Source organism: Bacillus rossius, chromosome 2 (genome assembly GCF_032445375.1).
Source record: "Bacillus rossius redtenbacheri isolate Brsri chromosome 2, Brsri_v3, whole genome shotgun sequence".
In the NCBI taxonomy this organism is placed as follows: Eukaryota; Metazoa; Arthropoda; class Insecta; order Phasmatodea; family Bacillidae; genus Bacillus; species Bacillus rossius.
In genome coordinates, this window is record NC_086331.1 from 31,369,614 (window position 1) to 31,513,792 (window position 144,179).

Consider the following 144,179-nt stretch of genomic DNA (forward strand, 5'->3'; position numbering starts at 1 on the left):
TGTATGTTTAATAATATACTAAGCAATGATAATTAAAATTAATGTGGTAGTTGTTTTGTAGTCATGGAACTACTTAAATGTTAATTTAATCTAATGAGTATTTTAAGGAGGGGAATAGTTTTATGCACTTAGATGAAATTATTCAAGCATTCGTGTATTTAATAATTTTTTCTAGACATTAACGAATATTTGTTGAGTATTGAACTAAAAACACTTGCACTGTACTGAACACACGTATAAAAAACACGCAGCAGCTACAAAAAAAAAGCATCTCTTTGAAAAACATGTTAAACAAGAACTTTCAAGATATTTTCAGGATCCCTCGTCTTGGCAGCTATGGCTTCCGCGTCTTGAAGTTCAAGTTCGCCAACGTTTCGCAGCATCTTGCAGTCAGCATCTTCAGATAGACAATCAAGCGCAGTCATTGTAATTTATAGGGACTGGAAACATTCACGATTTAAACGACCTCCAGGATGGACTACACAATTATCTGCATACTAGGGAAAATGTCACCTGTTCATTGGCTGGTGTGTTGAGAGACCTCGTTACCGGTTCGTCTCTGATTCGAAAGTTTTGTGGTCTTGGGTTTATCGCTGTTCCACAGTGCTCCACCTAAACTTTGAGTCAAAAGCAGACACAGCACTATGGTATAGGTATTTTAATTCTAACCTATATAGCGAAATAATCCGCGAAATTGTCCGGTCTCTAATTATGACTTCCACGTCAGTTTGCTGTATAATTTTATTTGTCTTAGGTTTTTATATACACACACACATAAAATATATATAGCCTATATAAATATAGGGGTCCGGAAAAATCCACTGGTTAAATGAATTCCAGGATTAGACTCCACAGTCCTATGAATACTCGGGCAAACGTCACTTATTCATCGGCTGTTCACGTGAGCGATGTCTCAACTAGATTGCTTGTGATTTGATACTTCGTTGGTTGAAGATTCTTCATTAGGTCAGAATTTTTCACGTGTAATATGGGCCAATTGCAGAAGTAGTTCAACAGTGTACAGTGCCTAACAAAATTTAAGACAATTGTTTTTATTATTTTTTTTAGTTATCATTTCATGTATATTTTTTGAACAGTGCAGAACATGAGACATATATCTAACCAAAAAGCATTGTGATACAACATTTAGTTTTCAAGATACATTTTTTAAATTTATAATATTAAAAAAAACCTACACTTTTACGTATCAATAATTTTGTGAATACTAAACCATTTGGTAAATACTAGTAATAATTATTTCCTCATTATAGTAAGATGTGGCAAACCATTTTTTAAAAATAAAAACATTAAAAAATTGCTTACATAAGAAATCAATTATTTGAATATTTTGAGAAATATAGGCATAAATAACGTTTATTTGCATATTTAAATATAAATATAAATATAAATATTGTCGAGTAAGCTAGCAAGTAAGCTTGTGAGTAACATTCAATAACCTGTTGTACAAGCTATTTATTAATGGCTAAACGGTCTCGCTAGCTCACTCAACTAGATTTATATTTATATTTAAACATACAAATACACTGTATTGTTTATTTCCTATATTTTTCAAAATCTACAAAAAAATTCTTATGAAAACATAATTTTATTTTTTCAGTATCAATCCACACATTTTAAAATACTGGGAAAAAATTGATACTGAAATTATCCAAATGGGTAAGTATTTAAAAAATAATAATATCAAAAAATGTAGGTTTTTTTAAAAAGTAAGTATCATAAATTAAAAAAATTGTATCCTGAAAACTAAGTGTATCGCATTGCTTTTTGGTTAGATAGCTGTCTCATGTTCTGCACTGTTCACAAAATATAGATGAAATGATAGATGAAAGTATCTTTTTGGATTTTAGCCTGTCGCGAAATGAAACCAAGTATTTTTCCTGTCGTTATGTATATAATTAAAATACCGCAGTTTTGACGTCGGTGTCCCAAGCTAGTCCGCAATCACTCGAGGTGAAGTTGGGATGGATACACTCAAAACCGGAAAGCCATGGACTTCGCTTTGGTACGTCATGGTGTCAGGTCGCACTGCTGTGCACAGATGCTGGAGGCGAAGGGATCACTTTATGAACCATCTCATAGCTAGAGACCGGAAAAATTCGCGGATTCCTTTTGAGACAGGCTGGAATCCAAACTCGTTTAGCTTAATGCTGCGTCAGTGATTGGACCGCAATTTACCTGAAGGACTCTGAGCCAATGGCAAACACTCAACAAAAGTAGTATCAAATCATAAGAATCGCAGTAAACAGGTGTCCCGAGTCGGTAGCCAATGACCAGGTGATAGTTGCCCGAGTACATAGAGAATCGTGGAGTGATAATTGAAACCGCGAATTTTTCCAGTACCTACTCATAGCCTGCCGGGTCGCTGGGCTCGGAACCGCCACCTTCAACACATGAGCTGTGGTCTGGTCTGTGACAAAAAAAAAATAAAAGTTTGCCCATATTGTGTTTTTGTATGACGATCAATAGCTACACTAATGCAGTGATGAACAACTAGCGGCCTTCGACAACATCTCGTGCCCCACTAAAATAATCTTTCAACAAATACGTTTTTTCAACAATACTGATAAAAGATGTAAATTTGGACATACGTCATTGCTGATTATATTTATGTCATAAGAAACCTCAATAACAGACAAGATAGGTAGATATGCAAACACACAGAAATGCCAAATTCAGGCGATGACAAAAATTAAGAACCTAGGCAGCACAGAAAGTTCCTTGGAAGGAATTAGTCAAAACATTATTGTAGCACAGACGGACACAATATGCCAACAACTACGAGACAGTAGCAACAATAACAGTAAATGAAAACAAATAAAGACTGTGGACAGCACGACGACCAACAGAAGATCCCAACGATGATACTAAACAGATTAAATAGACAACACAACGACAACAGAAAAACAGGCGTGCAGGCAAACCCACTGATGTGAAAAAAAGAAACAAATATTGTGGACGCTAAACCAACAACAGCAATGACAAACACAGTAAGCTCTGGAAAACAGGCTGCATATATACCTTCGACCCCCTCTCAGGGCGCGGTCAATGACAGGAGAGCACACCTCTGATTGGCCGTGCACCAGTGCTATTGGCTGGTGTTTTGTTGCGAAAATAGTTGGTTTGCTATGGATTTTTATGATAACCTTTGAGGGAGTAACCAAGGCACAAAAATATTTCTGTAAAATAAAGGCGTTACCCCTCAATTATTTTAATGAAATATTTTTGCTAAAGCAACAATATCCATGGTGCTTGTAGAACTTCGTTCAATAAAAAACAATCCAGACGCTTAATGTTGTATCTTAAATACTTTCTCTATGATTTACCCTTTAAATTATATTCAGCTGCAACTTCAAAGACGTATACCAGCATTGAAAAGCTCTTTAGACCGTAAGTCATATAGAGGTTTTCAACTTATTCTTTCGCGATGCACCTGCAGCCGAAAAAAAAAGCTGAATTCAGACTTACGCTGTATAAGACCAATAGAAATTATTTTTATACTCAAGAAAGAGAGAGGAAGGGAACGAGAGAGAAATACATACATATATAGGACTCTAAATAATATACATATGTAGTTGCAAAAGCTTTAAAATGAATAGGGTCACAATGCGCGGGATTACAATGAAGTTGATGAACAAACAAGTCCCCATTGTTGGCTGTAGATGGTAACATCGCCGTTTCCCGTTCAAGCCACTTCAGGACTGTCTGCAGGGCGCGGAGAATGAGAGAGAGAGAAATCCTTGTTGCTTTGTTTCAGACGGATGAAAACGGATCCGTTTCCTCGCTTCCTCTATTTCCGCCGTATGCCAAAAACACCATCGGCCCCAGGGAGAAATCTGAACTCAACAATTGAAACAATAACAATAAATGGAACAATACGAACAGCAGCACGATTACAGCACATTGTGTGTCACCTGAAGGATTCTTTATCTCAGCGGGCAGTGCCATATCTCCAGAAACATTTTATTTCCAAACAAAATTCGTTAAGACAATATCTATAAATATTGGCACAAAATAAAATGTCTAATATGGGTGATTCTATCGTCCCGTGTAGGTAAGTTGTATTTTTTTTTACCGTGCATAAATTACCAAATGGAATGTTTTAGAGTAGTATATAAAAGCATGTTCGGGTGCAATGTATTTCTTATGGTAAGGTCACTGATGGTAATATGGCCATGTTAAGCTTTGTTTAATTTTATTTTATCTAGTTTTCGGGAAATCCCCAAAAGTGTTTGATGGACATAATATCTAGGGTTTTTCTTGTCAAAAACCATTAACAAAACATTTTTTAATACATGTCATTATAAAATAACTGCAAAATAATAAATACATGTATTTGGGCCATATTAAAAGCATGTGATGTTAATATGGCCAATGATTTATAGGAAGCTGAAAATTAAGATTTATTAGCACAAATCATAAATAAATTGTATTTCTGATGAATATTTACTAATATTTACTTATACATACATAAGAATAAACAGCAAATATATTTTTTAAAACATATAAAAATACAGTTTTATTATTTTTTGATAATGAAAGTCTGATTGTAGATAAAATATGATATTAACAAGTAACATATTGGTCTCTTTCAAAATATTTACACTATAATAAACATTTCGGGCAAATAAAAAACTCTTTGTCATCTTTGGTGAGGCCAACACATTCTTCATGGACATATATTTCACAAACTCCGCACAGTCTCATATCCTTCACTTCATCATTGCAACAAATTGCACAGTACCAACTCTCAGACTTCTTTGAAGCAGTTATCTGGCGAACAGACTTTGTATTATATTTTTTGCTGTTTCCACTGTTCTTGCTGCTATCTAACTTTACATCCTTGTTATCTTCAAATAAAGATTTATTCAGTACAACACCCCTGTTGTTTATAGCAGGTTTCATAACCCGTGTGGTTTTCCGTTTTTTCTTTGGTGTAGGTAGCATTTCTCCAATGGAACCACGCCTGGACAGATTTGCAGTACTTTCGGGAATATGCAAACTATCAGAGTAATCTGAAGAACTTGAAGGTTGTGCCAAGTCTCCTGTGATATCTGAATCAGATGATGAACTGGTGCTGTGTCTAGAACCAAGCTGGCTAACATTTGTCTGTAGACCAGACGGACCTGCCAATGAATGGTCGTCATTGGAATTATGTTGTTCCTGCAACGCATAAGCGGTTACAGTTTCGTCTGCCATTTTTGTGTTAGGTGGTGGAAGCTCAGTAGCTATGCTGGGTGCAAAGGCCTCTTCTGGAATCACGAACGGATTGAAGGGGAAAATGCCAGTAGCCTTAAATCCACTTTTCATGTTTGCTTGTGTCATGGACTTTTCCCATGTTGGTGTAAAAACATCAGCAAAGTTCAATTTAGAAATGTCTTGCTGTTCTTTGTGCATATTAAAATAAAGGAGTGTGTGCTGATCCCAAAAAATCTCAAAACTTCGGAAACAACCTTTGTCTAAAGGCTGTAACTCATGAGTCGTGTTTGACGGAAGACAGTACAAAATAATTTCATTCTGTTCTGCAACTTCACATATGCTGTAGTCTAAATGTGACTTAGCCCCATCAAAAATCAGAAGACAAGGCCCACTTGGCTTGAACCTAGAGAAGTGATTCAGGAAGGACACAAAAGATTCGGTTGTCATGCTACCTTTTCGAGTCATTATTGTTGTTGAACCTGTAGGTAAATTTTTTTCCCAAGCTGGATTTTTTCTTAATCCAGGGAATAGGATCATTGGGGGAATGACATTTCCAGTAGCATTACCACAGGCTACAACAGTAACACTCTCGCCACGTTCCTTTGCAACAATGTGGACGCGCTTTGACCCCTTTTTCGCCAAAACCTCTGGATCTTTGTGCAGTTGTAACCTACAACCCTTCTCATCCATGTTGAATATTTTTTCAGGGAAGTTTAAAAACTTGTTCTCAGCAAGGACATTCTGTAATTTTTCAAAATGGTCTCCAACTATGAATTTGTTAAGCTTTTGAGCTCGGGCAGGATTTAGCCTTTGAGCTTTTCGTTTGCTAATTTCAGGATTTCTGGCCAAAAAGTTATTCAACCAGTAGCGACCTGCAGTTTCTTTAGTGAACCGGTGAGTTATCCCATTTTCACGGCAGTATTTAAAAACATTTAACTTGAGCATCTTTGATGTGAGTGGATAACCAACATTTGCTAGACGAATTATTCTCCTGCTAAGTTCCCTCTCTTCCTCAGTTTTGAGTGTGGCCTTACAACCCAATTTTGATTTAACATCTTGGTTATTGGAAAGATAACGGCGAAGGGTTCGCCTAGGCACGACATACCTTTTACTTGCTGCATTAACAGATAGGTTGCCAAGTCTTACAGCATCTACTGCCTTGCTGAGTCCATCTTGTGTCCAACTACCCCGCTTCTTTTGTGGATTGAAGGGATTCATTTCTGAAACAAAAAACAAAGAATTAACATTAGTTACAATTTAATTATAAGTTATTATTTTTGGCGCTATAATTAATGTATCGGGATTTTTTTATGTAATTTAATTAATTTTTATATAGAATTATTGAAAATATAATATCCAGTATGCTCTTTCAATAAATATTTTCCTGCAAAAAAAGTTTCATGATATTTTCACTTCATTACATTTTTACATATTATTCTTAAAAATATATTTTCCATTGTGCACTTTAATAAATATTTTCCCGCAAAAATGCACCAGACAAAAACAATTTAAATATACCCAGTGATGGCATCTAAGGAGTTTTTTTAAGTTGTCATTTTAGGTAGGTATCCTGTGTGAGGTACACATTTTTCTGTAATTTTTATTACTTGTCTCTGTAAAGGTATATATTAATTACAGTTATAAATAAACTCGTAATAAATAATAAAATCACATACACTAATAACAATTTACCTACGAGGGGCCATACAGTATGTATAAACCATTTCATTCACAAAATGTTGCTAATATGGCCAACTGCAGCTAATATGGCCACATGGTTGGCCATATTAACAACCTGGGTGACATTTCAAAAAGTCGATTATAGTTTTTAAATGGTTGAAGGTAATAAATCTTTTTAAAATACATTTAAATAAGTATAGAAATCTACGCACTGAGACATCAAATTTCTGACAATATCTAGTAGTACACTATTAAAATAAAATATAAACTTACCGGAGTAAAATAAGAAGAGTTCTCTGCTCGCAGCAAAAACCCATGAAAATGGCGTCTCCCAGGTGGTGTGCGTGCTGCCCGGACTCGGAAACTCTGTGAGCTCTCGACAATGGTGTTCCGAAGAACATGCCAGCACATTCTATCGGTATCCGCGCGAACTAAGTCAATGGCAGCCAAATGGCCATATTACCAACATGGCCATATTACCATCAGGGACCTTACTACGATTTTGGTGATGGTGGCTCGTTAATCGTAAGGATTCGACCATCTTGGACAAAAAAGTCCTCAAAATTCCTCAAAACTAACTCAAAATGACACAAAATTCCTAAACATTTCTCTATTTTGGGGGGGAAATTCCCGTTTAGAGCGAAAATTTCCCGTTTTATTCCTCAAAAATTCAAAATTCCATATGCCTAAAAAAATTGCCTTTGAAAGAACCTAAATTCCTAAAAGCGGCTTATGAGTCCTAAGAGTATGCCGCCCTAAGATGCAGAGGCCATGACATTGAAATTGACCGTAAACTTGAAATTCTTTAATTATTGAGCAAAAATTTGGAAAAAAATTCCAAAATTTATCAAACAATTCGCTTATTAAAATAATTATTAATAAGATCAATTTATGGCCTTGTTTCAACACTTGTTCGATGCAAAAAAATATAACTTCAGTTCAAAATTTTTATTGAAAAAATATGGTGAAAAAACCAAAAGAGGTATAAAACCTCATGCACCATTGATTCGATCGATTCTTGTCCATTATTTGATAAGTACATGACGAACGCAAAATATTAGTTCTACGTAAAAATAACTTATTTAATAAAATGTGATAAAAAAATCCTAACAGCGGCTTAAGTTCATCATCTACCAGCCGTCAGGAGGCTATCCATGCCATCTTGGCCACCAACATTGATATTCGAAATAATTACGCTATAAATTCAGGAAAAATAAAAAAAAATTATACATTAAATTCATGAATGACTCGATTGGTTCCCTTCATTGGTTTGATTCGCAGTAAATTAAAATGAAAATACATTTAAAAATAATGTTTTCCATTACCTTTTGAAGAATTTAACACTCATTCTATACGAAAAAGACTATAAACAATATACCTGTCCGACGAAATAAATACTTTTCCCTATGCCTACAATGGAAGTATAATTGTTAGATACTTCGAATACCTTCTAACAAGGTATTATACAATGTTAAGCGTATAGGCCAAATGACTTCGGACCACGAGGCCAGTCAATGTACAATGTCAGGCTATAGACCAGATGACTTCGAACGAGTCCAATCGACCTGATTACAAAAATAACGATCCAGAATCAACAGTAGGATACGATCGGGCGTAAGATGCGGTAGAATACAAGGACTCCAAATGTCTTTAGCTCCAGCTGTTTTTGGCTCCAACAGTCTTAAACAACAACTGTCTTTGGCTCCAGCAGTCTTTAGCTCCAACTGTATTTTAACCACAGTCTTCAGCTCCAGCTGTCATTCACTCCAAAAGCCATTGGCTCTAACATTCTATGCCTTCAAATGTAATTGGCTGCAAAAGTCATTGGCTCCAACAGCCTACTCCAACAGTCAGTGGCTCCAAAAGTCATCCACTCCAAAATTAATTGCCCCCAACAGTCTTTGAATCCGTCTTTGGCTCCAACAGCTCCAAATGCTCCAATTGCGCGAACTGTCTTTGGCCCCAACAGTCTTTAGCTCCAACTGTATTTTACCTACAGTCTATAGCTCCAACTGTCTTTGGCTCCAACTGTATTTGACTCCAACAGTCTTTAGCTTCAAATGTACTTTACCTACAGTCTTTAGCTCCAACTGTCTTTGTCTCCAAAATTCAGTGACTTTAAAAGTCATGGCCCTCAACTGTCTTTGGATCCGTCTTTTGCTTCAACAGCACCAAATGCTCCAAGTGTTCAAACTGTCTTTGGTTCCAAAAGTCATTGGCTCCAAAAGTAATTGTACCATCGCTCCAATTGCTCCAACAGCTCAAAGTACTCCAAAGTTTCAAGTGTTCCATTGATCCAATTGCTCTAAGAGCTCCAGAACTCAAATTGATGCATGAGTCCCAAATGTTCCCATTTCTCTAATTGGCTAACAGCTCCAAAAGCTCCAATGCTCCAATTGCTCTAATTACTCCAATTGCTCCAACAACTATAACTGCTACACTTTCTTCAAGTGCTCAAATTGCTCTAAGTGCTCCAACTGATTCAACTAATCAATTTACATTTGGCTCCAATTGTTTTCAATTGCATTTTGTGATCGAACTTAGCCTGATTGCTGATACAACTTTTTTATTACTCTCTATTTTGGCAGTCAATGGTGATGATTTTTATATATTTAAGTTAGAAGTTGTATTACGAGAACTAGGCATTAGATATAAATCAGATATAGACAATTAAATAATCACTTGAAACCAAAATGTAAATGATTTTTCTTCAACTTTATACACATGCAAGTAATACAATTAGTTATTGTATGTAGCCAGCTTCCTTCAGTTCTTTGAGCATGAAGGATACTTCTTTAGTGTGCGAATAGTTTTCTGCACAAAACGAAGCATGTAGAAGTCTTAACCTGTCAACAAATAGGATCTTCCCATGACGCGTAATCAATCTCATCTGCTGCTGTAATCTTCCTCGCATGTGTAGAATAAATATTAATAAGATCTCTGGAGACTTCCATGTTAACACCAGCCTCAAGGGCACTTTCGTTATTGACCCAGTGATCATCGCAAATCTGATCTGAAAAATTATATTTTACACGTCATTTCCAAAATTTTAATCTCAACGGTTCATTAAAGTCTTCGATATTGTGAGCTTCAGGTATGCCATACAGTCTTCGATATTGTCAGCCTCAGATGTGTCTTCATAGTCTTCAAACATGTCAGTTTCAGATGTTTGATTGCAGGCTTCGATCTTGTCAGCTTCAAGTCGTTCTCCATTGTTCGCATTTTCATGGAGGCTACAATAATTTGGTGTAATATCTTTTAACTAGCTGCCCGACCCGGCTTCGCATGGCTATACTAATGGAAAAAAATCAAGCCACATCTCCCATTTACAGTAATGGTAAATAAAAAAAATTCAGTGAAAATTTTTTACAATGCTGTATAATGTACCGGAGAGAAAATGAATAGCACCGATGGTTTCCCGACTCGTGCACGCAACTTACAACTGATATACCCGTACTTCGCTACGGCAGTCTATAGGCAGATCACTCTTGCGCCGCTCATTATACATGCCCCTCCTTGTGGGTACGCCACTGCCGCGCGATGCCCGTTGCCATGGAGACGCAGAAGGCATGAACAATGCAAAATCCTGTTCTCATGCAGACAAAGTACCCACTGTTGCCTGGTTTTAACCACCCATGGGATCTAATTTTCGGAAATGTCATCCTGCGTAATATAAGGAACATTACTGTGAAGTTTCAAGTCTGTTAAATATATATACTTGAAAAAAGGGCAATAAAAAAACAAATTAAACACAGAGAGAGGAAAAAAACAATAGTTTAGGTTTGCGATTTAAAGTGATAAAAAGTATTTAAATACTAATTGAACTCTAATGAGGGTACTGATTGCTGCGTTGTTAATATCACACGGGTGTTTTTTACTTGTAAGGAAAATTAAGAATGATAAGGCATCTAGTGAGTGGCAACAATGTTAATAGGCAATAGGAAATAAACTTCTAGCGCCTGCGGCATTGTCAACACACACTTCGTACGTGTACTGCATGTTGTATCTAACCCCCTTCAATGCATTTGATTCTAAATTGAACTTTTAGTAAGGATCCCTAATGTTATTGATAATATAATATAGCCTATAGCCTTCCTCGATAAATGTACTATCCAACACTGAAAGAATTTTTCAAATCGGACCAGTCGTTCCTGAGATTAGCGCTTTCAAACAAACAAACAAACAAACAAACTCTTCAGCTTTATAATATTAGTATAGATTTCCCATGAAGGTGCTACTTTCTTTATTATTTTTAAAATTTATATTTTTATCGAGATCTAGGTTAATATTTTTAGCATTAGAATTTTTACTTTCTTGGTAATCACTATAGTCATTTAATATACGGCCTGCGTTTCACATCATCATGCTGTAGATTAATCCTCGTTATCTTTAGTCAGCTTATTTGTACAGGCCTTGCAATATTTATTCAAGATATATCTTCGACTAAAGGTTTTCTGACAATGACTGAAACTTAATAGTTTTTGGTAAGGAACTTCTCTCATGAAGTTTAGAAATTTTTCTCAGGGTAACCTTATTGCCGAAGTATCTACAGCCATGTCTTTTTGATACAGCTATAGGCAACGACCCAGGATACATGTTAGATTTAACGACTAATGCGACTAATGCCAGATGCAATCTGACAGTTTTAAATTTAAAACCTTCCTAAATATATATTTTTTTAAATTTTCCATTAGCGAAATTTATTTATCTTATACACGAAACTTGTCGCAAGTAGTTTTTATTTTCAACAACAGATGGCGCCACGTGTTGCGTATTGGTAAATATTATATATATGACGAGGTCTAAGACTATGATGACATACCCGAAGCTCACAAGATCAAAGAATGTGATGAAACATTGAGACAAAAACTATGGAAATGACGTATAAAGTAATTTTTTCGGATCAGGTTTTTGGATGATCACTGGGTCAATGATAAAAGTGCCCTTGAAGTTGGTGTTTAAATGGAAGACTCCAGATATCTTATTAATATTTATTCTACACATGCAAGGAAGATTACAGCAGCATATGAGATTGATTACGCATCATGGGAAGATCCTAACATATTTGTTGACGGGTTAAGACTTCTACATGCTTCGCTTTGTGCAGAAAACTATTCGCACATTGAAGAAGTATCCTTCATGCTCAAATAACTGAGGGAAGCTGGCTACATACAATCATGACTTGTATTATTTGCATGCGTATACAATTGAAGAAAAGTTAATTATATTTTGGATTTCAAATGATTGTTTTAATTCTCGAAATCTGATTTGTATCTAATTCCCAGTTGTAATACAATTTCTAACTTAAAGTTATAAAAATTATCACTATTGACTGACAAAATAGAGGGTAATAATAAAGTTATATCAGCAATCAGGCCAAGTTCGATCACAAAATGAAATTGAAATCAACTGGAGCCAAATGTAAACTAAGCAGTTGAATCAGTTGGAGCACTTAGAGCAATTTGAGCACTTGGAGAAAGTGTAGCAGTTGGAGTTGTTGGAGCAATTGGAGCAATTGGAGCAAATGGAGCATTGGAGCACTTGGGGCTGTTGGACTATTAGAGAAATTGGAGCATTTGGGGCTCTTGGAGTAATTGGAGTTCTGGAGCTCTTAGAGTAATTGGAGCATTGGAGCACTTGAAGCTTTGGAGTAGGCCAACTTTGAGCTGTTGGAGCAATTGAAGCAACGAAACAATGGCTTTTAGAGTCACTGAATTTTGGAGCCAAAGATAGTTGGAGCTAAAGACTGTAGTTAAAATACATTTGAAGCTAAAGACTGTTTGAGCTAAAGATTTTTTTTTATCCTACCGCATCTTGCGACCAATCGTATCCTACTGTTAATTTAGGATTGTTATGTCTGTAGTCAGGTCGATTGGCCTCGTGGTTCAGAGACATCTGGTCTATAGCCCAACATTGTCCAAGATCTGGTTGGAAGGTAAGTATTCCAAGTATTTACAAATTATACTTCCATAGTATCTAGGCATAGCGAAAATGTATTTATTTCGTCGGACAGGTATCTTGTTTTGAGTATATTTTGTAGAGATAATGATTAATGAACTCCAAAAAATGTAATCGGAACCAGAATTTAAAATTTATTTTAATTTTTAATTACTCTTATCACTGACTGAATCCAACCAAGGATGGTAATCGATCAAGGCATTCATTATTTTAATGATTAATTTTTTTAATGATTTTTGGAATTTTTCCCAAATTTCTAGCAAAATAATTAAGAATTTCCAAGTTTGCGGCCAAGATGGCATCGGTAGCCTCGTGACGGCTGGTAGATGTTGAACTTAAGCCGTTTTTAATATTCTTTTCGTGTTATATTAAGTACGTTTTTTAGGTAAAATTAATTATTTGCATTCGTCAAGGATGAAAACCAATGAAAAGAATCGATCGAAAAAATTGTAGGCTGATATATGAGGAATTTGTACATCTTTAAGGTATTTTTTTAATAATATTTTATTGAATGGTGTTTTTTACCTAAAATTACAATTTTCGCATCGAAAAATGATCGAACTAATGAAATAAATAGATCAAAACAATAATTATTTTAATAAGCGAATGTTTTGATGTATTTGGCATTTTTTTCCAAATTTTTGGTCAAAAATTAAAGAATTTGAAGTTTACATTCAATGTCGAGGTCATGTCCTCGGCGGCTTAGGGCGTCTTGCTTTTAGGACCCTTAACTCGCTTTTAGGGATTTGGTTTCTTTTAAAGGTAAAATTCTTATGAGACATTCCGAATTCCGAATTTTTGAATTTTTGAGGCATAAAACGGGAAATTTTTCACTCAAACGGGAAATTTTTCCTTTGATATAGGGATTTTTATTTATTTTGAGTCATTGTTGAGGAATTTTGAGTCCACGATGGCCGAATATTTACGATTGGCAAGCCACCACGACCCAAATCGTAGTTCCTTAAGAAATACATTGTGCCCAAACATACTTTTATATACTACTTTTTAGACATGTTATTATCCCATGAACTACGTAGAGACTGAAAAATTTCCGTATTCAATGGTATTCAGGATAGACTCCAATACTCCCTACATACTCAGGCAAATGCCTCATGCTCACTGGATACTGACATGTGAGACCAGTCAACTGGGATGCTTCCGATACGATATTGATTGGTTGTATGTTCCTCATTGGCTCGAAGTACTAGAGATAAACTGTGAACCAACCAGAGACGCAATGTGAAAGTACATGTGTTTGGATTCTAGCGTGACGCTTAAAGGATCTGCGATTTTTCCGGTCTCTAGGTGTAGGAAATATTAATTTATTCCCAAATATGAGGGAGGAGGAAAGAATAATTACCAGCTGGCACGTGTGGGAAATGAACATACTATAATTTATTAACACTTACAAATTTAGGAATACAAGTCTGCAAAACAGAAATATATTTTACAGTTTTGCAATTTTTACAATTATTGTCAGAATGTTTCATATTAAAAAAAAGGGGCCGTACAAGTGTACTTAATTGAATATTCTGGAAGATTAATTTTTTTTAGTCACTGCACACCCATTGAAATGTTTATTACATTCATTGTTTCCAAATATTTAAAAAAATTAATTAATTCCTATTACTAAAACCGAGTAGGATATGTTAAAACATATAAAATATATTATGGATTGAAACAAACACATTTAAGTAAACAAAATTAATACCTTGTGTGTTGTCATCCTTTATTTATTTAGTGCACTATTTAATTTATGGTACTTTAGTATACACAAGGTTTATAGTTCTTATACTTATAGAAACGTACAACTAGAGTTTTGATTTATTCATATCGAATTATAAGTACATAACAAATTTTGACAAGACATGCCTTAAATATATACTGTAGGCATATAGCCAAAAATTTAAAGGTTTTTTCACTGTTTGATTAAGTTGAATAGAGGCTGTTTGCATTCACAGGGAATAAAATAATTTCGACATGCGGCCTATTACAAATGAAATATAATACACGCCAGTAAAAAATATGTGAGTGCACAAAAATTACTTATGCCATATTGAGTTATAAATCAAAATATTAAAATGTGCACTAAGATGGAGCAAAATATCTTTATCTTTTTATCTTCATATTCAAATTTTCATTTATTTTTGATTTTCGGAATTTTTCCATGATATATAGTGCAAAACTGCAAAGGCGAATGTCCTGAAAATTGAATTAAATCAAAATTCCCCATTCCATGAATCATTTAAAAAAAAAAAATTTGAAACAATTAAAATGTCAGCTAGCAATGTCCTTGAATTCTGTCATGCGGCTGACATTATTTGGTAGCCTATTATCTTCCAGCAACAGCTGAAAAAAAAAATACTGCTTAGTCGGTGGAAAATTTAACAATTTTTACAGTGTTTCTTCATGTAATCATGCTTGAAGTAAAAAACCAAATTGGGGTTTTCATCACTGTAATTTAGTAAAACATATATTCTAGCTGAAATCATAAATGAAAACCCGAATCTCGAAGCGGTTCAACCAATACATAAAACTAAATATAAAATTGATGTAATTTAATGACTCCTAACAATACAGTACATCAAAGTATGAGTAGTATATATTAGGGGCTCCGGAAACAAGGTCCAGGGTCCGGAGCCGAGAGCCGAGCCACAATTCTGATTGTGATGTCACGACGGCCATCTTGGATGAGCGTAACGGGACACAGCGTAACGGGACAAGTAGTACCGTGACCATGACCTTGAACCCGGCGGCAATTTTGTATCCGCCATCTTGGATCCGCCATCATGAAATCGAACGCCCCACTCATTATGATGAAATTTTCGTCTCTGTTGCCATATTGATTTTTTCTGTTCCACAGGAGCCCGTCATCTTGGATACCGTCGACTTTGTTTCTGCTGTTTGTTCATAGATAGCGCCAGAGTCGCTCTTGATTTTTTTTCTGTTCTACTGGAGGCCGCCATCTTGGATACCGTCGAGTTTGTTTTTGCTGTTTGTTCATAGAGAGCGCCAGCGTCGCTCTGTCTCATCACATAAGGTCGATGTTCCATTACCTACCATAGCTATTATAGTCCTTATCGACATATTGTGCCGAATCAGTGCTACTTTAGGCACGATTTTTTTTATTTTCTTAGTTTTACAAAATTTTAAATTTTTTTATAACTTCAATTTTCCTCCTTCGCCCGCTGCTTTCGCCCCCATCCAAACTTGTTCGGTCGAGTGTACCGGCAGGTTAGCTTGTTGAGCAGTATAGTGCTCTCACCGCCGTTTCCCACCAAATTTGCTGGGTCTAGCCGACTACAGGGCTATCATCAGCAACGGTATCCACTGGCCGTCGCGTCTCGTCACGAGTTTAGCGCTACGCGTGACGAAAGTAGCCACCCTAAGCTTCCCATGGTCACCTCCACCCCTTCTCGGAGGTGTGCTGAAGTTTGCGGTCTCTAACATGTTTTGGTGTCCTTTTTTCAAGCTCCGCCGCACGTCCCGACGCCTGGCCGGCGAAGTCTCCCAGGGAAGGTCATTCACCGGACATACCCCCCACCCCTCCCTGGTCCACAGCGGTCATCGGCCAGCCGCGCCAGTGACCAATCTCAAGGCCAAAATCCCCCCCCCCCCCCACTTGCAAAATGGCGGCCACCAAGTGCCGCGATGGTCTCTGAGAGACTCCGATCTGCATGCCCACGCCATCTAGCGGCGAAAGGACGAACCAGCTATCCCCTATCCCCACCAGGAGAAACAGTCGACCTCACACTTAGTCGATAGGTCGCCAGAGCCCTTTTTTTTTCTTTCGGAGCCCTTCGGAGCACTTCGGGTTTCCCGATCCCCTCCTCCAGAGGAACAGACGACCGAACTAAAGTTTAAGTTAGCGTCCCGGCGCCATTTTCAGGGATTTTGAGGGCAGCTCTCGTCCAGCGCGCATCTTTGCAACAGGTCGCAGTAACGACCAGCAGCTATCGTGATCCGCTTTCGGCAATAATGTAGTTGCTTCTGAGCCAGGCCATGTCGCCTAGATTTTTTTTAGTTTTTCTTAGTAGCTGCCCAAATAGCTAAGTTTAACTTTAGTTTTTTTTTTGGGTTTTCGCCATAACTATTTCTTCTATGGCTACCGCGAGCTCCCGTGCCGCGCATCCCCGGATCACCCCCAGGGACAGCCACTACCTACTTCACCCTGCCAGCTAAGGTAAGCTGCACTTCGTCCCACACAAACCTGTTAGGTTGCCTTTTTTTTGGGCTTAACTTCGCCCGTCATAAACTGCCTGCTAACCAAGCTAATCCAGGTGGATTATTGGTTACAGGCAGGGTTCCAGAATCCCAGAGGGTTCCAGAATCCCAGAGTACTTCAAGGACCCCAGACCAGTTCAAGATGGCGGCCCAGTTCCGGCGCCACATTTTGCACCTCAACCTGTAACTCGTGAGCCTCTATAACGGAGTCTCCCTCCATCTTTCGGCACCCCTCAAAAAGAAGTGAAGAACAGTTTATAACTCCGCCAGTTTTAGGACGTTTTCCATATTATTATAAAATATTGTATTTTAAACACATATATTTGTTTGATGAGCCTGCGAGCTCAATGTTCCTAAACAGTTGAACATAGCATAGTATGAAATGGTGTTCCCCCCCCCGGCCCCTCTTTCTTCTTTCTTTTATTCGTTAGTTACTCAATGTAATGTATCAAAAATAAGAATCTGACATTGTTAGCAGTTTTGTTTGTAATGGCTGTAATGCCGTAAGATATTTTCTAATGTAAGAAACCTATCAATGACAAGATACTAAACTACTAATCAACAGTAAAAGCCTCTAATGAAACCAAACCATACGAGTGTTTTCATTTGCTGCTACTTGAAACCACAATCCACGTAACCTTTCCTACTGTCAGGGAGGTTAATTTTAAATTGTGTTTGTAAGTGGGCTGTGCCCCTCTGGCAAGTTCTTTTAGATAATTAGCCTGACGCTTCCACCGGACATTTATTATCAATAATTATGGTTTTGTTTTGAGCACAGCACCACGGTTACAAATTGGTAGCAGAGCATGGTTACGGTTACAATGTGGTAGCAGTTTGTGTGATATGGTTACTCTTAAATTGTTAACTCTATTTTGGTTTGATTTATGAGAATGCTTTAAATTTATTTGGTATAAATATTTTTTTTGTTTGTCACTAAGATTTTCGTTATATAGTATTATTGTAAGTCCTAAAACTGGCACCCAATCTGATTCACCCAAAGTGAGTTAAATTAAAATTCTCTCGTATTTTACGTCCCGCTGTGACTGTGTTTGCGCGCGGTGAGACACCGCGCGGCCTCCTCCCGTCGGCGCTACGTCCGTGGGGGCAGCATGCTTTATCAGCGCGCGTGTCATTCTCCCTGTCACCACTTCACCCCTCCCCTCCACGCCTCACCGGCTGGTGGAGACAAGGTCATGCCGTTGACCCGTGTCCGGCAGCGTAACAATGCGTTGCAATCTAGTTTGTTACTCGCGGCCGACAGTGCCCTGAGTTTTTCTAAATTCCTCCCTTTATCTGTGTTTTTTTTTATAACACATCCGCCTGCAAACCAGGCAATCTTTGTGAAAAACAGATAATAGAAGTCCTTTCGGACATCGTGGTATTTTTTGTTTTGTCTCTCGGCGCCTTGCGCGCGCCAACATGTTATCTCTTCACCACATGGCAGGGCCGCCAACCGCGCGGAACTCTTCTCTACTCCACCCACGTAACACTTATTTTGTAAACAAACTACCCATGCTTTGTATGTCCTAATAATAATATAATTTTTATGTCACAAATCAAGCACTATAAATAATCTATACTGCATTAATATAGCAGCAAAGTATTTTCTTAATCTAGGGAACGTAAATTATAACATAATATATTTATATAACTGATAATAACATTAAAAATACAAATAATATGATAATATAAAAATTTTGTTTTAGCTAATGTTAAGAACCTTCCATTGTTTACTTTTTCTAAGTATCTTAAAATTAACGATTAAGTATTTTAATATTACATAAAATAAATGTATAAAGGGTCCATTCATTACGTAATATAAAATAAGAATATGCTCATAAGTAATTTAAACAAGTACTCTAACCCTATTGCATCGTTCACCAGCAACGTGAATATACGTCGACGTACCATTTCATTGTGTCACCATACACACCCATGTGCCTAGCTTTTGTTTAGATTTATTTCGTGATCACCCAAAGAGAGGTGCAATCACTCATGCCTTTAAGGAAAGGGCCTGAATTAAATTGTTTATATACACGGGTTGAATCCCCAATACCTTTTACGCTAGCCATGAGGTGAGGAATTTATTGTAAGATAGAGTACTATACTTTTTTAACGTCGAGTCTTCTATAAGCTATTTGCCAATCAATCTAAGACGGCTAAGTAAAGGATAAATAATATTTTTGTAATTATGAATTTTGAGTAAACAATTTATTAACTTTTATATTTTTTTGGATCGGTGTTCATTTCCTTTACAAGGTGGTGTACAGCTAGGTAATTTTAAACATCTAAATTTTTTTCATTATCCATTTTTCATCCAAATTTGTTGATCTTTCGGGTTTCGAACCCGAACTAACTCAGGGGTGAAATTCCCTCGTAGGTCTCTCTGCTTCAGCCTGATGGTCTGATCAACCGTCAGAGCTTGAACATATTGAGCCTATGTGAGTTAATAAATGTAGGTATCCGGGACCGAGGTGTACTTCGCTTTTTAAGCAAGTATTAAATTCATCTATTTCGTCTGATCCATCGTCAGATTGTGCAGAGCTATGTCTCAATGCCTTCGACTTCTTATGGACAGCGAAACAATTATGTACAGGGGTTATATTCCCAATCTAGTTTGTAAGTTACGGGTTACCATACCCATTTACAGGGGTTACAATCCCCATTAGTCACTGAGTGCTCAAGGACGCATTTCCCTTGTTTCGGCCTCAGTGCTTTTCGGCCTCCCTCACAGCGCCCATTTTGGTGTTCCTACACGATATCCAAAATCTGAGATAAACGGGATGAATTTCATTTCATTAATATAACAACGGCATAAATAGTTGTAAGCATACAGGTAATTTAAATTTAAGCTCTGAATTTAATATTTTTTTATTTATTAAATGATTTTAAGGATTTATTTTTAAATAATTCAACCAAGTTTAAATGGACCCTATTTAATTATAAACCTTGTGTTTGACTCATAAAGTGTTACAGTCAAAGGACATGGAATTAATTCTGCTTTATTACAAGTAGTAGGGCAACAGGCATCCTTTTTTGCTCATTAATAATAATAAAATCAATCATATTAAAATACGTATTCCCCCTAAATTAAGCAGCTACGAGGTAACTAGTCTCATTTTAATATTTATGGTAATCACCGAGAAGGGTGAAATACTTTCAACCCCCAACGAAAGGTCCACTTAATTAATTTGGGTATGTTTGAGCATCCCGTTTCTAGGCTAGCACAAGCTAGGTAATTTAAGATATTTTAATTTTTAATTTTTACATACGTAAGTTCAGTCTTTAACAAGCTATTTGACGTAAATAGTTTTAATTTTTTTTTTGCTCAGAAATACCTCTCTGATATTTTTTGAATCTTCATGAATCTTGTTCCACGATTTCATATATTTAATTTCTGATTACGTTCCTTTTTTTAATAACCATAATTCGTAAAGTAAGCAAGAATAATGTTTGTAGTGTTTTTTTTTTTACTGATGTTGCGTTAATACTTGTACATGTTTATTTCTTTATTTTCCCTTGCACGTAAATGTGATGTACAGTGACGTACATAGAGTCTGAGCACTGAAGCTGTCACATCTAGCCATTTTTCTTTTTCTTTTGCATTCCACCCCAAAGTTGTATTTCTTTTACATCGTTATCGATGAGATTGTTTATTTAAGTAAAAGCTACGTGACTTCCAGACGGCAAACTGGTTTCTTTTATGTGTTTTTCTAAAATAGGAGCTAGGTCAAGCTAGCCAACGAGCGGCGCAAAAGTTAGGGTCCTCTGAGCCAACAAGCCATGACCAAGGTCCTCTGAGTGAAAAATCTCATGACCATTTTCGAGTGTTCTTTGGGTTACATTCCCACCACTCATTTTTGGACGGCCTATGTTCAAACCCCCTCTCAGGCAGTGCGAAGCCAATCAGCAGTCATGGAAGATCTAACCGCTCCATTATAATTTATCCCTTTTTGATTTATAATTGTTGGTTTATTGCATTTTACATTTCTTTAAATAATTTAAATTTGAGTGCGAAGAGTCGTTAATTTATCGTTTTGTTTGCAGAATACATTTAAATAATAAATATTAGTTAATAATAATAAACATCAGAGTGGTATGCGCTGAAATTTCTTAATTTATCGAATATTTAATATTTTTAAATTCATTCTCTCCTACGGATTGTTGATCTGTTGGGGTTTTCATCCCCAATCATTTAAAATTCCGCCAAGGGAATACCACCCATAGGCCCTGTGTCACTCTGGGACTGAGGTTCTGTTTCGCCTTCAGGCAAGCAGCAAATTTGACTGTCTTCTCCATCGCCTGACTGTGCAGGGCTAAGTCCCAATGCCTTCGGCTTCTTATGGAAAGACTACAGGGGTTTACATTCCCACTTTCATTATTTTCAGGGGTACACAAATCCCCACCTTCATAACTGGCACCCGACGGACCAAGTTCCGGTTCCGGCCCAGTGTTTTCGGCCCGCCTCACAGCGCCCATGTTTAGAGTTTTTGTCACGTGACACCATTCCCAACATCTGAGATCAACTTTCCTCATGACTTCATTCACCGTTAAGGGTAATTAAATTAATTATAATACACCTTCGAATTGACCGTAAAATTATTTTTTGTAAGTAGTAGGATACAGGCGAACCTGGTACTAGTTTTACTAATAAGTGTAGGTTTGTTTTTTATTTTCCCTATATGCTCCGCATTTAAGCGGGGGAGTATGTGCCGAATCAGTGCTACTTTAGGCACGATTTTTTTTATTTTCTTAGTTTTACAAAATTTTAAATTTTTTTATAACTTCAATTTTCCTCCTTCGCCCGCTGCTTTCGCCCCCATCCAAACTTGTTCGGTCGAGTGTACCGGCAGGTTAGCTTGTTGAGCAGTATAGTGCTCTCACCGCCGTTTCCCACCAAATTTGCTGGGTCTAGCCGACTACAGGGCTATCATCAGCAACGGTATCCACTGGCCGTCGCGTCTCGTCACGAGTTTAGCGCTACGCGTGACGAAAGTAGCCACCCTAAGCTTCCCATGGTCACCTCCACCCCTTCTCGGAGGTGTGCTGAAGTTTGCGGTCTCTAACATGTTTTGGTGTCCTTTTTTCAAGCTCCGCCGCACGTCCCGACGCCTGGCCGGCGAAGTCTCCCAGGGAAGGTCATTCACCGGACATACCCCCCACCCCTCCCTGGTCCACAGCGGTCATCGGCCAGCCGCGCCAGTGACCAATCTCAAGGCCAAAATCCCCCCCCCCCACTTGCAAAATGGCGGCCACCAAGTGCCGCGATGGTCTCTGAGAGACTCCGATCTGCATGCCCACGCCATCTAGCGGCGAAAGGACGAACCAGCTGTCCCCTATCCCCACCAGGAGAAACAGTCGACCTCACACTTAGTCGATAGGTCGCCAGAGCCCTTTTTTTTCTTTCGGAGCCCTTCGGAGCACTTCGGGTTTCCCGATCCCCTCCTCCAGAGGAACAGACGACCGAACTAAAGTTTAAGTTAGCGTCCCGGCGCCATTTTCAGGGATTTTGAGGGCAGCTCTCGTCCAGCGCGCATCTTTGCAACAGGTCGCAGTAACGACCAGCAGCTATCGTGATCCGCTTTCGGCAATAATGTAGTTGCTTCTGAGCCAGGCCATGTCGCCTAGATTTTTTTTAGTTTTTCTTAGTAGCTGCCCAAATAGCTAAGTTTAACTTTAGTTTTTTTTTGGGTTTTCGCCATAACTATTTCTTCTATGGCTACCGCGAGCTCCCGTGCCGCGCATCCCCGGATCACCCCCAGGGACAGCCACTACCTACTTCACCCTGCCAGCTAAGGTAAGCTGCACTTCGTCCCACACAAACCTGTTAGGTTGCCTTTTTTTTGGGCTTAACTTCGCCCGTCATAAACTGCCTGCTAACCAAGCTAATCCAGGTGGATTATTGGTTACAGGCAGGGTTCCAGAATCCCAGAGGGTTCCAGAATCCCAGAGTACTTCAAGGACCCCAGACCAGTTCAAGATGGCGGCCCAGTTCCGGCGCCACATTTTGCACCTCAACCTGTAACTCGTGAGCCTCTATAACGGAGTCTCCCTCCATCTTTCGGCACCCCTCAAAAAGAAGTGAAGAACAGTTTATAACTCCGCCAGTTTTAGGACGTTTTCCATATTATTATAAAATATTGTATTTTAAACACATATATTTGTTTGATGAGCCTGCGAGCTCAATGTTCCTAAACAGTTGAACATAGCATAGTATGAAATGGTGTTCCCCCCCCCGGCCCCTCTTTCTTCTTTCTTTTATTCGTTAGTTACTCAATGTAATGTATCAAAAATAAGAATCTGACATTGTTAGCAGTTTTGTTTGTAATGGCTGTAATGCCGTAAGATATTTTCTAATGTAAGAAACCTATCAATGACAAGATACTAAACTACTAATCAACAGTAAAAGCCTCTAATGAAACCAAACCATACGAGTGTTTTCATTTGCTGCTACTTGAAACCACAATCCACGTAACCTTTCCTACTGTCAGGGAGGTTAATTTTAAATTGTGTTTGTAAGTGGGCTGTGCCCCTCTGGCAAGTTCTTTTAGATAATTAGCCTGACGCTTCCACCGGACATTTATTATCAATAATTATGGTTTTGTTTTGAGCACAGCACCACGGTTACAATATTAAATTTAAATTTTTATACAAAATACATTGGAAGTGCTGTGATTCGAACCATCGCAGCTCTGATCTCTAAGTTGGAAAACATACGCCTTTAACCGCTCGGCCATCAAGACATTTACCAGACTGAAAATTAAATAAGGTATAAGTATATAAAAATAACATGCATATTCGGAATTGTAATTTTTTTTTTAAATTTAAAGTAATAATATCATCACCTGTTAGAGACAGAACCACCATCTTGTATTAAGACGTAACTGTTGCAATTAATGTTACGGCCGCCATCTTGAAAATCCGTAATTTTTATGTTAGAAAATCGGGAAAAATTTAAAAATCATTAAAAAAATTAATCAACCGAATTAAATAATAAAATTCCTTAAAACCACCGTTGCACTTTTCGTGACGGCAGCCATCTTGAAAATCCGTAATTTTAATGCTAGATATTCGAGAAAAATTCCAAAATTCATCAAAAAAAATACTTATTAGAATACCGATTGATTAGTTCGATTCCCGTCCTTGGTTCTAAACCGCTAAGAGCAAAAAAACAAAAGATCCTTCCTCCACAGAAGCCACCTACAGACTGATCTACCACCACCAATACCAAGGTACATATATCATCAGCTGGTATGACGACATGTCCACCATCCTGTTTTCATCCGCTGGAGACCACCATCTTGTTTTCGTCCGCTAGAGTGTGCTGATACCATGTTAGTATAATTATCTGGTCACCATACCTTTGTCCTCAACTGTTGACATTGAACTTTGACCTTGACCTTGAACTTTGAACTTGACCTTGAACTTTGAACTTGACCTTGAACTTTGATATTGACCTTGAACTTTGACCTTGACCTTGAACTTTGACATTGAAATTTGACCTTAACATTGAACTTTGACATTGACCTTGATATTTGACCTTGACCTTGAAATTTGACCTTGACCTTGACCTTGAAATTTGACCTTGACCTTGAAATTTGACCTTGACCTTGAAATTTGACTTTGAAATTTGACTTTGTCCTTGTCGACCATCATGGATCCAACATTTTATGTTCAGTACATGCTACCAGGAGCTACCACCTGCTGGAGTACATCTTGTGTGTGTACTCGTCTTATAGAGTACATTTCCATCTGGATAATTTTATTATAACCCGATACAGTGCAGTAATCATTTATTACCGAGGTGCCCACGCCATCTTGAAATTTGGGCGCCATTTTGAAATCGTGTAATTATTTAGCCATAAATTTGGAGAAAAATACCAAAACAAAATTTAGCTTGTACTGGAACTCTAACATTGCACTACAATGAGATGTTCACAAGCTAGCATAATTTGTTTTTTGTATTTTTTTTAATTTTAATTTTTTTTTTTGTATTTTTATGATATCAAAGAAAACTTTTGGTGGTTTCTCCGTGTGCTTCCGATTATTCTTGTCAATATTATGGTGGTTTTCTCCGTGTGCTCCTGTTTATTCTTGACAATATTTGATGGTTTTCTCCGAGTGCTTCTGATTATTCCTGACTAGACATCTGATGGTTTTCTCCAAGTGCTTCTGATTATTCCTGACTAGACATCTTATGGTTTTCTCCGAGTGCTTCTGGATACAGATGAGGAATTGATCTCTGCATGAAGGGATTTTTTTACTTAATGAGGCATGTCATTTTATTCAAGGTTGCATTTAATTAGTGAATTTCTGCTACTTAATCAACACTTGTAATATTTTTATCAGGTGGAAATTAAAAAAAAAATATCATTCCTCAGTCAAATAATAATAATCTTTGAGAAATCTAGGAAGCACTAACAGGAAGGACGAACTTCCTTCTCCTTGGAGTCTAGCGAAGTCATCCTTCATTTGCGATCGTTAGTGAGCATTCCGCATCCCGCCTAAAATAACTAAATATTATTTACCTGCAAGCAACATGTGGCGACATCTGTTGTTGAAAAGCAGAACTACATGCATAAAGTACCTTTGCATGAGATATATTAATTCTCGCTGATGAAATATGAAAAAATTCTATTTAAGTAATGGATCTAATTTAAAACACTCAATTGGTATCTGGCATTAGTCTCAGTAACTAATATGAATTCCGATTTGGGATCTGACACTGTATCGAAAGAACATAAGTGTAAGTTTTCCAGCAAAGAGTTTATCTTGAGAAAGAATAAAAGACAACACGAGAAGAATGACTGTGTTAAAAATCCACTACGCAATATGATAAGTTGTGTTCGATGTAGCAAGTCGTTTACGCGGAGAGAGAGCTTAAAAAGACATGGCAGAACTTGTAACGCCAAGCCTGCGTACAAGCTAGAGGACAACGATGAATCTACTCGACTAAGGAAGAGTGATCTGCATTACGACAATAATTTTCCTGGCTCTTCCGATCTCAACAAAGAACTTAAATTGAAGGAGGTTGATGATTTATGGAAGAATGAAGACAATGGAAGAATCCTTAACGTGAAAAGTGAGAATATATTCCAGCCGAATTCAAGTAGATCTTTCCTACTTTGTTAAAAAAAAATGATGGACTCCTAAAATGGAAGCATGAAGACGATGAAGACACTTCGACATCATCAACATCGAATTCTTACGGTAATCTGGGTGAAGACGATGCCTTCTACGGTGATTGTTACAGTGACTCTGAGGCTGTTGACAAAGACATAGACTGTGATGAAGCACCCAGAGCTGACAAGATCGAAGAATGTGGCGGTGTCCTGAGACCGAAACGATGTAAACGTCGTGATATATTAAATAAATCTGATCAAGATTATGATGATCACTGTCTCAAAAATGAAAGTTACCCTGAGGTTGGTGGTAAAACGGAAGACACCAGAGATTATATTATTTATTTTAACATGCAAGGAAGATGGTGGTAGAAGAGAATGATTACACATCATGGAAAGATCCAAACATATTGGTTGACCGGCTAAGACTTCTACATGGCCTGCTGTGTGCAGTAAACTATTCGTGCATCAAAGAAATATCCTTCATACTTAAAGAACTGAGGAAAGCTGGCTACATACAATAATGGATTGTTTTACTTGCATTTGAATAATGTAAAGAAATAAAATAAATAATTTAAATTATAAAAATTTAATGTTTTTATTTCTTGTATTTTGATTTCTAACTAAGACTTAGTTCTCGTAACTTGCGCTTCATTTTTGCCTTTTTGTTGATGGAGCTTCCAAATGTGCTTCCTGTTTTTGTCAAATATGCTTCCTATTGTGCTGCCTTTATGATGGTGCATCCAAAATGTGCTGCCTTTTTGATTATGGTGCTTCCAAATATGCTGCCTTTTTGTTGATGGTGCTTCCAAAATGTGCTTCCTTTTGTTGATGGTCCTTCCAAATGTGCTGCCTTTTTGTTGATGGTGCTTCCGAAATGTGCTTCCTTTTTGTTGATGGTGCTTCCAATTGTGCTTCCTTTTTTGATGGTGCTTCCAAATGTGCTTCCTTTTTTATGGTGCTTCCTAAATGTGCTTCCTTTTTTGATGTTGCTTCCAAATGTGCTGCCTTTTTTGTTGATGGTGCTTCCAAATGTGCTTCCTTTTTGTTAATGGTGCTGCCTTTTTGATTGGATTCTTGGTCCTCTTGTAGGCGTAAAAAACATGATCCGTTGGTTCAATTGAATATAATTAGTTGACGATGAGGAAGGTCGTGAGGTTCGAAAATAACTGGTCTGACATTGATTATGACCCGGTCTCTCGGTCCGAAGACGCTTGGTCTATTTGTATGTATGGCTTTGTACAAGAACTGTTTAGAGGTTATTCAGATTATCGAAATCTAGACTTTTAATGTTAGGCTTATCGGCAACGTATTTAATTCGTCGAATATTGTCGTACATTGACTTGAATTTTATTTTTGAAGAGAGAATGATTTATAAACTCCGCGAAAGGTAATGGAAAAACAGAATATTAAATTTATTTAATATTTAGTTACACTTGCCACAGTTGAAGTATCGAATCGAGGGCAGGAATCCAGCAATTCAATACGTAAATTAATGAGCGATTTTTTTGATGGATTTTGGATTTTTCTCCGAATTTATGGCTAAATAATTACACGATTTCAAGATGGCGCCCAAATTTCAAGATGGCGTGGGCACCTCGGTAATAAATGATTACTGCACTGTATCGGGTTAGAATAAATTGTCCAGAGGGAAATGTACTCTATAAGACGTGTACACACACAAGATGGTGTACTCCAGCAGGTGGTAGCTCCTGGTAGAATGTACTGAACATAAAATGTTGGATCCATGATGGTAGACAAGGACAAAGTCAAATTTCAAGGTCAAGGTCAAATTTCAAGGTCAAGGTCAAAGTTCAAGGTCAATGTCAAAGTTCAGGTCAAGTTCAAAGTTCAAGGTCAAGTTCAAAGTTCAAGGTCAAGTTCAAAGTTTAAGGTCAAGGTCAAAGTTCAATGTCAACAGTTAAGGACAAAGGTATGGTGACCAGATAATTATACTAACATGGTATCAGCACACTCTAGCGGACGAAAACAAGATGGTGGTCTCCAGCGGATGAAAACAGGATGGTGGACATGTCGTCATACCAGCTGATGATATATGTACCTTGGTATTGGTGGTGGTGGATCAGTCTGTAGGTGGCTTCTGTGGAGGAAGGATCTTTTGTTTTTTGTTCTTAGCGGTTTCGAACCAAGGACGGGAATCGAACTAATCAATCGGTATTCTAATAAGTATTTTTTTTGATGAATTTTGGAATTTTTCTCGAATATCTAGCATTAAAATTACGGATTTTCAATATGGCTGCCGTCACGAAAAGTGCAACGGTGGTTTTAAGGATTTTTATTATTTAATTCGGTTGATTAATTTTTTTAATGATTTTTAAATTTTTCCCGATTTTCTAACATAAAAATTACGGATTTTCAAGATGGCGGCCGTAACATTAATTGCAACAGTTACGTCTTAATACAAGATGGTGGTTCTGTCTCTAACAGGTGATGATATTATTACTTTAAATTTAAAAAAAAAATTACAATTCCGAATATGCATGTTATTTTTATATACTTATACCTTATTTAATTTTCAGTCTGGTAAATGTCTCGATGGCCGAGCGGTTAAAAGCGTATGTTTTCCAAACTAGAGATCAGAGCTGCGATGGTTCGAATCACAGCACTTCCAATGTATTTTGTATAAAAATTTAAATTTAATATGTCGATAAGGACTATAATAGCTATGGTAGATAATGGAACATCGACCTTATGTGATGAGACAGAGCGACGCTGGCGCTCTCTATGAACAAACAGCAGAAACAAACTCGACGGTATCCAAGATGGCGGCCTCCAGTAGAACAGAAAAAAAATCAAGAGCGACGCTGGCGCTATCTATGAACAAACAGCAGAAACAAAGTCGACGGTATCCAAGATGACGGGCTCCTGTGGAACAGAAAAAATCAATATGGCAACAGAGACGAAAATTTCATCATAATGAGTGGGGCGTTCAATTTCATGATGGCGGATCCAAGATGGCGGATCCGAGATGGCGGATCCAAAATGGCGGATCCAAAATGGCCGCCGGGTTCAAGGTCACGGTTCTACTTGTCCCGTTGCGCTGTGTCCCGTTACGCTGATCCAAGATGGCCGTCGTGACATCACAATCAGAATTGTGGCTCGGCTCTCGGCTCCGGACCCTGGACCCTGTTTTTGGAGCCCCTATTATATACTACTAGTGTGGTCACATATATTTGTAAAATATTTTTTTTAATCTTAGATTAGAATGTAATTTCCGTTCATAGCACTAATAAAAGCAAACCTGCAATTTTAAAATCTATAGTCTCTGAACACTTTCAAGATCAGTATTTAGAAAAAAAATGTAAGTTATTACTTTTGGTGTAAATACACTTCATTTCTTGACGAAGAAACATAATAGTAGCCAAACAAGTTTCAGTATACTATAGAGAATAATTTATTGTACTGTTTAACAATTGTGCTGTCGTGCCATACTTAACGAAATTTGTATCGTCATTATTTTTACTTTTTAGGTTTTCAAAGAACCCGAACTGTTTTTAAGTGTCCATATTACAGTTTATGACAAAGGAAATGACAGATGTAAATAATTAAACCACATAAAAATGCAATATAAGGTATGATAACAGCAGGCTTCAAAGTGACTTACAAAATTTCATTATTTTAAATAGGGTAAAGTGACCGAATATCGGATACCAGGATATTTGAACACACAGATGCTGCACGCTAACGGTAGTGGTATTAAACAGTTGCCTTTAAGTACCCTTTGCACTCGCGGCCGTTGTCACCAGCGTGTCAGACGCCATTATCGTTTGTGTATTTTATGAATTTTCGAAATTTTCAAGGAGAGTTTTGAACGGCAGATTGCGGGTAAAATGTGAGTAGTTAAAAACCACATATATACATTAGATGAACCTACAAGTGTTGTAGTTTAATGTGTAAGTGTTGTTTATGCATACACAAGTTTGGTTTTGACGCGGAAAAATGTATGAACCAAAGTTGTATGATGCCTATAAACATATGTGTTGTATTATTTAAATAACTTTGACGGCCTAATTTGTACATACAAGAAATTTAGATGTTATAGAACTAGCACAGCAGAATGGGGTGAAAATAATTTGCCTTCCACCACACTCGACACACAAGCTACAACCTTTAGATGTAGATTTCATGGCTCCATTTAACAGTTTTATTCTGCTGAAATTGAAAATTAGCTGGATGCCCATCCTTTCAGAGCTGTTTCTGTTTACCAAGTTGGAAGTTTAATGGGACGCGCCTACATGAGAGAAGCTACCATGGAATCGGCTGTAAACGGGTTAAGAAAGTGTGGTATATCATCATTTGATCCACTAGTCTTTGGAGAACAAGATTTCCTTCCTGAAGAAAATCAGAAACACAAAACAGGTCAACGTTTGGAACATGAAAATGATGTAACCATGACCGGAAATTCCTCTTTCCAATTTGATGATGTATCTGAAGACAGGACCAAGAAGGAACAAGCCATGATACATCCATGGATGAAATCACTGATATTCCAAAACCATGTGAGGCTCAGAAGAAGATAAATGGTGCAGTTACAATCAGCCCATTCCATTTACGCCCATGTCCTACCAGGGCCTTCTAAAAAGAGTCGAAGGTCTGGTCAAACAGCCGTCATCACTTCATCTCCATACAAGGCACAGCATACAGCCTCTTTACAAAATGCAGAGTTAAGGAAACGTAAGCAGAATGAGTTCCAAGAAAGAAATTGTAAGAAAAAAAATATTGAAGGGAGCAACAACGTCCATTTCTAGGAAGACAACCTTGCCTAAGGCATGTGGAAAGAAAGGAACTTTAAAGGCAAATTTCACAGATTCGGAATATTCAGATTTGGAGGACGAACCACCTCTTGTTTCAACGGATGGCAGCGACAGTGCAGATTGTTACGACACATCTGCAGCGACGTGCGGGCCGGCCTCGTTGCGGCATCAGCGGAGTCAGCGCGAAATACTGGGACAGCGTTTCGGAACGAGGCTGGCCACCGGGGTCGAGAGGGGGTAGGAACGAGGACTGTCGAGGTCTCAACAACGGCATCCACGCCCGGTGGTTGTGGCCGTGCCGAGACTAAGCCACGTGACTCTCGCTGCCGCTTCCCGCCTCTCTGAGAGGTCTGCCGCGAGCGCGAGACAAGAGAGCGGAGGTAGGACACTCACAGGTGTGACAGCGAGGCACGTAGATTGACTTAAGTATATGTTATAGATTTAACTCAACGGGTGACGGCGTTGACAATTGTAATAGTTAGTAGTAAATTGAAGTGGAACTGAAGTTAATGTCGAGACCTTATTTTATAACCCCTTATTCCCTTCAAGCCCCATTAGAGAGAGAAGACAATAAGGCTTTCCTTAGGAGAGAACTTGACATAACAAGATGAAGAGTGCCTCTATAGTGGTGTGCCATATCGCGAAGATCATTCTGGAAGCGACTGGATTCGGTGCATTCGCTGGCTAGGATGGGTACACGAAACATTTGCTGTAATTGGTAAACACAGCTGGAAAACATTTGTTTGTGAAAACTGTGGTACGTGATTTAGTTAATTTGTTGGTTTCAGACAGTTAGACGTTTAATATGTTCCACACAACTCAGGTTCCTTGCAATCAATGCTTGATATATTTTTAGTTCTTTTTCTTTAAGTCTAACGGTTATGTATTGTACTTGTTCAACTGCCGGGAATAATTATGTCTTATTTCATAATTTAATTTTAAAAACACCTACTATCCGATATTAGGAACACCTTGTATCCGATATTAGGCTACTTTTTTTCAGAACTGATAAATGTTTTTGTTTTGCTTTTTATTATTTTAATATTTCCGTGAACTATTTGCGTACTCTAAAATACATGTCAGTGTAAACTATGTTTAACAAAGATAATAACGGAGTAAATTGTGATTCTTAATATCATTTCTTTCATTATGAAAAAATTAATTTTGAAAAAGTATCCGATATTCGGACACTTTACCCTATACTTTTCCCGACATTAAACCACACGCAGTACAAATAATAGCAAAAGGAAACCAAAAGGAAACCAACATTCTACTTTAAAATACATAACACAGTATGTCCATAAAAATGTCCCAGTTATAAAATTTAATAGTTTCAACTGTAAGCGTTATAGTGTGTTGGTTCAAGGTCACAATTAAAGAGTAACTGAAACAGATTTAGATAAGCGCATGCGAAAATACGGCTTTGTTGTTTCTTGCTTGAAGCGCGAAAAAATGGCTCTATCGCCAATTGTCTATGGTGAACCTGTAAAAAATTATTTGTCAACGGTATGGAGCCCCTCCCCATTGGAATCTCTTTGTACAAGAGTGGTTGAATGTCGAAGTCCCTGACCGTTGGATTGGTCGTAATGGTCGAGACGACAGAGCTCTTTATCACTGGCCTCCACGTTCACCTGACATAACGCCATGAGATTTTCTTTTCTTTAGGGCTTTATAAAAGAGTGTTCCCAAGTTCCGCCGATTTTCCAAAGTAGAGGCACAGAATTGATGAGACCATTGCTTCCGTTACTCCGGGCGTGTTAACCAAAGTGTGGGAAGAATGGGACTTTAGGTTGGATGTGTGCCGTATAACTAAAGGTGCACAAATTGAACATGTGTTAAAAAAAACTAGGTAAGATTACCTTCAATTTGATGTGTGATATGTTGTAAACAGTCCAAATTAAACTGTGATAATATTACCATTGAAACTGGGACATTCTGTTATGAACACTCTGTGTTATAAATATGTCACTTTTACGTCGACTGACTCATTTAAAATGGGAAAGAGTGCGGTGCAGTGGTCAATGCGCCAATGCAGTCCGGCAGTCGCTGGCTCGACACAGGCAGGTCACTAGCCCCCCATGGAATGCAGGTCCACGAAGTGTCTGGTCACCCATGCCCAGTCTTGCTGACGTCCTGCTGGTGCCGATATGTCTGCAAGATTTCTCCTCGCCTGAGACGCTGATGCTGACATCACCGGGGTCTCTGTGAACAGACATCGATCGAGCTACGTCACCACATTAAATTAACGAACTATTTTCCATTTCTCGGTTTGAGTTTGCTCAGTAGTCATAATTTATGAATTTTTGAATGAACGAATGATTGGTGGATAAACGAAATGAATGGTTGTGTTTGGGAAAAGAAAGAGGAAGAGAGAGAGAGAGAGAAACGGGAGTACATCGAGGAAAAATCCCATAAACTCACAGCAACCACTGCAAAAGGTTCTCACTTATGAAAACTTTTTCTAGTATGACACTGTCGAGAATCAAATACGTTTTTCCTTGGTGACAGGCGAGTGAGCTGATTACTTATTATTTTTTAAACTTGTTATTTGACAAATTTATTTTAACAGCATCTTCGACTTCAACATGTTTTTGGACCAAATTTGGACGATACCAATTTGCACCCACGCCTAGCTCGGAACTCGAACCCGCAATCCCTCGCACATAAAGCCGGCATGCATGCAACTGGAGGTTGGCTTCCATGCGATCACCCTGGTCCCACGCCGTCGCGTCATCGGGTTGAAACAGGAGTTGTGCTTGTTTCACTTCACTCAGACCGGAAGTTATAGCCTTTACTCTGATTAAGCCGGAAGTTCTCACTTAAAATTTGCTCGAACCGGAACTTCTATTTTCCTTCGCTCGAACCGGAAATGGATATTTTTATTCGCTCAGAGCGGAAGTGCTTTTTTCACTTCACTCGAACAGGAAGTGAAAGTTTCACTTCGCTCAGATCGGAAGTTATAGTTTTCACTTGGCTTGAACCAGAAAAGCTGGGTTTTCTCGCTCAAAGTTTGCTAATTTTCTCTTAGCACAAATCGGAAGTGCTAGTTTATATTTGTCGTCTTAAAACTATTTATCTCTGTCAATCGCCCCGTCGATTCATGTATGCTACCTTCACTATAAAGCTGCAGTTTCTATGAGATTTTCATACATATATTTACTCATTATTAGAGAACTTAAAAATTCACGTGATTTTCTGGTACCGGGATCAAATCTACACAGCCGTACACAAATAAATCTGGAACTATTGTCCACTGGCTGGCTGTGACCTTTTACATTCTACCAGATTCCACGTGACGTAGTATATTTAATTTTGTAATTGGTAGAGACCGAAAATATGCACGGATTCATTCCGCGTAATGCAAGAATCAATAAACATGTAGGCCTACCTTCATGGCATTATATAAAAGGGGCTCCGAGCCCAGGGTTTAAGGAGAGGATTGGGAGGATTGTCGCCGCCATTTCATATTCTGACGTCACAGACATCTGGTATGACCTTGACCTTGAACTTTACCTTTAAAATATACCAAATATGTCTCCAAACGTTCCAAAATTTTCCCAAAATTCGCCAAAATCCGCTAAAAATTTCAGTTTTTGGGGGAAAAATCCATCAAAACATCTCAAATATTGGAAAAATAAAAAACAATCCTATTTAGAGGGATAAATTCCCGATATGAGGAAAAAATTACCGATTAATTCCTCAAAATGCCAGTGCTTTGAAAAGTTCCCAAAGAGGCTTAAAGTTCGCATCTACAAGCCGCCCTAAGACGCCGATGTCATGACCTCGACCATTAAACCGTCATGACCACTATTTTGAATGATTACGAAAACGTTACAATTTTCTTTACAGTCGCCATATTGAAAATCCATAATTTTTACTCTAGAAAATCGGAAATATTTTAAAATTAAAAAAATAAAAAAAACTTTTCGCCATTTCAAAAATAGCCAGAATTTCTGTAAAATCCGTAAAAATTATATCAAAAATTCAAATATTTAATTAATAATAATTATAATTAATAATTACAATAAATAGTAATTAATAATTAATAAAAATAATAAACAAATAATAGTTAATTCAATTTTAATTTTAAAAAGCTCCATCACAGAGTTTTCGGCTCGAACCTAGTGAGTGAAAAAATAAAAATGGCAATGGAACCTTTTTCCACGGAAGCCACTGGAAAACTGTCTTTCCACCACTAATACCAAGGTTTATACACATCACCAGGTAGTATGACGTGACATCCGCCGCCATCTTGTTTTCGTCTGCTGGAGGCTGCATCTTGGATCCAAAATATTGTGTTCATCTGCTAGAGGATGCTACCAAAATGTTAGATTAAATTTTACCCGCTAGAGTGCAGTAATTATCTATTACTGTGTCGCCGCTATCTTGACATTTGACCGCTAACTTGGAAATATGTATTTATTAAGCTACAAATTCGATAAAAATTCCAAAATTCATAAAAAATATTTGTTAAAATAAAGGTTCATACGAACGTTTCTTAGTTAAATCCATGATCAATACAAACAATATAATGTAATTAAAATTACCAAAATAATTGACATTATTAAAAAATATTATTTCAAATGAAAATTTATTACATAGTTTCAACTCTACTACAGGAAAACTTGTGAAAGTTAGCAAACTAATAAACATTTCAAATTGTATGCTACAATCTCATCACGGGGAGACGATCTCATCGCAAGGATATGATCTCATCGCAGATATTCGATCTGTCGCAGGGATACGATGTCATCAGTAGAATACGATAACACAGGCTTGACTAGGCCCATTTAACGTAAAAGGCGTATCGTTCCACGAACATTCAAATCATTAGGATGAGATCGCAAATTTACGCTTAAATACAATGTCTCCAAAGGTCTTTGATTACAAATGTCATTGGCTCCAAAAGTCATTGGCTCCAAAAGTCGTTGTTTCCATCTATCTTTGGCTCAATTGTCTTTGGCGACAGCTGTCTTAGGTCTTCCTGCTACAATGTGATTTGACTACAAGACGACTTGTCTACGAAAGTATAAGACTACAAAGCTACAAGTTTACTAGCATCCAAAGCTACGAAACTACGAGGCGACAAGCACACTAGGCTGCAAGAATACGAGACTACGAGACTACATGGTTCTAACTGTCTTTGATCCATTCAGTTGCGAGGGTTATCTTATATCATGCAAAATAACTTGTTATAAGAAGTCTAGATTCTTACCAACAGATATTACCGCGTGTTGCGTAGAGGTAAACATTATTTATTTTTTACGTGGGATGCGATATGCTCACTCACATCACAAAAAAAGGAGGGCTTTGCTGGACATCAAGAGAAGGAAGTTCGTCCTGCATGTCACTGTTTATAGCTGGTTCAAGGCATGTTATTGGACTGAGTAATGATTTAATTTGTTTGAATTCCACCTGATAAAAATATTGTAACTGCTTATTTAGTAACGGAAATTCACTAATCAAATTTAACTATAAATGAAATTGCATATTTCATTACGTAAATTTTTTTTATGTAGTGATTTATTTCTCAAAATAACCAGAAGCACTCGGAGAACATCAGCGAATGTCTCACCAGGAATAATCAGGAGCACACATTGAAAAAAAAAAAATTGACATGAATAATCACGAGCACTCGGAAAAAAACCATCAAAATATTGGCAGGAATATTCAGGAGCAAACGGAGGAAACTAAAGCACATTTTCCTAAATCAAGTGCGTATTTTTTCGTTAAATGGACCTAGTCAAGTCGATATTATCGTATCCTACTAATGAGATCGTATCCCTGCGATGAGATCGTTTACCTGTGATGAGATCGTATTCTACCAAATTGAAATTTCGAACAAATGAGAGCCCTTTTCGTTAAATGCCCTTCCCTTTTGTAATGTTATTTTGACTTGCATATTAATAAAAATGGTTAGTGTTATGACTCGCTTACTATTCCAGCAGCCATGAGAATATATATATATATTTATATATATATGTAAACGAGCACTGGATGACGTGACTCTCAGTTTCTTACTGGCTACGACTGTGTAAGGATCACCTAGTTTGTCGCATCTGGTGCATAAGTCACGTAATTACCTGTTCTTATGATCTCGATGGCATCTTTACCATCTTTAACGGTGAACTCAATGAAGTTGTGCCATCATCTACGGGAACCCTGACGGCAGCGACGACGACGGCAGCGTAGATCCCGTTGGCATCGTTGAAGACAACCACGAAGACCTTGATGGAAGCTGTACCATCGACTGCAGATAGGCCTATCTCGTCAGCGATGACGCAGATCCCGATGGATTCTGTAACATCGTCACCAACAACAATAGAGGAGACTTCAACTGGCATGGTTCCACCAGCAGAAGAGATTTTAATTCCTGGAGTGCTGGCTGCAGAGGAAACCACGATGAATGATATTTCGCCCTCGATGGAGATTTTGATGGCAGGTAATTCGTCAACAACTATGAAACATCGATTTAGTTACTGTGACAAGATATTCTCAAACAACATCAATGCTCGACGACACGAGGAGAAAGAATGTGATAAGAATATTTCGTACAAAATTTTAAGCTCTAAAAAGAAGTCGAAAAGAATTTACAAGAAATGATACTTTGAAAAGACGCGTGGAGATATGTAAAGGTCCTGCTGCGTGGCAGGAAGTAAAGGTTATGCTCCAACAGCGATTGAATGCCTGGACATGAATTTAAGCCTAAGACTGCTTGGTACATTACAGGAAAATGATAACGGATTCTACTTGCCAAATCTGCATTCCGTGGAATGTTAAAGACTACTATTATCTAAATATATTTAGTGAGTCAAAAGGCTTTTGTACTTTTCTGATGATATCAAGCAGAACATAATAAATCAACTTAAATATGAAGTAGCAACGAACGGATCTTTAAAATATAAATTGTGGCTGGACTGTGTATTCGACAAAAAAAATTCTGTTCGAGGTCAAAGTGATGAATTGCAAATTCAAGACAGTGAATACTCCCATTTACAATTCCGACGATGTGGAGCATTCTGTTAAACACAGTATCGAGTATCTCTGTCGGAAATAGAGACTATGTAGGAAAAGGATTTGGCTTGTCTGTGTCTTCAATAAACTGTTAACAGATTAAAATCAATCAGTTCAAGCCAATGCAAAACTAAATTTTTATTAGGTTGCTAACTTTCACAAGTTTTCTTGTAGTAGAGTAGAAGTTATGTTGTAAGGTATTATTTGAAATAATCTTTTTTTAATCCTGTTAATTATTTTGGTCATTTTAATTATATTATATCTTTTTGTATTGACCATGGATTGAACCAAGGAACGTTCATTAAAACCTTTATTTTTATAAATAAATTTTTGATGAAATTTTGGAATTTTTATCGAATTTGTAGCTTAATAAATACACATTTCCAAGTAAGCGGTCAAATGTCAAGTTGGCGGCGACACAGTAATAGATAATTACTGCACTCTAGCGGGTAAAATTTAAACTAACATTTTGGTAGCATCCTCTAGCAGATGAACACAATATTTTGAATCCAATATGGCAGCCTCCAGCAGACGAAAACAAGATGGCGGATGTCAGGTCATACTAGCTGGCGATGTATATAAACCTTGGCATTAGTGTTGGGAGGACAGTTTTCCAGTGGCTTCCGTGGAAAAAGGTTCCATTACCATTTTATAATTTTTCCCCTCACTGGGTTCGAACCGAACACTCTATGATGTAATATCTTTTTAAAATTAAAATTTGATTTATTATTTTTTGCTAATTTAAAAATATTTGAATATTTAATATATTTTTTACGGATTTTAAAGTTGGCGGACTATTTTAATTATAGTAAAATGTTTTTCGTAATTTTTTTTGGATTACATTAGTATTAATTTTAAAATTTCTCCTGTTTTATAGCTTAAAACGATTTTTAAAATGGCGTCAGTAACGAAAATTGCAACGGTTATTTTACAAATCAAAGTTGCAACATTACATTATAATGGTCGAGCTAATGACAATGGCGGCTAAGGGCGGCTTGTAGATGTGGTTTTTAAGACGCTTTACGGATTTTTCAAGTCATATTTGAGGACTAAAACCGAATAATTTTTCTCAAACCAGGAATTTTTTCCTTCGAAATAGGGAAATGTTTATTTTTATGATTTTTTTAAAAAGTTTTTTGGGTAATTTTTTCCTTAAAAACAAAACATTTTGGCGGATTTAGGCGAACTTAAGTAAAATATTGAAAAAATTTGGGGATTTTTGGCCAATTTTTGAAGGTCAACGTCAAGATCAAGGCCATTCAAGATGGCCACCGTGACGTCAGATTCCAAGATGACGGTGACAATCTTCCCAATCTTCTCATTAAACCCTGGACTGGTAGCCCCTTTTATATACTACTCTTCATATTGCTTCTGTGAATGGCTCACAAGGATTTTGTGACAATGAAAAACTCCTTCACCCAATGAAGTATCGAATCGGAAGTATCCCAGTTGACATGTCTCACCAGTCAGTAGCCAATGAGCACGTAGCATTTGTCCGAGTATGTAGAGGTCACTGAAACCACAATTTTTTTTCAGTCTCTTTTAATTGTGTTACTTACTGGTTTCTGGTCGTTCAGGGCGTTTAAAATCTACATATAATTAAATAAAAACGTGGTTCAAGTATAAAGCGGTCTGCAGTCCAGCCTCTTTCAAAATAATAAAATGAATTTGCAGGTTCATAGATACATAAATAGGGACTGGAAAAATTTCCCGGTTTCATAGACCTCTAGGATAGACTCCATGATTCCCTACATACTCGGGCAAATGCCACATTCTCATTAGCAAATTACTAGAGACCTGCAAAATTCGCGGTTTCGATGGCCTTCAGGATAGACTGCACATACCCCTGTACACTCGGGAAAATAACGCAAGTTCATTGGCTGCCGACTTGTAAGTCGTCCCAGCTGGTTTGTTTGTGATTCGATCTTTCTTTGGTTGAGGGTTTATAACTGGTTGAGATTCGTCCAAATGAACAGTAAGCCAATAACAAAATTTTCTAAGAGGTATATGTGCTTGAATTCTAGCCTATCACCGAATGAATCCGCGAATTTTGCACGTCTCTACCAATTAGTAATTACTTGTGAGACCTGTAAACTGGGATGCTTCCAATAAGATACTTCTTTGGTTGAAGGTTTTCCACTGGCTCCAAGTCCTAAAATAAACTATGTGCTAATAATAGAAGCAATATGAAGGTACGAAATCAATCCGCGAATTTTACCGGTCAGTATTCATAAAGAATTAAAAACAAAAGTGAACAAAAATGTTTAAAAGATTTACGAAATTAACATGATTTTTTAATTCGTGTGAGAAATGCAAATTTTTTTTATATATATATGAAAAAAAATACCAGAAAATGTTATTCTATTAGAAGGAATTTTTTTTCTCTCTTCTCTTCGCTTGATTATTGAGCATGAATGTGTTAATGCTTTTGCGATAGAGAGTTTTGTAAAATTGCAGATTAGGAACCGATATTTTAACATCGCGATAAACCACCCTTTTTTTTTGTCGGTCCAAACCCTCTGCATCCTCGCATATCCGAGCCCGACTCAATATACTCGTGGGTGCATTTTTCCCTGGGTCGGTGCGGACAAGAGCTATTAGGGGATGATTTTTTTCCTGTGCTGCTTCTCTCCCGTTTGGTGTGTGCGGTGTCCCGTCGTGGTTTGGCGCGGAGCAGCCACTTTCTGTCCGCAGTCGCCTCCTCTTTCCGTTCCCACCCTCCCCCCCCCCCCGCCCGGGGGTTGATTCATCCCCTGTCTCCCAACCCACAACACTATCCCTTCGCATTTTTTTATTCCCTTCCCGCTCTCCGGCCATATATCCTGCAGTTAATTTAATGGTAGCTTTATACCCTCGCGAACAATTTTTTTACTACCCTTCACAAAACCGACACTCTTTCTATTTTTTTTCCACCTCTCTCACTTTCTCTCCCCCTCTTCTTCATGTTACACCCAAAGTGATGATATTCCACACACCTCTTTATTGGAGCGATTCTTTTATTAGAATGTTTGTGTTAAGTTTTTTTCTTTTAGTGTTACTTACTAACTCTCGGTACACGGTATTTGGTGGGAGTAATTTTGTGAATGCGACGAGACTCAAGGAACGGAAATGTGTAACAACTACTGCGCTGCCATCTGTTGCGGATGGAGCGAACTAAATTTCACCAAGCCAAATGGAAACTTTTATGTATTAGACCTAAAGATTCTGACAATATAATCTATAAGGATTAAAAATAAAAAGCAAAATTATTTTGTCAATTTTTTTTTCATTTAAATAATTGGAAATTACGTGCAAGCGTTTTTACGTATACAAAAAAAATGTTAAAAAGTTAATTACATCTACCCATTTCTTTATTCTTGATATTTATTATCGGTAATTTATATATTTTCTTTAAACTATTTTAATAGACCAATAACGTAATAAAAAATAAATATAAGAATATTTTCTCCCAAAACATATCAACCAAGTAGAAAAAAATAAAACTTTATTTTTCATACAAAAGAGTTTTAATCTGAGCTAGGTGACCGAAGAAAAGAAAGATGATTTTCGGGTTTCGTGATACAAAAATTATTTCCTTCTTATTTAAGGGAATTTTATATTCTTCAATCATAATTATTACAATTTAAAATTCTTAGACCAAGAAATCTCCTTTTGGCAGACGGAAGATAATGAAACTAAATGCTTAAAAGTTATTAATGAAAAAAAAATCGTATTTACCTAATTTATTTTATGCAATAATGCTAACAATTTTACTTTAGCGTAGCGCGGACAAACGGATCTCAGACGTAAAAATAAACAAAATTTACTGCAAACAATCTACAGAAAGGTAAAATTTTACTGCCATAAAGTTAGAAAACCGTTGTGGTGATACTGGCCTTGGGCCTCTGATGTTAGACACCATACACGTCAATATACATACGGAATATATAAATTCCTGGTTAAGAATGTACCGCAAAAATTTCGTGGAATATTTTACTGATGGCATCTTTTGTAATTTGTTTGTTTGTTTTCGTCCGTCTCGGGAGAGAACTTATTAAACGTGACGTTAGGTTTTTCAAAGTTATCCAAACAACTAAAAATAATGTTTTCAAGCGGAAATACTATAAACAATTGATGAAATGTTTTGTTGATTATTTATTGTACATAATATTATTTTTTTGCTACCAACTTGAATGCCGACAGTTTTAATGGAAGTTGAAATGATATTCGTGATTCTATATCTCAGGCTACACAGTCTGGAACATGGTCATAAAAAATGTCTTCCATTAGCAAGTCAAATGCCATGATAGTAGTATATAATAGTCGATTCTGGTGCAAGGCTATTCTTATGGGACTACGATTTGGTGATGGCTTCTTGTGGCGGCTACCCAATCGTAAGTTTTCAACCAAGTTTCGTAGTTTCCCCGCTCGTTAACTAAGATCGGGATCTCGTCGACAATCTTCGCTGCCATTCGTGTTTCCTCCGCAATCCTGCACAGTGGTTCGCAGTTGTGCAAGTGTCGTCTACGAAGAGCACTACCGTCGCCCGACGCAATATCTTATTTTTTTTATGGTAGGCCCTATACAACACTTCTAATGTAAAAATAATTTTATTGCAGTTCTAATGGTGGTTCCTTAAAATATTTAAAATAGTTTTTGGAGGGGAACGTATTCGAACCAACGACCTTTAGATATCCTACGTTGTGTTTGACCGTTCACTTGCAGGTTATGTCATACCTAAAAGATGAATAGTATAAGTGTCTAATGGTCATAATTTCAAAATTTGAAGGCTTGGACCTCAAAATTGGAAACCATACGCAGTTTAACGCAAGGTCATTTAGAAATTTACCCACTTGAGAATTAAATAAGGTATATATAAAAAATAACACCGATATTTTGACTTTTTTTTTATTTGAAGTAGTAACAGCATCACCTGCTAGAGGGCATTATCGCCGTCTTTATTTTCAATACTTGCTACCAGAAGTGCTAGTTAACACACATCGTCAGCTAGAGGGCGCTGCCACCTACTGTTTTCAGTAATCGGTACAAGGAGCGCTAGAGTTACTTAGTACATACGTTATTTCCTAGATTGCGGTGCAGTCATATTAGTTTAATTTTACCTGCTAAAGTGCCAATCACCAGACCATCATGTCATCCGCCATCTTGTCGACCATGTTGGCCCCCATCGTGAAATCTTTTAATATTGACCTATAAATTCGGAAAAATTTCTTAATTCATCACAAAAGTCAATTATAAAAATAATTATTAAAACGATTATATCCACTCTCGGTTCGATCCTTGCTTGATGCAAATAATATAATTACAGATGAAATATATTAATTTAATTACAATTACTTTTAAAGTCCCAGGTTCGAGAAATAAAGCAAAAAAAATTAAAATTGTTTTACATAAGTTCTACAAGTACAAACTAGAAATTACTAGTGTCTCTCATTTTCTGCAGTCCTCTTAGAAGGCGAAGCGATTCCATTGCATGCCTTGACATATATTTTCACGCCAGTTATATATAAAAGTTTATTAACCAGGCATGTCTATTTAGTAGCCAGGCACGTAAAGGCGGCCACGCACATACAGTCGGTGGTTAGGCACATTTAGTCCGTGGCCAGGTACGTATTCGACAGTCAGGCACGTCCAGTAGGTGCCAAGGCGCTTCCAGTCGGTTGCCGGGCACGTATATTCAGTGGTCAGGCAAGTATTTAGCGTACAGCCACATTAAGTTGGATTTCTAATCATGTGCAGCTGATGGTTAGGCACTTCCAGTTTGTGGGCAGGCTAAAACGATCAGTTGGTGGTCAGGCACATCCATTCGGTGGCCAGGCATATCCAGTATTTGTTGGTTAGACACCTCCAGTCTGTGGCCAGGCACATATATTCAGTATATTTTTATCTGTAATTATTTTATTTGCATCAAACAAGGATCCAACCAGGAGTGGAAATCGATCGAATAAATAATTATTTTTATAATCGCCTTTTGTAATAAATTAAGAATATTTTCCGAATTTCTAGGTCAATATTACAGGATTTTACGATAGGGGCCAAAATGATCGACAAGATGGCGGATAGTAATCTAGCAGGTAAAAATTAAACTAATATGATTTCAGCGCAATCTAGAAAATAACGTATGTACTATGTAGCTCTAGCGCTCCTTGTACCGATTACTGAAAACAGTAGGTGGCAGCGCCCTCTAGCTGACGATGTGTGTTAACTAGCACTTCTGGTAGCAAGTATTGAAAATAAAGACGGCGATAATGCCCTCTTGCAGGCGATGCTGTTTCTCCTTCAAATATATATATATATATATATATATATATATATATATATATATCCAAATATGGGTGTTATTTTTTATATATACCTTATTTAATTCTCAAGTGGGTAAATTTCTCGATGACCTTGCGGTAAAATGGATATTTTTTTCCAATTCTGAGGTCCAAGCCATCAAATTTGGAAATTATTACCATTAGACACTTATATTCAACTTTAAGATATGATCGACCTAGTAGCAGAACGTTTAAAGCATTGTCGGATTTCTAAAGGTCGTGGGTTCGAATCCGTCCCCCTCCGATAGCTAGTTTAAACATTTTAAGGAACCGCCACAAGAACTGCAATAAAAAGATTTTTACATTAGAATTATCCAATACCATAAAAATCTAAAATATTGCATCTGGCGACGGTAGTGCTCTTCGCAGACGACACTTGTACAACTGCGAACCACTGTGCAGGGTTGCGGATGAAAAACGAATGTTAGCGAAGATTGTTGACGAGATTCCGATCTTAGTTAACGAGCGGGGAAACTACGGAACATGGTTGAATACTTACGATTGGATAGCCGCCACATGAAGCCACCACCAAATCATAGTCTCATAAGATTAACATTGCACCAGAATCGGCTATTATATATTACACATGACCTCGTGTTACTCACTGTTTTGCTGCCCTGGTCAGCCACTTAGTACGTAGATTTTTTTAAATTTGTTACTCAACCAACCACTTAAAAAAAATCGAAAAATTACACTCTTATACGAAGGTTTAGCAATTTAAAATTTTTGCCTGGAACTTTTAAAAACTAGTTCAGTTCTTAAAATTTTACCTAAATGTTTTCGAAAAAGAAATTGTGCTGCAGGCTTCGGTAAATAAAAAAACGCGATTGTTTATTTATTATTTGAATAAATCACGTGTTACATTTCATATTTGTATATATAGAGAAAATTGCACGTAGAAGAAGTGTTGAGTAATTCAAAGTCCTATTTTGTCAGTACACTGCACTTGTAGGTACACACAAAAGTTAGCGTAAAACAGTGTAAAATAATTGTCCGAGTTAGTTTGAAACTACCAAGGAACCGCAAAAAAATAAACGAATTATGCAACTTATACTTACTCAACTCTATTTATTTTACAATAGGTAACGAATGTGTTATTATCATTACTTATTGATATATAAGTGTGCTCTATGGACGATAGGTTAATACACTAGACATACAATTACGTAAAAGGTTGTAGGTTCGAGACCCCGATAATTAAATAATATTATTAGACGTGGTTACTATAAAAATTAAAGGTGATAACATTAAAATTTGCTCTAAAGTCCACATCAGATACCAAAAATTAAGAATTTTCGGAAGTACCTTGTAAAAGTTAACAATCATTTGCAGTAATATTACGGACCTTGATTTTTGTAATTATAACCAGCACATACGTGCACTGTAAGGGTATATATCGCGGGAAAAAATTAACTTAAACATAGCAATTTTACGTTTATACTTTTGATAGTAGTATCTACTTCTACTTGAACACAAGAAAAAAAAAAACACCAACACATGTTGATGTAAAATTACATAAACTTTGGTGAATTCTGCTACAACATACATAAATTATGAGTAAAATTACTCGCTTTTATCACAATACTAGAGGCATGTAAAATTGTTGCTCTTATTCGGTTACAGACTATATTTCAAAGGTTCGTACACTTGTCTATGACTAAATACATGGTATTTCCTAGAGATATTCGTGGCCCGCAGAGGTGACATATAGCATAGCTAGTGAACACGTGACACCGAGGGCGCCCGACTGCGCGCTGTAAAACTACAAGTGTTTGGCATGTGTGCATTATTAATGCATTCATGCATACCAATTATTTTAGGAGAAGATTAAAACATCACTGCAAACTAAAAGAGAATCATTCACTTTCTTTCAATAGTATTTAGACAAAACTACTCCTTTCTCAAAATGTAATAATTTGTATTTAATTTAAGTTGAAAAATATAAATCTATTTTAAATGTGATATACTATGGGATATTAGGATAACCTTTTTATTTCATGCCTGACTTACGGAAACCTGTATTTTTTATTTATGGTTCATCTTTGAACGGTTTTGTCAATGGACATACGCCACTCCTAGCTACCACTGTATGTCGAATCTTTTCAGTATCTTCGTTGGGTTCATCTGTCTGTCATGTTATCCAATGTTTTTGCTTGACTGTACTTGCCGGGTTTTATTGCAACTGATATTTTTCCAACTGATTTCTTCCACGGAATTATCTGTGTTTTCTGTATGTACATTTAACGTTTGTCATTGACAGATTTCGAGGTGGTTTTTTTTATGTGTTTGTGCATTCATATTTCTTTGTCCGTTATTCGGGTCATCTCTTTATGACAATGGCGTCTGTCCGAATTAAGATTATTTTATTTATGTTTGCGTTAGGAGACTAAACTAAAAAAATTTTTTTTCTGTAGACCGAGCAAATGACGACTTTGAGTGTTGCATAATTTTTTTTTTGTTGATTTTTGTTCGCTGTCGGTGTTCGGTCTGCAGCCGCGGAGGCGGAGAGGTTTCCTCCGGGTGCTCCGTCGCCTCGACACAGTAGGCAGATGCCCGCCGGGAGACGCGTGGCTCAAGGCCGCGAAGTTCGCTCCGAAAGGCGACGACCAACTCCTGATGCGCTAATCTAGCCCGGCGTCGCTCTTCGGCCTGATGGCGCCGCGGCGATAAACGAGCCGCGAAGTAGCGCGCCGCATCCAGAAGAAAATCACCCGCTGGAATGTTAGTAATTACTTGAGCCATTAGGTATCGGCGCGAATAAAATGCGTCCTTCCCCCTACCCCCATCACCTCTCTCTCCCCGAACAACGTGTATTGAGAAGTTTGATGGGGCGCCTAAAGGCGTCGTTTTCATTAAGAGGGGCGCCGGTGCGTCGGAATCCGGCGTAGCGATCGCGGGCGTCATCGTGGCGCGAGAACGGCCCAAGAGCGCCATCCTTCGCCACCGCGTGACGTCACTGCTGTGTTTCCTTCCACTGCCCGAGGTGTCCGAGCGTCTGTCCGCGGGAAAAAAGCACTTGATAAGTAATAACTAGAGACCTGCAAAATTCGCGGTTTCGATGGCCTTCAGGATAGACTGCACATACCCCTGTACACTCGGGCAAATAAGTTCATTGGCTGCCGACTTGTAAGTCGTCTCAGCTGGTTTGTCTGTGATTCGATCCTTCTTTGGTTGAGGGTTTATAACTGGTTGAGATTCGTCCAGGTGAACAGTAAGCCAATAGCAAAATTATCTAAGAGGTATATGAGTTTGAATTCTAGCCTATCACCGAATAAATCCGCGAATTTTGCAGGTCTCTAGTAATAACACGTTAAGGACAGATTAGTATTTAGTTCTCAAATTTTCTTTTTAAGCTTGGAACACCCTGTGCACACTCAAGGAACCTGCGTTACAACTTCGCCTTCATTTCTCCGCCCTATCCCGTTCCAGGTCATCATCTCACATTTGCATTGCACACGGTTACTTATATCTGCGACTTTCTGAGTCGGTGAACTTTCATAAAATTAAATTAAATTTTTTTTTTTCATAGTTAGCTGGTAAAGTTACATTTTTAACATTTTTTCATGCAACGTGAGTAAGGAGAATGAAGTGGAATATATAACTGGAACTTTTCAGGTTTAAAGTCGATTTTACTGGCTGCTGTGCGATATGGTTTAGTTTCTTTCTGAAAAAAAATAAAAAAATTTAATTGTCCTTTTATAATAATCGTTAAAATCATAAAAGGCTAAATAAAATAAATATTTCTGAAAAGAAATTATACTTTACCACACTGTAGCCATCAGCATTGCCTTTAAATCCAAAAATTTTCAGTTATTTAATCAATTTGGTTCTCCATATCTATAAAGCACCAAAACGTTAAAAATTCAACTTTGCCAGGTAATTATAAAATAAAGGTATGCACTATATATATGGTTCATTTAGTTGACGTTCAACCACTCAGAAAATTAACCGTGCTGAACGTTAAAATAAAATGATGGCCTGGTAGGGGACACACGACGTTGTTACCGCTCGAGTTCGCACGACGAGAAGACAGTGCGCCGGTCCACAGTCTTGCGCTTAGAGGCGATGCAGAGCTAGAAGCACCAGCGAGCGCCCTGCCTTACCGACACAAACACTCCCCTGACTAGTCGGGAACCTTATGGGTGACTCCGACTCTCCCACAAGCTGCCCCCGTTGCCTCAATGAGCAAGGCTTCTCGTGCGACTACGGCCCTGTAACGTAACAAATGGAACGTGTTTAACTAAAGTTCAAAGCACGCGCCATGAATATTCAGTTGTTTGGTTCCGAGGTTGACAATTTTGATAGTTATGCCGATTCAGCGCTTGTTGAAGCTTCGAATAAATATTTACCAATAGCGGAAAATGCTCGGAGTTTTAAGATTTTATTTTCTCACTAGCTTAAGTACTCGGCGTTGCCCGGGCTGTAATATCCTTGGGAACTGGTTTTCGGTAAACCTCGTTCTGAATTAAGGTCCATCTAATATAAGTAACATCACTGCCAAGATTCAAGACTACATATTCCTGAAGAACGGGAAATTTTGATTCTTAAAGCACCCGCGACCCACCCCCTCCCCTTTTTAAGGAGAATAATTGTAAAAAAAAATAATGAAACACAAGTTATTTTATTTCTTTTGAAGTGTATATTCACCAAATTTCATAATTGTAGTTTTGAAAAAAAAATTTTTGTCACACAAAATTTACCACCCATTTCACTCTTTACGAGTGAAATTTCAAAAAGTCATTTCTTATTGCTCACCTTCGTTACTTAAGGAACTCCTATGCAAAATGTAATACCTTTAAACCCACCGGTTCAAGCTGTGCATTGTCTGTCAGTCAGTGTTACAGTTTCATTAAGTAGATCTTGCGATAAATGTGATGCGAATACACCCACTAAATTTATATTTATCGCAACAGGAAAACGTACCTTAGAAACATTTATTTTTCAGGTATTTTTTTAACTATCTCCAACTGCTTTTGCTAAAGAAAACGAAACATAAAATCTAAGGTAGAGTTTTTAAGGGCAGTCACGTTTTTCAGATGTGTCGGACGTGATGGTGCAGATTCAGACAGGCTGTGGCATTTGATTGGTTCACGTGACCTCTGACGTCAGGTGTTGACGGTACAGTCGCATGCACAGATCTGTCTGACCAGAGCTGGCGAATGTGAAATTCCGAAGTCAGAGATGACAGACAGCACCATCAGCATCTGACATCATAAACAAGTTTAGCTAATGAGAAGTACGATGAGTACCTACAAACAAACTGTAAATTCGAGCGAAAAAAATTATTTCCTAACAAACTTTTCATTTTCGGGTTTTTATAATTTCAGCCATTTAGTTGTATTTATTTTCCGTTAGGTAACTTTGAATCGGAAAAAGTTAGTACCCAAACATTAAAAATGCAAAAAAAAAAAAAAAAGCCATGATAAATCTATATTAACCTCATAATTTAATTTTTAACAAAATAGAGAAATTCCGTTAATTAACATCTACAGTAATCTCTAAATAAAATATATAAAACATTATAGTGACACTGGTAAAAAATTCGCGATTTCAATGACCTATAGGATAGACTCAATGATCCTCTATGCTCTCGGGCAGATTACATCTGACTCGTGACACCTGTTAATTGGGATGCTCGTGATTCGCTACTTCTTGTGTTTACATTTTTTCATTGGCCCAAAGTCCTTCAGATATACTTTGGCCCAATAACCGAAGTAACAAAAATGCAAACTTTTGAAGTCTAGCCTATCGTGATATGAATGCGCGAATTTTTCATGTCTCTAGTAATGACTAGGGACACCTGTATTTCGCGAATACATTTCGTGTCAAGGTATTTCACAAAATACTGTAGCTTTTCTCCTGTTGTTATTGGCTGAGGTCGGGGAGAGGTGTCGTCCCGCTCTTGACGGGGCCAATGAGAATGTGGTCACCGTACTGCTGCACCCTCACAATTTGCCATGACTCTTAGAAAAAGTTACAGTGTTTTGTTAAAAGTAACATTTATTACATTTTAGTCCCGCCTGTACACAAACGTGTAAAGTATTTAAAAACATCTATATTATTTTATGCTGTAAAGAGATATTTTTAATGAGAATTTAAGGAATAATGCATTTTTTTAGTTATTTTTCTTCAAAAACATAATATAAATTTAACTTTTTATGAGAAAGAACCTATAAGCTGTTAATTTGGTTTCAAATGCCTTTGTAAACAACCTTTTATATATTTAATATAAACATTTGGTTCTGTTATAGCCTAGAATATGATTTAATGGAATACTTAAAATTTATCGCAACAGCAGCTAAGAATATTTTCTCGTGTAAAATAATTGTTTCTTAGTATTGAATAAATTAAGTGTTTTCTGAATTACTACAGATGTAATAATATTGTCAATAGACACTACTTTATAGTCTGAAAAAGATAGAAATATATAAAAAATAATAAATTTTATTATATTTTTTTTATGACGTACAAAATAAATTTTTAGTGTAAATAATCCATATGATTAAATAAAAGAACGCAACTAATCTATGTTAGCCGTATAGTTTTACTCTGGTAACAGTGCGCGCAATTAACTGTGACTGCAAACTAATAGTGAGGCGCTCTCGTCGAGTGTATTCTCATTGATGAAAACCCTTGTTTTATGTGCTTTAAGTCATTAAAGACTATTGTAGGGTATTTCTATGTTACGATTAGTTTCCCATGTCACCGCCCAACTAGCATTGCGAATTTCCCTTACGGTATAATTGTTTGTTTTTTAATGATTTTTATGTTACCATTTATGGCAAATTAGTGTTGATACATCCCTAAAGATGTACACAAATACGTACGCTTCACCAGTAAAAATATTCATAACTATACAATGAACTGTAAACCACAAAATATTCGTAATTATACAATAGACTGTAAATCACTTCGTAACTGTACAATATAGGCTACTGTAAACCAAAAAAATATTCGTAACCATACAATATACTGTAGACCACAAAATATTCGGTACTATACAATATACTGTAAACAAGAAAATGGGTCCAGTATCATTTTTGTACAAAAAAAATTGTTTAATCATAACTCTAGCTCGAAATTTTTTAGGAAGTAAAAATATACTTTGAAATTGAGAAAACGTCATTACTTTACTTAAAAGTTTATTTCAAAAATGAAAAGCGTTTTTATCAGCTCACAGATTTATGTCTAGCTACCTACTGAGATTTTATTGTTTCAATCTAAAAAAAAGTTAACTGTTTTGCATGAACATTAGGTACAAAATGTGCCAGTGTTCAGGAAATTTCTTCAAGTGTTTGAAAATTGTGGTTATTGAAATCCAAACACATACTTTAATCTATTTTATAATAACTTTATCAAATAAATCGTTTTGTGAATCAGAGTTTTTAAATTCTTTTGAACCAGGCTGAATAACCTACTCTAATATACCTAATGAATTATAAATTTAGTTTAACATTCCCGTAAAAAATCAAGACTTTTATACTTGGTCACGAGGAAAATTATTTTTGTTTCTATTGGAAATTTAATGGGAAGCATAATACTTAAGAAATTAATAAAATACCTCTTATAATTTTGCAAATTTTTCAAACGTGGTTCGATATATTTAGAAACGTATAGTATGATTTTGGCCTTATAAAGCACACCTTGTTTAGATATATTTCTTCAATTTGGTGTAATCCTAGGAAAATTCCAAAAGAACATGAATAGTTATTATATATTTTTACAATAGTGACATATTTTTAAGGTAAATTAATGAAAGTATTTAGTGTTTTTAATAATTACGTAGTTATTTTGTTCCTAAAATTACTTACAACTTAAAGGTTATTTACCTATTTAAGTCTTGATCCTTATTTGGCCTCTTACCAAATAAACATTCATTGCTGGATGTGTAGATATTTTTCCTTTCAGAAATAAAACTGCCGTAAATTTATAATTAAAAATATTAAGCCATACATGCAGTAACCAAAACAAAAAAGGAATTTGACAACTATTTATGTGTCAATCTTTATTTTTATAAATATCATGTTTTTTCTTATATCTTTGTTCTTATAGACAATTAAATGTAATTAATAAACAGGGAAGCTATTTAAAAACATCAGTTTTTGATTTATTTAAATTTTATAGAACATTTTAGCAGTGAAATCCATTTTTTTTAGAAACAAATGGAAACATCGCAAATAAAAGCCTCCAGGAAGTGTAAATCCTCTTCTTCCTTCTTCCGCAAAAAAAAATCTAACCATATTAATGCGCGTCAAATTGCCGTCTCTTTTTCGCGTAATAAACTTCAAAGTGCGTGTGTTGCTTTTAAAACGGTTAAATCAGTGGGGGAGGAAAAAAAAATTGCCACGGGACTGCCTCTTGCCGGTCTAAATAGACAGACGGTGTCGGCTAATAAGCCAGACCCTTCGCCCATTCCACAGTCCACCGAGTGCCTTTTCCCCTTTTTTTTCCGGCCCGGGATCACACGACTCATTTAAGCTAAAAGAGATCCGGTAGAAGAAAAAAAAGTGTTGAAAACGAGGGGAAAAAAGGTAGCGTGGGAATATTTACACTGGCGGAATGCCAGAAACATCTCCAAGTCCGGACATTTTATTCCTACTCCCCCTCCCTTAAAAAATAATAAGTTTCCTGGCGTTTTTCATGCCCTCTTTTCGTGGCCACAAGAGAATAAAAATCAAACCTTTGTTTCAAAACAAAAATGCAAAATAAATTGGAATTAAGGTTTTTTTCCTTTTACGTTTACATTAAAACAATTCTATGGCTTTTAACGAGAACATGTTTAGTGGAAGAAAGAATTTAAATATTATTAACGTAACAATAACACTGCATTTCAGTGTGCAGTATTAGGAAATTCATAAAACTGGGCTGGTTGAAGTGATGTGTTTTTGTTAAATATTTTATTTTCCACCTAATGTTTTGTACCATGCACTTTTTGGTTAAAGATGTTTAAAGGAAAGAAATGTAATAATTTATTAAAACAATACTTAAAGACGAAATGATTAGACGTTCTAGTCTATTATAAGTGTATTAAATTTATCGTCATTTAATAATTGTGTTTTGGGGTAATATGACTGTTCCAATATCTCAGTACAAAAAAGTACACTGAAAAACTAATGGAATAAATAAAATAACTAGAGTCCCGGAAATTTCGCGGATTCCTCTGGCCTCAGAATAGAATTCAAAGTTATAGGTGTGCTCGCCCATGTTTACTTTCCCATTGGTTGATTTCTTAGCGGGAACATTTTTATCCTTGTTATTTGGCACTACCTGATTCGCTTACTTCTCTCCTAGCTGGACATCATTGGCTCACGGTCGTATAGGGGCGTGTCGAGATAACTGCGGTCCAATCATGAACACAGATCGAGAGTGTGGAGATTTGCATTCTAGTTTGCGACTAAATGAATCCGCGAAAATTCCGTGGCTCTAAAAATAACCAAAGTAAACTAGCCTATAATACGAAGCTGATAGACGGAAACATTTCATTAACTGTTAACAGATTAACATTCTTTTGTGGATTCATTTCACTCCAGACCAGACTCAAATCACCTAAAAATATTCAAACCTATTTAAAAATTGTTCAATGGTCATTATAGAACGCACATACTCTGGCTGCATACATGCAATGATTATGGACTGGAACATTTCGAGGGTTCAATGACCTATAGGATAGACTTCACGATCCCCTACATACTCGGGCAAATGCCACATGCTTAGACACCTGTAAAATTTGTGGATTCATTTCGCGATAGGATAGAGTCCAAATACTTTTGACATTATTTTGCTTAAGTGATTGGGCCACAGTTTATCTGAAGGACTCTGGGCCAATGAAAAATCGTTAACAGAAGAATTAGCGAATCACGATCATTACAGTCAATAGGTGTTACGAGTCGGTAACCAATCAGCAGATATAATTTGCACGAGTGCGTAGAGGATCATGGAGTCTATCCTTTAGGGATTTGAAATCGCGAATTTTACAGGTCTTTACACATGCTCATTGATAGAGACCCGGAAATTTCGCGGATTCTTCTGACCTCAGGAAAGAATTCAAAGTTATAGGTGTGCTCGACCCATGTTTACTTTCCCATTGGTTGATTTCTTAGCGAGAAAATGTTTATCCTTGTTATTCGGCACTACCTGATTCGCTTACTTCTCTCCTAGCTGGGCATCATTGGCCCATGGTCGTAGACGGGCGTGTCCAAACAACTGCTGGCCAATCATGAACACAGTGCGAGAGTGTGAAGGTTTGCATTCTAGCTTGCGACTAAAGGAATCCGCAAAATTTCCGGGTCTCTACTCATTGACTTGTGAGAACTGTCTTCCGATTCGATACTTCTTTGGGTCGAAAGTTTTTCATTGGCTCAAAATCCTTCAGATAAACTTTTAGCCATTCACAGAAGCAATGCGAAGGTACATGTGTTTGGATTCTAGCATTAACGCGAAATATAGCCGAGAAATTTTTCGGTCTCTAGTAATGGGTAGAGACCTGTAAAATTCGCGGATTCATTTCGCGATAGGATAGAGTCCAAATACTCTTGACATTATTTTGCTTCAGTGATTGGGCCACAGTTTATCTGAAGGACTCTGGGCCAATGAAAAATCTTTAACAGAAGAATTAGCGAATCACGATCATTCCAGTCAACAGGTGTTACAAGTCGGTAACCAATCAGCAGATGTAATTTGCACGAGTGCGTAGAGGATCATGGAGTCTATCCTTTAGGGATTTGAAATCGCGAATTTTACAGGTCTCTAGTAATGGGGTAATCAAATCTTCTCGTTGTTTATAGCTGGCTGGCCTAGGATAAAAGGGTGGATCTAGATTACTGTAGTCAAATCATGAGCGTGAAACAGATAAGTATATGCGCTTCAAGTCTACTTTGCTACGCAGTGAATCCGCTGTTAACACCACTCTATAACATCGCACTGCACGTATGTGAAATGTGTGTGTATGCTAGCAGTTATAGGGAGCACCTGTGGCCAAGCACATACGTCTTAATTCCGTGCTTGGCATATTCTGAATTCATCATTTGCAGCAACAAGAACTTACTGCGAGGCATTTGATAGATTCATGCCAGCACCCAATCATGAGTCTACTACCTCCTTAACCGATCGAAGTAGGACCACAATGATTTTTTACATATCATGAATGACAAACCTCTAAAGATCTGCAAAATTCGCGTTCTTTTTTGGGCCGCAGGTTAGGCTCCACAAACTTGTGGAGAATAAAGCCGATGTCACGTGTTCATTGGCTGCAGCCAAGATCCACCATCTCTCCGGGTGGCACGTGATTACGTAAAAAAAAAATTGAAGTAAATTTAGGGGCTATTAATAGAGCCACGGAATTTTCGCGGATTCATTTAGTCGCAAGCTAGAATGCAAACCTCCACACTGTCGCACTGTGTTCATGATTGGACCGCAGTTATCTTGACACGCCCCTCTACAACCGTGAGCCAACGTTGTCCAGCTAGGAGAGAAGTAAGCGAATCAGGTAGTGCCAAATAACAAGGATAAAAATGTTCTCGCTAAGAAATCAACAAATGGGAAAGTAAACATGGGTCGAGCACACCTATAACTTTGAATTCTATCCTGAGGCCAGAGGAATCCGTGAAATTTCCGGGACTCTAGCTATTAATATTCGCGGGTGCAATGATCATAGGCTAGCCTTCACAGTACTCTGTTTACTCGGGGAAATGCCACCTGCTCATTGGCTGCTGACATTTCAGATGTCTCAACAGGGTAGCCTGTGATTAGATGCATCTTTGGTTCATGGTCTCTCGTTTTCCCAGAGTCCTCTAGGGATAGGGGCATGCAGATTTCGCGAAAATATTTCGAGACTAGATTAAAGTTAAAACACTGTAGCACAGTCTGTGTTTCGTGATTACGTGAGTTTCTCCCAGGTACATATAGATTGTAACAACACCAATCACAGTGATTCAGTGCGGAAGTAAACGCGTCCTGAGTGACTCGGTCAAATAAGGCAACGACTTCTCTCGCAGACGGCCGCCAATCACAAGAAAGAAGCCACAGGTGCGGGTATACCTTGTTACAGTCTAATAAGTGTCCAAATCTTTTCGCGAAAAATGTCTGCCCCTATCTATGGATAGCCTATCGTGAATTAATTTCACGTATTTTTCCGGTCTTTAGGTATTAGTAGAGACCTGCAAAATTCGCGATTTCAAATCCCTAAAGGATAGACTCCATGATCCTCTATGCACTCGTGCAAATTACATCTGCTGATTGGTTACCGACTCGTAACACCTGTTGACTGGAATGATCGTGATTCGCTAAGTCTTCTGTTGAAGATTTTTCATTGGCCCAGAGTCCTTCAGATAAACTGTGGCCCAATCACTGAAGCAAAATCATGTCAAAAGTATTTGCACTCTATCCTATCGCGAAATGAATCCGCGAACTTTACAGGTCTCTAGGTATTAGTCATTGGCTTAAAAACGTATTATGTGCCAATAAGAAACCATAAAATATTTCAATTACTCAGGAATATATTTGGTTAGCTAAAATAGTGATAGAAAAATATAATCACAAATTTTAAAATACCTCAGGAAACTGGCATTACATTAATTATAATAAATATTCTCCTTCCAAATTACCAATCGATTTAATACCACAGTGGTAGAGTGCGTGCTTTTTAACCTCAAGGGACTGGGATTAAATCTCATCATTGGAATTTTTTATAATTTTTAATAACATTACTCTATAATAATTAGAGACCTGCACAATTCGCGGATTTATTCGGTGATAGGCTAGAATTCATACACTTATACCTCTTAGATAATTTTGCTATTGGCTTACTGTTCATCTGGACAAATCTAAACCAGTTATAAACCCTCAACCAAAGAAGGATCGAATCACAGACAAACCAGCTGAGACGACTAACAAGTCGGCAGCCAATGAACTTGCGTTATTTGCCCCAGTGTACAGGTGTATGTGAAGTCTATCCTGAAGGCCATTGAAACCGCGAATTTTGCAGGTCTCTAATAATAATGTATATTTTAATTATGAATCAGTTCAATAAGGTTAACGTTAGCTATCATTAATTATTTATAGACTGATTACAGTCGTTTAAGCAAAAACATATATAATAACATATACTTAGTGTTATAATATGTGTTTTAAAATAATTCGTAAAATATTTTATTGATGCCATATAAATATAAATTCTAAATTATGCGGAAACTTTATAGTATTAACAGATTGATGGATTTCAATAAGATGGACAGTATTTTAATAAAAGTCCTTGTCGAAAATAAGGTACAAAGACGGGGTTTAGAATTTGTCATTTTTTTTTTCGCTTTTAACGGATCTGTTTATATTAGTTTAAAATTTTAATTTGTTTCGTTCTGCCTACTGCGGGTAATGGCGGCAGGCCACGTTTACAATTCAGGCTGCGAATTCTAGCGGCGGACGTGTACCAGCCTTCGGAAGCACTTTAGACCATGTCCACAAATCGTATACAGTTTTTCAACTAATTTGTCGTGATGGACCTGCAGTCAAAGTTGGTCTTTCGAATTCCGACTCTACCTGTGTGTGTGTGTGTGTGTGTGTGTATATATATATATATATATATATATATATATATATATATATACATATATATAATTATTAGAGACCTGCAAAATTCGCGGATTTATTCGGTGATAGGCTAGAATTCAAACACATATACCTCTTAGATAATTTTGCTATTGGCTTACTGTTCATCTGGACGAATCTCAACCAGTTATAAACCCTCAACCAAAGAAGGATCGAATCACAGACAAACCAGCTGAGACGACTTACAAGTCAGCCGCCAATGAACTTGCGTTATTTTCCCGATTGTACAGGGGTATGTGCAGTCTATCCTGAAGGCCTTCGAAACCGCGAATTTTGCAGGTCTCTAATAATTATTTATATTACTGTAAGCCCATACGAATGCGTGTCCTGCAGATGTGTGTGTGTGTGTTCATGGACGTTGGCGAAGGCGGTCGCCACTTCGTACGTGGCAGCCGAACGCCACATTTTACCCGCTCTTTGCCGCTAGGTAAAAGCAGGTATGGTAATGCGCGCACACGGAATCCACCCTTATCGTGCAGCCGGGTCCTTTGGAGGAATTGACCGCCTTCCATGAGGATGGAAGAAGACATGGTAAGAAATACTCCCCGCAGGGGTGTTCATATGCCTTAAGGATCTGATCTACAACTGCCCGTAGTTATTTCCTTTAAGGAAATTGAACCCTTAATTTTAAAACAAACGCAAAAAAAATTATACACATATTCAAGGCAATTTATATTTAAAACCTACAGTCATTTTCATTTCGCAGGAACAATTTCGTTGCTCGGCGAAGGGGAAGTGGCGTTGGAATTATATATATGTATATATGTGTGTGTGTGTGTTTCCCTTCAGCCGCAATTTGATGATGAAGGTTTCCCGGAAGTCCCGCGGGACCAGCGAGGGTAGAACGCTTCCGTCCGTCCCTACTCTCCCATCACACTTCCGACAGCACGAGTCACGTGACTGACAGGTGACGAGCTCGTGCTCGCTCAAAGGGTGGCGCGGCAGTAGTCCTACCGTCGTTTCACCCACAGCCGCACACCTACCGTCGTTTCACCCACAGCCAGCACACCTACCGTCGTTTCACCCACAGCCAGCACACCTACCGTCGTTTCACCCACAGCCAGCAGACCTACCGTCGTTTCACCCACAGTCAGCACACCTACCGTCGTTTCACCCACAATCAGCAGACCTAACGTCGTTTCACCCACAGCCAGCACACCTACCGTCGTTTCTCCCACAGCCAGCACACCTACCGTCGTTTCACCCACAGCCAGCACACCTACCGTCGTTTCACCCACAGCCAGCACACCTACCGTCGTTTCACCCACAGTCAGCAGACCTACCGTCGTTTCACCCACAGTCAGCACACCTACCGTCGTTTCACCCACAATCAGCAGACCTAACGTCGTTTCACCCACAGCCAGCAGACCTACCGTCGTTTCACCCACAGTCAGCAGACCTACCGTCGTTTCACCCACAGCCAGCAGACCTACCGTCGTTTCACCCACAGTCAGCACACCTACCGTCGTTTCACCCACAGTCAGCAGACCTACCGTCGTTTGACCCACAGCCAGCACACCTACCGTCGTTTCACCCACAGTCAGCAGACCTACCGTCGTTTCACCCACAGCCGCACACCTACCGTCGTTTCACTCACAGCCAGCAGACCTACCGTCGTTTCACCCACAGCCAGCAGACCTACCGTCGTTTCACCAACAGCCAGCAGACCTACCGTCGTTTCACCCACAGCCAGCACACCTACCGTCGTTTCACCAACAGCCAGCAGACCTACCGTCGTTTCACCCACAGCCAACAGACCTACCGTCGTTTCACCCACAGCCAGTAGACCTATCGTCGTTTCACCCATAGCCGCACACCTACCGTCGTTTCACCCACAGCCAGCAGACCTACCGTCGTTTCACCCATAGCCGCACACCTACCGTCGTTTCACCCACAGCCAGCAGACCTACCGTCGTTTCACCATCAGCCAGCAGACCTACCATCGTTTCACCCACAGCCAGCACACCTGCCGTCGTTTCACCAACAGCCAGCCGACCTACCGTCGTTTCACCCACATCCAGCAGACCTACCGTCGTTTCACCCACAGCCAGCAGACCTACCATCGTTTCACCCACAGCCAGCACACCTACCGTCTTTTCACCCACAGTCAGCAGACCTACCGTCGTTTCACCCACAGCCAGCACACCTACCGTCGTTTCACCCACAGCCAGCAGACCTACCGTCGTTTCACCCACAGCCGCACACCTACCGTCGTTTCACTCACAGCCAGCAGACCTTCCGTCGTTTCACCCACAGCCAGCAGACCTACCGTCGTTTCACTCACAGCCAGCAGACCTACCGTCGTTTCACCCACAGCCAGCAGACCTACCGTCTTTTGACACACAGTTAGCAAACATAGAGACGTTTGAATGACAGTCAGCAGAAAAAAAATCGTTTGATAGACATATAGCAGAATTCTATTCCTTTAACTTATAGTTACCAGAACTAAAATCGTTTGAGCGATTGTCGGCAGTCATAAAATATTCTGATAGACAGGCAGCAGACTAAAATCGTTTGACTGACAGTCAGCAGACATTAAAAATAGTTTGACCAGCTGTCAATAGACCTAAAATCTTTTGTTCAACAGACATCTTCCTTAAATCGTATTACCGGAAGACATTTGCTATAAACTTTATTTGACCTACAGTCACTTCATTTCAAGTCGTTTCTCTGACATTTTAGACAATGACTTCGGTCCAATGACTGTTTCCTGTTAAATGTAGAGTCTCGTGTGTTGATAGTCCTCCTTTCCACTACCTGATTTAATGAATTTTGTCACTTTACAGGTCTTCATTTTATATTTACGATAAACACTTTTCATATATATAGTTTTTTAAGTTGATTAACTTTCACAAAATAAAAATAGAAACTAATTTTTTTTGTTTTTAGCGTTTAAAGGTTCGCTATTAACAGTAATCTTGCAGTACAACCGAGAATTACTTATTTATAGAACCACGATTATTTTACGAATTCACGGGGTAGCAAAATAGACATGAAACACATTTACAAACATCTGCTTAACGTCGATGATTGCACTGCAGTTCTCTTGACACACCCTCGACAATCTTAGGACAGTTATTGGCCTAAACAAGGAATATGTGGTAACTAAATCGCCTGTAACCCACCAAAGCATGTGACATTGTTATCGACAAAAGAGCACTCTGAATAATAAAATTTTCGTCCTATCGTTCGCTCCTGTAACTCTAAGAGTTTGCGTTTCCGGTCTTTGTTCTTTAACAAAATTAAAACAGTAGTTCTCGCATTCTCTGCTAACCATTTGCAACCACCCTTCATGTTACTAGTACGTAACACTAGTATGTTGTTCATGGGTTTCTGCTCTACTAATTGTTATCATGGCTGGGTTTGCACAGCTAATACGGGAGTATATACTCATCTCAAAATCTTGTAATGTTCCGAAAACTATCCGACTAGATTAACTTATTAAATTGTGATATGTTCACTGATAGGATTAATCAAACCCTATAACATGCCAAAAAAAAAACAACAGAATTTGTCATTTATATCTCAAACGAATCACTAAGCAGAAATAGCAGACCTTGTTTATGTAGTAACGAACATCACCTAAACTATAGACTAAGGATTATATTTACCCATAAATTACACCCAAAGTGAACTCAATTACTTATCTCGGGGTTTCAATGGGTATAAGTAATTACACAAAATAGACATAAAACCTTAATGACATTCTTATCAGGCACAATATAACTTAAAATTTAAATCACCATCATTAATAGTCTAACATATTGTCTTCAAATTTTCTTTCATTATTCATTTGGTTGTTTCCAAACATCCATAGGATCCTCCAACATGGAGATTGAAAAATTATGAAAACAATTATAAAAATAATAAGATAAAGAATAATACGACAACACTAATTGACTGTTTAGAGAAATAATTAAAATATTGATATACTATATCAATCTCACTTGTTCATTTTAGATGGGGTTCATTTACTCGCTTATGATTATAAGAGACCCGGAAATTTCGCAGATTCGTCTGGCTTCAGAGTAGAATTTAAGGTAGTAATTGTGTTCAACCCATGTTTGCTTTCCCATTGGTTGATTTCTTAGCGAGAGCATGTTTATCCTCGTTAATTGGCACTACCCGATTCGCTTACTTATCTCCTAGCTGGGCGTTGTTGGCTCACGGTCATAGAGGGGCGTGTCCAAGTAACTGCGGGCCAATCATGAACACAGTGCGAGAGTGTAAAGGTTTGCATTCTAACTTGCGACTAAATCAATGCGCGAAATTTCCGTGTCTCTAATTATTATACTCAAGAGGGTAGAGCTATTATTAATATTATTATTATTTTGTTTTAGAACGAGAGCTGCTGCGAATGTGTAGGGGGGCTCCGGAACGAGCATCGGGGTGGAAACAAACAACCGGTTTCTCATCGTGAGTGCAGCAAAAAACATATATAAACTACTTAAATGTTTATTTTGGATTAAAAGTATATCTATGTACGAATTTCACTGTGAGTTTCATTTCTTGAAAAATACCTAGCTCAAACTTTATTCGTTAATATTCAAGCTAAGCATTAGAAAAAAAAAACTATTTTAAAAATTGGCAAACACAACATCTAGGTCTAATTATTACTAATAAAGGACCAAAATCCTGACAATGACGTAAATACAAATGATATTTAAGGGTACGTTGAACAATAAGAAAAAATGAACCATTGTTTTGTATTACGAAAAGTGATAATAATGTAACGTTATATAGGCCAACTGGTTGATGATGTGGTGAAAAGCTGGCATCGTGTTTACGACAGGAAATTAACGCTTAAATTTAGGTAAAAAATTATTATAAGTAATTTTTAGTTTTTTTTTAATAATTCCAAAAAGTTTTGAACCGAGGACACAAAATTCCTATGCATTTTTTATAATTATCTATACATTCGGTGCTTTCGAACCAAGTACTCTGAAGTCAAAAGGGTAAGTACTTTTGTTTCTAATATATATAATTTTAAATACTAAATCATGTTTAATGTTAAAATTCAAAATGGTGGTCCTAAATATGACGGATCCAAGATGACTACTAATAATAAATGTTTAAAAAATATTCCTTATTATTTTTTAGGTAAATATTTTTTCATGATGTATAATTTCACTCGAAGTATTAAATTTCAGTGTTGGAAGGCCCTATATATAGTTTTTTAAGATTAAAGTTCAAGGTCAATGTCACCAAAATCCATGTTTGCGGCCGGTCATTAAGCCGCTTCATGCTCCACAGCCTGAAGACTGTTCTCGGAGCGGCTGCTACATACCACTGACGTTATGTACGTCACAAACCGCGTTTTCATTGGCAAGAAAGCACCTATCGCCAACCACATCTAATAGTGCAAGAAAGTACCTTTCACCGACCACAGCCAACAGTAAATCTATTTGCACAAAAAACTGATCAAGTGTGTTAAATAATCACAGTTAACCTATTAAATTAACATGTAGTCACGATTATTATTTTACGAATACCCTGGGTAGCAAAGTAGACTTGAAACACATATACATCTGCTACAGGTTGCTGTTTGGACTTCAGTGTCCCTGTTTCGCCTTTGACGATATGAACAAGTTATAAAAAAGAGAAGAAGTGGTTAGTTAACCAGTCGTGTGTATCTACCAAAGGATGTGACCTTATTCCTATCGACCAATGACCACCCTAAAAAGGTTTGATAATGTACAGGAATGTTAAGTATAGCCTGAAGCGAAATGAATCCGTGAAATAATCGGGACTCTGCCTTTACACGGCAGAAAACTTGTAGTATTTTAGATAGCGGTGGCCTTATTTTCGGACTAAAAAATAATTCGCCATTTTGAAGACATTTATAGGTAGTACTCTACAATTCTCAAAGTACTCAGATAATTACCACCAGTTTATTGGCTACTGACATGTTGGACCAGTTTATTAGGTTTGCCTGTGGTTCGGTATTTTTTTTTCCTTAAGTGTTTCTTATTGGTTCCAATCGCAGAAGCATCTTGAATTCAAACGTTTAGATATTTAGCCTATCACTAGAGACCGGAAAAATTCGCGGATTCATTTCGCGATATGCTAGAATGCAAATAATTGTATTTTTATGCAACTTCTGCCATTGGTTCCCTGTTAACCTGGAGGACTGTAGGCCAATTATAGACCCTCAGTCAAAGCAGTAACGAATCACGAGTCTCCCAATTGAGACGCCTCACAAGTCAGCAGCCAATGAACAGGCGACGTTTGCCCGAGTGTGCACAGGATCGTGGAGTCTAGCCTGGAGGTCATTGAACCCGCGAATTTTTCCAGTCCCTACCTATCAAGGAATGAAAAAGGCTTTTTTTTCTTACTCTGTTAATAAAGATTTTTTAATCATAATCGTCAAAATAATCTTCTTAATAAATATTTTTGTCACCTTCTATAAACTTAAATTTTTTATAATTTAACTTACATAAATTACTGCTATACATAAAAATGCGCCCTAACCACTGTAAAATTTGTGTAACTACATTTTAGTTAGCAGTAAATAAACTATCTGTAACTATAATATGTGTAACCTTCTTACAATAGACCTGACAGCACAAAACAAACTCTATTTCCCTGTAATAAAATCACGTCACGCAGTAAGAATGTAACGTCTTTAATTCCACCTTAACCGATTTAAAATATTTATGTTTATCATTATAAATTACGTATTATTAGATAATGGAATAATTCGTGGATTTATTCCGTGAGAAGCTAAAATTCTAATATTTGTACTTTTGCGCTAATCCTGATACCTATTAGCTTACAGTTTATCTGGGGAATCTGGGCCAATGAAAGACCATCAACCAAAGAAGTGCCAAATCACAGGCTACCCAGTTCAGACATGTTTCAAGTCAGCAGCCAATGAGCAGGAGTAAGCAGAGGACTGTGGAGACTAGCCTATAGGTAGAGACCTGTAAAATTCGCGGATTCATTTCGCGATAGGATAGAGTCCAAATACTTTTGACATTATTTTGCATCAGTGATTGGGCCACAGTTTATCTGAAGGACTCTGGGCCAATGAAAACTCTTTAACAGAAGAATTAGCGAATCACGATCATTCCAGTCAACAGGTGTTACGAGTCGGTAACCAATCAGCAGATGTAATTTGCACGAGTGCATAGAGGATCATGGAGTCTATCCTTTAGGGATTTGAAATCGCGACTTTTACAGGTCTCTACCTACCTATAGGTTATTGAACGCGCGAATCTTTCTAATCTCAGAAGATGAAGTTAGAGACGTAAATATAAATAAGGGAAAGAGACTGAGTTAGAAAGTGTCAGAGATAGTGTGTTAGGGAGAGAGATTAAGTTAGAGAGATGAATAGTGAGAGATATAGGGAGTGATAGAGAGGTAGATAGAGATAACTACCGTTACCAGTCCTAGCCAATGAAGAAAGAACCTTTGCACAAATAAATGCAATCCTTAGGAGTATAACAAACAGTCCAAATCATCCGGGTCATGCAGGTGTTTCTAAGAATAATGAAGGACTGAAATCGCTCATGTTCTCTCTACCTCGTATACGTCACATGCTGGTGCACTGCATGTGGCTAGGGTTTCAAAAGCCCGAGTATATTCGCCGAGTAACTTAAACAATAATGTAATGAATACAGAACCTAAAATTTCACTTTTTATTTGAATTTACGATAGATTGCAAAAAAATACACATTTGAATGAAGTTCTCTTTGGATCATAGGTATTAGACACATTTCGAAAGACATGAAACCAATCACACCGGTTAAATATTCATATGACCAAATTATACTCTATACGTAGGGGCAGGCATTTTTCGTGAAAAAAACCTGAACGTCTACACTGCAACAAGGTATAACCGCACCAGTGGTTTCCTCTTTCAGAGTGGCGGCCGTCTGCGAGAGAAGTCGTCCGTCGCCTTGTTTTACCGAAACACTCAGGACGTGTTTGATTCCGCACTGACTTAATGTGATTGGTGCTAAAATAATCGACACGTACCTGAAAGAAACTAACCCAATCACGGAACACAGACGGTGCTACATTGTTTTGACTTTCAGTTAGTCTTGGAATCTTTTCGCGAAATTAGCATGCCCCTATCAAAGTATACTGACAATATGCAGAAGCCACTGAACTAAAGACACCGACTTTTTTTATGTAAATGTATGTAGAGTTAAGCCTGGTGCCAGAAAGTAAGGCGAATTTTGTATGTCTCCACTAATAAAGTTAACATAGTTCTTTGGTTTGATTTTTGCCCTTAAAAACCACAAATTTCTGAAACATTTCTGAAAAATTTATTTCGAAAATCTTTTCCAATTTTGGGTTCCTGACTGCTGGCATTTATTTTAGCATAAATGTTATATAAGAGAAAAATGAAAGTTTTAGTCTTTACTTTTTAAATTATATTCAGGTTATTTATTCTATGTAAACCAGCAATAGGTAGTTCCCAAAAAATCCTGCTCAAGATTTTAATGAATATTACATAGAATATTATTATTTACTAGCTAAACCCGGCCACGCTTTGCTGTGGCACAGTTTAATATTAATTCATTGTTTAATTTAATATTTTACTGTGCATGGCTGTGGAATGTAATAGAAGAAATAAAAATGTGTTTAGCTTAAATATTTTTATTGTAAAGCTAATGGAAGGACTACATTCCTTGTTTTCCCATTTTTTGCATAAACATATAGATCAGATGGTTTACCGACTCTGGAGCACCCGACACATGAGAGAAGCATTCATTTTCTAAATTCAAACCGCACACTTGCAAAGATTGTCCTTGTGCTTTATTGATGGTCATAGCGAACGCAAGGCGTATTGGAAATTGAAGTCGTTTGAACTCGAACGCCATATCTGTCGGAATAAGTGGCATTCGTGGAAGTAATACGTCTTCACCTTTATGAAGTCCAATCAAAATTGTTGCTTCAATAAGATTATCCATTAATTTTTTAACTACTAATCGTGTACCATTACATAATTTAGGCTGACAGATATTTCGAAGCAATATAATTGGCACACCAATTTTCAAATTCAAAATATGTGGTGGTAATCCTGGAACATCGAGTGCATTGAGAAATTCCGTTGGAAAGTTCACTGCTTCATTTTGGTGCACTACTGAATCAATAGATTTGTATGTCATTGTTTCACCTTCGATTCTGTTTATAATACTATTGTTCATATCGTGTACGTCAACATTTTTAGCCGCTAGAATGGCTCTTTCGCTCAACCATGCATGATTTTTGAATTTTGTTTCGATGTTTTGGAATACCTTGTCTACTAATTCCTCTTTTGAATCTACGATGTTGCATAAATCAGATAATAAGCTGATTTTTCCTGTTTCTGGATTTGTAGTTCTATGAATTATTATTCCTATAGAATTATGTTACGTGAAAATGAAGAAAACCATATTCTGAAATGCCGTCTGCTCTTCCACCAGTACATCGTCGACATGTACGCGAAAATAGAGTCGGAACGACTACTATTCATTAGGCTCAATCAAACAAAGCTGAGATCAGAAGAATATGTACATTTGAGAGATGCTGTTATAAATGATGGTGATATAAGTAACATAGGCAAGATGACAATATTGCCTGCAACATATACTGGTAGTCCACGACATATGCACGAATATGCGCAGGACGCTCTTACATATGTGCGAAAATATGGTCGTCCTGATCTTTTCATTACATTTACATGTAATCCAGCATGGGATGAAATAAAAGAGTTACTTTTCCCTGGACAATATAAATTAACCATAACAATTATTTTATAACTCATTCATTAGATATTCATAATTTTTAACGCTAATAAATAAACTCTAATTTTTTGGCATTTCTTAAGTAAAAATATACAATTTTTATCCCATTTTTACGTTAATATTTTTAATATTGTAATTAAAATTAATATTTTTATGTACAAAATGAGGAGTGGACGTAGTTATAAAATAATATTCATGGATTTTATTTTTTAAATCTTAAATTTTTTCTTAATACAATGAAATATTAGTTCTGTAATTATTGTTCCGTTCATAATTGTTTACACAGAATGTATTGAAAAAAAAATTAAGTCAATTTATATAAAACCTTCTATGAAAGTTATACTGACTGTTTCATTGATAAAATTACTAAGAAATATATAAAAAAATATAAGTTTTAAAAGCGAATAAAAATTTATAATTAACCAAAATAAACTCAAAATAAACAAATGTATACTTTTAAAACATGTAAATAAATTAATTAAAATGTGAAGTTTTTATTGTAAACAAATAAATATGAAAAACACATTTCCAGTGTCACATGCTGTGCGATGCCCAGAAACATAAAACTTCTGCAATATTTTATGAGAAAAAGCAGCTAATAATAGGGTAGCTCATCTCACAACGATAGAATGTGGTTAAGTGTCGAAAAACGTGTCTTAGTTAATATATATACTTTAAGAGGATTTTTCGGCCTTGACAATTTTCGCACAACACAGAAAACACGATTTTTCATACTTTGGCACCATAAGGTTTAATGATAGTAGCCTACATAATTCATATTTCCAGTGAAAAAATAAAGTTAAATTATTTCCAAGATAAAAAAACTATATGAATACAAAATTCTGAAAATAGTGTTTCATTAAATCACAATTTTTTTATAAAACATAAGTTTACTCACTTTACAGATGAAATCCAACCAATTCCATTCTTTAATTAAACATTTATAAATGATACCATACACATAAACTGGTCACAATGACACATTTTGTGCTTAATCAATATTTGGCTTATTAGAAAACAAAACAAAAGTGTTAAAAGATTATTGTTGGAAAAATCAACAAACACATTTTGCTATGACAACAGGGTTGATATGACAACCGGTTTGATATATCAACAATTATCATAACAACGTACGTGATTATAACAAATTATAATAGCAATATATAAGATATAAGCTATAAGATAAGAATTATTTAATTTTCAAATGTATTGTACGAAATGTATTTTTTAATTTAAACGTATTTTTATCAATAGAGTCGAAAGAATATACTTTCAAATTAAATAAAGTTTTTTATTCTTTCTTGAAATATATATATATATACATATTTGTGTAAATTATAGTCGTCAAAGCACAATGGTCGAGTAGCCTGATGTGCTTGAACGTGGACAGGTCCACATCATCGTCTAGGCAGATCACCGCAGGAGTCCCTCAAGGGTCTACGCTTTCCCCTCTGTTATTTTCCCTATATACACATGATATTCCTAAGCCCCCCGAATGCACGATTGTCATGTACGCGGACGATACCGCGCTGATGGTTCGCCATCATGATCCCGTATTAATTAAAGCCAGGCTGACCGCGGCCATTAACACAGTCAATAACTATTTTATTTCCTGGGGCATACTCCCTAACCCTACCAAAACTGATGCCATCTTTTTCACTAGACGACGCCCCCGTCTGCCCCCAGCACTGTTCGTGGGAGGCGCAGTGATCAAGTGGAGCGATACAGTGAAATACCTAGGTGTGACACTGGATCGCACACTGCGCTTCTCACCACACTTCTCGTCTGCCACTGCCCGGGCCTACCGCGCATATAACTCGCTGTCCGCCATTCTCCGCCCCCACAGCCCCCTACCAGACATGGACAGAGTGCGCCTCTTCAAGGCGTACATTGTACCTATTTTGCTTTACTCCTCAGTAATATTTGCACATGTACCCGACACCCGTTTCCACCAAATAAAAACATGCTTCAATAAATTACTCAGAGCAACACTCGGGAAATACAAACATGTAACCAACATACAGCTCCATGCCCTCGCAGACACACAACCACCACGCTCACTTGTAATACAATACGCAGACAGATTCTTTAAGAAAGCAGCACAACACCCGTCTACACTTGTACGAAACATCGGCAAACACAACATCACCAGACCTCACCCTCATAAACTCATCACAGAATACCACCCAGGCAGGCCACCCTGACTGGGCAGTTCTCAAGAATCTTAACATCGGTCAAGAAGATCAGTGCAGTGCAACGGACGCCCACCACAGTGCCGGTGCGACGCACTACCAATGAACGCCGCCCATAGCGACATTGCCAGAAATTAAGTGTATATATATTGAGTTATCTATCTACCTGTATGCTTTCATCTTTTCCTCCCTTTTCTCAAATTTAATTAATGTGTATAGTGTATATGAGTGAAGAATAACTTCCATACCCCAAACATAGAGCCCCGGGGCTCCAGACAAAACCAAAGGTTTTAAACTTTTCCTTTGTATATACCGCTTATATTTTTCTGTTAACCTCTGTGAATTTTGTATATACCAGCAAAGTGTAACTTGTATTTAATAATAATGTATTTTTAGGCAAAAGAGCACTGTGTGCTGGCGTGTCTTGTAAACCATTGTCAAATAACTGTGAAGTGTAAAAATGTATAATAAAAATCTTTTGAATTGAATTGAATTGAATTGAACTTCGACAATATGGTACAGCATCGTCGAGCGTGGTCACAACTAAGTTGGGTGACCATGATATTTAGTTATAGAAACTTTTTTTTCCGACTTTTCCGGTGGATTTTCCCAAACTTTTATTTCATATAAACACTCTTCTGTTAAGATGCAATGTTCTGTAAAAATTTCAATCCAAACCATCGTATACTTTCCGAGTTTTGCGGCCAAATACATACGGAAGCTAAATTTTTATATATATAGATGTTCCATATATATTGGTTAAACACAACTATGTACAACTATTACTAATACTCGCTTACACTTTAGACTAAGTAGGAATAATGTGAAACGTTAGAAACAACGCAAATTTTAAATTTAAAAATTTCGTATTAAATAAACAATAGCTATATAAAACTATTTTTTTATATTTTGGCTCTACAAAAAATAACTATTATAATGAGATAAATATCTATAAAACACAATTTAAAATAATGTAACTCATAAAAAACTATATCTAGGTCAACGAATTTTTGTAAATAGAAATAAAGTTAAATATTTTTCTTATATAAAAATTAGTCGGAATTATGTCTTGACACAAAAAATTTCTTAAATAAATAAATGAAATATTTTTTAATATGTTATTTTTTTAAACTAAATTTAAAGTTCATCCTAGCAATTTTGCCCATTTATTTTTTTTTATAATAATTACACTGACCTTTCATTTTGGCGAGGAATGAGTATCAACCTTAATGGCTGTAAGAATTCACATAGTAATGAACATTTCTGATAGCAGAACTACTTCAATTTGTTATTATAATCCAAAATTAACTATAAATTTTTACTCATTTAGATAAATTCTTTTTAACAAGAACGTCAATTTTTTATTATTAAATAAGTCTTTTCGTTTTCTTTATCTTCCTTTTGCATGGAATGCAATAAATGCAATAAAAAAAATGTTACTCCGTAACATAATTTTCCAGAAGATGTGGTTTAATTTTAGTAACTAGTTTTGTAGGTAGGAATGACATTTTTCATTTGTAATTTGCATTAAAACATAAAAACTTAAGGTCAGATTAACTTATCTTCAACCATTTATAATGAAATCAGTTTCAACAAAACGTTAAGCAGAGAATTTTTTTTAATATATATTTTTCCTTGGCCACTTATTTTGCGCGTGTTAGTGAGTGTGTCGTTAAAAGTCAAGAAAATGTTGTATATGGCTACAGTAACCATAGATATTGTAACAAAAATTATGTATTATAAATCCATCTTTAACCTTAATTACTCAAATACTTTAACGAAATTTAAAATTACATTATTAATTCGTGTTCGTTTAGTCATTTGCTCAAAATCAAGTTAAAACAAATTTCTGTTAATACGCACTATATTTTTACAACTTCCAGGGACTTTCGACTGCTTCATACTTGTATATTTGTATATTTGTAGAGACCGGAAAAATTTGCGGATTCATTTCACGTCATGCTAGAATCCAAACACATGTTATACCTTAATATTGCATATGTGATTGGATCACAGTTTATCTGAAGGACTTTGAGCCAATGAAACTCCTTCAACCAAAGTCGTATCGAATCGAAAGGGGGACGCACCACAACGCCGAAATGCCAAATTGACCACAAAGTCGACAGCTAGAAAACTGCTGTGTACCACAACGCCGAATTACCACAGCGCCGAAATACACTAACGCCGAAAAATGTCATTGCAGGACTGCCACAAAGGTTAGGTTAGGTTAGACTAGGTTTGGTTAGACTAGGTTAGGTTAGACTAGGTTAGGTTAGACTAGGTTAGGTTAGACTAGGTTAGGTTAGGCTAGGTTAGGTTAGGCTAGGCTAGGATAGGCTAGGTTAAGTTAGGTTATATTACGCTAGGTTAGGTTAGGTAAGGTTAGGTTTGATTGTGGTATTTCGGCGTTAAGGTACATTTAAGAAACATACACAAATTAATTCAGTTGTTATTTCGGCGTTGTGGTACACAGCAGTTTTCTAGCTGTCGGCGTTGTGGTCAATTTTGACATTCGGCGTTATGGTATTTCGGGGTTGTGGTCAATTTTGACTTTCAGCGTTACGGTATTTCGGCGTTGTGGTAACGACGCAATCGAAAGCACCTCAGTTGACAGGTCTCACAAATCAGTAGCCAATGAGCATGTGGCATTTGGCGAGTATGTTGAACCGCGAATTTTTTCCGTCCCTAGATATTTGACACACAGGAAGAACCGTTTTCGGTAAGCCTCGTAAATAGTAAATTGCTTCGGCTTTGAAGTGAGAATCAGCTTTTACCAAGCGCGCAAAAAACGTTTCTTTCCCATACTCAAGAGTTACATTTTAGTGCGAGTAACCTTTGGTCGCCTGTGGTTGCTCCTTAATCGATCACGTTTTATAAAATAATATAGTATTATGAAATATATTTATTCTCGTTGCTGTGGAACTCTGAGCTACCTCGGCTCCAAAAAAATATCTTTGAAGCTAATAATGTATTAAATAAAACAAAGAGATATTACATTTGTTACTAATGCAAGGCGGACAATAGTGGTATCTATAGTTATGACGGTCCGAGCACAGGATTTAGGATGTGGAGCTGTGGAACAAGTCGCCAGTTGGATCACATTTAATTTGACCTTGAGCTACGGTGATCTTGTTTCTCGACTGAAAATTATATCGACTGAAATTAAGAAATTCAACTCCTCGTTTAGATTTTTACCTAAAAACTATATATATATGTAAATTAAAAAAAAATTAAAAAATCCAAATATTCGGAATAAACATATAACAAATTATTTTATAACAACTTTAATAAAAATCACTTGTCATCGAGAAGGGAGATACTTTGTTCGATTTCCGACGTATTCACTTGCAGAAAATTTAACAAAACCTTTCTCCAAAATATTAATTAGGCTACTAATACCAAGGCATAAATAATGCCAATCAGTATGACGTCATGGCGGTCAAATGTCATCCCACCTTCTTGGATTCTCTTGTCATCAGTAGGAGCATGCAGATTTCGCGAAAATATTCCGAGACTAGATGAAAGTTAAAACACTTTTGAACCGTCTGTTTTTCCTGATTAAGTGATTACGTGAGTTTCTCTTAGGTACATAACGATTTTAACAACACCAGTCACAGTGATTCAGTGTGGAAGTAAACGCGTCCTGAGTGGCTCGTTCAAATAAGGCAATGACTTCTCTCGCAGACGGACGCCAATCACAAGGAAGTAACCACATGTGCGGGTATACCTTGTTGCAGTTTAATAAGAGTTCAGAATTTTTCGCGGGAAAATGTTTGTCCCTAACCATTAAGTATTTAGAGGCATTTAACTTATTTCTTCGTAATGAACCTGCAGCTAAAGTTTGTCGGGAAAATTCAGACTCAATGTGTATAAAAACAAACATTATTGAAGAAATACAATAGTTATCCTTATTCAGTTATAAGTGAGCTGGAGTTTCTCGCTCGGATCAATTTTCTTTGCGGGCGTTTGTTCGTAAGCCGTTTTATGTTGTTTTTTTCCTTCGGGATCCCATATCCGCTCCTTTGTCTGGGGGGGACAAATAGTATTCAGGCTCGTCGCTTTCTGGCGACGCTACGGGAGAATTCCGGGCAGGTCGCGCCGACGAGACCCTGGCGAACGGAAGTCTACCCCAAAAACTGTTCGCATGCGAGACACGGCCCCCCCCCCCCCCTCCTTCTCTACCCTGCTCAACCTTGCAAGCTTTTCCCGGGGAGGGCTCGCGGAAGGAAAGGTAAGAAGGGCGCGCGAAAGGGTGGTTTTGCGCCGCCGAAGAGTTTGCGCAATGCCACCCCCCCTGCTTTCCACCCCTTCTCCGACCGTGCCTTTTCTAACGACCCCCACGCAAACGGGATTACATCTTTCCTCCCTCCCCACCCTCTATCCCTTTCCCCACGCCCGCTCTTCCCGTACCCCTCCCCGGCCCCTCATTCCGCTGGCATCTTTTCTTTCGCCTCATTCGCCTTTCTTATTCGCCATTTGAAGCGGCGGTGGGCGGGGCCAAAACTGCTGGATTCAAAGTCGCATGACAAAAGACTGCGCCGGGCGAAGGGAAGAAAATATCCCGTGCCGCGGGGAAATGAGGGGATGAGAGGGGCGCGTGGGATGCCGGGTAAGAAGGGGTGGGGGGAAGTTGCTCCGACTCGCGAGAAACACTTCGCCGGCTGGATGAGGAGGGAGCAGAGAGAAAGCGTGGAACGAGAGATAAAACTCCCGCCGCCGTATAGAAAATAGTATATAAAGACGACGAAAGATAAGGATAGCACTCTTCCTCGGCCTGGTGTTCGTGAAGGAGGGGGTAAGGAAGAGATGAAGGAGAAAAAGGGAAAAGGAACGAAGGCCTGCTATGGGGTGAATAGGAAGGGGGAGGGGGTGAAGCTTATGGAATATGAGAGAAGGCTAACGCAGGAGAAAGAGGGTTCGTATATTAGGGTTTTGAGCAGAAGCGTTCAAGTCATTTCAAGTAAACATTTCCAACAGTCTGAACGAGCCTGTGTGCCTAGCCAAACTTGCATTTTATTATTAAAAAGAAACAACTTTTGTACCTGTCGCCTCTGTAGGCACTTGGTTTGGCATCATAATACCTTCATAGTTATTCGGTCAACAATTCTTAGCCAAAAAACTAATCTTATAAAATTGTAACATATATTCGTTTAAATAAATAACTGTTTGAACAGCTCACTTTTCAACCCCCCCTCCTTTTTTTTCAAACACACACAATATATAAATTAAGTTTATTTCTTCCTATCATAGTTAACCAAGGCAAACTAAAATTTAATTGATCCTTTCTTCTTCCATACACTTAAGACGAGCGGGAAAATAGTTAACTTTTGTTTGAGCTAAAGTCCGTTTCAGTCACACCACGTGAAAAACACCCGTGATTCAGCTGGTCATTTAATGTTTGGAATCAACAACATCCTTTTTCGTCAACATTTACGAAGTAGTGAACTCTTTACATGATATTAGCCATAATGTCCATTTATTTAAAGTAAATCATTTTCGAATGCAGGAATGGAAGCATTTGGTATCTGTAACGTTTTTCGCAGTAAATTCCATTTTTTTTAGCAACTGAAAAAAATATCAAACACTAATACAATTTTTAAGCTGCATATCGTTCATTTGTATTCTGATTTTGTGAGAAAACTTGGACGATGCCCTAAAATTATTACTACAAATAGAGCTACCTGAGATGAATTCTTCGAAATTCCGCTTCTTCATCAGGTTTTTGTTAATTTTAACCCCCGTCCACGTGAAAATGTAAACAATTTTATTTTCGAATTTAAGGTAATTAGTTGTTTCTTTATGTAATAAGTAACGATCATACAAACTCCCGTAGGTTTCTGGTACTAGTCTCAACTCCGACCACTTTTACACAAACCAGTTAATGTCTTGTATTTCATTATCTGCTGCCACATTTTACCTTCTATATCTGGATCGCATATGGTTGGATAAAATTATTTGAGGTATATTCTTATTGGTTTCTTCTCCTTCAGAGCCTGTCAAACTACATCCTCGAACCAATAAAAATGACAGCTAAGCGTACAATAGGACACACACCCGACTATATCCATATCCTAACAACGATTGATAACATTTGATAATTTTTGAAAAATAAAGTGTTATTTTTTTAACTTCGCACTTTGTTCACACTTACAAGAGAAACAAATTAAATATTCACGTAAAAAATAACCAAGCTGTCGCAAATGCGCAAGTTCAGTGCACACACGAAATTGTCGTAAAGCTTCGGGTAAGGTTTACACATACGTTTGACATAAATAACAATAGTCTTAGTGTTTATAAAATATCATCCTGGCTAGTGTGTCGTTTATGTACTGCTACGTTTAGGCATGTTAACAAGGCAAAACTTTTCTTTACCGCAGAAACAGATTATATAAATTAGTTAATATTATGTCTGCAAAAATTGGTTTTGTCAACTAAAAATAATTTTTATGTGACATCATGTTAAAAATAATATATTTTTAAATCAAATTTATTTAAGTGAAGTTAAAAATATATTTAAAGGCTAATTTTGTTTTATTTGCTTCCAAAGGTTTTTACTATTTCACGAAAATTCTGGCATCATATGCCCAATTATGTTTCGTAATAATTTAAAAATTTAATTTAAATCACCATACAAATGTTTATATGGGTATTTATGGCTTTTTTTCACGTATAAAAATTTTCCATTACGACAGGGTGATCAGCCCGACAAATGATAATTGACTTGTATTTCTAACAAAATCCTTGGATGCATGAACCTCCAATAAAACATTTTTATTTGTAAAACTCTGAAGTAGTCTGACGACGGTGACTGGGAAAATTTGTAGGTTCAACGGCCCAAGTAAGATATATTCGACAGTCAATTGTATACCTGGAAATATGCCATCTAAGTTTGAGAGAATCCAGAGTGTATTGTCCGTGATTCTACCCATTTCAGTCCTTTCCTTTTATTTATTTCGTTACAATTCATGCAATTAATCATTGAAATTCGTTTCTATTAAAGAACACTTATTTTGTTATAAATGGGTTCTGTTGATGCTGTTTGATGTTTTTTACTTCCTTTTATTTACTTTATTGGTGGGATTGTTGTCGGCCCAAAAGGTCTCGGTGTATGGACTGTGGGTCAATTGAAAATGCTACAAACCGGAACAAGTAAGGATTTGAAGTTTACTTGTCATGAAATAAATCCACTAATTGACTAATGTCCAACAAAATCCATGATGAATGGCTAAGATTATCACTAATTACTTGATACCTGCCCAATTCGCATTATTGTCTGGTACTAGGCTGAACTCAACAGTCAGGTAGATATGTAAATAGTTCTGTGTCTTCTATTCATTCAGTTCACATATAATGAATGATTGGGTCATATTATTCTTGTAATGTTGTTATTGGTTCTTGTCCTACAGGACGTGTCGAAATACTCATGACCCAATGAGAACGTTTAAATGTGTACTTTCTGAATTATAGCGTGACTTCAAATAATAACGTGAATTTTGCAGTTATCTTAAAGTAACCGATTCCTTTCAGTGCAGCTTATAGTAGAAGGATGTCATATTTTGAAAAGAAAAAAATTTTTGGTGAGGCAAGGGGATTTAAAGTTTTCAATCAGTAGTAAAGTAGACTTGTGATTTAATATGACGATTAACACACGGTTCTATTCACACTAATTTGATTAATCAGAGTCAGGAATGAAAACGATAGAAGCAATGTTGCACTTTAAAAAACAACCGGTCAAAAAGATTTAAAAAAATAACCTTCCTTAATATTGGCCAGGTAGCACGCTAAATTCACTCAAAAAGTAGGCCCATATGGCAGTTGGAGCGAAAATAATAAGTAGGGGCATGTTTTTGTTGGGAAAAGATTTCAAGTCTGACAGTTAAGATACTGTAGCAACGTCTGTGTTTTGTGATTGGTTGACGAAGCCTTAACAAAATTAAAACTGTCAAAAAATATTACCTAACATATATCCACTTGTAGATTTTTATTGCAGATCATATCTATTTAGGCACTAATGTTTGGCTATCTGTTTAAAGAATTGTGAGATCTGTCGGAAGACTATGGCTGCAATGATATCGTGAAACCAACATATACTTTACTGAGGCCTGTCAGCAAATAACTATAAAAGACAGAAAGTTGAGCCATAGTCCCGACTTCACAATCTCCTTTACAATAGATCAACTATCGTTTTGGTAACTGACTGCTGAAAATGAACTTTCTTGAAGAGGTAACATGTGATTGGGAACTTTCTCTGTCACTGGGTTACGGTTGGTTGAAAGTCCAATAGGTCGTGTGAGACATCCCCTTTTCCACACATAGAAATATTATATAATAGGTAGTTTTTGATTTTAACATGTTTTAGTTTAATCAGCGAAATTTTCGGACGTTCAATGGCCTTCGGGCTACAATTTATGGGTTTGCGTTAACTCCAACCTAAGTCATTTCTCCATTGGTTGTAGTTCTCGAGAGAATCCCATTCCGTTTTTGGAATACATGAAACTGATTCCATTACCCAACTGCTGTTGGTCAGCTGTGGAGTTGGACTATCTTGGGTAGTGTTAAATGAACTGTGGACCGACTTAAATGTGGCAAATTCAAACAAATTTCTACATGTCTTTATAGTAATATGTGAAATTTCTAGTAATCTAGATTCATACCACTCAAGAGACGGGTGTCTGTGAATTCAGCAGATTAATTTGTGTTCTAGAAAATTATTCCGAATCTTTCACATACTTGGGTCACATTTGGGTTTTCATAGACTTGTGCCACGGTTAGAGTTTTCTGCACTCCTCTTGGTCTTTGTTTCACATGAATTCACCACCATGTTACCTCCTCCAGGCTAAAATTCGCCCGGGCTCAATACGGACACCAAGCTGGTCCGTAAGGTTGCAGGTCCTTTGCGTGCTGAACTTTCGCCGTGGCACGCCGGTGCGTTGTCTAACCGGAGGATTTCAGAGGAATGCAAAGTGCCCTGCGCGTGCTCTCTCCTCACCGCTGGAAATACTGGCTTGCTGGAGGTTCGGAATTTCGTGACAGCACTTGGCTACTTTTTGCGCCGGGCAGAGAGAATGTTATGTTGACTTGGGAAGGAGGGGGGAAGTGGGGTTGGAGGGGCCCGAAGGGGAAAGACGAAGAGAGTTTGCTGAGCACGAAACATGGCGCGAGCGAGACAGCAAGAATTATATGTATATATAGGGAGAGGGAGGTAAGGCGGGAGGAGAAAATTTAATTGCCTTTAGGTCGTTCATTAGGAACTGGAGAAGAAGAAGAAGACGACGTAGCCCCGGCGTGCGTTTCTCATTTGTTTCGCGACTTTCGTCCCGCCTGCTGCCCGATCCCCCTCCTCAACCAATCCTTCCTTTTCATTTACGTCTTCCCACCGTCGTTCCTCCCCCATTCCGCGTTCTTACTCTATGGAATAAAAGACCTCCTCTTCCTCTCTTCCAGCCCCGGGGAACCTTTATGCGCGCCTGCTACGTTGCGACGGATCGTGCGATGGGGTAAAACAAGCCAAGGCGCCGCAGCGATGGATGTTGCCCGCTGGGTCACAAGAAGAGTTTCTGCGTCGCCGACGGCATGAGGTTACGCCTGGCACGGCACAGAACACTTGGACATTCAGAAGTGAAACTGCCCTGCCCATTGCCAAATCCAGCTGCCCACCTCAGCAAGATTACGCTCCTGGCGAGAAATACGGCGGAAAGCTATCCGCCAGTCATTGCCCAAGGGTGAAATGGTCAGGTGTCGGGCCCGGAAAATGAAAAATCGTCACACTGTGACCAATCAGTAGAGACATGAAAAATTCGCGCATTCATTTCACGATAGGCTAGAATCCAAAATGTTAGCATTTTTGCTGCTTCGGTGATTGGGCCACAGTATATCTGAAGGACTTTGGGCCAATGAAAAAATGTAAACACAAGAAGTAGCGAATCACGAGCATCCCAGTTAACAGGTGCTACGAGACAGTAACAAATGAGCAGATCCAATTCGCCTGAGTGCATAGAGGATCATGGAGTCTATCCTAGAGGTCATTTAAATCACGAATTTTTCCGGTCTCTACCAATCAGAAGCAGTCTGACTCAGTCAAAAAAACCTTCGAGTATGCTACTCCTATGTCGAAGTAACCAACACCGCACATCTCTTCTGAATGCATAAGTGTTCGGTCTCCACGCACACTATTCTTGCAGCTCGCAGGGTCTTCGTTGGTAGACATTGCTGGCACATCCTTCTTATGTGGTGACAGTCCCAACACCATTGATATGACTCAAATTTGTGAGCACCGTGTCGGATTTGAACTCCACTGTGATATTGTATGTTCTGTTAACATAATCCTCTGTGTTAAACCCTGCAATGTAAAACACTATAAAACCTTACAGCTCCTTCATATCCACTATTGACCCAAAACCTTTATTTACATCTCCAACTTCACCACCACGCCCACAGGCACCGTGGTCTCCACCTCTTCCACTATTTCTCTCTTTATTCTCTATCACCTCCAACTCAACCTTCACCAAAACATTCATTTTCACCAACAGCTCTAACTCAACCACCACAGTCTCCTCCGTTTCCACCATAGACTCCACCAGGAACTAGTTATAGCTAGGGGCATGCTAATTTCGCGAAAAGATTTCAAGACTAACTGAAAGTCAAAACAATGTAGCACCGTCTGTGTTCCGTGATTGGGTAAGTTTCTTTCAGGTACGTGTCGATTATTACAGCACCAATCACATTAAGTCAGTGCGGAATCAAACACGTCCTGAGTGGCTCGCTAAAACAAGGCGACGACTTCTCTCGCAGACGGCCGCCAATCACAAAGAGGAAACCACTGGTGCGGTTATACCTTGTTGCAGTCTAGTAGACGTTCAGGTTTTTTCACGAAAAATGCCTACCTCTAGTTATAGCATACTCCATGAAAAAGTTCCCTTTTCTGACAAATGACGTGTATGTATATATATATATATATATATATATATATATATATATATTAGTTTTATAGCTGAATATTCATCTAAAGTGACTGGAAAAATTCTTATGTTCGATGAACTACAAGATGAAATCCGTCTTTCTCTACATACTTAGTCAAATTTTACCTGTTTATTGGCCACTCGCTTTAGAGATGCCTTAAACAAGTTGCCTGTTATTCGATACTCTTATGGTTTTATGTTTCTCGTTGGCTCATAGCCCTTCACATAAACCGTTGGCCAGAGCAGAAGCAGATTTTTAGTCTCACCCTTTCGCAAAATTAAACCACAAATTTATCCGTTTTTATTCATCCATAATTTCTTTGAAAACTACACATAAGTGGTTAGCTACCCTAATTCTTTGTTAACCATTGTCTTTATTTCATTTAATGGAATAAATAAAATAGTACTCGTTCATATGAGGGATTATGCCACAACATAAACTAGATACAGAATAAATATTCTTACAGAAGCAAAATTATGCGGGATAATCGTTTCTATTTACTTAAGTGCAAATGGTCGTTCTTTGGCTGCGCGGGTTTGCGTCCAATTGGCCTGCATTGGCTTAGTCTGTCACGTGGCTTGCTTTTCCCTCGTCGCTGATTGGAAAATAATGCTCCAGCATATTGCTCGTCATCTCGGCCATTTCGGTGAATTGTGCGGCCTGGAGCTCTTAAAGAATTTAACAGTTTCTCTTTTAAGTGACTAGGAATTATTGGGTGGAAGTATACCGACATTACACTGGCAGTCTACTAGAAGAATGCGAGGCAACAGCTGCAGTCATGACGCAGAACTACTTCCCAGAGGATGTGGTGTGAGACCGGAAGCAACCAGGTAAAGTATGAAGCTAAAGTCAGCAGGTTTGCTTCAGTTCACTAACCACCAATCCACCTGAGTGTGGAAATCTATTGGGGGAGAATATAATTTGTCATTAGTAAACTGCTTTACATTTCCAAGTCCTGTCTGATCACATAGGACCATATAATTTCGTATTATTTTTTTACTACAAGACTGACCTTCAAATAGCTGGAGAAGCCTGAAACTTGTCCCGTGTTAAATAACCTCTTGGGTAAATTCCAGAGACCCCAACATTCTCGGGCCAATGCCATCTGTTGATTGGCGGCCCATTAAACACGTCCTAGCTGAAATGTACAAGTTTCGTTTCTTCTCGAATTGAAGGACAATATTTTATGGACATGCGTCATTGCTGGTTTACAATGGTTGTCATTGAAAATCATCAATAATGTGCAACAAAGATTAGTACATAAACATACCGACAATAAGCTGAAGTCCAATCTTATATGTCTATACAAAATGATTCTGAATTAAATCGTCAAACGTTAGTTGCAGTTTTATCACGAAGAAATAAATTAACATATGTACGACGTATGGTCTAAATTACTTACCGAAACTTGTATACGTATTTGAAGTTGGAGCTCAATAATATTTTTTTGTTAAATAATAGAGATAGCCTAGTATTTAAGATTGATCAATCACTAAGCGTATGAATAATAATTAATTGATCAATGTTTTACAGCCACAGAAAAAATTGTCACTATCTTAAAATGATTTCATTAAAATATTTGGTTGTAACAACTTTATCATCCACATATTTTTGTGATGTGATACTATTCCTTATCATTTTAATGAAATAATTTTGTGATAGTGATAAAATTCGTGGTGGTTGTAACTTAATTCAATTAAACAGACTCCATACTCTCCGCGTTCCATTTTAAAGACCCTTTCTCTTACTTTTAAAATAAAATAGTTGTTCAGCCCCAATTACAAAGACATACCTGTATATCAGCCTTGGGAAGTTCTTTAAACCATCGCAAAAATAATTTCAACTAATTTTGTCTTGATAAGGCTATAGCCAAAGTTTTTTTGTCGAATCCGGAAACATTATGTATAGCACAGAGAATTTCGTGGAAGAAATTCAGTTATAATAAACACACAAGCGAACACAGAGAGCTGACAAAGGCGAGACAATTTTTAGCCCACTCTGTTCGTCTGTGCTGTAATTTATTCCAACTAATTGCTGGTTACAGAATTCTCAGTGCTATACAGACATGTAAAATTTGACAAAAGCTGATTTTTGCTTGTTGTCCGTGTGTTTATTTATATACTTTTTTCCATTTTTGAAGGGTTTTTTTAACTTTAACTAGTGAAAACCAACAAAAATGTATTTTTATGGAATTAAATAAATATTTCTCATGGCTGGGATAAATCAAAGAAAGTCTTAAACTGAAGGTTTCTCAATGGTTTGGACACCTCCACATGAAATGTGGGCAAATCGTAGAGGTATTTCAATTCATTTTGAAACTAAGGCTGTTATGTAATGAAATCGAGTATTTTATCAGTTACCCACGAACTGGACCATTGTTAATTTGACCAGCCCAAAGAAAATTTTGAACTTAAAGCAAAAGCTTAAGAATTTTCAAATTTGGCGAATTCACAAGATATGGTGTCTGAAACATTCTGAAACTGTTTGGAGGGGTTTAAACGTTTTTCAGAGATATTCCAAATGAGATGCAGCAGTTCCAACAGTTTCATGTCCAGAATGGGTGGATAGCCGGTTGTTGCTCGTGGACCAGGGAAGAGAGATGGTGATCGGCGCTGTATTGTAATCTAAAGTTGAGCTTCAAGAGTTCGCGTCAAGACGTCAGCCGTGAGGGGTCCGAGGTAGGAGGGGGTGGTATGGGGGTTAGCAATCTCTAATAAACCCCCTCTTTCACCCTCTCTGGAAACGCCGTTATTTATAGCCTCCTTTAATTATTATAAACGGCAGAATCCAGCAGTGATTTACGGGCGAGAGTAGCGCGGGTCTGTTTTTCTTCCCTTTCTTCTTGCTCTTGTTGAGCGCGAGTTCGCGAGTCTAAGGACGTACCCGGGACAGTTCTGATGAGTGATACCCTCGGCAGCCCCGGCCCTTTGCCACCCGCTGTCCCTCGCCGACGTCGTTTGTTTCCTAGCGCCGCTTCAACTCGGAGCGCGCCGCCGCAACTGATGGTGGGCTCGCGCGCGGGAGAGGAGAGTAACTTCGGGCGAACAGCGCAGACTATTCCGCGCGGGAGGGGGGCGGGGGTGGATTTAATAAGCTCCGCGGGAGCGAAAATATTCGCAGACGTTTGTTCCGCGAAAGGCGAGCTCGCAAGATTACTCCCGAACGAAAACTTGGGTACGCGCGCCCCACCTGATTTCCCCTGGCGACCTGAAACGCGGGAATGCTTAACATTTTCTGATAATTTTTTTTTTTATTGTTACTCGGGGGCTTTACGAAATTTGCGAAATAGCCCAGCAGGTCGATTATTTTCACTCCCTATTTTGCTCAGTTGTTCATTCGCCTTTCTCGCGGGAAACACTTCTTTTCTCTTCTGACTATAGGTGGAACCTGATTAACTCCTTTCATCTCAAACTGATTATTTCCGGGCCAGGCATGTGTCATAAACGCGTTAGTAAAGGAGGAATGGCATATATGGTATATACACATACATATATATATAAATTTATGGAAGCTGGTGGATACCTCATCTTGAACCCAAATGTCATTGGTTCAAATCCCACCGCAGGTTAGTGATGCAAGTTAATAGCCATAACAAACCTAAGATTCCAAGTGATAACACGTTAGTATAATCGAAATAAATACATAAAATTAACATTATTTTATAATTTCGGAACCATCCCGTGTGAGTCCGAACTTCTGTTTTCGATTTACTGCCAAGCCAAATTAAGTTACTTAATAATGCCTGTCAGATGGTATTAACTTCTGTAATAGTGTAATATAAATTATTTGTTACCATCGATTAGTAGGTACATTTCGCGGATTCGATTCGGTACCGAATTTTCATTCGCATGTCCGAACAGCGTTAGTACCGAAGTGACTCTTCCTGCTTTTTGTGAGAAACTCGTCGCTCTTTTGGCTTAGGTTGCAGAAAGCTCGTTCTCTTGAGTGCTAGGTTGTGTTAATAGGTACGACCTGTAAGCTTGATGGTCATGGTTTGTGGCTGGTGAGCTTTAAGTCCCTGGTTCGATTCCTGGTTGGCTTGGGTATTTTTATTTTTTCAACTAAGACAAAGTTTCCCTCTTCCTGCGTTCTGGCCTGACCGTTGCGTCGTTGTAATCTTCATCTTCACACCGCGGAAGACAACAAGGAACTACTGCAGAATCCACTCACGATCATGTTCCCAAGGGACACAAGCCAGTATCCGCATTTTTCAACCCATCATCAGTTATAATTTGGTCAAGGACGTGAAATTAGGAACAAAATGAATCTTACTTATTAATAACCAAAACATACTATACATTTCCGAATATTTAAGTCCGACATGTGATTAAAATTATACCCGTCCGTGTTGCTTCTAATTTCACAGAAGAAGAAAAAACTTATAAGAACACTAACATACTCGCCTCAAAGTTCAAAATAGTGTTTTTCAGAATTTCTTGCACGTTTGCTCGTTGTTCCTCAGTTTTCTTTTTTTCTTTTTTGTTCTTGTTTGTTTGTGATTTTTAGGTACTATGAATACTCCTTCGGAATTTTTGACAATGTTTTGAAAGCAATTATTTTTCTTCTGGTCCTGCACGTTATGTCTAACTTTGAAATAATTTTTTTTTTTTACACATACAACAAAGTTGTCAATTGTGTGCATCCGGATTTCTTCGCTCAATGTTTTTCGAGTTGCTTATATAAAGGAGAACTTATAGTAACTAAATACAAACACATTGACCTATGGGCAGTATTGTCATGAAATATTTTAAGAGATATTAATTGAGTAAACTTTTTGATTATGGTGCTAATATTTTTAAATATGTTTACAAAATTTACACAATAATTTTAGCACATGATATGAACTTTAATCAAACTGTTTCAAATAAAAGAAAACATTTAAAAGTAAATTATCATTATAGTGTATAAATTCATTTCAGCTACATTTGTAAAATAAATAACTTATTGCCTGTTTTAACTCAAAAACGCTGCGCTGTTAAATATTGCACTATGTAAGTTATTTTACAGTTTAGGAAGGATTGGGTGTATATACATATTTATCTACCTATCATAAGTAATAGGTAATCAGAGGCTGAGAGAGAAGAGAAAATGTAATTTTTAAACTCTTAACACGAGACTCTAATATAATCAGAATTTCGTGACAGTTATCTGCTAATTTCTTTCATAAAATTTCTTCGTAGGAAGCCGTCACTGAGGCAGTTTTTAGCAAAAACGCAGTTAAAAAATTAGGTATGACTGATTTTTAACATTACATATTAACAGCGTAGAAAGTGATTAATCATAACTGTATCACTAACAGAACGATTCAAGCTATGAAGTATGGGTATAGACTTAACGCGAGCTGCATAGTAGAATCATTGACTTGCTTATCTTCCAATAGAACTGTCAAAAAATAGGTAATGGGGAAAGCAAATGACGTTTTGTTGAAATTATAAAATTTGATGTCACTTTGTGTTTGTATGTCAGAGATTAAAAGCGTCTTTGATATTTCATTGCAGATGCGTTTAAATATGTTCTGAGTAACATTGCTACTTAAAAATATCCGCATTTTTTTTTGGTTGAATCAGTTGACTTTGATTGCGTTGTTTTACCACCTGAGCCGAAGACCATTATCGCTTTGTAATCATATGATTAGTCAATGAGGCATTCGGCATGTTAATTGCATGGAGTGTTGCCGACCATGTCCATCCGAAAAAATTTTCACAGTACCGTAATGCCTCGAACTTACAGCAGCTGTGTCCGTTTGGAAACATTTCAACTGAAACGTCGCGTCGGTGGTGTTACAGAAAAGGAAGCTTTCGCGACAAAATTCCAGATTGCGTCAGTCACGCCCACATGAAAGCCAACCAGCTTATCGAACACTGCAGCCGAGCAGGTGTGCCCATTCTTGTTGGCGAGTTTACAAACGGCGCCTCCGCGTGCAAACCCAAAAAAACGAATTTACTCATTTACAAACTGAAGTGAACGTCAGCGACGCGACGGGGGAAAGGAAGAGATGAAGGGGGAGGTGGCCGCCCGAGGTATACACACGGGCGAAACAGAATTCCGCATTTTCTGCTGTTTTCTCGCCCGTCATTTTCGAAGCGCGCTTCCTTATCAGTTGTCCATGTCCGTTTCCTGTCCGTCCACGCTCAAAACCTACCGCCGACTGTTTTGTCTCTTGTCCACTCCGTCCACCCACTCCTCCTGTTTCTCTTTTCATCTTCCTCCTTTTCACTCCTTCCTCGCTCCTCCACCATCATCCTTCTGTCTTGCACAAGAGGCGCGGTATCTGTAGCGAACATTCATTTCCTCTTTTAGACCATTCAATCCCGGGACGAAAATTTTCGATTCCTGCACAGCGAAGAGTTGTCGCTTACTCTCGCCGGCAGCGACGTAATTTTGCTTCGTTCGTTTTCATCGTTCTTTATTTTTTCCCCCAAAACAAAGTTGGCAGCGGAGGAATGAGAACGAGCCACGCGTCGCTTCACGTCATTTCCCGCGCGACGCTCACATAGTTAAGAAACTCATCTCCTCGTCTTGGTGCCAAAACACGCCCCGCTTAAAATGTAAATGAACGCCGAAACTGGATTTGCCGCAGCTGCAGGGTCTAATTCGAGATAGAGAGAGAGTATCTTCTTGTTCGAGCAGCTAACGCTCACACACACATCGTACGTATCGTCTTCCTCCGGTTTCCTTGCCGTATAGTTCCTAGCCGTAACTTCCTTATCGCCGGGGCAGTTAACCTGCATATTGCCTATACGACGCTTCGATGCCTCGCCGCGCGATGTCCCGATAGGTCCCTGTTAGAGCTAGTCGAAGCCTGGCCGTCTGGCAATCAGTGTTACCAGGCATTCACCAGACCCGCGTGTAAGTTTCGCATCACCCGCGACGTCAGATTGGAACATTTTATGTGCTTTTAAAGTTTGTGACACGAGAAAAAAAACGCAAGTGATTCGTCGGGGATTTTTTTTAAGTCCTAAATATTCGACAAAAAAATTGGTTGTCTGTAAAGTCGGTTTACGGACGATAGTTTAACGTGACAACGTCATAACAAAACATTGATGAAATGATTGCATAATTTTATGAATAAAATTGAATCATTTTTATTGAAATATCACTATTTTGTATGGATAAAAAGAAGGAGTGAAATGAAATCTACAATTTAATTGATAAATTTACTTTTATTTGCACTCATTAATTCAAATATGTTTATTACTTTAACGAAGAGATTATTTTAACTATAAATTTTATACATGTTTGATATTTACCTTCTTCCAATCTGTGTTATTCTGTTAAGGATAGGACGATGATAGGAAAAGTAGGAAACGAATGGGAGTGTTTCAAGTTTAATGTGCCTCGAAAAAGTCAAATCGATGGTTGTTCCAATCGAGTGGAAGAGAGATAGATGCGGCGCAAGCGTACAAAGAGCGTAACGGGAACAGCGTAACAGGACAATGTGCGTAACGGGACAATGAGTCATCCTTTTTCGTGCGTGCAGCTGGCGTTCATCGATTTATTAGACGTTGTCACGTCAAAAATGTTACTTGTTCTTACGGTTGTAGAAATGTATTTGGCGTGGAGTGACAGCCAATCATAAACTGACATATTCTCGAGATTAGTGCAGGACTTTGAAGTATAGCCGAGTAGTCGAATAAACCACGAAGTGGCACGGATTCCACGTGTTAGTGTTTTCTTTGCAATAAAGGTGATAAATCTTACAAACTTTGGAAGTGCCATCATAAGTTATATATGGGCTGTTCTCTAGTTGTAATAATGTGACGAAAATGCGATTTTAAAAAAGTTCACCTTCCATTTAGGAAGAATGCTGTTTACAAATGATCAAGAATTCTTTGCAAAATTGCGGCTATCTTCTTAAATGTACGGACTCTGAGTTCACTTACTTTGAACATGACTCCAAAAGAATGTCCTGGGTATATTATAAAAACTTTCAAAAACTGGCTAAGTGTACTGAAAAAAAAATACTTATTTTGTCAACGAGTGTGTTTATCTTTGTTTAGAACGAATCATACAACTTGGAAGTCAAAATACGGCGTAGTCTTTAAGAAGATTCAGTTTTTTGAAACTACGAATAACTCTTCGTTTATTTCAGTTAAATTCTTTGTTGAGTTGTCCGTTTAGTTACTGTTATTTCTAACTGAGTGTAAGCGAACTAACAAATCATATTATTAATGTGTATGCTAGAATTTACAATAACCGGTGCCATTTTCAACATGCTCAGGCAAATGGCTCTCCATTCTAAGGCATTATAAAATTTAAAGTGTTAAGTGTCAGAATGTCTGGTAGCTATGCAACTTTCTCACCTATTAGCTCTTTATACCGCGACTACGAAGTACTCATTAAACTATAATTTGCCATTGTGTCGTAATTTATTATCTCTAAGTGATTGACAATTGAAAAAATAGAAATGATCATCTGCAACGTTATTAACAATTATTTTTTCCTGCCTGTCCCGTTATTTAGGAATTTCACTAATAAATATTAATGCTATTGTTGAAATACATTTTAAAGTCCATCTATCTGTGAGAATTCTACTACAGAATATTTTTAATATTTATATTGTAAAAAAAAAAACCTGCACATCTTGATGTCTAACCGTTCGCTGCTGCACATTCCATCTGTGAAACAAAACATACACGTTTTGAATAAGTCCAAATATCCCACTTTCACTACGTTCAGTGTCTTTTAATGGATAAATTTTCAGATTGTAAATATGCTGTTAAAACCTCTAATCTTATATACACGAAGGATAATAGAATTGAATTATATATATAAATATATAGGTTAATTAATGGATATTTTTAAATTTTTTTACATTTTATTAATTAGAATATAAATTCACACTGCTATCTTGTAGCGCTAACGGAGCCTTCAAAAACTTGTGAAGTTTAACAATTCAAAACAGTTTTCTTCCCTTAACCTGTAATTTTTGCATTTTTAAAACATAGCACAGAAATTGAAAGTTGGCATTCGAAGTCGATCCAGTTATCAGGAACTACAAATAACTTTTTATTTATTCGTGATCCAATCTTTGTTAAAAAGTTCGGAAATTTACTGTAGGTGAGACCGGGGTTAGTTGCTAGAATGTTGTGTAAGTTTTTTAATTATTGAGTTTGATAACATTTTTTTTCCGTGTACAAACAAACAATAGAGTTATAGGTTAAGTGCTAGAATTTTTTTTGAAAATTAAAGCTAATTTATAAACTTACATAAATTAACAATTTACCTCGCAACAAGATATGTTGTTACACACGCAAGGACACATTGTTACTATTTAAATCTATATTTTAAATCGCACACTCTCAGTGCGTACACAGGTCTGTTTTAAAATTGTAGTATTAGTACATCCCGATGAAATATCCTTAAACCATAAAAGGGCAATGTGAAATGCAGCATACACACTTCCAATACAATGGAATACTTACAATGTTAGAGATTGCAGGTTCACAGCTGCGCTGAACACGACGCATAATCTGCCCGTCACGTCGACCAGCTCACTGCCTTGCTCGTAGAGGCCACATAGCCATTGGTTCACGCGCTAGTGTCGCCCTTATGGAGCACTTGATTCTGTGCCTGATAACAAAACTACCACATTTATTTCTCTGTACGCCCTTGCCTGTTTACCATGAGAAACCTCAATAACAAACAAAAATTATGAATATGCAAACCCACAGAAGAAAAACATAGGTTCACACGGTGTTTTTGTTGCAACTATCCCGTCGTTTTTAGCCACTGTGTCCGTCGGTGCTGTTATATTTTTCTAATTCCCTCCAAGGAATTCGCGGTGTCATTGTTTTTAATTTTTGACATCGGCTGGTTTTGGCTAGTTTTCTGTATGTTTGCGTATTCAACTTTTTTGTCCGTTATTGAGGTTTCTTGTGACAAAAACAGCATCTGTCAGCTTGTGAACGTCTCTTTTTTTGAGCAAGTATAGAGTTCTAGCACAAACCAGAATTATTTGTAATTTTTATTCTTTTTTATTTTTAATTTTTATTATTCCTGTGATTTTCTGATATTAAGGAAAACGTGGTTAGTTTTCTCCGTGTGCTCCTGATTATTCCTGTCAATATTTTGATGGGATTATTCGTGTGCTCCTTATTATTCATGAAAAATTGGTCTCTGCAAGAAAATAGTTTTTACTTAATGACTCATACAATTTTATTTTCATTTACAATTTAAATTGTAAACTTCTGCTTCCAAATTATCAATAAAAAATATTTTATCCGGTGGATTTCAAACAAGAAACATTCGTTACTCAGTCAATTAACATGCCTTGAGATATATGAGAATCGCAATCATGCAAGACGAATTTCCTTCTCCTTGATGTCTAGCAAAGCCTCCCTTTATTTGCGATCGTTAGTGAGCATCCCACATCCCACATGAAAAATAAATATTTACCTCCACGCAACATGTGGTGACATCTGTTGTTGATAAGCAGAACTATTTGGTAAAAAGTCTTTCAAAATTGAAAATTAACTCTCCCTGATGGATTATTCAAATTGGTATTTATATATCTGTTTCTAAATAAAAAAACTCAAACGATATCATTAGTCACAGAAGTTAACACGGATCTAGGTTTGTTGTCTGCAGCTGAATCGGAAGGATATCGATGTAGATTTTGCAACAAGGATTTTGACCTGAGAACGAATGCTAGAAGTCACGAGAAGAATGATTATGTTAAAAATCCACTACGCAAAATGTTAAACTGCAATCGGTGTAGCAGGTTTTTAACACGAATTGACAGCTTAAAAAGACACGGCAGAACATTCAAAGCCAAGCTCACTTACGAGATAGAGGAACTCGGTAAAGACACTATACTTAGGAAGAGTAATGTTATTAGCTCTCCCGATCACGACGGAGAACTTAAATTGAAGAATGCTAATGGTTAAAGGAAAACTGAAACTAATGGAAGTATCATCAGCGTGAAAAGTGAGAATACATACAAGCCTATTTCCATTAGATCCTCCATACGATGGAACAATGATGGACACATAAAAACAAATATTTTAGACAGTAAAGAAGCTTCTACGTCATCGATTTCGAGTTCTTGCAGTAATTAAGGTGAAGACGCTGACTTCTATGGAAATGGTGACAGTGACTCTGAAGCTGGTGACGCGATTGAAGACTGTGCTGACGCACCTAAAGCCGGCAAGATCGAAGACTCTGATAACGCCCTGAGACCAAAACGATAAAATAAAGTTTTCAGATAAAGCGTACAATACTGATACTAAAAATGCTTCTAATAAACATGCAAGGAAGATGACAGCATAAGAGATTAATTATGTATCATGGGAAGTTATTAACATATTGATTGACAGGTTAAGACTTCTACATGCTTCGCTTTGTGCAGGAAACTATTCGCACACCAAAGAATTCGACTTCATACTCAAAGAACTATGGGAAGCTGGCTACATACTATAATGACTTGTTTAATCTGTATTTCAATAAATAAAAATAATAAATTATGTTGTAGATTTAAAAAGTGATTGTTGTTATTATCTCGCGGATTATGATTTCTTGGCCTAAATTCACGCTACTGAATGGTCAATGTCTTCATTACATGTCCACTGCATATCCTGTGTATTTGTGTGTGTTTTCATTGCATATCCTGTGTGTGTGTAATGTGGGTCCATGTGTGTACTGTGTGTTCATGTGTTTACTATGTGTTTATTGTGTGTGAACTGTGTGTACGGTGTGTTCATTCCGTGTCCTGTGTGTACTGTGTATACTGTGTGTCCATTGTGTGCATGGGCGTCGCAAGGATATATTTTTTTGGGGGGACTTCAATTGATTTAGTTGTTGAGGAATATCTATCCCCTGGAGAAAAAAAAAGCGGGGGGTCCGGGGGTCCTCCCGGGAAAATTTGGGGTTTAAAGGTGCAAAAAGGTGGTTTTTAGGCATTTTTCTTTCCTAAATATTCTAATTATAGTTGGTTGCAATAAATAATTATTTTTTTATAAAAAATATTTTCAGAGAACAAATTTGTAAAAACACAGTTAACATATCTGCTGGTGCTTTATCCACACAAAATCATTAATTTAAACACCCGGAGAAACCTGAATGTTACACTTAAATGCCGCAGCAGTATTTAGAATATTTCGCACATGTACACAAACATAATTGATAAAGTGATTATATTCACTATTATTATAGTATCTCTCCTCGGTATCGGACCTGATTTTGATTTTACACGAAGATTGAATTAAAAAGTGCTCACATTACCACGATTGGACTAAATACACCATGCACAACATATGGGTTGTATCACAGAAATCATATTTTTAATATAACTACGAAACTAAATATATTATTGGAGGGGACGAAATTGAAGACTTTTATTATTGGGGGGAATGTGTCCCCCCGTCCCCCCCGGTTGCGACGCCCATGATTGTGTGTACTGTGTGTACTGTGCGTCCAGTGAATTATTCTCGTATTCATAGCTAAATAAATACAGATTTACAAGATGTCATCCAAATGTTAAGATGGTGGATGCCACAGTATTAATAAATATTTACCACACTCTAGTGGAAAAAAAATTAAACTAATGTGATGGCAACACACTCTAGAGAGGACATGTGTACTACGTGACACTAGCGCCCCTGGTAGAGAGTACCGAAAACAAGATGGCAGTTCTTTCTCGAACAGGCGATTCTATTATTACTTCAAATTAAAGAAAATTCCATGTCCGAATATGTGTGTTATTTTATATACCTTATTTAATTCTCAGTCTGGTAAATGTCTCAATGGCTGAGCGGTTAAAGGTATATGCTTTCCAAACTAGAAGTCAGAGCTGCGATGGTTCGAATCACAGTGCTTCCAATGTATTTTGCATAAAAAATTAAATTAAATATGTCGATAAGGACCATAACAGCTCTGGTAGGTAATAGAACATCGACCTTATGTGATGAGACAGAGCGACGCTGCCACTCTCTAGGATTAATCAGCAGAAACAAAGTTGTCGGTATCCTAGATGGCGGCCTCCAGTAAAACAGAAAAACCAAGATGGCGGATGTGTCGTCATCCAAGTTGGCGGCCTCCAGCAGACGAAAACAAGATTGCGGACATGATGTCAGAATCGGAAAAAAATTGCTGTGAAATCATATCCAAGATGGCGGATCGAAGAGGGCGGATTTAAGATGGACACAAGGGTCAATGTCAAATTTCATGGCCAAAGGTCAAGGTAAAATGTCAATATCAAAAGCCAAGATCAAGTTCAAAGGTCAATATCAAAGTCAAAGGTCAATATCAAGGTCAAATGTCAATATCAAGGTCAAAGGTTAATATCAAGGTAAAAGATCAATATCAAGGTCAAAGGTCAATGACATCCAAGATGGCCGTCGTGACGTTAGAATCTAAGTTGGCGGTGACAATCCACCGCCTGAAGCCTGTCTTAGGACATACTATTCTATACTACTCCAAACATTGCTTATTGCTAGGGTCATGAAATTTCGACATTTCAATGTCCTATTGGATAGACTCCATTGTCCTATGCAAACTCAAGCAAATGTAAATTATTTATTGGCTGCTGACTTGTAAGACGTCACAGATGTGTTGTCAATGACTATATAGGTACTTCTTAAGTTGAAGGGCTCTCATCGTCATAGAGTCCTACGGATAAACCGTAGCCAGTACTAAAAGAATAGCGAAGAAATGTGAGTATTTAAGTTTTAGCCTATCGCGGAATGAATCCGCGAATTTTTCAGGTTTAAACTTTTTGCTATGGACCTGCAAAAATTGCGTTAATTTCTGGTACCAGAATGACTTCGACACTTTTGTTCATAACTAAGTTGTCGTCTTGAAGTCTTGCGTTCATTGGCTGCTGACTTCTGTGCGGATGATTGGGACCATGGGAAAATAAAATGCTGTGGTTGATTCCTTGTCCTTCGGGACGTGTCAAACTACCTGATGACAATGAGAACGCCTTTCAAATGAACACTGTTAAGCATTCTAGCCGATCTCCAAATAATAACCCGAAATTTGCAGGTCTCTACTTAGTGCCTGCTACGCCGGAGAAAAAAAGATACCAGTTGCTAATAGGGTCTGACCGCAACATGCTTCTGACGCAAACCACCTGTGGGCTGATCGTCTATTGTCTCGAAGAAACTGTCTGCTGATAAATAACACACCTTTCATCACGTAACTTCCCGTTCAAGCCCGATATATCCAGCATATGCTGCCGTGACCAGCGCGATTCAAACCTTGAAACAAATTGCGTTTCGGAAAGCTCAGTCGACCATCGGTTTGTTCCGGTGACAAGGACGACGTCTGTTCGAGGGACTTTTAAGGCCGTTTTGAATGTTTTCCATTTTCTTGTCATGTCTATTAACTGTGTGCTTTTCATGAAAGTCCAAAACTATCTTGCATTTGTTCTTTCATCTCAAACTTTATGAATAGATATTTCATAAACATTATTTAATGACTGTTAGAAATGACACAAGTGTTCATGACTGACAGTTGGGAATTAACGGTAAATAACTGTCTGGTATGAAACATTGATATCCAAAAACCATCAAAATAGAGCTTTCGGAATAATTCTACATGGAAAGCACTTAACTAAAATCAATGGAAAGAAAACGAAATAATTCACTCGTGTGACAACGAAACTTGAGTGTGAAATAAAAAAATGCCTGCCATTGTTCGAGATAAGGTTCCGTGTGGATCATTCTCATTGATGCTGCAAACGAGATTGGCATAACGTCGCGGAATCATTTTTCTCGCCGCCTGCTACGGACAACCACATAAGTTGTCGTATGTTTCATCGTCGAACAGATCTTCAAATGGCCTGCGATAATCGCGACGCTCTGCCATATAAGGTGAGTGCCAGCCAGTCTACTGACAATGCAGTTTGTTCGTTGCTTCGTAGAGTTTGACGTCACGCAGAAACGCACGCGTCCTAAAGTTTCGTTCTCAAACTACAAAATTTGTGACTCATTTTCTGGTCATTACGTACATTTGAAGGTTGTTCGTGTAAATTTAATTCGACAGCCTTCTTGCATTTCATGGTTCGTTTCAAACTAAATATTATCTCATAGCGGTAGAAAATCACGAAAGCGTTCGTTATTAAGATCATTTGTGTGACCTATTACGGCGTGATGTCTGGTGAGAATATTTGTAACAGAACAACAAATGGAAGAGAGTTATTGGAAAAAATTAACAGAAAAATGCCTTAAATAAGATATATGACTAGAGAACAGAAAAATTCGCGGATTCATTTCGCGTTACGCAAGAATCACCCCACACGTACCTTCATGTTGCTTCTGTGATTGGCCCACAACGACTTTGATCCAATGAAAAACCTTCAACCAAAGAAAAGTCGAATCGGTAGCACCTCAGTTGACAGGTCTCACAAGTCAGTAGGCAATAACCATATGGCATTCGCCCCAGTATGTAAGGGATCACGGAGTCTATCCTAGAGGTCAGTGAAACCGCAAATTTTTCCGGTCGCTAGCCAGTGGTAGCCATTCCCCAGCTGTCACGTGCAGCGCCACGCAAAGTGTGTGTTGACGACACGGGCGCAAATCTGTAACATTCGCAAGGAGGTCCCTTGCGGCCCAGGAATCTTGAACGTGAATTAAACCGAAACAAGTCATCTCTTGATAGGATGATTCTCTATGTAGTATACTGCCCATAATTTGGCCTATAGTTAGAGACCTGAAAAATTCGCGGGTTCATTTCGTGTTATGCTAAAATCCAAATAATTATACCTAAGTGCTTCTTTTGTCATTGGTTCACTGTTAATCTGGAGGACTGAGGGCCAATTAGAGACCCACACTCATAGAAGTGTCGAATCACAGGCCACCCAGTTGAGACGACTCACAAGTCAGCAGCCAATGAACAGGTGGCTTTTGCCCGAGTGTGTAGAGGATACCGGAGTCTATCCTGGAGGTCATTTAACCCGCGAATTTTTCCGGTCTCTACCTATAGTGATTCATGCAAAAAACATAAAACCTTTAAAATATAAAGAAAGTTTTCCATACAACATAGTTTTAACGTTTACGTTTATCAGCCCCGTTTCACAGTCCCGCTTTTGCAAGCGCTAGTGGTCCCCCTCAGTGGAGACCTGGCAAAATTCGCAGAATCATTTCGTAACAGGCTAGACTCCAAATTCGTCCCCCTGCTTCCTGCTTCAATGATAACCCTACCGTTTACCTGAATGACTCTAAGCCATTGAAAAACCTTCAACAAAATAAACATTGAATCACAGGCATCCCAGGTAACACGTGTCAAGAGTCAGTACCCAATGAGCAGGTGTATTTTGCCAAAGTACATACAGGATCTTTGAGTCCATTCTAGGGGTCACTGAAACTGCTTATATTTCCAACCTCTACCCATCAGTGAGGGGCAGAATTATGCTTAGATCACTGGTATTACTTTTTAACTCTGTCAGATTCTAGACAAGTTAAACTTGCATGACAGAGATTCAACCAAATATAACTAAACTAAAATTCAAAAGAAAAAAGCTTCAAATTCAAGCGTTTTTGGCCTACAGGTCATTGCAGGCTATCTTGGTGCCAAAAAATGGTTTTCACGATAAATCATAGTATTCCGGACTTCACTAAAAGCAAAGTCCCAAGCGGGACGAGATGTAAACTTTTAGAATCCGCACTTCCAGCCGGTGGAAGAGGATAGAGGTTAAAGAGGGAGGGGGGATAATAGGGGAGGGGTTGAAGACAAAAGCACGAGGGAAGTTGATTGCGAAAATATATAGGCGGCTGGCGCCAAGTTCGCGAAAGGCAGTATTTCACGGCAATTGCAGAGCTGCGCCCGACTTGACGGCTTTTACGGGGTCGGAAACTGCGTTAAGGTGAAATATCTGCCGCGTTTACGCGCGACTTTGAACCCCCTGCCCCCTCCCCAACTCCGGGCCCGGGAAAATGACGCGAGATAAAGGCGCCGCCTCGCTAAACAATGGCGTCGCGAAGCTGAGGAAGCGCAGTCTTTCCGGCGCGACCCCAAGAGAGAGTCAGCCCGCCTCCTGGAGTCTGGTGGCTGGCGGGTTCGACTCCCAGCCAGGGAAGACACCTTCCAAGCCTTCTGCCTGTGGCGTCTCTCCCACCTTCACCCCCGGACGGCAATGGCAAACCGCCGCAAGATCACCCAAGCATAGGGACGTCCCGGCGGTCACCCGTGCTCGCGACACACAGTCATGGGCTTAAACGACCCATCACTAGGGGCATGCATATTTCGCGAAAAGATTCCGAGACTAGCTGAAAGTCAAAACAATGTAGCACCGTCTGTGTTCCGTGATTGGGCGAGTTTCTGTCAGGTACCTACATGTCGATTGTTACAACACCAATCACAGTGATTCAGTGCGGAATCAAACGCGTCCTGAGTGGCTCGCTAAAACAAGGCGACGACTTCTGTCATAGATGGCCGCCAATCACAAGGAAGAACCCACTGGTGTGGGTATACCTTGTTGCAGTCTAGTAGACGTTCAGGTTTTTTTTTCGCGAATAATGCCTGATCCTACTTATCATCATCTCCTCCACTAATTGCTACTCATTTGTTTTTTCGCTAGCACGATTAACTGGCACGTTAGTATCACACTTACCCGTTCACACCTGCAACAATGCGTGATTTCTTTTTTCTGGAGAGTCTGGACTGCACACTGTTTTAACTAAAACTGCGTTCTCATTGACACATACGTTGTTCTGACAATATATACCATATTTCACCTTTTAAAAGTATTACTTTAGCAAATTGTAAAAAAGAGTTCGTATATTTTGCATGTTTATGAATCATACCACAAAACTTCCAACCTGTTTGATTAGCATCAGAGATAACACTTTTATAATAAAAAAAAATAAACGCCTTGTTACCCCTTTTGCGGTCGAATATAGAAAAATAGTAAAGGTTAAAACATGATATTAAGTCATATTTTTGTACGTTGTTCTTGCTTAGTTTTTACCTTCCTCTCAATTTGCTTGGATGTATGATTTATTACTATAAAAATAACGTGACCCCTTTTCACTGCCTTTGGGGTCAAATATCGAAAAATGGAACGAGTATTGTTGCTATTGTTGATTAATTATTTGTTATTTATGTTAAGATTCTTACATATATCTTTGTTTGCTATGGAGGTATTAATATTTTATGATAAAACAAAATTTACTCCCTTTTCACACTTAAAAAAGCGAAATCACGAAAATTAAAAAGACTATCTCTAACTCTATATGCTTAACGATTATTCTTAAATCTAATCCTTAGATCTAGTATATTCAGAAATATGAATTTTGTTTCTTTAAACCAAACTTAAACCCCTAACCGCCTTTAGAGGTAGAAACTTTCAAATAAGATAAACAATAATTTAATAGCTCATTATTTTTACGATTTATTTACAGCTTACTTCATAAGTTTCGGAGATACTTTTTTTTTAATAAATGAAGATTACGCCGTTTTCATCCCCCTTAAAAGATGAATTTAGTAAACGCAAAAAATAAGCAAAATGTAACTCAAGATGCAAGTTTTTTAGTTTATAACTTCTTATTCTAATTGATTTCGAAGTCTTAGTTTTTTTTATACATATTAACACACCTACCCTTTTATCCAATCTTAGATTTTGAATTTCGTAAACTGGTAAAATTGTGGATGGTTATTTTCGTATGTTTATTACTGGTACCGAAAATAATTTATTATTTTTAATTTTATTTGGATACATATATACATTATTCTTAAAACCGTTAATACCATTTTTAACCTCTTGGGAGTTTGTATTTCGCAGAATATTAAAAATTTTGTTGATAGTTTTTGGACTTTTATTATTGGTACCCAAATTTTTAATGTTTTATTAAATTAGAAGTTAAATATATATTAATATAAAAACCATATTTACCCCCTTTCACCCCTTAAGACTGGAATTAAAAAAATTGGTAAAATTGTGTTTGTTTTTGTGTGTTTATTATTGGTCCCTTCTTTCGTTTATTATACTTGGTTAGCTCAGGAGATATAATTAATTACGATCAATAGGTACATATTTACCACTTTTTCATCCCTCAGTTGTTGAATTTTACAAAATGTTAATATTTTAATAGTAGTTTTCTTATTTTATTATTGGTACCAAAAATAATTTACTATGCATAATTTTATTTGCAGAAAATCATTAATCTTAAAACTATATTTATCTTTTTCATCCTGTAGGGTTTGCATTTCGCAAAATATAAAAATGTGTTTGGTAATTTTTGTATGTTTGTTACTGGTCCCCAATATGATTTATTATCTTTATTAAATTCTTAGATATAATTATTAATCTTAAAAAACCTACCAATTTTTCACCTCTAAAGGTAAGAATTTCGCAAGTTCTAAAAAAAGTAGTAAGTATATTTCGTATGTTTATTATTGGTGCCCAATATCATTTTTTACGCTTAAATAAATTTGGAGACATAATTATTAATCTTAAAACATACTTACCTCTTTTTTCACCCCGTACAGGTTAAATTTCACAAAATATAACAATTTCGGTTGTTTGTATTTGTATTTTTAGTATTGGTACCGAATATCTTTTTTTTAGCTTGATTAGTTTCACAGATATAAATAATTATCTTAAAACCATATTTACCACTTTTTAATCTCATTATGGGTGAAATTCTGTAATTATATTTTGCTTGTTTTTAGTTAACCATTGACCTTCCTAATAAAAAATGTTCATCAAATCCGTCAAGAAACATACCTACAACAAATTTGAAAACTAGTGTTTTGAGTTCTCAATGATTTAAATAGCAATTTCCAAAAGATTTTTCATCATTTCATGCTATATAAAGGTATAGCCCTCGAACAGTTTTATTATTAGTATAGATATGAAATTTTACTTTATTTAATTATTGTTGTAAACCAAAATTAAACAAAATCGAACATACTTTGCGCTGCTAATGCATAGGTCTTGAGCGGAAATTCTTTCTAAATATCATGAAAGAATTATTACTGATTTGAATAAAAAATTTAGTTGTAATGTTTGGATAAAAATTTGAATCTACCACCTACGATTAGTGAAAACATACCTTAGACATAAATTTACACTAAAATACCGTCCAAAAATTTTAATTTGCCTTAACCCAAGGTTCATTACATTCAACCTTCAATCATTTACAAAACATTACGTCTAACCTGCAAAGATAAAAAAAAGTCACATTAATACTATGTTCACGTAATGTTTAACTCTCAAAAATAAAGTCAAAGGCAAATAATTTTATATCTTAAGTAAACTATGTTTTAATTCATTGAAATAAACCTTTCGTAGTTAAGTGGATACTATTCCTTCTTTAATAAAAAATCTTTCTTAAGTATTATATACAGCATGTGACGTTGATAAATATATTTTGCCTAGAGTGAAATCGTCAGAAAATACGCCAGCAAACATTCAGTGAAATAATTAAAAAAAATCAACTGTAATTAAATTTTTCAGTCATGGGATTTTGCTGTACAATATATATTTTTCGTTAGGATCTACTCATCATGCAAAATCAATTTTTTCTTACGTGTAAATAAATTTCAAATAAATATTTTTACAGTAAAGGTCCATACAGTCCAACATAATGTTATTCCCTTTATTAACAGCGTAAGTGGGCTGGGGGTAAAGAATTTTGATTTCTACAGACACGTGAATAAATCTTTCAGTGAAATTGTAAATTATAAAAAAGGCAAAGATGAGATGGTTGTTTAACTTAGGCCTCTCAATCTTGCAATTTAAAATATTTTGACACCGCTTGTAATAAAGCTTAAGTGTCAAGTTTTTTTGGTCTGACATGGCATTTAACTTGACTTTGGCTACTTGTTGAAGCCCACACTTGTTAAATACTGTTGTTATCATGCTAGTTGTAGTAGACCACGTGAAATAATAAACTATTTCCTCCTGGCAATTACATACTAGAGCCTGTCAGTTAAGCTGTGGTTGCAGCAAGTATACAGGGTCTGGGAAATATGTTCTATGCATTGACCTGCCAAAATTGAGGTAAATAGTTCAAAATTATAATCATAGCAAAAAATGGAAAAATCCAAGATGGTGGGGCATAATCACTCTGAAGTACAGATGCTCCGGGTGGAAGCACCACTAAGATGCCATTGGGTTCCGAACCACCTGGACAATGACTCACTGGAATGTGTCTTATGCATCGAATACACGACCCACACCACGTGGGACTAACGCCCAGGTGATAACGGCCACCGAGGAACCTACCTAGGAAGTGCAGAGGAACAAAAAAACAAACAAAGGAAACGTCCACTACGTTTCCAAAGTTTAGTAGCTCAGATTAATTTACATCGGAAGTAAAACCAAAAAATGTCGGTTTTGTTAAGGTGGGCGGTGGCCGGGGGGGGGGGGGGGGCCATTCTTTGAGATAATCTGTCATGAAATTTGGTTTGGGACAGTAACCTTTTTTACAAAACTATATCTTTTTACAATGTCGGTGAATTGGATAATAATTTTTTTATGAATAACAGACATTCTTTAACACATTAAAATTCATTACAAGCTATCAGAACTCTCTAGGTTGTAAAAACATTTTACAGGTGCCGATTTAAGCCAATAAACAAATTTTCTTGTAAGAAACAGTCATCGGTAAGAATTTCATGCACACTAGCTTTTACGTAGAGAAAATATTAAATTAGATGTGACTTATCTCAAGATGTTTTTTCTTTGTGAATTTTTATTACAATAACAAGAAGTTGGAGGAATAACATTAAACTCGGTAAATGATTAAGAAACTGTAGTAACCACTGCAAATGACATTGATTCAATCGAGAAAATGTTTAAATTGCTTAATCACTTGATTAAAAAAAAGTAATTTTTGACATAATTTCAGTCAAATTTACCTGATGTGCGTCAGTATTCGCAGATTCACGTCTGCAGTGTAGGGAAGAGTCAGAGTGTAAGTTATCGACCTCTGAGTTTCAGATTTAGAGTTGTGGTCTGAAGGTTTTGTATAAGGCACAAAAATGGACGTAGCGTTTTCTGGAAACATTCTGAAAATGAAAATTTGTACAAGGTGTCGAATTTCAAAGCTTATTCAGCTAACATCATATCAAATGGTGGTATCGAATTGTAGCGAGATGAAAGAATGTGGTTAAAAAAAATGGGAATAACAGACATGCCCATGCCTACTTGATAGTCATCTACTCATATATTTCAAACATAACAACTTCAAACATATTTTAGAGGAATTTTTTAAACTTGTTATCTATTTATTTGTATTTTATAAATCTAATGTTTATAACATACAATATGAAATGTATTTGTACCATCAATAAATGTTCATTCACTATGAATTGTATTTAATTGGTCTCTTACGCACAAAAAAAAAAGCACGAAATTGGTATGTAAGTAAGAAACAGCTAGTGAAGGGATGTGACAGGGTTAATGACGTACAATTTTGTTAGAAGCGCCCGCAAAACTTGAACATAGATGGAAGCTGAGGTGGAAGTTGTGTTTCCCGAGCAATATCTAATTACACGGCAAAACTACCGACTGAAATAAAGGAAGGCTGTGTTTATCTACAGCAAAGAGAGAGAAACTTTCAACTTTGTAATTAACGTAGTTCTTAGTCGGGCGAAGTTTGGGTGTTCTCGTCTGTAGAGAAAGAGCAGGCGGCTCGGTGCCTTATAGCATATCAAGCAGGAAGAAATTCGGTCTTTATGCTCTGGCTCGAGACACTTCGTGTCTCTCTCTCTCTGTCTCTCTATTCGCGCGTCTCTATATATTCCTCCCACTCATCTGCTTTTCCTTCCCACGTGTTCATGCCAACCCCCTACTCTGTAAACCACCCCCCCCCCCCCTTCTTCACTGGTCTTCCTCCTTTCACCCTTACTCCATCCAGACCCGTCTCGCCAAAGCTCAAGAGCAATTAAAATTACAGATATTAAGTTTTTGGCAAAGTTTTCACCCCAGCGCCGAGGCTGTGATTATACCAAGGCTTTGGCTGAAACTTCGGTGGGAATTATAGTGTCGTAAATTTGTTCTAATAAACCCCGGTCCTGCTAAAAAATATATATACCTAGGCTACATCGTATTCGAAATAACTGTTTTATAGCTCACATTCTTTTTTTTCATCCGACAACGGTTCTTTAAGAAACTTTAAGCATTTGTATTGGGTTGATATATTTTTTAAGAATATTTAAATATTTGTGCATTCTTTGTTGGTTTTGCGTAGGCCTACCTAGAGACATTAAAACTGCGCAGATCCATTGGGTTGCAAAGTAGACTTCAAGCAGATATACGCCAGTTTTACGTTGATGATTAGACTACAGTGTAGACTATTAAGAATCCCATTACTTGTAGTTCATTTAAAAAACTGCCTTGAGAATCTCATTTAATGCACGCATTTAACTAAATATATTTATATTAAAAATTTTGGCAAAAAAGAAACATTTTGGACCATTAGGCTTTTATAACAATGGAAGCCAAAGAAAAATATTCGTTAAAAATGGAAGATGTTAAATAAAATACGTAGATCTATAAGTATAAAAATCAATTAAAAGAAAAATGCAAAAAATCTGCGGTGAGTGCAAGGGTGGTGGTAAATAAGCGATAACAATAATATAAAAATTTGTAATAATTTTTTCTAACGTTTCTGTTTACAGCTGTGTAATTGAAAATTAAATTATTAACACAGCAAATAAACTTTAATCAATTTGATATTTAACTTATTTGGTTGACCGAAAAATATATTTTTACTTTATTTTTAAGTTTACTTAATGCTTGGTGCTTAACTGTAGTCCTACTCGCCAAACCCGAAACAAATAAAACCACTCCTTCCGCACAGAAAGTAAGTACAATGATGACTAATACAACTCGCAATACGGGATGTCATGTTTCCCCGAGATCTCCCCAAGTGATAGTATAGGAATGGTTTCTTAGTAGGTACATGCTATGGCTGATTTATTCCCCAACGTCTTTGATTCGTGCTGCACGCTGCCGTCTCTAAGGGCGGTATTCCAAGACGTCCGGGTAAGGTAGCGAATAAGCACTGCCTTGTTGGGATACAACCGCAACCCAACTCGCGCGCCGTATTCCAGAAAGTGTCCCACCCGAATACCAGTAAGGAAACCAATCGACAAACCGTTTGAGTAAGCAGTCCCATGTGTGAGGCTAGAAACTGGTTTTAACGCATTTTAGCGGCGTTTCACAACCTTCGATATAAATGTTACGGAAAAAATACTAGAGATAGCAGCACAACCGCACAAAAAATAGAACCGCCTTTCTAAAGTGCTGAAGTACCTTTTAAGTAGTGATTATTTCTTTTTATGACCTTTAAAGTGTACATAATTTATTTTAGGATAGTTTCTCTATAATATAGCTTCATCTGGCACACAAATACTATTGTTAGAGACCTGAAAAATTTGCGGATTCATTTCGTGATATGCTACAATTCAAATAATTTTACCTTAGCGCTGCTTCTACCTCTGGTTCACTGTTAATCTGGATTAATGAGGGCCAATTAGAGACCCTCGCTCAAAGTAGTGTCGAATCACAGACACTCAGCCGAGACGACTCACAAGTCATCACCCAATGAACAGGTGGCATTTGCCGGAGTGTGTAGAGTGTAGTAGAGTCTATCCTGGAGATCATTGAAACCGCGAATTTTGCAGGTCTCCTACTATTGGTAGTCCTACGTCCCCCTATGATCACAAAAATTACTATATACGAATTAATGGCGACACACCTGGGTCCTCAATCTGGTCAAAATCAACTAAATAGTGAGCTCAGCGCATGCTGGGCAACAGATCGACAACATAACAGGACACTAAAATCCGTTCCCTAAAAATAAGGGACTGGCCGTGTCCTATCGGTCGCTAGGAATACGGTTAGGGTACACATACACCCTAATTTTTGTGTCTTGGAATACCAGCCTAAAGAACTAGCTGGCCACAAAGACATTGAACTCGATTTATAAACTAATTCCTCGTAGGCGATGTCGCGCACCATGCGGTGTGACAGCTGTTTCGTTTCCTCATCTCGGTGCATCATCGCGCACAACCTCAATATCCCTCCTACATCCATGCGATCAACCTGCCCGGGGGGAGGGGTTATAGCTGCGTTTGTATGTCGGCAAGTTAGAAGAAATTCCATGCTTCAATAACGTTCCATAAGGGAAGTGGCATGAAAGACAGACAGTTAAGCATTCTTAGATTATTATGGATCCGAATGCTCAATCTGTATAGGCAGGCATTTTTCGCTAAAAACCCTGAACGTCCACTAGACTGCAACAAGGTATACCCGCACCAGCGGTTTCTTCCTTGTGATTGGCGGCCGTCTGCGAGAGAAGTGTCGCCTTGTTTTAGCGAGCCACTCAGGACGTGTTTGATTCCGCACTGACTTCATGTGATTGTTGTTGTAACAATCTACATGCATCCAATCACGGAACACTGACGTTGCTACATTGTTTTGACTTTTAGCTAGTCTCGGAATCTTTTCACGAAATATCCATGCCCCTATCAATATGTTATTGTTGTTAATGCCAATTTTTTTTAAACAGATATATGCTTTGAAGGTTAGCCTGGATGGTATTTTATTGAACTTCCAGCACTAATAATGAATCACCGGCAAACCCAATGTGATAATTATTTAATTAAAAAATATATTTCAAGAATGAAAGGAAAATAGGGAGGAGTGTCTAGTTTCCCTTCTTTTTCCCCAGGGCAGTCACGCGCGCCTATGTGGCGCAGGGCTACAAGGTGTCTGGCGGTCGCCATTTTGTGCGCGGGGGAGAGCAAGTCGCGAGAGTTTTAGTTTTCCAGACACTCGCGGCCGCGCGCGAAGAACCGTGGACGCAGGGGGTGTGCGGGAAGAAGACGGGGGCAGACCCGGAGGAGGGGTTGGTTGGCTGACGAAGGGGGGTGGGGGAGAGACGAATGGCTGCCGTAATGAATGCCAACAAAGACGGATGAGAGACGACGCGCCCGCGCCTGAAGAAAGGTGCGCGCTGGAAGAAAAGGCGCGGCTGGGGTTATTGATTTCCGCTATCTCTCCCTCGGGCGCGCGGGCGAAACACGTGACACCCTGTCCCCTCCACCGCCCCTGCTCTTCCTCTTTCTTTCTTCTTCTTCTTCTTCTTCCTCTTCTTCCTCTTCTTCTTATTCTTCTTGTCGGTGGCAGCAGCACGTCTTCCGGCTCGGGGACAGGCGGCTCGCGGCACGAGAGAACATCAATTAGCCGTCGCGCATAACCCCTCCCCCCACACCCTTGCCCCCTCACTCACTGGTTTTTGTGAAGGAGTGTCGGAGACGGGAATATTCGGGTCGGACCCTGGAAGGATGTGCAGGTTCACCGGGCCTGGATGTGCACCGGTGCGTTGAATTCCCCCCCCCCCCAAATCAGCCATTCAATGTGCCTTTTAATAACTACATACAACGTTAGTCTAGACAAGGTAAACCTTTTTTTTTATAGATATTTTGACAGCTGAATATCCTTAAAAAAATTCGATAAATGTTCAGCTAGTTTGATGTTACGATAGTCAGTTTTTGAAGAGACACCTTATCTTGAACAGATTGAACACAAATTTTCTGGTACCATGCTCAACTCCACGCTATTGTATAGGCCTACTTAAATGAGTAGAGGTTATCGTTCATTGGCTGCTGCGGCATTTCACGTTACGTGCGGATAGATATAATTAGGTTAAATATAGTATGAAATTTCATTGTTTTTATTTTCTTTTCAGGGTAAGTCGAACGTTATTTAAATGGACAGTTGTGTGCTTTATAGCTTTTCTCGTAAACTTTCACGACACTCACATCCAGAGTCGGAAGGTACGAAACATATAAAACGGCTAATTATGATAAACAGCCAGACCCAGAGGTCACGTAGGCCAGGTGGCCACTTGGTACAGTCGCAACCACTCGCTAACCAACACAGGTACAACCAACAGCAAATAAAATATATAAATATGAAGAAAAAAAGTGAGTGAGTCTTTCAGTACTCGCCATAGATGAATGGAATCTCTAGCCTCTGTAACGAGCACATTCATGTGTCCTCATGTTGCAAATACACGTACAACACGAAACTCGGACACGAAATTTAACATAGCGATATAAATATACACGCAAGTTGTGTTTTCAACTACATTTCTTGAAGCGAATTACACATATATATATATACGCACATACCGTTAGTATTCGTTGACAGAGCAATTACGTCGACTATCGAAACATTTATTTGGCAAACCGAAAATTAAAAATATATAAAGAAACGTCTCCGATAAAATAGAAAACGACTTGAAGAAGATACTTAATCCCGATTTTTGGACCTCATTTTCAAAAAAACAAATTTTTATTAAAATTATGCCCGCCATGTCAAAATTCATTAAACATTTAATACCACACAGTTTCCCTTTACCTTTGTGAACTTTGGTTAGCGCCATCCGCCCCAGATGGCAGCGCCGTGGTTACACATTTCCGTTTCATTCACGAAATTACGCCTGCCAAATGCCGTATACCGATAGCTAAGATGTTACACATCAGAAATTGATGTAACTGGCAAATACAGGACGAGTCTGAATTATATCGACAAAGTTAATCGACAGGTTAATCAGGTAAAAATAAGTTGAAAACCTACCTAATACTTATGGTCTTAAGTGCTTCTCAAGAATGGTATGCGCCTCTGAAGTTACAGATGAACAGGCATTCATTTATGGTTTCTTCAACATTCAAGTTTATATACTTTAAGTTTCATCTGTAGTTGTTAAAAGTTTATTATTATTCATATATATATATATTTTAAATTTCGAAATACGTACATTTGCGTGTGCATCACTTAAACAATCAGTTCCCCTGATTTCAGGCAGCTGTTTCAAACTGAGTGTAGTGAGTGCTGTACACCTGCCACGCATCGAAGTATTTCGTTATAAACATACGTGTTTTCCTAGAGAACGGCGGGGTAAAGGATAATACGACAAAGCAAATTTTTTTCCCGATACTTTAGGCATGTAAATTAATAATCATCCTTTAGAAACCACATAAATCCTCCGCGTCACCAAAATAAATGTGTGGCAAATACCAAAGAGTGTCACCTATTTCAATTAAATAATTTTACTGCAGCGACAATATTTGTTAAATTAGGCCTTATCTAGATGCTTGGCGTTTCATCATAAATACTTCTTTTGTTATTTCAATAAATGCCTGGATCAGATGCATCTTCAACGGCGCTACGCGTTTCAGACTTGGGAAGCACTTCAGACCAAAAGTCGTATACGTACATATATGCTTTGAACTTATTTTGACGTGTTGTACCCGCAGCCAAAGTTTGTCAATTGAATCCATACTTATCCAGCATCTATAAGCCGTCAAGCACCTTTTGGCCCTTTAATGATTCGAATTAAATTTCTTTTTCCTTCAGATAATGTACAATTTTTTTTAACTCACTGAGTTTAGTTTTAAATCATTGTTTTGATTGTGAATCGTTAGAATATTAAAATTCAATGAAATTCGTGCTATGGTTTTCAAAGTAAAATTTATCAAGATTGAAACATTTAAATCAGAATTGGTGAGATATTAATAGCATTAACTGTAAGCAATATTTAAATACTGTAATTAGTAATTTACTACTTTAACATGTGTTTTATTAGTTAATTTATCATTTAAAGTAAAAGGCTAAGTAAATAATAATTTATAATATAATACTTTTGTATATTTTTATCCTATGGATTTTATAGTTAAGAATTATTTGTGTGATTCTGGAAAAGAATGGACACTAGGCAATTCTTTGATAAGATTTATTTCTTACATGGATTTATTTAAAGTGGTTCTGAACTAATTTGTTTCGAATGCAGTAAGAAGCTATTTTCATAAAGCTTGACTGTTATGCTTGTCAAGGACCAAGGACAGCAATATTTTGAAATAATAATGCAAGTAAAATTATTGCTGTTATTGTCAATTTCGTTACGTGTAGTAAATTCCTTTAAGTAAAGTAACTTTTATAATATACAAGCGCTGCTTACTAGTGTCATATAAAAACTCTTAAAGTGAACTATCGTATAAATTAATGTTATACGATGATTTTAAAAAAAATATTATTTAAACCAGTAAAAGGATTTAAATATAGAAAACAAAATATTTGCAATGTTTATGAACATGCATATAATTTAAAATCATAATAATATTTTTATTATTATTGCAGTTTATTTACACTGTACACTGTTATTTTATTGTAATTTCACTAGGAAAATACTTAGGAACTCAGTTTCCAACGACATAACTTGTAAAACTGCAAGGCAGAGCTTTGTGAAATTGCAAACGATTCTAAGGTTTATCCTAGTAAAAGTACAAATATTTTTACAATGTAACCTTAATTAAGTGACATTGATTATAACAAATTAGTTAAAAATTTATGTTGAAAAAACGAAGTTTGTATAAATGTCAAAACACATTTGTTCATAGTCTTTAAAATAAATTATATCCTATATATTTGCTTTTCTTACAAACGATAAAAACCAAAATAATTCATATTATATCACTTAACGTAATATTAAAAGTGATCCCTTCAAATTAATAAACATTAATATTTTAAACAAGTGCATAAAACGAAAGAACATTAAACTTTAACAAAGTAATCGTTTTACTTTAATAACGATTAATGTCATTTACATATTTTTCATTGACTTAATATTTTGTAATGTCTTATTATTTATTATGTAGACGAAATTTAAAAGAATTTTTCATAAAAATTTGCAATTTAATAGTTCCACTCTTTTTCAAAATAATAGAATAAGACACTCATGTGTTTTTTTATCAATATATATAACTTGAAATGCCTATGAACTCTCCGTTTATTTTCCTTGTGGACGGTTTTTTTTATGTTCGTAAAACACTAACATCAATTTATTTACCTCTGTATTTTTTTTCTAGAAAGAATCTCCTGTAACTAACAACGAAAAGTGTTGAAGATAATGTTTCATCCAATGAAAATCAATTAGAGCAATTTAAAACAATACGAACCCTTTTCTTTTCTTCTTTTTTTTTTTGCATGTAAAACCTGGAGTCGTTTAAAGGTGTGCTAGCAGCATCACCTCGGGGGCTCGCAAATGAAATTATTTCACACTTCGTTATTCCCAGACGTGCTCGGAGTTTTAACGAGCTGCTGCGAACCAGGCAGGCGCCACCAGCTACTTAATTACTACCTTATTTTTTGTGCCTACACGGGGAATAGTTCTTTTGATCCCCGCTCTTTATCTTTTTTTTCTACTTCCTTCCCCCTTTTTTTTTGCTCTCACTTTTTCACCTCGACCCTTTTTAAAGAGTAAATAAAGGGTGGGAAAAAAAATCTCGACGAGGTAGTTGAATGAGGTCAAGTGCTTCTAAAGCTTGGCTTAAACGGTTCCTGCTGTACACTTGTACCTCACCTCATTTAATAGCCCCAAAGCAGAGCATTTTTACAAAAAAAAAATAAGTGTATTGTTTACACGACAGATAAACCTAGCGTAATGTATCCTACGCGCATTTATAAATTTGAAACAATGATATTTTACTGATGTAATCTGGCTCAGCGTAGTGGACTCTGAAGATAGTAAAAGCAATTTAAACTGTAAAAAATTGTTTGAAATGTTTCCAAACAATTATCTTGATAAAATAAGAAAATAATAACTTAAATTTACGATAATTAGAAGGGACATTGATGTGTGATGGATAAACTATGATCATTAAGTATATGTTGAAGTTAATTTATAAAATAAGAGTTTTACACAGTGTAGACCGAGGATTAGGATAGTTTTTGACATTATGAAAATATTGAACTGATTTTAGGTGAACTTGATACAGCTCAACTTACTGGAGGTAAAATTGTAACAAAAATAATGGTGACAACTTTAACCACGATATATAATGTCAAATCTACTTCACAATATATAACGCAAAGATTTCTCGCCAAAAGTATTTAAGAACTAAGATTACAGAAATTTACACACTGTTAGAAATTACAGTAAATCTACGGACATTCCAGCGAAGAAACACCAGTAAATAAACGGAACGCTCTTCGAATTTTTGTAAAACGGAATCTCCGTAAAATTACGGTGGAATTAGAGAGAGAGATAGCTGTGCTATCGCCCCTCTCTCTCATTCCCGGTTTAGTACCCTCTACGCATGCGCGTAATTTACTTCGGCGTACTTCGGCCTACTTCGTGAACTATCGTTTGTTTTTTTCATGCATTCCGTGTTCTGTTGTTGCTGTTTCGCAATTCGCATATATATTTAAATATGGAATTGTTCAAGAGATATTCCTAGTGATTTTATATTAATTATTGTTGAAATGAAGTTTACTGCTTCTAAGATTGATAAAATACCTGCTATATGTAATGAAAAAATAGTTGAGTCTAGAAGTTCACCGAGGTCAGCCATGTGTCGAAGAAGAGAGAGAGCAAGCAAGTTTTCGAAGTTTTATACAATCGGAAGAATTTTGTGAGTCCATGCGCAAGGTAAGTTCAATTAGAATATCTGTTTTTATTTAAATAAATTATATTATATATATAAGTTTTTTTATCCCACCAATAAAATAACCAGGTTAAGCGCATGGTGTTCAGACACGCAAGTTTCTTTAAATAATATATTAACAGTTGGCGTCTTTGTGTACCGGAAAAGAATAATGTAAATTTTTACATTAGTTAAATTCTGGACATATCAGTTTATAATCAAAATGGGTTATTTTCGTATCTGATAAAAAATTACACTTAATTTATCGAGCTACAATAGTAATTTTACTATTCTAACATCGTTGTAAAGTTAAGTTTCCTACATAGCAAATAATCTGATATTTTTTGATGATGGTTAGGTTGATATGAACTATTTTAAAACTGTGTGGACGGTTGTTTAGGAAAGTTTAGCTACATTGTTAATACTGAAAAATAAGGGCACTTAGTTATGCTAAATTAGCTACCTTTAACGTGGTTATTCCTAATCAATAATTGAAATGTTTTTATAGAAATGTTTTTATAGTTTTTTTTATCGTAGCTAACCTAACCAAACACTAACTGTACTCAAAAGATCCTACACTTATAAATTTGTGATATAAGATAAAATTAATTATATTTAGGTGAATAAAACACAAAAATGCAACTTTTATTCAACTTACAATCTTTATTTATTGTTCTACGTGAATTTTCAATTATGTTCAGAATCTAATGATGTACTTAATTGAAACAGCAAGCATTGTGTACCACAGGGTCAAAATGTACAGTTTAATGCCATCAAGATCAAGTGCTCAACTTAGATACGTGATACGTAACTTTTACCATTAAAATTGAACAACTTGAAGTATCAATTACTGCTTAGAAAATTATTTGAAAAAAAGTCAGAAAGTAAAAAAAAAAAACAGGCATTTGAAAGTTTTTTTTTCTTAGGAAAGTATCCTTCAGTATTATCTAAGCATGTCTTCTTTGCTTTAATTTATTATGCTTGCACATATTCAAAACATTGTCAGTATGCAATGAACATTAACAACATACTTTCTGATGAACACAATTTGTTTCTGGATTTATTAATGTAATTTTTATGTACTAATGGATTTTATTTTGGGACTATGAACTTTTTTTTGTGCATGCACTTAAACGCTTTTGTTTTGTACTAATTTACCCAACCAAAATTGACAAATGGGGTTAAAATAATGTTTATTGTTTCCTGGCCACCCGCTGTACTCTGTTGGCAATGTGCTAAAGCAGGTGCTCTTCAGAAAGTATAAAACTTTAATTTTGAGATTTCTACTTTTGTGTTCCTCTCATTATGTTTAGCATTATTAAAAATTGAAATTTAAAAAATGCTGTTGTAATTGGTATAGTGCATTCATAAGGAAAAAAGTTCATCATTCTCTCATAAGAAAAATGTTCATAGTTCCAGAATATAATCTAAAACACGTAAGTCACGAAAATAAATGCAGAAAAAGATTTGGCTTTCTTAAAGTATGTTGAAATGTTCATTACATTCTTTTAATTTTTTGAAATATGTTCTTAATAAAATTAATTAAAGAAATAAATTATATTTCAGTAATTCTGAAGGAGAGATGCTTTCATTTCTGAAAATAAAAGTTTTAAAACTGCGTTTTTTTTAAATTATTCTCGTGTTTTCGAAACAATTTCTACGAGGCTGAGGAATAGGTTGTGTAACCTACAATAAAAATGGCTGTAAATTGGGGTGAATAGGATTCACATTAGTTTGTGAAAAACATTAAAAATAATTAACTGTGTTTTTCTGCACCTTCTTACCGGTAACCCTGCTGAGATTTGATTGTAAGAGGAAAATGTTAATAATTCACTTTAATAGATTTTTTCGTTTAGGTCAGCTACATTAATAATATAACCGAAAGAACATAACCAACTTTTCATCTAAGTTAATTTTTGCCTGGTTTCCCAAAATTCACTACTCTCCATTATTACCTTGTTGTAAGAATTAATGTAGGTACAGCAATTTAAATATCTCAATCAATATTTGTTTCATAGTAATATATCAACTAGCCATTTCCCTCGACTTCAAAGGTCTTAAAATTTAACAAGTTTTCAGAAATCAGGGGATAATAAGGAAGCTCTTTTATGATAATGTTAAAATTAACAATTTTACAGATTTTAAGTATGGCTGATTACATAAGAAAACTTTCACTTTTAATTTTGATTCCTAGACCCGTACACTGAGCATCTGTGCATCTAGTCCTCTCAAAAACACTTAACTTCCTCCAGAAAAACCTTACTTTTACTGGAAAAACCTTTACAATATTAAAACCACAACCAAATAGGACAGGGGTGCCTAGCACCCAAAGAAAATTAAAATTAGGGGTAGACTGAAGGTCAAATTAATCTCACCGTTCCCCTGGGGCCGGTTCCCTACCTCAAAATGTAAGAGATTAAACCTAAGTTTAAAGGGGACCTAGTCCCCACAAGTCACTGACTTACAGCTAAGTGAATTTAAGGGAGAAGTCAGATCTAGTCTGCCTGTACATCAAATTAATACAAAAAACTTGGATAGACAATGTTTTCAGGGAGCCTAGCTCCCTGCGATCCTTAAATATATTAAAACTTAACCTATGCACTAAAACTATAATTCGATGAACCTCGGAAGTAGCCCCTTCCTAACTTTACTTAGATAATAATAATTTTTATAGGCAGGCTGCCTGTTCCAAAGATAACCCATTCATAGCTGCCCTCCACCTGATACTTTAAGTGCCTCAGAACTGCATTCCTAATAAAGATATTATTATTAACTAGTAGTTAGGAACATGTTATTATTATAAATTTAATACTTCACCATTTTCATAAAGTAACAATAAAACCAATTTTGAAATTGTAATATTAAAACAAACATTATAAAAAATGTTGTCTAGGTATATAGTAACTGTTTAAATTTCACTGTGGGTATTTCAAGTAAAATAAGACCACACAATACAAAATTCTGCTTTCTTAACACCATAATTTTTCTTAAAATATCACCATGAAATCTTGATACAATTTGGGACATGCCCCATTGCTGGTCATAAGAAACCTTAAATTTGGACAAAAACATTCAGTTACAAAAAAAGATGAACATGCAAACACAGAAAACAAGCTAAAATCAACCAATGTAAAAAAGCACAGAATTCTACTGTATTTTTTGTGCTGTTGATGTTTTAATTCTTGGGACTACCTGCTTTTTTTGGTTTTCTGTGTGTTTGCACATTCAAATTTTATGTATTTTAATTTTTCTCAGTTATTTTCAGGTTTCTTAAGACATACATACAGCTATGGTTTATGTCCATATACTAGTTACACTTAACTTAATATAGTTAAAAATATATGTTGGTACATATTAGACAGATAAACTCAGACACCATTTGACCGATCATCATGAAAGTTGGCATATCAAAGTGTTTTTTCATGGAGAGGGTTTTTTGTGCTATCTATTTTAGTAACTCTTCACCAGACAGCGCTGTAGCACACAAACTTCTAGACTTTTCAATTATCACCATGGATGAATTCATTTTTATAACATAAGATCATAGATCATAGACATATAAACAGTAAGTGTATGTCATTTCTTAGTGTCCACCACAATTGCCATATAGCACTATCCATTTTCATGTAACTCATGGATACCCAGATACTGCAGCTAATTAATTGTATTATAGAAGTTGTATTTGTTTATTCAAAATAATAATAATATAGGTATATTGTGTGGAACAAATTTTAAAAATGGGGGCAACCATTGATCGTAGTATGTACCAGGATCTATAATTTAACAAGTTGATGATAAAAGCATGATCAATCAAATTAGGTAAATAATTTTTATAATCAAATTAGTACATTCAGTTTGTTACCAACTACTCACAAAATCTCTGACATACATTGTATAAAAATTAAGGAATTAAATTTCAATGTTATTGGTAAAGTTTTCTTAAAATATTTTTTTATTTAAGTAATTGACTTGTATTTTTAAATCAAATGATGTATTGGCTCCACGTTGTGTTATGTTTTATTGCAATTCATCATATAACTTGTTCCTTTGCATGCATTCTTTTTGTTTTCTATTATTTCTATTTTGTTTCAATACAGCTTGTGTTCGCTTTTAGTATATTTTGGGACATGAGGCGAAATGCTTATTTCTCAGGAATGTGTGCTTAGTTTATACTTATTGCTACTAATTCTCAGTAAGATATTAAACTAGGTTTACTTTTCATCTTATTCCAAGTCTCCTGCACAGATTTAGATAATAAATAGTCAGCTTTTAGGGGTTTTAACATTGCTAAAAATTTTAAGACTGGCTGAAGTAAGATGGCTTTCTAAGTTACATAAAATGGTGAGTGAGTGGTTGTCATATATTTTTGCCACATCCATCAAGTTACCCGGGCAAACCTAGCACTACGAATTTTTCAATTCTGCGTTTACCCATGTACACCTAGGTCTACCCAATGTTGACTGGGTTATGTAAGAAAAACAAAATATTTGATAAATTCAGTTAATTGATACCTTAACGAATTTAATCCATCCAACTAACCTAATTTAACCTAACGTAACAATACCTGACATAGGTACTCAAAATAATGATGCAGCATCTAACAAGTATATCTGCAGTATGCTTACACAGTTCTATAGGAATTCTGAGGCTACTGGTACAGTTAGAGGCAAACTGCAATGTTTTTTTTTACAGGTGATTGTTTTAGTTGTATTAGTATTACCACTTAAAAGTGAGGGTGAGATATAACAATTTTTTTATATATGAGAAATGCTAAGCACAATGTTTTAGATATTGCAGCCTGTTGCCTAGGTCACAATGCTGTTGCTTGTTTGCCTCTACCACATGGATACCTAGTGTAACTCATATAGCATTCACTGTGTATACGAAAAGGAAATTTAACAAACCATAAAATCATTTTAAGCCATTTAATTGTGGGAAAAGGCTTATTCATAAAATTGTTATGTAGTAAACTTACATTTTTATTTTAAATCCAAGTTATTTATAAATTTTGGTTATTTATGTCAGCAGTTAAAATGAAATCAAAATACATTTACAGCATATTCTTACAGAATATGGTTATTTTATAAACATTTTTTTTTCTTGTGGTCACATTGTCTAAATTGGTGTAGATTAAAGTATGGTGGTAAATCAGTCATGTCTATCAACTAATTTATCATTATTGTGTTCACACTATTTTATGTTCATAAAGTGAGGAATGGGATTCAACAGTTATATGACAGTAAATATATTATGTTACAAAATACTATACACATTACTGGTATTAATTAATTATAAATTTACTTTTTATTTTTCTGAATGTTAAATGATTCATTGTGTCTGAATTTCAATATAGTTTTTTTGTCTTCCGGTTATCAAACTTACTTTCCTGAATGCAATGTCATTATGTTTCTCTGTGATGGAATCCATGGTGACTGTGGTCATCACTGAGAAAATTGTACTTATGTGGCGAGGGTTGGGACAGAAGTGGTACCTAGTAGTTTGACTTTCATGATATTGTTGTAGCTTCCCATCGTAGCTAAGTTTATTGTTACTGCTAGCCTTTTGAATTTATAAGTTTTGTGGCTTTTAATGAGTTATATGGTATTATTGTTTTCCAGGGCCATCTCCCTACTTCTCGGAAGTTTATCTTGTTTGTGGACAAGAAAATGTCCCTAGAAACATCAGACATAGTACGTGCTGTCTGTAGTATTTGCTGCATTTTTTATTTTTAATTTTCAATATCCTATTTCAGTGGCAAAAGCATTGGAATTCATTCAAAGGTACATTGTAAAATCAAATTAGTATGATATTCAGGAGTTGTGTGTTAATGTGAAATATTATCACTGAAAATTTAAGAAATGATGTTACTGAGCATTAGGAAAACCAGGTGTAAATTATTTATTGTTCTCAAATCGTTTTATAGTAATTGTATTGCAACGTGCGCTTCGGCATTCAGACGCCCGCCGGCTCCTCCCCTTCCCTCGTTCCCCTTAAAGCCCCCTCCCGCACTCCCTTGTGACGTCCGCGTGACGTAGGCGCCTCCTTCCAGGCCTACTGAGTGCGACACTAGCGCCATCTGGATTTTTTATATATAGGGCTGTAATTATTTTGCTCGTTCTGTTCTGTTCCGGGAGCGATCGCCGTGAGGGGTGCTTCGGCGTCGCGCCGTGTTACGCATGGCTAGGAGGTGTTCTCTAGTCGGTGCCTTACATTTTTTTTTTCTTGATAATTCTGTAGTTTGCCTTCTGCGTCACGTTTGGTTTGCTTCTTTGTGACTTCATAAAGTAATGTTTGCTGGACACCGAATTTGTTTCGTAATTTTCTGGTTTGCATTGCCAATGTGTTTCACCTTGTGCATTTCTTTGATTTTGTTTTTTTTTTCATTCGACCCATTTTCCGTTAGGGCGTTTGCCGTTTAACTCCGCCGCACCTCTCACGTCCGGACAGACAGCATTCTATCTGCAATTGCTTGATTTAAATAACGTTAGCACATAATATTTGTATATTGGCTATTTATATTGCTCACCAGTACCTGTTTACGTAATTCTTTCTTTCGTAATTCTTGTTATTTGTTGCCCCTCTACATTCATATGGGGCTTGATTTAAAGAATAATAAAGTTGTGTATTTTTGTATTTCTGATATTTACGCTTATTTCTTTAGGGGTTGCACAACACGTCTGGCACACTGCCTGTCCCTTTACAAGGGCCATTGCTTTTTTTTTAATGTTTCTAATTGTTAACGTCATTGAGGTAAAGTGAGGTGGATTTCCCCTTCCCCTTCACGATACTTCAGTATTAATGTTATTATAGTTCTTTAAATTTCAATTTGATTGTAGAAAGTATTGCAGATATTTCAATGAATTCATATTAAACCGTTACATTTTATTATCATCATTATTATTATTATTATTTACACTTACAGTTGGGCTTTCACCCGGTGGCAAGGAGCTCCCCTCGCTATCTCACTCTCCCAATTCCTGAAGTCACCTGAAGTCTTTCTTCCTCTCCCATCCAGTACCCCTCCCTCAAGCCCATTCCACTCTCACCCCGTCCTCACCAGAAACACCTGCCTTCCTCGTTCAGTTTGTCTCCACTCCCTCGGAATCTTCCATTGGTGATCCCTTCTCCCTCTGTGTACTCCTCTCATTTCTGACATTGATTATTTCTTAACAACTTTTCCTAAAACTACAATAAATTTTTATTGAATTTAATCCCTTTAATTATATATCAATGCTAGATACAATATTTTATGATTTTATTTTTAAAGACGATTTAGATTTTGAAACAGGAGACTTTGATGTCATTGTTAATTAATTTTATACATAGAGATGGTATGTTTTACAACAATTAATACATAATAAATACATACTTCAATATTTATTAATCCTATTTTGACTAATATAGGATACACTTTTACATTAAAATAATTATTTAATATGTATGCCTTAAGGGGGTTCCTCCCATTTTAGGTCCAGATTTTATATATACAGTAATTACATTTCAAAGTTCTCAAATTTGTTACGATTTTGACAGCCAAGAAACACGAAATGAGTTTTTGGGTTAGAAATGAAAACCATATTATGAATTAGCCAGTGGAATTGCAGTTAAACCTAAAAAGTTTCATTTCTGCAATAAATTAAATTCTCCTTATTTGTACAACCCAAAAACGTTAAAAATGTAACTTTGGCAGCTAATTATGTAAAAAGTATGAGCTGTATAAATTTTTCATTTCGTGAAAGTTAAACAATTGAAAAAGTCTGAAAGTTGATCAGTGATTAATATAAACATAAAATCATGACCTGAAATGGCAGGCACGCCCTTAAACAGAACTATTCTGAATAAAAATAAATTTACAAAGGATTGTGTGATTTGGAAATGTACAAACATCAGGAGTTTAAAAATGAGTTACTAATAAGAGATGATAGCACAAATAAGGTAAAATTAAATTTTTGCGATGTATTTTGATGCTATATTTTGCAACAAGCTTTACGCTGACAAAATGATATTAATTGAATGAATATATTTACATTTTTGTGATTTACTAAAGTTTTACTAACAAATTGATTGATTTCTAAATGAAATTTGGAGATTAATGACATTTCATGTTTGATGTTTCATGGTGAATTAATATGCTTTCCGGTTTCATCCAAATTTACCATATACGTAATCTTGTCCGTAATCATTGCTAAAACACTAATTGTTAAGAGTTTTGATATTCAAGATTTTGAATACTTAATTTCCTTCAAAAATGCTTGTTGAAACATATATATTTTTTCTATTTTGATTTTATCTACCTCTTAAAATAATATTAATTTTTTTGTATCATCAAACTCATCCTGCGAGCAATGAATTGATTTTAAGCTTTATTATCATAATAAAATAAATGGCAACCTAAATGAGTGTACCCCAAAAAAACTGAAAGAAAGAAATGTTCTTGTAACTGTAACATTATCAAAAAGTGCTTGAGCATTATGCAAGATTGCGTGTGATTCTGATTGAAATCATGAGCATTTAAGCCTGAAACAAACTATCTAACAGGTGTTATTTGCCTTACTTTATTAATTAGCAAAGCTAATTATGAAGTGGGCTGTTATTTGTAATATTTACATAGGAACGTGTAGTCAGCAAACTTATTTGACTAAATTATATGTTTTTTGATCTAAATCTAACATATAGAGAATGAGTCTGAATGTGACTGAAAACTTGGTCTTTATTTTCCACATACTTTTGTGATTTGTTGCTACCCCTAATTATTTCAGGAAATATTTACAACAGTGACACAATTCATGGTTGTTGTTGAACTCATACCCAGTGTTTCATCTTAAATACTTTCACTATTATTTTCAATAAAAATACTATTCAGCCCCAACCACAATGACCTATACAAGCCTTGAAGCAAGTCAGAACATAAGTCGTACAAAGGTTATTTTGTCGTGATGAACCTGCAGCTGATATTTGTTGGTCAAATACACACACATCCTGTACAAAAACTTGTTTTATTTATGTATAAGCATATTATGTTATATGACAATCTACCTAGTAAATAAATGCATATGACACCTTTAATAATGTGCCAAGGTGGTGAATAAACAGGTGTGTGCTTGCTCTGTCAGCTATGAAAACACATTTTTTGTCTTTCAGTATCATTAATTGCAAGTCTTATTTGACAAACACTTTTCTGTACAACCCACATTTTATTTGGATAGATAATTTTATATTGATTTTTATCAGTTTATATAATCTTCCACTGATAGTTATAAATTATGCTCTTATTATTTTTCAGGTCCATGATGAAGATTAATCCTACTGGATAAAAAAAGCATCAAGGAAACCCCAGAGTTGGAACTTTGAAGAAAGTGACAGATACGATGACTAAAATTATTGAATTGTCAAAGCTGTTGGATGATTTGTACATGCAGATTTGTGTGGTGTTTCAAGATTATTTTTTTTTTAATTATTGTGACTAAACAATTCTAATATGAATATTTTACATTTATATTTATTTAAAATGTTGGCTTATATTAACAATGCATTTTGTAAATAAATATTTATAAAGGTAAAGCTCATTTATTTATTTTAATTTTTGAAAAATTGACCAGCACATAAACAAAGGAACTGTGTGCTACGATAATGGTTCTTATGTCTTACAATGGCATATTCTGTACGTTAATGAACTAGCAGTGCTGCTAAATATTATGTTTTTTGTTGTTTAATGTTTCAATTCTGTAACAGAAACTATGTCTCCTGAGCAAAACTTATTGTGGGAATTTTTAGCAAAAAACTTCGGGATTTACATATTATAAGCTCTATTGGTGTGTTTTTGCACTAAAATAATAATAAATACATTTTCATTGATTTGTAAGATGTAATGTATATAGATAAACTGATACAATAATGCAAATGTCAAGAATATAAATTATTTAAGAATAGTAAATTGATATTTATTCAAAACTAGATGATTTAAGTACAATATCTATACTTTTTATTACTTCATTAGTTAACATACTTCTTCATTGTAGTATATTCACTGGTCCTACTTCCTACAAATATATAAACTTAAAAAATTTTAAGGTTCATATGCTTTTCAATTGTGTCTTTTACACTTAACCAATTTGGTTACAGTTTGAAACATAGGTAGCCCATATACTGAATTAACACAAATGCTATAGAGTAACTTCTCATTAAAAAGTATCCAAAAAACCCATACTTTGGTACTTTTTAATACTTTATGCCTCTAAGTGTGTTGCTTTGTAATGATTTTTCACTAATAAAAAATTCCACCCATCAGGGAGGGGTGATAAGTATCATAAAAATACCTCACAAGTAGGCTAAATGAAACATAAGGCAAGGTTAGGTATCCTACTAATCTTTAAATTATGTAATTTTTTGAGTTTCAAAGTTTATTACGCAATGAAGTCTTTGCTACTTACCTGATTTTGATAAAATTTAATACCTACAGGATTTCTATCTTATAGATTATAGTCTAACAAATGATGGAGTTAATGTAAGAATGTGAGTAAATAGAATATTTTTAACTATGACATTTTATCATATTTAGATAAAGAATACCATTTTTTAATTGGGAAGAAGTCAGGGCTTAGTATATTCTAAATGGCTCCTTCTGACTTCTTATACATGCGACAAAATAAGAGATTTTATGTAACTGGATTTTCCACACAAAACCCTCAACATACACTGTACATGATTAAAATTCCACCTCTAAATTGGGTTTATAATAGAAAATGGTAGAAAGTAATTTATTTGGTGTGAATTGTAAAATGTCCACCAAGTAAAACATGTAGAGGCTTAGAGTTATGTTATTGCTCCAAAAGTAAGCTATATAGTTATTATAAGCACAAACATTAAGAGTGCTATGTATGTAATTGCATTCTAAAATAGCATGACTTTACTGTAATTATACTGGTTACAAATCACCCAGAGAATTTCATAAATTAACATGTACTACACCATGGACAATAACTTTATCTTTGTAAATTTTACATCAAGTGCTGTAAACATAACGGTAAAACCATATTTTTATGCTACGGAGTTTCAGTAATTTTTACAGAACTTTTGTAAATTTGAGGAACAATCTGTATTTGAATATTACGAAGTTATCGTATATTTACTGCATTGGTTTTGAAATTTACAAAGAATCTGTAATTTCATTTCACAATGTACTTGTATATTTGCAGTATTAATTGTAAAATTTACTAAGAATACATTTTTTAGTATTACGAAGTACTGGTATATTTACGGCATTGGTCATGAAATTTACGAAGAATCCATATCTGAGAATTACAAATTACTAGTATATCTACGGCATTGGTCGTGAAATTTACGAAGAATCCGTATCTGAGTTTTACGAAGTACTAGTATATTTACGGCATTGGTCGTGAAATTTACGAAGAATCCGTATCTGAGTTTTTTATATTTACGGCATTGGTCGTGAAATTTACGGAGATTTCGTTTTTTTTTTCCTAATGAAGTAACCGTTAATTTACGAATATCACCGGAGAATTTTTAACCGGTACTTTTCGTAAGTTTACGGTGAAAATTTTTAACAGTGCACTTAAAAAATAATGTTTTGAACAAATTGATTTCCTCTCCATAAACCATAGTTTGCCGTAAGAAGTGTTTGGTTACCACTTTTAGAAATGACCACTCTTAGTGTGAGTTCTGAACACTGTTAAAATTTTTCTCCTTAAATTTACGAAGAACGCTGGTTACAAATTATCAGGGATCTTCGGAAATGTACGGGTATCTTTGTTAAATAACGGGTGCTTTATGTACTTATTTAGAACATGAATCCACAAGAATAATCTTAGTATAATAGCAAAACATACAAAAAACTTATAATTCCGTCAAGAACACTTTTATTTCTTCTACGCGTGTTCTTGTCCCATAAACAGAACTCGGATGTCGAAATACGGCATTGTTTTTACCAAGATCCAGTTTTTGAAATTATGAAGAACTGTTGGGATATTGGAGGTGAATTCTTCGTCGAAAGTCATAATATATACCTAGAGACACCTGTATTTCGCGATTTCATTTCATGTCAAGGTATTTCACAAAACACTGTAGCTTTTTCTAAGAGTCATGGCATATTGTGAGGGTGCAGCAGTACGGTGACCACATTCTCATTGGCCCCGTCAAGAGCGGGACTACACCTCTCACCGACCTCAGCCAATAACCACAGGAGAAAAGCTACAGTATTTTGTGAAATAACTTGACACGAAATGTATTCGCGAAATACAGGTGTCCCTATAATATACCTACTGTTATTTCTACAAGTGTACCTGCGCACCCCTTTGGTATGGCTAAGGTAGGTGTTCCAATGGTGGCCCGTGTCCCCAAGGTGGCCCTCAGTGAGATTTTTATAGTAATTGTAAGAAGAACCGCTAGATGTCTCTGGCTTCTTGTACGGTGTCCCGATCTAGCGTAGACTTCAAGAAACGAAACGCGCGAGACTAGATTCAGCCGAGCTACGACGCCATTAGTTTAGACGTGAAGTGCGAAGGCAGTATGTTATTATTTATGATCGCATAGAAGAAAGCAAAAAAAGTAAGTAAACATTCAAAGCATATAAATATACCTATGTATTTTCGGAAAGTCTGACACGTGGTCTTTTGACAGTATAGAGTATGTTTAGAAATTTTGTAAATAATTTTCGTAAGAGTGAAAATTGTGTGACAAAGTGTGGTTTTCTGCTAGGTTCCTAAAGTGGCCCGCGGGCCACCTTGAGTACCTAGTGGGCCACCTTGGGAACATCATTATTCCTGTAACAATGCAAATAAGTTATTTAATGAAGTTACATGCATTATGCTTTAGCAAATTAATTTTTAGTAACATGTAATTTTTTTAAAATATTTTCAAGATTCTTGAATAAACATTTATTATAAATTAAATTTACAAAAATAAAATATATATTACTTTTGCTTCATATGTGAGTAGTATATGAATGGGGCGCCGAGGACAGGCTTCCAGGCTGTGGTGCTGTGTGTCCTTTCCGCCATCTTGGATTGTGACGTCACGGCGGCCATCTTGGAGGAGTGTAACGGGACACAGCGTAACGGGACAAGTTTGACCTTGACCTTTGACCCTCAAAATTCGCCAAAAATGACCAAAATTGGGCAAAAATTGCCCAAAATTCCTCAAAAATCGCCAAAATTTCAATTTTTTTGAAAAAAATTTCCGCCAAAAAATCTCAAATAATTCCACAGTTCAAAAATTAGGATTTCGAAAATCCTCAAAAGTCGCGTTGCCCTAGAAAAAACGAAAACTCCTAAAAGCTGCTTAAAACTCCTAAGAGCTAGCCGCTTATAAGCCGCCGACCTTGAAAATAAGGATGTCATGGCAGCCATATTGGATGATGACGTCACCGTTGCAATTTCCGTTACGGCCGCCATCTTTAACTTTTTTATTTATTATCCGATTTTAATGAAATTTTTTTTAAAAAATATAAAAAAATTCAAATAATAAAATTTTTAATAAAAAATATTTAAAAAATATACTTTTACGACACGGAGTTTGGAGTCCTCGGTTCGAACCTGGTGAGGGCAAAAAAAAATTAAAAATGGCGACAGGCTCCTTCCTCAATGGTGGGTGCTAGCAGACTGACTCCCACCACTTTTTTCAAAGCATATATATCGTCATATAGTATGACGTCATGTCCGCCATCTTGTCTTCGATGCTGGAAGCCATCATAATTGTATCGTCGGCTAGAATGTGCTGATGCCATGTTAGTTTAATTCTTACCCGCTAGAGTGCAGTAAACATTTATTACCGAGGTGCCCCCGCCATCTTGAAATTTGGCCGCCATCTTGAAAATCCGTAATTATTTAGCTACAAATTCGGGAAAAGTTCCAAAATTCATTAAAAAAATCACTCATTAATTTACATATTGATTCGATCGATTCCCATCCTCGGTTCGATACCCGATCGATGCAATAATGTTTAATTTTATGTAAAAAATAATAATTTCAATAAACCATGTTCAACATTCGTAAAGAGACTCTAAATCCTCTACTACCATCATCCTATCAGACGTCAAGACCACCATATTGGAAATTCGTAATTTTAATGCTAGAGAGGCGGGAAAAAGTTCCAAATTCATTAAATAAATTTGTAATATATATACTGATTGATTGGATCGACTAAGGTCCTTGGTTCGATCCCTGACCGATACAAAACAACTTTAATTTAAAAAAATACTAAAAAAGTGTTAGGTTTGAGAAAATAAAAACAACACAAGTCCTTTTAAAAAAATTTTTATTACATACATACTACACTACTACAGGTACAAAAAAACACTGACAAATTACTAAAGCCTTTTGGATTCCTCGATTCAAACAGTCTTCTTATTGTACGGACTAAGACTTTTACATGACTTTAAATGTCTATCCGATCCGTTCATCACCACAGCCAGAGACGGACTGAAGTTCATATCACTCATATAGTCTCATTAGCCGGTACAACACATGAGTCAAATCAATAACCATGTTCATTATACGTCTCGGAGCATTTTTTTATAATGACGATGTAAGCTATCGAGACGTGAAATTAGTTTATTGCACTTATTGCACTGAAATTGTATTCTTTGAACATTATTAGAACAACCGCTTCTTTCATGTCTGCGAGCATTTGAGGTGATAGTAAATGACGCACCACAGTATTTGCACTGATGCGAAGTACGCTCTTCATTAATTGAAGTATTCAATGATGATGAAACTTCAGTTGATGGTGGAACAGCTCATATCGAAGTCTCCTCCAGTGTTGTCAGAGGCGTTGCCAACGGGATCTGCTCCAACATCGTCGACGCCGACGTCAAGGTTCCCGCAGTCGATGGTACAACCTCCATCGAGTTCGTCGTTAAAGTCGGTAAAGATGCCATCGAGTTCGCAAGAACAGGCAATTACGCGACTTATGCACCAGAAGAAAAAAACTAGGTGATCCGTACACCGTCGACGGCAGTAACAAACTAAGCGTCCTGCTGTCTAGGACTCGTTTATATACATTAACCGGTTTGAATAATACGCTAGTCAAATCAAGAAGAATTTACTAAAATACTAGAGTCAAAACAACATTTAAGAAAATAGAAGCACCGACAACGAAAAGGCAGCACATTTGGAAGCACCATCATCGAAAAGGTGGCACATTTGTCATTGGCTCCAATATTCATTGCCTCCAATATTCATTGGTTCCATCAGTCTATTGATTCTATCAGTCTAGTGACTCCAACAGTCATTGACACCAACAGCCTTTTTCTTCATCAGCTCCAATGATATTTGGCTAGAATGCTACGAGTCTAAGAGACTATGAGGCTACAATTCCACGAGTGTACAAGACTCCTCCAACTACCTTCAAGTGTATAAAGATCCAAATGCTCCATCAGCTCCAACATGTAATGTACGCAATGTACGCGCAATACATACAATTTACACACAATAAATGTAAATGATTACACAGTACACACAGGAAACGGAATGTACACACAGTACACACACAGGAAACGGAACGTACACACAGTACACACAGGAAACGGAACGTACACACAGTACACACAGGAAACTAAACGTACACACAGTACACACAGGAAACTGAACGTACACACAGTACACACAGGAAACTGAACGTACACACAGTACACACAGGAAACGGAACGTACACACAGTACACACAGGAAACGGAACGTACACACAGTACACACAGGAAACTGAACGTACACACAGTACACACAGGAAACGGAACGTACACACAGTACACACAGGAAACGGAACGTACACACAGTACACACAGGAAACGGAACGTACACACAGTACACACAGGAAACGGAACGTACACACAGTACACACAGGAAACGGAACGTACACACAGTACACACAGGAAACGGAACGTACACACAGTACACACAGGAAACGGAACGTACACACAGTACACACAGGAAACGTAATGATCACACATACAGTAGCGGAAACACACACAGGCTTAGTTGGAAATCAGAATACAAGAAATAAAAACATTAAATTTTTACTTTCAATATTTTATTACTTCTCAACATTACACAAATACAAGTAAAACAAGCCATTATTGTATGTAGCCAGCATTCCTCAGTTCCTTGAGTATGAAGGATATTTCTTTGATGCACGAATAGTTTCCTGCACAAAGCGAACCATGTAGAAGTCTTAGCCGGTCAACCAATATGTTTGGATCTTTCCATGATGTGTAATCATTCTCTTCTACCACCATCTTCCTTGCACCTTTATAATAAATATTATGATCTCTGGTGTCTTCCGTTTTACCACCAACCTCAGGGTAACTTTCATGTTTGAGACGGTGATCATCACAAGCTTGATCAGATTTATTTAATATATCACGTCGTTTCCACCGTTTCGGTCTCAGGACATCGCCACATTCTTCGATCTTGACAGCTCTAGGTGCTTCATCACAGTCTATGCCTTTGTCAACAGCCTCAGAGTCACTGTAACAATCACTGTAGAAGACATCCTCTTCACCCAGATTACCGTATGAATTCGCTATCGATGATGTCGAAGTGTCTTCATCGTCTTCATGCTTCCTTTTTAGGAGTCCATCATTTTTACAAAGAATGGAGGATCTACTGAATATAGGCTTGAATGTATTCTCACTTTTCACGGTGTTGATACTTCCATTAGTTTCAGTCTTCCCGAAGCCATTAGCATCCTTCAATTTATGTTCTTCCTCACGATCGGGTGAGCTAATACCATCACGCTCAGGACAAGGAAAATTATTGTCATAATGCAGATCACTCTTCTTTAGCCTAGTGGATCCATCGGTGTCCTCTATGCCGTAAGTAGTCTTGACTTTACATGTTTTACCATGTCTTTTTAAGCTGTCAATTCGTGTTAACAACCTGCTACAACGATTACAGCTTGTGAACTTCTCATTGTTGAGCAAAGATAGAGTTCTAGTACAAGCCAGATTGTTTGAATTTTTTTTTTTCGTTTTTTTATTTTTTTTTAATTTTTTTTTAATGATATCAAAGAAAACTTGTGGCAGTTTTCTCCGTGTGCTCCTGATTATTCTTGCCAATATTATGATGGTTTTCTCCGTGTGCTCCTGATTATTCTTATCAATATTTTGATGGTAAATCCGTGTGCTTGCGATCATTCCTGCGGTTTCGTTCAAAGGTCAAGGTCACACCCATCCAAGATGGCCGTCGTGACGACGTAATCCAAGATGGCGGACCGTGAGAAATCTGAGAAGCACTAGCAGGAAGGACGAACTTTTTTCTCCTTGGATACTATCGAAGCCAACCTCCCTTTGCGATCGATAGTGAGCGTTCCGCATCCTACATTAATGAAATATATATTATTTACCTGCAAGCAACACGTGGCGCCATCTGTTGACGACAGCCGGAACTACTTGCATCAATTTGCTTTGCATTAGATAACTTAACTCTCGCTGATGAAATATTTCAAAAACTCTATTTAAGAAATGGTTCCAATTGGAGAAAACTGACAGTTTGTATCTAACATTAGTCACAGAAGCTATCATGGATCGTGGTTTGATATCTATAGCTGAATCGGAAGGAAGCCGCTGTAGATACTGTGACAAGGATTTTGTCATGAGAAGGAATGCTAGACGTCATGAGAAGAATGATTGTGCTAGAAACCCACTACGCAACATGTTAAGCTGTAATCGTTGTAGCAGGTTGTTAACACGAATTGACAGCTTAAAAAGACATGGTAAAACATGTAAAGTCAAGACTACTTACGGCATAGAGGACACCGATGGATCCACTAGGCTAAAGAAGAGTGATCTGCATTATGACAATAATTTTCCTTGTCCTGAGCGTGATGGTATTAGCTCACCCGATCGTGAGGAAGAACATAAATTGAAGGATGCTAATGGCTTCGGGAAGACTGAAACTAATGGAAGTATCAACACCGTGAAAAGTGAGAATACATTCAAGCCTATATTCAGTAGATCCTCCATTCTTTGTAAAAATGATGGACTCCTAAAAAGGAAGCATGAAGACGATGAAGACACTTCGACATCATCGATAGCGAATTCATACGGTAATCTGGGTGAAGAGGATGTCTTCTACAGTGATTGTTACAGTGACTCTGAGGCTGTTGACAAAGGCATAGACTGTGATGAAGCACCTAGAGCTGTCAAGATCGAAGAATGTGGCGATGTCCTGAGACCGAAACGGTGGAAACGACGTGATATATTAAATAAATCTGATCAAGCTTGTGATGATCACCGTCTCAAACATGAAAGTTACCCTGAGGTTGGTGGTAAAACGGAAGACACCAGAGATCATAATATTTATTATAAAGGTGCAAGGAAGATGGTGGTAGAAGAGAATGATTACACATCATGGAAAGATCCAAACATATTGGTTGACCGGCTAAGACTTCTACATGGTTCGCTTTGTGCAGGAAACTATTCGTGCATCAAAGAAATATCCTTCATACTCAAGGAACTGAGGAATGCTGGCTACATACAATAATGGCTTGTTTTACTTGTATTTGTGTAATGTTGAGAAGTAATAAAATATTGAAAGTAAAAATTTAATGTTTTTATTTCTTGTATTCTGATTTCCAACTAAGCCTGTGTGTGTTTCCGCTACTGTATGTGTGATCATTACGTTTCCTGTGTGTACTGTGTGTACGTTCCGTTTCCTGTGTGTACTGTGTGTACGTTCCGTTTCCTGTGTGTACTGTGTGTACGTTCCGTTTCCTGTGTGTACTGTGTGTACGTTCCGTTTCCTGTGTGTACTGTGTGTACGTTCCGTTTCCTGTGTGTACTGTGTGTACGTTCCGTTTCCTGTGTGTACTGTGTGTACGTTCCGTTTCCTGTGTGTACTGTGTGTACGTTCAGTCTCCTGTGTGTACTGTGTGTACGTTCCGTTTCCTGTGTGTACTGTGTGTACGTTCCGTTTCCTGTGTGTACTGTGTGTACGTTCAGTTTCCTGTGTGTACTGTGTGTACGTTCAGTTTCCTGTGTGTACTGTGTGTACGTTTAGTTTCCTGTGTGTACTGTGTGTACGTTCCGTTTCCTGTGTGTACTGTGTGTACGTTCCGTTTCCTGTGTGTGTACTGTGTGTACATTCCGTTTCCTGTGTGTACTGTGTAATCATTTACATTTATTGTGTGTAAATTGTATGTATTGCGCGTACATTGCGTACATTACATGTTGGAGCTGATGGAGCATTTGGAGCTTTATACACTTGAAGGTAGTTGGAGGAGTCTTGTACACTCGTGGAATTGTAGCCTCATAGTCTCTTAGACTCGTAGCATTCTAGCCAAATATCATTGGAGCTGATGAAGAAAAAGGCTGTTGGTGTCAATGACTGTTGGAGTCACTAGACTGATAGAATCAATAGACTGATGGAACCAATGAATATTGGAGGCAATGAATATTGGAGCCAATGACAAATGTGCCACCTTTTCGATGATGGTGCTTCCAAATGTGCTGCCTTTTCGTTGTCGGTGCTTCTATTTTCTTAAATGTTGTTTTGACTCTAGTATTTTAGTAAATTCTTCTTGATTTGACTAGCGTATTATTCAAACCGGTTAATGTATATAAACGAGTCCTAGACAGCAGGACGCTTAGTTTGTTACTGCCGTCGACGGTGTACGGATCACCTAGTTTTTTTCTTCTGGTGCATAAGTCGCGTAATTGCCTGTTCTTGCGAACTCGATGGCATCTTTACCGACTTTAACGACGAACTCGATGGAGGTTGTACCATCGACTGCGGGAACCTTGACGTCGGCGTCGACGATGTTGGAGCAGATCCCGTTGGCAACGCCTCTGACAACACTGGAGGAGACTTCGATATGAGCTGTTCCACCATCAACTGAAGTTTCATCATCATTGAATACTTCAATTAATGAAGAGCGTACTTCGCATCAGTGCAAATACTGTGGTGCGTCATTTACTATCACCTCAAATGCTCGCAGACATGAAAGAAGCGGTTGTTCTAATAATGTTCAAAGAATACAATTTCAGTGCAATAAGTGCAATAAACTAATTTCACGTCTCGATAGCTTACATCGTCATTATAAAAAAATGCTCCGAGACGTATAATGAACATGGTTATTGATTTGACTCATGTGTTTTACCGGCTAATGAGACTATATGAGTGATATGAACTTCAGTCCGTCTCTGGCTGTGGTGATGAACGGATCGGATAGACATTTAAAGTCATGTAAAAGTCTTAGTCCGTACAATAAGAAGACTGTTTGAATCGAGGAATCCAAAAGGCTTTAGTAATTTGTCAGTGTTTTTTTGTACCTGTAGTAGTGTAGTATGTATGTAATAAAAATTTTTTTAAAAGGACTTGTGTTGTTTTTATTTTCTCAAACCTAACACTTTTTTAGTATTTTTTTAAATTAAAGTTGTTTTGTATCGGTCAGGGATCGAACCAAGGACCTTAGTCGATCCAATCAATCAGTATATATATTACAAATTTATTTAATGAATTTGGAACTTTTTCCCGCCTCTCTAGCATTAAAATTACGAATTTCCAATATGGTGGTCTTGACGTCTGATAGGATGATGGTAGTAGAGGATTTAGAGTCTCTTTACGAATGTTGAACATGGTTTATTGAAATTATTATTTTTTACATAAAATTAAACATTATTGCATCGATCGGGTATCGAACCGAGGACGGGAATCGATCGAATCAATATGTAAATTAATGAGTGATTTTTTTTAATGAATTTTGGAACTTTTCCCGAATTTGTAGCTAAATAATTACGGATTTTCAAGATGGCGGCCAAATTTCAAGATGGCGGGGGCACCTCGGTAATAAATGTTTACTGCACTCTAGCGGGTAAGAATTAAACTAACATGGCATCAGCACACTCTAGCCGACGATACAATTATGATGGCTTCCAGCATCGAAGACAAGATGGCGGACATGACGTCATACTATATGACGATATATATGCTTTGAAAAAAGTGGTGGGAGTCAGTCTGCTAGCACCCACCATTGAGGAAGGAGCCTGTCGCCATTTTTAATTTTTTTTTGCCCTCACCAGGTTCGAACCGAGGACTCCAAACTCCGTGTCGTAAAAGTATATTTTTTAAATATTTTTTATTAAAAATTTTATTATTTGAATTTTTTTATATTTTTAAAAAAAAAATTCATTAAAATCGGATAATAAATAAAAAAGTTAAAGATGGCAGCCGTAACGGAAATTGCAACGGTGACGTCATCATCCAATATGGCTGCCATGACATCCTTATTTTCAAGGTCGGCGGCTTATAAGCGGCTAGCTCTTAGGAGTTTTAAGCAGCTTTTAGGAGTTTTCGTTTTTTCTAGGGCAACGCGACTTTTGAGGATTTTCGAAATCCTAATTTTTGAACTGTGGAATTATTTGAGATTTTTTGGCGGAAATTTTTTTCAAAAAAATTGAAATTTTGGCGATTTTTGAGGAATTTTGGGCAATTTTTGCCCAATTTTGGTCATTTTTGGCGAATTTTGAGGGTCAAAGGTCAAGGTCAAACTTGTCCCGTTACGCTGTGTCCCGTTACACTCCTCCAAGATGGCCGCCGTGACGTCACAATCCAAGATGGCGGAAAGGACACACAGCACCACAGCCTGGAAGCCTGTCCTCGGCGCCCCATTCATATACTACTTATGTGGTAACTGTTTGTAGGTATAAAAATCATTCAGAACCACCAACTAAACATTAAAAGTATTATATAAAACACTGATATATGAGATAAAACAGGCCCAAGTCCCACAAAAAATTGCAGAGATATGGAAACAATACAATATGTCTGGTGCTAACTATTAATATTATTAAGATTACATGTGCCAATAAATATATTGAAGTTCCGCATTCAACACAAAGCTTGGAGAGTGTACACGAATAACATTAATTTTAACCAAATGTTGTATGCTGTAATGGTTTAGTGGTCAAGATAATAGTTTCCCACCAAGGCGATTCGGGTTCGATCCCCACCGAGGTCAACAGATTGTCGCATGTGGGAACCATGCTGGGACGATGCCATAAGTTGTCTGTTTCTCTCGTTTCTCCCGCCCTTCGTTTCCGGCGCCACTCCATGTCACTCCTCATCGGCTCTTAAAACCTTAGCTGTTAGGGCCGCCCAAATATCTTCACTCACTGAAACAAGTTTTCCTTGTAATTGCTGAATTACGCCCATGTTTACTTTTACTTAATGTTATAATATTGTTTAATATTTATGATGGCTTTAAATGAGTATTAAGTATTACATTTATGTTTATGTTTTAGATCAATATGTCCAAAAAATTAGGCAAATAGACTCAAAAACAGCTAACTCAAGCTATGGAAGCTGTTTTGAAAGACAAAATGGCTGTAAGAAGGGCAGCTGAATGTTTTGGTGTACCAAGAAGGACCCTCGGGAACCATCTAGCATCTGGTAATCCTAACAAGAATACAGGTAGGCCAACAGTTTTGTCAGTAGATCAAGAGCTAGAGCTTTGTTCGAGAATTCATAGACATGCAGATGTTGGAATGCCTTTAACACCCAAAGTGCTTAAGCGAGCAGTGTACAATTTTTGTTCCTTGAACAACATAGAACATCCCTTCAACAAACTAGCGTGCTCAGCTGGTCGGAAATGGCTCACGTTGTTCCTAAGCAGGCACCCTGACATCGCCAGAAGAAAATCTCAGATTTGAATCCAGCAAGGGCACAGAAACTAAACAGATACATAGTTAACGATCACTTTGAAAAATTGAAGAATGTCATGATCGAATTAGGTTTAATGCAGAAGCCTCAATGCATTTACAATATTGACGAAAAGGGAAATAGACTTTGTTTACACAAATCTCAGGTAGTATTGGCTCGAAAAGGGTCAAGACGCGTACATAACATTGCACCAGAACATGGTGAAAATGTTACCATAGTATCACGTGGTAATGCTTTGGGACATGTTATCCCCCCGTAATACTCTACAAAGGTGATCGCTTGAGACCAGATTGGTGTAACGACTTACCACATGGTAGCAAAGTTTTTATGACCCCGAAAGGTTCTATGAACGTACAGACCTTTGTTAAGTGGCTGTCTCACTTTGCAGAATACAAAACCCCTGGACGCGCTCTTTTGATTTTTGATGGCGCCTCTTCACATTTGGATCCAAATATTGTGCATGCGGCAAATTCTTATGACATTACATTATTTTGTTTGCCCAGTAATACAACGCATGAACTTCAACCAATGGATAAAAATCTTTTCAAATCCTATGAAGTTCATTGGGATAATGAAGTCATGTTGCTGTGGACACAGCATGCATGTAGTTCAACTAAAAATGTTGAACAAGCTAGTGCTGACCGGAGGATAAGAAGAAGTCAATTTGGGAAGCTTTTTTCACGAGGATGGGCCAAGTCTGCGACACCAGCTAATGTCTCCGCAGGTTTTAAGGCAACTGGTATCTACCCGTTCGACCCGTCAGTGATTCCAGATGAAGCTTTTGCGCCTAGCCAACTTACTCATAGACCTGAAGATAACATGGTGGAAGTCACCCATGAACTGCAGAAACAAACGGATGACCCAAATCAGGATAAAGTCGCCCGCAAGCATTCAGAAAATTTTGAGCTGAAACAAAATTCATCAAAACCAACATCAAAGAAACCCCGGAAGGAGAAACAAGAACTTTCAGATAGTGACAGTTCAATTGGCAATGCTTTTTCTATTCATGACACAACCTCAGATGATTTAGTTATCACTGATTCTGAAACAGATGTTATTCCAAGTGCAACATCGCCCACACTGTCTGATATCCTCCATAAGCCTGAAGCTCCTAAGAATAAAAGCGTAAAACCAAGAAAAAAAGCTGTCAACTATCGTGCTCAGAAGGTTGTGTTAAGTCTGTTTCAACCCAAAACGCAAATCGGGAGTACAGAAGACTCAAGGTTTAAACGAAACATTGCAGGAAAAGAACTGAAACCTCAAAAGTCTACAGCAGGAAATCACCCCAAAAAACAAGATAGGAAAAAAATAACGTGGGACAGAAAAAAACAGGAATCAGTGCCATTTGAAGTTCGTCCAGGTACCAGTTGGTTGCAGGCAACAAAACAATTCAAAGACAGTTGGTATTGTCATTTATGTAACGTGAATAGAATCGGTGACATGCGCCTATGTAACCGATGCATGAGATATGTTCATGAGGACTGTGAAGGCATAACAAGCAAACACAAAGTGCCAAACTTCATGTGCTCATTTTGCCAAGGTTCTGATTAATTTTTTAAACTATGTTTCAAGGACTTTTGTGGATGTTTCTTCAACTTAACACACACCTTATTAATAAATATTCAGAGGACAAGTTGTCAATTTACCAGCAAGTTTTTTCTTACATGTTGGAATGCCTTATTCTTATGTATTTTCCTCTCATTTAGTACTGTGATTTTTTCAATTTTTGTATAGATTTTGACCACTTATATTGTTTATTCACACTTATTAGGTATGTTTTACTAGTGTATTTCAAAATAACATGCCATTTTTTCCATATCTTTTTGAAAATTGTAAAATTATGCATATGGGCCACCTTAGGTACAATCGGTGGGCCACCTTAGGTTCACGCTGTTTCAAAGGTGGCCCAAACGCAATATTTTCCAAAAAATTAAAACAAAATATTTAAATCTAAAATTGTTCAATTCATAGTGTTCAATGTTTTAAAACATAAAATGACGATATTCTATCTTGCACAAGACATTTTTAAAAAATTATCAAAGCTTAACTATGGCCACCTTTGGTACATCTACCTTATAAAGGAAAAAAAAAACTGCTACCAATGGGGATGTTACTCCTTTGGGTGACATAAATTATTTTTTTTCTCAAAGGCTAATGCTGACTTATTCAATAATAAAACAAGGTTTTAATCTGAAAACCCTTCGAAAATTAACGTACTTCATTTGGTTTGGAGACATCCGTTCTTTTTTTTGACTTGACAACGTCTAATAAATCGATGAATGTCGGCTGCACGCACTAAAAATTGTCCCATAACGCATATTGTCCCACTATGGATGTCCCACTACGGATGTGTCCTGTTATGCTCATTGTACGCATGCGTGGCATCTCTCTTCCACTTGATTGGAACAACCATCGATTTGACTTTTCAATCATATTTTCGTCGTTTGAATTATTAATATTATGTAATTTAACGATCGTCCACCGATTTTCAGCACAATCGGTACGGTTATTTAAAAGTAATGTTGAATATTCAAATACGTTTTTAAACTTCTACAACACAAAACAAAATTTTTCAATATATAACATCTGAAACGATATTTTCCTATATGGTCTCGTGGCCGTGCGATTAGCATCGCTAACTACCAATTTAAAGATTGACGGATCGATTCCCGGCTGCTACAATTAATTTTTTGTACTTGTAAAAATAAAAACGGCGCGTGCGACACTTAAAAAGTAACAAATATATTTGAATTAAAGAATGCAAATAAAAGTAAATTTGTTAATTAAATTGTAGATTTAATTTCACTCCATCTTTGTATTCATACAAAATAGTGATAATTCAATAAAAATGATTTAATTTTATTTATAAAAGTATGCAGAGGTAGATTTTATCATACAAAAGATAGAAAAATTAAAAAAAAATTCTTCCTTAAAGAATATATTTTTAATGCCTAAATGGTTTGGTTGCAAAAACCTATTACGGCTCAGTCTCAGGCCGAACATGATATTTCATTTTCTTCTGGATCAATCATTTCATCAATGTTTTGTTATGACGTTGTCACGTTAAACTATCGTCCGTAAACCGACTTTACAGACAACCATTTTTTTTTTACTTTCGCCGCGTGGCAGAAATGACCACGAGGAATATGTTAACTTATTCTGCCATTTTTATTTTTCAGTCTGTTCGTTTCCAAGGTTGCGCCGTCTTCATGTCGCATTGAAGAATAATGCCCGCACTGTAGGATTGTAAATGTAGCAAAAATTTTCGTGTAAACTTACAGATATTTGTACATTTATACGTTCAAATTAAAACAACTGTATCGCTTAAAAATAGTGTTTGCACCAATACTGGGTTCGGGCCTTTATGCGTAGTGTTTTCCCAGTACCTCTAATAGTTAATGTTATGTGTAAACCGTTTACTGAATAGCTTTCCATTATTAACTGCGCACATTTTTAAGCATTATAAAACCAATAAAGTTCTGTTATTGAATATTGGATTGTCTTTCTCATGGTTTAAAAAATAGGCTTAAATGGAACATCAATTAAAATATAGAGTTATGTGGCAATTTTCGTAAGAAATACTCAGTATTATCGCGAAAAACTGTTATTGATATACCTACACTTAATCATCCTTAGCCATGGGTCGCACAAATTGACAATATATTTCTTCAAGAATTTACAAATGGCTTTCAAATGGAATGTTTTTTAAGAGCACGGAAGAGTTTTTTCTGTGCGGATATAGTTAGTGATCATCGCTGAAATACAGGACTGCAGTAACCACAGGTTATGCACCTGTTCATGTTCAGAGGTATTCGTTTTCGAATAACATTTACGAAAGAGAGTGTTATTTGCTTGACTTCTGGGTTATAGCCGGCTCGAAGGTGAAGATTACACAGACGTTGAAGTCAACATTGTAGTCGCCATATTCGAGGTAGCAGTAACCTACTGACAGCCTGAAGACCGTGACTGCAATGGCGTCCGAAACGTCGGTGTAATATCCAACTTCGATGCGGTTAGAGCCCACAAGCCAAGCAACTTCAGAAAATGGCCCCGAAAACCTGCGATCCTTATTATCGTCTAGATGACTGTTAATTTGTTCCAAGCTCACAATAACTGCAAAATATTGACGGTATTACTAGGGGCTGGAAAAATTCGCTGGTTCAATGGCGAGTACTGAAAGACACGTTCACATTTTTCTTTACAAAAGGTTCCTCTGTATAGCAGTTGCCAAGAATTAATTTGCGATACTACAAGGAAAATATAGTTAGTTGGTACAAAACATTGCTATAGTTTTTTTTTTGCAAAATTTGAAATACGTTTTTGGAAACAATACTGAATATTTCTTGTATCACTTACGGAAATTGGTGGATAATTTTAAATTTTATTACTTAATGTTTTATACCTGCTATGGACAAATTTGAATTCCTAATTACGATTACGATTGTATTCGCAAAAACATATTTTCTAGTTATACGAATATTAATATATTCGTATTTACAGTACCGTTATCCCTTACGCAAAAGCAAGTTACACACAATGGTGACATAGCAATATGTAGCTCAAACAAAAATAAACGTGTACCAAATTTGAATTGATTTCGTTTCTTCAAAAATATATTTGTAAATACATGATATTAAGTATAATAATTAACTTTTAAAGGAAAAATAAATAAATTTGGCAACAGATTATACCAAAAATTACACGAATAGAATACTAAAATAAAACCAATACCAACCTGTTATGTTTCTTTCGTTGGGAAGAAATGGCCCCACGTTTTTCAAAAATACAGATAGCAGGACTCTTAACATTAAAAAATTTAAGTAACTTAAAATATGTATTAAGTTAAAAAATATTAGCAGAAAATCTTTTTATGAAACCATTTTTTTTTGTTATAATATAACTAATAGATTTTTGTAATATTAAAACATAATGAACAAAAGCTACCCTTCGATTTTGAAACAATTAAATAGTGCGCCAAACTATATATGTTATAAATTTTTTCATTAAAATATATTTTATATAAACTTAAAAAAAAACATAATCACATATTTTTCCACTTCCATAAAGTAAACTTTACTCACTTATAAGTTTAATGATAAACAGGCTTGCAACATGGCGCGTTTTTCGAATTGTTCATCACGAAGTGGAATGGATTTTAGAATGTTGATCATTGTTGCATAGGAGAAAAGCCTTTCTACCTGAGCATGCGATGGCAGTGGTGTGTTGAATTTCCTGAATATTTGTTGTATTGTCGGGTGACGTTGGAGCATTTCGCAGCCTGTGTGAACGTCGTTGAAATACTGATTCATAAACGACATAGCTTGATTTTTGAAACTATTTTAGAAAGAGAACCACAATGATTTTAGTGTACTCTCCAAAGTTGAAAAATTTATATTCAGGAGGTTTGTCTCCATCGGAACTTCACTATCTTAGATCGATACTTCCACTATAGTTTCATATATAAGGATCTTAAAGTGAAGTTTTAGTTTCTCCTAAGCCAAATTTTCAACAAGTGGGAACAATTTTTTTTTAAAATTTATGAAATAAAAAAGGCTTCGATTGCAGCATTTTCCCCTTGGAGGTCCAACATGGCGCTGCCGCCTCAGGTGTTGGCATATGTACACGCACGCACGTTGAACAGGCAGCGGAGCTGCAGGATCTGCATGGCCGTCAAACGGGGGTCGGAGTAGCTCTCAGCCAGCGTTAACTTCTCACCGTGTACCATTGCCTCGGCGGCCGTTCACAGACTTCCTTATGTTCGCGCCTGCATTCGTGTCTACGTAAGAAGCATGCTCATAACTAACACGTTCTGCACACCAAGTGAAAGCGCCTTTTTTACGTTTTCATTTGAGTTTTTTTATGCTTATTAATGTGAACGGTTCACAAACAACTGTAACTAAAGTAGTAACTGGAAAAACTCTTAGCATAAATGCCTCGGCAAGAATCCGAACCCAGCATTAGGTAATGCGATTTTTTTGACGTGACAATGTCTAATAAATCGATGAACGCCGGCTGCACGCACGAAAAAGTGTCCCGTTGCGCACATTGTCCCGTTACGCTCATTGTACGCTTGCGCCGCATCTATCTCACTTCAACTCGATTGGAACAACCATCAATTTGACTTTTTCGAGGCACATTAAACTTGAAACACTCCCATTCGTTTCCTACTTTTCCTATCATCGTCCTATTCTTAACAGAATAACACAGATTGGAAGAACTTAAATAGCAAACATGTATAAAAGTTATAGTTAAAATAATCTCTTCGTTAAAGTAATAAACATATTTGAATTAATGAGTGCAAATAAAAGTAAATTTATCAATTAAATTGTAGATTTCATTTCAATCCTTCTTTGTATCAATACAAAATAGTGATAATTCAATAAAAATGATTTAATTTTATTCATAAAAGTATGCAATCATTTCATCAATGTTTTGTTATGACGTTTTCACGTTAAACTATCGTCCGTAATCCAACTTTACAGACAACCAATTTTTTTTATAAATTTTTATTTTTTCCCCTTTAAAAATTTGATAATATTTATGGATTTTTAGATGGCGGCTAAGACGACCAACAAGATGGTGGATAGTACTAGAATCCAAGATGGCGGGTGTTATGTTAACAAGAAATTTTGTTAAAATATTATTTAAAATGCAATAAAGTATTTTTTTAGCATTACAGTTGCTTTCAAGTTAATTTATAAATGTTAAAATATCTGTAATTTTAAATGATTATTTCAGTTCAATTTAAAAATAAAGTTACAGTGTAAACTCTGTATTCCGTTTTAAACATGCTAAAAATTCGCTCGAGGGGCAGAAGATTTTTTTTTTTTTTTTTGTAATTTCTACAATGTTTAAAAGAATCTGTTGTGCTTCAAAACAGAATAACTTCCGTGTGGATAATTGATGACCTAAAGACCTGAACAAGAAAACGTGATCTCAAATCTGCCAGTACGCACGCTTCACAAAACATGGCAGGAGCTAGAATATCGTTGGGACGTTCTCTGTGCTACCGCGGGAGTCCACATCGAGATCTACTAAAGTAGTTCCAAAACATCCAGAGTTCTACTTCGCCTTACTGAAGACTGCATGCAGCTGTCTGAATTAGTTTTTAAGTTAATGTTTTCCAAACCTCTGTAGCGAACTTCTGAGACACTATGAGAACACTGCTTTACTATCAATAGTTGTCCCAAAGAACGGAGCGAAGTGTTATAGCATGTTATTGTTTTAAACTGCATGCTAGAGTTTTCTGTACATTTGGACCTAAGGCGCAATGACGAGGCGGCAGGACAGTGCTGCTGCAGGCCAGTGGCAAATCCTGGAACTAAAAAGCACTGACCACTATTTATGTATGCATTTTGAACCGCGTGCACATTGTTTGTCCTAAAATTGATGGCCCTAAAATAAATAAATATTTTTTAAATTATAAATTTATATTAAAATTTTTAATCAATAAAATCATAGTTATATTTTTAATAAAGATACAACCAATACTTAATATTACGTACACGTTTATTAGCAAACTTTTTCTAGATTTATGTTCTTTATTATTATGTATTTAAACATACCGCGTGTAGACATAATCTTGTAGCACTTCAACAGAAACAAGCCTTTGTGAGTGTTGTTTTCTAAATGATTGTAATACTTTTCGTTCGTAACATGTTACTTTAATTTAAAAAAAAATTATATATTTTAAGAACTAATGCTTTAAGGGTGGATATTTTTAAAGCCAAATCAATTTCTTGGTAAGCTAATTGTCAGAAATCTTGAAAAGATAGCGCACCCACGTGATTTAATCGTTTATATTAACTTCGCGAGCATCGGATGTACTAAGCGTATTAATGTTTCTTAATAAACTGTACCTATAGTTATAGAACTATCCTGTTATACCTAACGTTATAATTTATGGTCATTAAAAAATGAAAACTTAAAAATACTCATTACAATATAAACAATACTTAGTGAACATTGAAATGTATATAGCGCAGCGTTTGTCATACTGTATCGACACAAGAAATTGTTAGTCTTCATATATTCGAAACAATTTTTAGTAAAAGAATTTCATGATGAAATTTGCATTGCTAATCTGACATGTTGACTCATTTCAATAAGATTAAGGTTTGTTGATATGAAGTTTTTACGGACTGATTTCTGTCCTTAAGCAAAAAAAAAATAAACATACATATACACCGTGTTATAAAATGTGTTTTAAAATGTTTCAGTGTAATTTTGTTTTTTTGTATCAATTGAACTGTAACTTTTAGTTTGAACCATACTTAAAACATAGTGAATTGGATAGCATGAAAATTGAACTTTGAACCTGTCCAATTTTCCGTTGTGTAAGGCGCGCTTATTTCAATGCATTTCTGTGCATTCTAAAGTTTCACCCTCAACGCGTCTAAAGATGTATAACCTCAAAAACGCCGACAATGATAATTCCGGTCTAGGGAGGACATGTTCAGCGTTCGGTACTCCAGTTGGTCTGCTAGCCCTGATAAATCATTAGTACTATCTTGTTAAACAGAATTATAGTTAGGTAAATCTTTTACCATTTTACCCTAAAAGGTCTACTTCTCTTATATTTATTTTCCTCGGCATTATTAAAAAAAACTCCTTTAAATATTGTGTACGAGTTCGTATTATAAGTTTACTTGCAATTTGAAGAACATGAAACCATATAATTTGCTCGTTACTGAGGTTAGATGTTCACACATCACTGACCAGCTCTATAACACTAGCACACAATTTATTTTATTTTTTTAAGAAAAAAAGGCATAGATATTGTATCAAGCACATTTCATTTATTTTATTTTACTTGTGATTATAAATGAATTTATGTTATCAGTGAGGTTATTAATGTGATTTACTTAAGATTTAATTATATCCAGTATGAAACTCTGTGCTACAGCTTGGCAGGACAAAACTCTTCGAAGGCAGGCGCGGGAAAAGTAACCCTTGTCCCAGGACGCCCTGCTCGTCCAAACAGGGTGACTGGCCCGTTCCTTTCTGTCCCGCCGGCCAATGGGAGGACACTATTTAAAGACTCGTTAAATAAAAAATTTAAAATTGTTTCCTAAAGTATTCTACAAATGTTAATTTTCATCTGAGAATGTCATGTAACATTGTTTAAATGTAACCAATACAGAAAGTTAATAAATTCACAGTAAAACTATGTAGATAAAAATGAAATCTGGCTACGGTGCCAGAGACCGGAGTTGGAAATGTGCTGGTTAGTGGACCTGGAGAGTCCAGGGGAACTGGTTGGTGAACATGGAGAGTCAGGTGGCGCTGGTTGGTGGACCTGGAGAGTCTGGTGACGTTGGTTGGTGG

At 36.8% G+C, this 144,179-nt stretch overlaps 2 protein-coding genes and 1 long non-coding RNA gene across 3 annotated transcripts; 1 reads left to right on the forward strand and 2 right to left on the reverse strand.

Annotated features, from left to right (window-relative positions):
- Positions 1–4,483: 4,483 nt before the first annotated feature.
- Positions 4,484–7,386, reverse strand: LOC134529222 (tigger transposable element-derived protein 1-like). Its single transcript, XM_063363095.1, has 2 exons — positions 7,171–7,386; positions 4,484–6,437 (listed from the first exon to the last, which is right to left on the reverse strand). Exon 2 carries the CDS (start codon positions 6,433–6,435, stop codon positions 4,624–4,626), a length of 1,812 nt encoding a protein of 603 aa, XP_063219165.1. The 5' UTR covers positions 6,436–6,437; positions 7,171–7,386; the 3' UTR covers positions 4,484–4,623.
- A 22,210-nt stretch (positions 7,387–29,596) lies between these two features.
- Positions 29,597–90,313, reverse strand: LOC134529932 (uncharacterized). Its single transcript, XR_010074746.1, has 3 exons — positions 90,223–90,313; positions 37,060–37,274; positions 29,597–33,178 (listed from the first exon to the last, which is right to left on the reverse strand). It is a non-coding gene; the product is annotated as an uncharacterized LOC134529932 (long non-coding RNA).
- Positions 90,314–124,680: 34,367 nt separating this feature from the next.
- Positions 124,681–136,470, forward strand: LOC134529931 (uncharacterized). The gene is made up of 2 exons (XM_063364484.1): positions 124,681–124,744; positions 134,435–136,470. Exon 2 carries the CDS (start codon positions 135,180–135,182, stop codon positions 136,401–136,403), a length of 1,224 nt encoding a protein of 407 aa, XP_063220554.1. The 5' UTR covers positions 124,681–124,744; positions 134,435–135,179; the 3' UTR covers positions 136,404–136,470.
- The last annotated feature ends 7,709 nt before the right edge of the window (positions 136,471–144,179 follow it).

Coding starts and splice junctions, on each gene's coding strand:
- LOC134529931 (XM_063364484.1), top strand. CDS start 135,180: ATGACCCCGAAAGGTTCTATGAACGTACAGACCTTTGTTAAGTGGCTG.
- LOC134529222 (XM_063363095.1), bottom strand. CDS start 6,435: ATGAATCCCTTCAATCCACAAAAGAAGCGGGGTAGTTGGACACAAGAT.